Here is a 139,537-nt window from a genome sequence, read left to right as displayed (position 1 = left end):
GTGGGCTACGGTTTCTCCCCAAGGTGGGCTGCCGTGCTCGCTGTCAACCCGTCATTGTCTGCCCCGCCTGTTCCCACGGTGCGGGCCTCGTTACCATGCTGCCGCTGTTGCCGGCTGGCTGTCTGTAATCCAAGATATTGTGTCATTGGGCCATGCCATTAACCCTTCTCCTACGCACCAGGACATTCAATTAAGCCCGGCAGGAGAAGCAGATTGAGAGGGAGGGCCGTCTGCTGGGGAGGGACGGCCACGGCGAGGAAGCCAGAAATTTACCGGGACAATGCGGGCGACCGGCAGCAGCAGCTCGCTAGCCCCGGCTTTCCGAGAGGCGGGGTGGCCTTGGACAGGGCGGTGTCCCCCCTCACGTGTTTTTCACGCAAAACACAATCAAAGGGTTTTCCTCCGGGTCCTCGGTGCGGCCGTTGAGCCCTGTAGGAGAACGTGTGCGTGAGAGCCGCTGCTCCTGTGTCTGACCTGCAAGCACCACGCTTGCTGCTCAGAGCGCCCCAAGCTGTCATCTCCCGTGTCCTTCTGTCACACGCCGCGCACACAGCTTCGCCTGGGGACTGTGGGAGACGACGCAGGGAAACGTCCTTCCTCCCGGGAGCTGTTTCCGACTTCAGTGCTAGGTCCCAGGGGAGCAGGCATGGGGGGGGGGGGAAGGAAAGCGTGTGTGTACCCGCCGAGCAGCGTGCCTTCCCGGAGTCGGGAGGCCTCGGGAATCCGGCCTCGAGGAGCAGCCCGTGGGCCGGGCTCACAGCTGTGCCGCCCCCCACCTCCCCACCCGTGCCCAGGGACGGGTGCGCGCAGCTCCGTGCCCCAAACCCCCTGCAGGGCACAGGCGACAGAAAGAAGCTCTGGTTCCCGCCATCGTGCAGGTTCTGTTTTAGACCTGGGACCCCAGGCCACGTTCTCACTTTGCCCACGAGCCCAGAGCGCAGTCACATTGGAGAAAGGAGGTACATAGCAGGAGACTTTCTGAAACGAACGCCTTCTTAACATTCCTGAGTGTTCTGTACTGAAAGGCCTCGGTAACAAGGCCATTCCAAATTTGTCAAAAACCGGCGATTTGTAAAAAGAGCGGGACATTTATCGGACGCCTACTGTGTACTGACAGTACATGAACAACGTTCGAGCCAAATCCAGAGATGACACGGTCGGCCCACTTTACAGGTGACGGGTGCCTCTGGAGGACCTTCCAGCCAGCCCGGCGTGGGCTCCCGGGACTGATGGGAGGGGTCCCAGTCGCATCTGGCCTGGCTCCTTCCCCAAAGCCCTTGATATCACGAAACATAAATGCACAAAATACAGGGGACCCACAGCTAGGTCAACGGCAGGCAGAGCCTAAAAATCTGACTGTTCCTGGACAAAGTGACCGGGTGTTTTCATGGTCTCGGGGAAGCCTCCGCAGGCCAGAAGCGCAGTCTGAGGGCAGGAGGCCCGCCCCTGGGGCCCGCCCCACAGCGCGATTGGCAGGAGTGGTTTCTCCCAGGGTCCTGGCCGGTGGGAGCCGAGCGCAGGTGAGAGGAGCCGTCCGGGGGTGGCTGTGTCTGTGCCCTCCTTGGCGGGAGCGTGGGAAACCACGGTTTTACAAGTCTGGTTGTTTGCCTCCCTTCCCACCTAGGACTTCCTGGCCACACAATACCCAGGATCAATGCCCAGGCTCTCAGACAATGATGCTACTGCCCGCCCAGAAGGTCCCGGTCCCTGGGAAGGAGGATCCCCAGCTGCCGGCCATCTCCGTCCTTTCTTAGACAAAGCCATGTGTCTCATGGACAGAAAAGAACCCAAAAGGAATGGTTTTCGGAGCAGGAAAGACCCTGTTGCAGGTGGCGGCCTCTCTCTGGCTGGTGGGGCACGTGCATGAGGCGTCCCCACTCGGACACTCAGGGGCCCGGACCTCAGGGGAGCAGAGAGAGCGGTGGCATCTCGCGCTGCCTCCGAGTCCCCGTCCCGTGAGCTGGCTGCCTACTTGTGACTCCTGGGGACCCGTGTCACGACCCTGTCAGGGGCTCACCTCACGCCACATCAGGCAGCCTCTGGTCAGCTGCCACCTTCGTCAGCCACGGAAGAGGGAGGGTCTAAGGACAAGGACGTCGCCACCCTCCCCGCCGTCCCACTGGAACTGTGCCACCCGTGGGTCTGGGAGACACCTTGCAGGTGCTCCCCCGCGGTCAGTAACACATCGTGTCCCCAAGCAGCGGGGCGGTGACCAAAGACTGTCCCTGGGCCCCTCTCTCCATCCAAAGGGGGTACCCTATCTGCTCTGCTCAGCTCTCGGGGCGGCCGGACAGTCCTTCATGAACTGGCCAAGGACGACAATCCCAGAGCTGCAGGTCCGTCCTGGGTCCCTGCCGTGGGGCCCGCTGCTGATGGCTTCACCCAGGTTTGCGAGAGGAGGGCGGGCGGGAGGCCAGGGAACGTAGCCCACACCCGCCTTCCAGAAAGAGCACGACAATGACGCGAAGGGAAGGGGCTGACCCCACAGGCCAAGCACCCGCCCGTGTCCGCGGGCTCCAGCCTCCCAGGGCTGCCCACGGGCTCACCGCGGAGCCGCTGCCCTCTGGCCCTGCTGGAGGCAGCTTGGGAGTTTTAAAACACACACTAATGAGGGCAAGCGCTTGGCTCCCACAGAGAGGAGCGGCTCCCTGGCAGCCGGCAGCAGTCCCCATCGACGCCCTCGATGCCCTCGGAGGGGCCGCACACAGCTGCCCAACACCGTCCCCCCCCGCCCCCGAAGCAACAGGCCGTCTGCCGTGAGCTGTCACCCATCCCCACCGTGGGCGGGACACCCCCAGGCAGAAACTATGGCCCTCCAAATCGGGCCTGCCAGCCGCGGAGAGAGGAACTCCTGAGACCCACCTCCTGGGCCCCACAGAGCACCAGGCAGCACAGGGCAGTGTGCGGAGGGGGAAAGGGCAGGGCAGCGGGGAGGGGGGCAGCGGGCCTGGATCTAGATCCACAGGAACACGCGGAGCAGAAGCCCGTGTCTTGTGGATCTGTGTTCGGTCCACCTTGGGGACACGGGGCCCGCTGGAGTGGTTCCTGCTCGGACCGCACACCGGGCTCGGCGGGAACAGACCTCCGGAGAGACGGGGAAGATGCAGAGGCACAGCCGGTCCTACAGGGGAAGCGCAGCGGCTGGTCCCTTGGTGCTCACGGGAGGTTGTCGCGGACGGGAGGGCGGCCGAATCTCTGGAACACGCGGGCGCACGGCGGCCCCGGGGGAGAGGAGCAGGTACCACCCCTGGTCGAGCGGAGGTGGGGGGACGGCCAGTAGGGCCACCAGACGCGTGAAGAGGGCGGCAGTCTCCCCTGGGGCTGGGGAGGGAAAGCTTCGGCCCCTCTGGGGGCTCCCATCCCCCGGCAGCTCCCTGAGCACCCACAGACCCACACACACTCACGCTCTCCCCTCACGTCGAGGTAGATGCTCGGGTCACCTCCTCCTCAACCCGGCCCCGGGCCCTCCCCTTGCCGCCCTCCCCTTGCCCCCCGCCCCTGCCTTCTCCCCTCCCCCCTCGTCCCTGCTTCTCTGTAGTCGCGTCAATGTGCTTTTCCCTTCTCCAGGCCCCCCAGCGCGGAAGGAGCGAGGTGAGGGCAGGGACCGGGTCAGAAGGGTGGGCAGGGCAGGTCTGTAACGTGCTGCTGGCCCTGAGCCCACCACCCTCCCGACTCGGGCCCCCAGTCGTCCTCACAGTCTCGCGGGCACAGACGACCATGGTGGGGAGAGAGGGTCACCGCCCAGCCGCTCAGACACTGCTGCTCCCCTGGCCAGCCGTCCTTGCGAGACAGGCGTCTGGCTGGGGCCAGAGACCTATAAGGATGGCTGAGGAGATGCCCAGAGCAGACAGGAGAGACTTAAAATGCCCCTTTACCACCCTTAGCGCAGCCACTCCTTGTCCTGCTAACAGACCGGAGTGAGCCCACGCCACAGCCCAGGCCTGGGGACACGGTCCCTCTCCTCCTTCTGCTTCCCGCCAGGTGCCAAACACAGGCAGTGGGACCCGGGATGGGAAGTCCACCCCACCCAACACCCCTTTCATGCTAGGGCTGAGGAAAATGCAGACCAAACCCCAAAACCCACAATAAAACCAGCGCCTCTGACTTGCGGTCCGCTTCTAACCTGAAAGACAGCATCTTGCGTTAAAACTGAGAGTGACGTAATCCTGGGTGTCATCAGGAGGCTCTGGAAGAGGCAACTCGTGGGGAAACTGAGGCAGGGCCCGATGTTGACAGCCTCCCCGGGGAGCACCCCACACGTGAACCCGGACACGGCTCGTGAGTATGGGCGCAGGTCCCTTCCAAGGTGCCGGTTCCCGGGCAGAAGGCGCTGTCGGCCTCCATCCCCCGCGCTGGGACTGGTCTTCCCCTTCGCTTTCTGCCCTACTCCTTGCGGGTGTCGGCTGGCAGGGGTTTTTAAAGGAAGGATCTGTTCATCTTTGTTTCTCCGAGGCCCTCTCCCTGATGGAGCGGCTTCTGCCCACGAGGGCTGCACACTGGAGCTGTGCAGGCAGGGGCCGCCCCACCGCACAGGCACCCGCGGCCAGCGAGGGCCAGGACCCGACCTGAAAAACCAGTCACTCCACCATCCGGCCTGTGGCACCTGGAAGTGGTTTTTATAATTTATCTAAAGAAAACGTCATTTTATTTACTTAACTTTTTGGACACACTTGACACACTTTGAAAACCGAAGTCGGAGGAGTCGTCATTCCAAAGGCTCGGAGCCGGGCGGCCAGGACGCCAGCGCCCATGCAGGGGTGGCGGTGTGGGCACCTCCGTGGCCCGACCGCGGCCGTCCTGGCTCTGCTTGTGGGGACAGCCTCACCCGTCCTCAGCGCAGGCCATGGGCTGTGACAGGACATCGTGTTGTCAAACAAAAGTCAAAATGGAGAAACTGAGGCACGGAGCTTGACTTTCTGGAGACCATGTGGAAATCACTTCACTGTCTGGAAGAAAGCCCTGGGCTCCCATGAGACCCCAGCAGTTTTGTGTCTGTGTACGACTTTTTTTAATTAAGAAAACCTCCTGGTTCCCCATGACAACGAGGCCTGTGCTCTGACACCCACAAGACGAGAATGTGCTTCCCAGCAAAGAACTGTCCAGGCCGTCCATGGACGATTCGAGAAGACCCTGGGGGCTTGGTCTCGTGGTCCAGAGCTTCCGGGGCAGGCCCTGTTGTCAGCAGGACAGCCGGGGCTGCGAAGAGTCGGGTGTTTGTCCGGCTGTCGTCGAGGATGCTCTCGGGTTTCCAACACGACAAGAGCCCCAGCACCTCGTGCACCACAAGCCCCAGTCGTGGCGGAGCTGGCTCGTGCCTCCAGGGCAGCCGGGGGCCTCGGGGACAGACCCTGGACGGGTCCCTCTGTCGTGCGGGGCGGGGGCGGCCACGTGGTGGAAGGGAGGATGGGAGGAAGCGAGCACAGCCTCGGACCTGCGGTGCCTTCGGGGCGAGAACCAGCGGCCCCGGGGGCAGCCCCGCGTCGGGCTCTGCATTCGGGGGAAGCGCGCGAGAGTGCGTGCGGGTCCCGCCGCGTGTGAACCGTCAGGCCCGAAGCCCCAGCCCATGTGCACCGTCCAAGCCCCCGGGGGCTGGTGTGTCCATGGCCTCCCTGTGGAGCGACGACCCCCGAATCGTCCTCTGGGAGGCATCTCCTCAGGGCGGGTCCCGCCGCACAACCCCGGGGCTTCCAGAGCCCACCTCGAGGCCCGAGGGAAGCGCAAGTCAGCGCCCGCGGCCCAATCCCACCGACGTGGCGGACGCCGTGGGAAAGCCAGGAGGCCTCTCCTGCAGCCCCTTTGTCTGCTTTGTCCGCGCGGCCTCTCCGGCAGGGTCGTCAGCGCCGAGCCACACTGGAATCCGCGGGGGCAGAGCTCCCTCCCCACCCTGCCCTCCGGGGACGAGAGCAGTTTGACAAACACACACAGTTTGAAGGTGGCTTTTCTGCCGCCTCCGTCCACCACCGCGAAGTCGCCGTCCTAATCATTCATCAGCCGCATCGATCGGCTTTGGCCTGTGCGTCAGGATTTACACAGTTTGCCCCGACCCTCAGCTGACGCGCTGCAGCCCGACTCTGCTGACCCAGGGGCACGGCTGTGGCAAGTGCGAGCTGCCACAAAAGACATTTTGGATAAACAGAAAGAAGGAGGATTGTCGGTTTTCCAGACGTTAGTCAGGGAAACAACCAGCCGGGAAGCCCAGAGCTGTCCCTTTGCAGACTGTTTTCCAAGACTTCTCCTGGACTAAAACACGAGTCTGCAAAGTCAGACGAGCCGGGGGTTAACAGGGACGGCCAAGGCCTCCCTCGTCCTGTTCACCTGTGATGCTGCAGTTACTAGGCCTAGTCAAGGGGTACCCAGATCTTGTGGGTGTGAAGACGAGGGCAACGCTAAAACCCTATTCCAAGCTAGAGGAAGGGGGCACTGTGGTGACCCAGCACAGCCTCCGTGCTCCGGAGCGAGAGGAGCGGCACTCGGCCGTGGTCCCATCCAGGGGTGGTGGACGCCCAGCTGGATCTCCGCACACGGTGAGCCAGGGGGCCGTGAACCGTGTGCCTCTGCGCGGAGCCTACCGGCCGGCCCCCCAAACACCAGGTCCATAGCGACCAGCCCGCCTGGGGAATGCGGCCGAAGCCAGAAGCTGGTTTGCAAGAGGCCCAGAACCGTGACACCAAGACAGAGAAAATCTGTCAAGAAGTAATGATTTTCTTCGAGTGGAGAAAGCACGTCACAAAGACCTTCTCACTGAAGGGTGTGGAGACCCCAGGGCAGTGTCAGGACGTGTGAGCGTCCCCTGCGTGGTGGCCTCGTGAGCACAGTCAGGAACCAGGGCCTCGGTTCTCTGTGACCCTAAGAAATGTCCCTGCCCTCTGAAACCTCGGCCCAGAGACAGGACTTAAATTCTTCTTGGTTGAAATTTCCAAGAGAAAGCAGAATCTTTCCTGCTTGCGGCGCCTGAATTCTTAGGGCAGGAAACCGCCGTGACGCTGTTGGCTGTGGACCTGGGTCTCCGGCTGTGAGAGCGCGTGCAGGGGACAAACTGGCGGCCTGTGAGAGCGCGTGCAGGGGACAAGCTGGCCGCCTGTGATTATCCTGGAGAAGCCGCGAGAAGCCGCCCGTCGTTGGGAATGAGGACAGGTTCCGCTGTGAGCCAGCTGGAGCCCACGTGCGGCCAGGAGCCAGGATGGTGCTTCTTGGGAAAGAAGCGTGGGTGTGACGTGGCTTGCAGGCACCTGCCCTCGTAGGCAGGGCGTTGGGGGATGGGGCACGTCTGCAGACACACTCGCTGTTTTGTCCAACATGACCGCAGTCGTGGATTTTGGAAATCTGGCGCAGGGTAAATGGGACACAAATACTAATTCAGCACTTTTCGGCTTTTTTCATCTTCTGGCTCTATTAATGTGTAGACCGTAAGCACCCAGCATGTCCCAGGAACTGAGCTAGAGCCGAGGAGAGACGAAAAGCCATGTCAGCCCTGGGGGCGCTCACGGGCTTGGGACTCTGACACATGAACATGTCAACGGCCGCCCCAGAGGAGGACCGCCTCAGAGAGCCAGGTGGGCAGGGACGGCTCCCTGAGCAGGAGCTGTGGGCTGGGGCTTGAAGGAGGGGCGTTCTCTGTGAGAAGCGCGGGAGCCTCAGCACCGAGGAGGACACAGTCTGCAAACACAGCTGGAGGAGGGGACCCCGGCCAGCCTGAAGGAGTGGGTCCTCGAAGCCCAGACCCCATGTATGTGCTCTACCTTGTGCCCACAGGCCTGGAGCAGAAGACAGCCTCCCAGCCTGAGTCCTACTTGCACCTTCCCGGGAAAGCAGGGTTCGGGGAGTGGTGCCAGGACAGCCCGGACTGCGTGTGCCAAGCCCTCCACAGGCACACGGGACACACGGAAACCCTTCCAAGGGAGCGCCTGTGCTGTTTAAAGCCCACACTCCCTAAACCACATTGACTTCCCTACAGCTTTCTCCAGCTTGGTTCTTCTATACTGAAATAGCAAAATGCATTTCTCTGAAAATATTTTGTGTCAAGCTTTTTAGCTTTTTAGTAATTTGCCACAGCCTTCCCCCAACCAAATTCCAGAAATACTAAGGTTTAGCTTACACTTGTCCTTTGAGAGACACCATTCCTGTGCATGAGAAGGAGACAGAACGGGTAGGTGCCCCCACTCTGCACCCCAGCCCCGGAGAAGCCAGCAGCCCACCGGGCAGTGCTGGAAACCCCTCGCCCCCTCCAGGTCCCTCTCCCCTTGCCAGGTGCCTGGACCGAGTGCCTCTCTTTGGTCTGAAGACCAGCCTTCCCAGACCACTGACAGTCAGGAGGGAGCTCTGTGGAGACTGCCTCCCTATCCCCCAGGACCGCATGGACCAGGGAAGGCATGGGGCTTCTGGTGGTTTGGAAACCAGGGCTCCTGGAGCTAAGTGCTTCTGATGCTTCTCAGTGTTTCCCCACAGACCACCCACCTGGAACCCCCTTGGGGACATGTTGTAAGGAGAAGGCACAGGGAAGGAGGCCAGCCTTCCAGCCTGTGGCCCCCAAGAAGTGTTTGGGGTGCAGAGCCATGAGCTCCAAGAGTGAGAGCAACTGGGAGGGTCTCCCTGAGACCAGAAGTGAGGGGAGCCCTTCCCAGAAGGAATGGCCAGAGGCAGGCACCACCAGCCCTCCCGGAAGCCCTGCACCTGCTCAGAATGCTGTCTGAAAGCCAGGTTCCTGCCACCAAAGGCTGGGGCTGAGCGTCTGGGGCCACTCTGACCCCACAGCTCCAGGTTCCCACCAGGAGCAGAAGACCATGCTCGTCTGTATTTCAGGAGCTCTGGGCCCCGCATGGCCACTCATCTTTGGGTCCCTCTCTGCCTCTGTCTCTCTCTGTGCATCTCCCCGTCTCTGTCTCTGTCCTTGTCTCTCTGTCCTCACATCCCACAGCAGGAAAGACTTCACCAGACCCTGGACTGCTGTCACCACTGATCTTCCATGTGTCTTGAGGTCGTTTCTTATCCTCTATTCCCAGTTTTATCCGTAAATTCCTACCTACCTTCCTTGTAAGTCTGCTGTGAGGACTGAGTCACTCGCATATTCAGAGAGTGTCATTCAGTCAACGTGGCATTCGTGTTGATAGCTACCGCCTGGCGCGTCTCCTGCCCGGAGTGCGGTTGCCACCGAAGCTTCCCAGGGCGGGGGTGGTGCTCTCGGCGTCCTGCTGCTGGGACACAGGCGGGTCGGCCCCGCGGATCCCCCGGGATGCTGACCTGAACCAGGAGGTTGACCAGGTCGTCCCCACACAGCTGACCCCGCTGCTCCTGAGCCTTCAGCTTCTGCCGGAAGTGAGTCCTGCCTTCGGCTTACACGGAGTCTGCAGGATGTCCCCTAAAGGTAAGACGAGACTCATGGTACGGAAATCGGCTGCTTCAGGGAGACGCTGCTGACGCTCAGGTTGATCCTGGTCAGTGGCAGGCGCTGAGAAGTCCCCTCCGTGCTGCTGTGCGTCGGGTGCTCTCCGCGTGCCCTGACGCCGCCCCTCACGCGTCACCCACTCCCGCCCTGACCCTCCCCCGGGGAAGGGGGCCGGGCCCGGGTCCTGCGTCCAGGGTTGCCTCATGGCCGTCTGCAGCTCTGCAGAAGGCCCTCAGAAATGCGGCCAGAGTTGGGGGAAAAAATGCAGGACGTCCGATGCAATTTGGATTTAAGATAAACAATGAAATGTTTCAGCATGAGTTTGTCCCAAGAAGTATTTGGGACATACTTAGAGCACAAAATTACTTGTGATTTATCTGAACTAAAGTTTAGCTCTGAGATCCTGTTTTTTCTGGCAACCGTGTCCTAGAGGCCTTTATAAATCGATTCTCATCAGTGGGGGGTTCCTCCCGGAGGTAGGGCGGGAGCAATGATCTCACGGCCCTCGGGTCCCGGGATACTGTAATTCGTTTACCTTTAGCGGCAGGAACACTGCGCAGTTTGTAGAGAAAGGCAAAGCTCATGCCGAAAGTGGTCATTGTCTGAGTAGAATGACACGGACTGAAGCAAGAATCCGGGACGTGGACGGTGCTGGGGACTGGATGAAACACAGCTGAACAGGCCCCATTCCAGGGACCGTCAGGGCCAGCCTGCTGTGGCGACATTAACTGTCCAGAAGCCGCACCTGGTACTTTCCGAATAAGAGACGAGGCCACCTCAAGGAGTGGACAGGCCAGCGCCTCCTGAGCCTGCAGGGCACACAGGGCCCTGTCCCCCCAACCCCGCCAACGCTGTCCGAGCCCCCAGGCCAGCGAGCAGGAATCTCTCCGCCCCCCACGGGGACGGGCCGCGAGCAGGAGGAGGCCGTGTGCCCCACGTGGCCCGTCCGTCCGACCTCCCGCACCAGTACCCGTGGTGTCGGGTGAGAGCACCTGGGCACTCTGCCCCGGAGAGAGGACGCTGGGGTCTCTGACGTGCCCATCCAAGGAGCAGGGAAGACCTTCTTCCTACACGGGATCGCCCGTGACAAGAGGGTGTTTCTGTGCGTGACGTTCCCTCAGCGGAACCAGGAGGACAGGCTCCCTTCGTGGTCGGTGCCTCCGGCGCTCCCGAGCCCCGCACACACGCTGTCTCACTGGCGTGCGTAAGGCCACAGAGCCCTGTGAGCTTGGGGACTTCTGAAAGAGACGATGAGCCAACCGTGGACTCTGCCTTCATCACCAATATCGATGGGGAATTGTTTGTTAGGAATGATAATATCAGGAAGCTGCCTGGGTTCCTGTCCACGCCTGCCCCCGCTCCTAGGGTGCGTCCTCTGGGGTAATGAGAGGAAAAGGACAACTGAAGCAGAGAGGTCATCGTTTCCTGAACGACGTCGCTCAGCTGAGGAGCTGCCCATCGCTGGCTTCCACACAGATGCCCCTGACTTTGCCGGCTGGCGCTCCTTCCCTCTCGGGCCTGCGTGGCTTCCTCCCGTGGCTTCTGTTGCCCTGAGCGTGTGCGCGGTGCCTGCGGGTATCTGTCTCGGGTCCGAGGCGCTCACGGAGGGGCCTGTCTCACCCGGGGTGCAGGCATGTCGGGAGGGCAGGGCTCAAGGCCGCGGCCCCACAGCACGCGGACTTCTCGCCAGCCAAGCCCCTCGGAGAAGACAAGTAAGATCCTCTGTGCGGAGCCGAGAGGAAAGCACCAGAAGTCAGTGGCCTGACGCGTCACTCCCAGGCCTCCTGAGAGAGGAGAGGCCGAGGCACAGCTGGTTGGGGCAGGCCCAACAGCCGGGACCCCTGGCACCCAGCCGGGCTATCCCCTGACGCAGCCTCAGACTCAGCTCCCGGGAGACGCACCCCTGCTCCCTGGCAGGGAAACGAGAGAAACGCCACCTCTTACCAAACGTCACGAGCCTGTGGTGAAGATGACGTGAATCGCACTCTGTGCGCCTGGAGCTCGGAAGAAGACAGACACAGGAGAAGCGCGGTCATGACACCCTGTTCTGGAACCGCAGTCCATTCACCAGGTCTCGCCGCCGCCTTCAGAGAAAAGAACGATCAGAAGCCGGAGCGACCCTCCTGTCTCCGCTCGTGCGCGCGCCCCTGCCCACGCCCCTCCCTCCTCCCTCCTCTCCCTTTCCCCTTTCTTCTCGTTCGTTCGTTTCTCTTCATGTAGCAATGTGTGTGACATGTCACCGCAGCACGCACCCAGGTCCCCCGCCGGCGTCTGAGTCTCTCTTTCCACGTCACATCAGCCACCAGCCACTGCCAGCGAGTTTGCGTTCGTGGTGCCTTCGGCCCCTGGAAACAGAAGCCCGGGCTCTGCGCAGTCAGCTGCTCCCGTCTGTCCACACGTCCGGGGCACAGCTGGACTTCAGGGGCCCCAGTGAGCACAAACCGGTAGGTCTGGTTTACCACAATGCGGCAAAAATAAACCCTCACGCCAATAAGGGACCGAATCAAAATAGCTTTTCTTTTTTTGGTTCATTGCTGCCGCACGAAGCCCTTCTTCAGACTCGGCTGCGACACGTGCTTGAAGAACTCCCGATGCCGCCCCCACCCGGCTCCCAAGGAGCTACGGGGAGAGGCCGCGGCCGGGCACAGGCCAGCCTGCCCCCCAAAGGCACCTGCTTTGAAAATACTGCATTGTCCCCATGGACTCCCATGGGTGAGCCACGCACGGGTGTCCACGTGGGGACTGGCGCCTGTGCCGAGTGCCCCAGAATTCTCCAGGACGGAGCCGCGGACGCCAGACTGTGCAGCAGGCACGGGAACCCCAGGAGCCTCCCGATCCAGTGTAGACGGCTTCTGCCCGAGAGGCCAGGAAGCTTTCCTGGAAGCTTGCTTACGGCTTGAGCCTTGGAACAGATACAATCTGACTCCGTGGAAAGCTCCTCTCGGGAGATGAAGTCCAGGTAGTCGCACAGAACGACGCGGACCAGCTTCTACGCCGCGCCGTCACGTACCTGTACCTGCATCTCACGGAGCCTTCACAGCGGCGCGAGGAAGAACTATTATCCCCTTCTCCAGACGCGGAAACTAAGGCTCGGAGAATGTAGATAAGCTAATCCAGGTGACCCAGCCAATGAGGTCTGCCTGGTTCCCAAGGCTCCCTGTCCCCTGGCCGCTCACCTGGCTGGCCTTGCATGGCTGCCGTCCTTAAAGTCTGGGGGTCTGTGGGCCCAAGGTCAAGATTCAGGGGAACAGACACTTCAACTGCTGAGAGCCAGGCCCTGTGTGAACATCACAAAACCAAAGAGGTTTCACGCTCCCCGGGTGCCAGACCCTGTGTGGAAGACGGGCTGCCACCAAGGGAAATGCCCGGTCACTCCACACCCTCTCACCGTTAGTGGCTGGCTGCTCGGTTAGCCACTTGCAACAGTCAGGAAAATCTTAGTGGGGACAAAACCCATTTCTTCTGCTCTAAGCCCTACACTGATCACTGCCTTTAAAAGCTAATTACCTGCTTCGTGTTTATTTACTTGTTTTCTAGTACTCAGTTATTGTTGAAAATCTTTTAATTACACAGTACGAAATACGAAATTAAATCCCTAGGCAATTTTTCTGAACCATGCAAAAATCCATGCTTGGCCAAGAGCATTGGACCAGTCATCACATCTGAAGTTTCAGGAAAAAGAGAATGAAATCCCAGAGAGGTGTGTGGTGAAGTCCCCATCCTCCAAGGACAAACTGATAGCTCTGAGAATAGTGTCAAGTACAAACCAGCCGCGTCACTTTGGAAAAGACGCTTCCCCTCAAGGAGCCTCTGGTTCCTCGAGCCCGGAACAACAACGCCCGTGTCAGAGCGCGGGGGGCACAGAGCCGGAGACAGCGAGGGCCAGACACACGGCCGGTTCTCCCAGACGGCGGTGCATTTCATCAGTCCAGCTTGGCCCATGTTGTGGGGCAGGAAGACTATTTGGGGAATTTCCACAGTTTCCCAAAGCTCTGAGTCCTCAGGTGACACTGAGTGAGATCCAGGCACCTGAGGCTCGTCTTCCTCACCTTTCTGGGCCCTGGGGAGTGGGACGGAAGAAAGGACCGAGGTCTCCTCCTCCTTGCCTCCGCCACCCAGGACCCCGACACATGCCTGCGCTTTCTAAGCGCTCCACGTGCTCCAGGAAGAGAGTGGCACAGGATTTGGGATGCCGGTTGCTCATCTTGAAAGTAGGGGGTTGTCATGGGGACCTCCAAGGTCTCACCCGGCCTAACAGATCAGCTGAAACAAGGGGGTCCTTGCTTTGGGCCGGATCACATCAAATCAGCTGGTCGTCCAACTGCCAACAGCCACTCTCTTTGGCACTTAAATATGCCTCTGGTCAAAAAACAGGAGAACCTGGGAAAGTAAGAGTGAACACGGGCTCTGTGGGGGAAAAGAAGGGGCCTTTGGTGATGAGAAGACGGAGTGCCGCTGCTCTGGGGGCTCCTGAGAGCCCTAGAGAGGCCAAGGACCCACAGCTACACTGAAAGTGGTTGCTTCTTATGTAACAAGATCAAACACTTGCTAGGAAAACAACGAATGTTCTACTACATAGAGTTGAGAGAAAAGTCCTAACCCTAATGAGAAAGCAACCAAATTTGCTCACAGTCCAATAGCATAATTAGATTAATTGCTTACCTATTATGTCCTAGAACATCAGTCATTTGTTCTAAAGCAGACATTCTCGTCTATCAGAGGGACTGAAATCAGTGCGGGTTTAGATGGAAGAGACGTGGCATTTGCCAATGTGTGTCAAGGAAAAAGTCGTGCTCACGCTCTCGGACTCGGTAAGCAGCGCGGGTGGGAAGGCGAGGGTTTTGGCCACAATGTCATCGTAGTAGAGAGGTGTTCCCAGATAAATGAAACGCTTCATGGGGTATTAAGCAGTTATGGTTTTGAAGACGATGGAGCGACACAGAAATTGCTAATTAATTTAATGTGGGTAGTAACAACGGATGTAGACTTGTTTTGATAGGCTGTGACTATAACCTACAGAAAGCACACAGAGGGAACAGACGCCAAATGCCGCGAGCCCTCGGACTAGGAAGCTTTGTTTTTCCAAACTTTCTGTAACATGGTTTACTTCAGAATTAAAAACTGAGACTGCTTTTTACAACAGAGAAGAGTTTGGGCTTTTTCCCTCTTGGTAGTGTTGAGAGGTGGCCCCACTTGGTGGCCCAGTTACTTAACCTCTCCGGGCCTCTGTTCTTCACATCTGGAGAGTTCCTTCCTGCTCTGGCACTCCCTTTTCTATTCTACTCTCTACACTTAGATGATGCGGAAGATGGGAATTTGCTCAGTCATCTGAACCAAATCATGCACTGCACGTCCTCTCACACATCCGTGGAACAACCTTTACTCCTTGGAACTTAACCGGGACCTTTTCAGGCGACCTGCACACAGCCGAAGGAGAAAACAGAGCACTCACGCCCGCAGTCGGGGAGGGACTGGTTCATTGGGGCGTCCCGAGCCGTCGGCTCCTCCAACCTTGGAAAAGAGGCGTGCATGGAGCCGGCCCGCGCCAACCCCCACAGCCAGGGCGACACGGCTCCTCTCGCTTTCTGAGCAATGCCCAGGCTACAGAGGTCCAAAGTGTGGGGTCGGTGTTGGACGTTTTCCTCCCTGGAAACTAGGACTTTGAAACCTGGTTCGTGCAGAGTTCGTTTCTCTGAGCTCCGTCTATGGAAGTGATTGCCCACCTTTTCCTATCCTGTGCTGACCCCAGGAAAGAGCTTTCTCCACACATTTCCATTCTGCGGCTTGTGTCATCTGCCCCTCGGCCGCATGTGCGTCTGTGGCGGGACCTCCACGGACAGCGGGCGGAGAGGGGCCACTGCAGCGGTGGACAGAGCCCCCCACCCCGCGCGGCCCCGAGAGGAAGCAGATCGGGGGCACCAGGGGCGCAGGGCCCAGAAGCAGGAGGCCTGGTGCCGTGGACAGAGCCGGCAGGAAGCCCGCAGACAGCAGGACGGGGCATCAGCTGCCCCCGGCGGTGGATGGGAGGCTCCGCCCTGGGGCCTCATCGCGGGTGCTCGGGGCGCGCTGTTCTCCGAAGGGCGACAGGCAAGACCACCCCTGCACAGGTGTCTGAAGCCAGTGCCCTGTGACCGTGGGGCCCGGAGGCCTGCAGGGACATTGGGGCGGCCAGGCCCTCGCAGGAGGGATCTCATGGCCTGGAAACAAAGCACGCTCCGAGACCTCCCTTCTGAGACCAGCCCGTTCATTAGCATCCTTGGGAAGATCGGGCCAAGACTTGACAATTTCAGAAAACAAATTCACAATGCTAATTAGTGCTTTTACTTGACGTTATTTACTTCTTAGAAAATTAAAGCCCAAATCCCCAGAATACAGGTGGTCAGGAGGGAAGCGGAGGAGGAAGGAGGGGCGGACGGGCATCGGGAGTGGAGGAGATGCCTGCGGCCCCGGGCGCGGGGACAACGTTGGGTGGGGAGGTCCCAGGGCAACAGCCCCTCCGGCGGCCTTCGGATGCAGCCACCCGCCAGGCCGCGCCTGGTCCTGCCGGGAAGTTTGGGTTACGGCTGTCAATGCGATCACTTCCTTTTTGTTTTCCAAGGAGGTCAAAGGTTGGGGGCTGGGGGCTGAAGGTGCGGACGAGGGCAGAGATAGGGCTCTGAGATGTGGTTTCTTGGAAAACACCCCCAAGGGAAAAATACTTCTGTCGCAAAACGTCAATGCCGACCAGATGTCACTGGCTTTTTTTTCCTTTTTTCGCATGTGTCTCTTAGCAGCTGGCAAGAATATCAGCTCAAATTATTGACCACAAACACACACTTTCTGTTTGTCTCTAGATAAAGGGATTTCAAATCCTATTTGTCGGTAAGGGATGGTGAAACTGTGGGATGGACTTTTCTAGACCAAAGAAAAGTACCTTTCTTTCCTCCCTGGTCCTGAGGGAAGGGCTCCAGGCTCCCACGGGGTGATGGAGATGGGACCCTGCTGGTGGACAGGCCCTTCAGCAGAGACCACCTGGGAAATGGGTACCAGCGTGGCTCTCCGTTCAGCCGTTTTTAACTGATATAATCCGAATTCCCTCGTGATTTAGAAGCTTCCCCTAACTCCTACAGAGTCCGCCAGCATGTGGCGTCCAGTCTAGAACATTCTGCCACCCGTCCACCCACACGGACAGTCCTGGAGTGTTTGCCGGGTTCCACACGCAGCTCCCACAGCTGGCCTGTACGGAAATGCCGTTTCTGCTTTACTTAGACTCCCTGAGCACTGAGAACAAACGGGTTCACTGAAGAAAAGCATAACAACAGATACACTTTTTTAAAAAGTCATCTGATTGGCAGTAATGAAAGCGTGTCTGGTAGGCCTTATTTGGAAATAGGATCTTTGCAGATTACTAAGGGTGGAGATGTGCTCATTTGGAGTAGGGTGTACCCTAAACCCAATGACTGTTGTCCTTGTAAGCAGAGCGACCCCATCAGAAGAGGAGGCAGACATGGGGTGGGGCCACCAGCCCAGGGACACCAGGACGGCCTCCACCATGGGGAGCTGGGACAGAGGCCAAAAGGGCAGAGCCCTTGGAGCCCTCAGGAGGACCCTACCCAGCCCACAGCCTTGGTCTTGGACTTCTGGCCTCCAGAGCTGTGAGAACACACACTTCTGTTGTTCAAACCCACCCAGTCGGAGAGCATTTGTTTTGGCAGCTCTAGGAAACTTGGGCATAGAAACTTCCAGTCAGTTCTCAGGGAAGGGACCACACCCGAGATAAGAGCCTGCGAAACCACTCACCTTCTGCCGTCTCATCCTGGACATCCTCCGGACGCCCCCCACGTGGTGACCCGAGGCCTGTTCTGAGCTCCGAGGACGCGCTCGCCACCTGCCTGAGCAGAAGAGCAGGGCAATCAGAGGCCGCGGCCCCACTCCAGAAGGGCCTGCCCTGGGGAGATGCCCTGTGGGGTGGACGTGGGTACTGGACAGGCTCACGGAGCGAGAGGCCACGTGACCGCCCAGTGCCCTGAAGGAACGTGTCCCCAGTAGCCACTTAGGAGCTTGTGGCTGGAATTGATGAGAGGACTTCCCGTTTCACTTTCACTTTGAGCTGATAAACAGCAGAAAAAGGCAAAAGACCAGTCACTCATTCTTCCGCACCAGGAAGCCTCGAGACTTTGTCCAAAGTGGAAGATCTGGCTGGTAGTTACTGTCTACGCATCATGGAGACCAACTCGTGCTCCAGCTGGTGGAAAGGCACGCGCCCGGGAAAGGGCTGCCAAAACCCCACAGGCTATGACGAGTGTGTCCGGGGGTGGGGGCCGGTGCTTGAAGGACGGACACTTGACTCTTAGCCTTCAACACGTCTGTGGCCACCAGTGAGCCTCATGCCACAAGACAGGTTTTCTTTAACCAGGTCCTGCTCCTGGAGCCAGCGCTCGGGGGCATGGGGCACAGAGGAAGGGGGAGAGCCTCGGTCGCCAAACTGAAGGAACATCTCCGGTGATTTAAGTCGCACTTCTCCTGAGGGGCAATGGATGGAAATCAAGTGCCCATGTCTGGCATTGAGGCAACTCCAAGTCTGAGAGTCTGACCCTCAGCGTCCTCTGGGAACAAGGACCCCAGCTGGGTAAACACTGGACCCTTGTTTGATCTCCCGTCCAGGGAACACGGGACATCTCGCGTCTGCCCTGGGGCCGTAAACGGGCACCCCGGGCCCCGGCGTCACGTTTGCTCTTCTCACCCGGCACGAAGCAGCCCCGCAGTGTGTGCAGGAGAGCCGCAGCCCGTCCTGGGGACAGATGCCCGCCGGTCGCGCTGGGCATGGCCGGACCCGTCAGGGACACCCCAGACGTGCCTCCGGGGATCCCCTGTCCAGCCGCGTCATCTCTGGCTGCCTAACCTGGGTTTGTAGGAGAGTTCGTGGAGAACCAGATGCTCCTTCAGAGTGACGGGGGGGGTCGGAGACTTAGATGTTTTTCCCTTTATACCTTCCCACACTAGCTGCAGGCCTCGTGATTCAGCTTCAAAATACGAAAATCGTTGCTGCAATAAGAAAAGGAAGAAACATTCCTTGAATATTTCAGAGCAAAGGCTCCCGAAAGCCCCTGGTTCCCCACAGAAAACACTGAAAAGAAGAAGATTCATGAATCAGGAGCAGCTGCTCTCGGCACCTGTCCCTTATTCCCACGCGGCGTTCTCGTGGCGTTTTGGAAAGAACCGAGCATTTTTCCTGGAGAAATCCTCTGGGTTCTGGAGCACAGTTGACTGCACCCAACTGTTGCTGCAGACAAAGGGCCCATGAAGCTGCGCAGAGCCGCTCCCAGACCGCTGGAGACAGGCCACCTCGGGCCAGGCCGCCCCGGACCACCGTGTCACTCTTAAATCATCTCCTTGGCCAGAGCGGTTTCTGTCACCCATGCCAACGGCGCTCTTCACCGCCCATTAACTTGGATGGTCGGTCCTCAGAGGACTCTGTGATATGGCAAGAGCAACCATTTCTCTGCTAACAGCTTGCTCGGCGAGTACTGAGAAGCATCCACCACAAGAAGACCCTGGGCTCAGAGGACTGGGACACAAAGAGGCCGCACACCGGCCACCCAGTCGCGGGCCAGGGAAGGACGCGGCCCGGAGCAGCCATCAGAAGGAGGGTTCCTGCCATACACAGACTCGAAGAACAGAGCTTTCCCTTGGCCCTTTCCTTGGTCCAGAAGCCGACGGGGAGGACGAGAGGCTTCCGCCAGTCCTGCTTCCTGCAGGGGGGCCGCTGTGTGGGAAAACGCACGCACAAATCATGTTGCTCTGAGGGGTCTCAGACCAATTTGGATTCACCTCCACAGTCAACCAAACTGAGAAAGCAAAGGTGTGGGAGAGTCGGTGGACCCTGGGGGCAAGAGCTTGTCAGTGCAGCTGAGAGGAGAGGGCTCCAAGCCTCACCGGCGGCAGGTCCTGGAGTCACATACCTGAGCATCCGTGCGGCTCCAGCAGTTCTGAGTTGGGCCTGGACCACCTGCGTCTCCCAGCTGCCTCACCCCTTATGAGCTCCAAGCGCTTGACCTTTCCATCCATCAAGTTCTTTACCCTCTTTGGCCTTGTTAGTGAGCGCTGGGGAAGGACTGTCAGCATCATAGGTAAAGTCTGCGTCATTTCTAGGAGACCCAACCCCAGGACCAGAGGTGCTCTGATGCTGGAAGGAAGACCTGAAAATGTTTGGAACCCATGGCACCGAGCTGGCCAGCCGCACAGGGTGGGCAGAGGGCCAGCAGCGGCCCCTCCCTTCTGGTAATGCGGCGGAAAAGCTCAGCATCACAATAAGAGAAAGTTCTCAGCACCAAGAAATTCCCTCCTGACCCCGTATGTTTGGCCTTATTTTCCACGCTGCTCCATCCCTTCTCCCACAGAACCTACCAGGTGCCAGACTTCAAGCTTCACCACAGAGATGTCAGCACGAAGACAGCATGGTCCGGGCACAGAAGCAGACACACAGAGATCAATGGAACAGAAGAGAGAGCCCAGAAGTGGACCCTCAACTCTGGGGTCAACTAATCTTTGACAAAGCAGGAAAGACTGTCCAATGGAAAGAAGACAGTCTCTTCCACAAATGGGACAGTCACAGGCAGAAGACTGAAACTGGACCATTCTCTCACACCTCACCCCAAGATAAACTCAAAATGATGAAGGACCTCAATGTGAGACAGGAACCCACGAAAATCCTAGAGAACACAGGCAGCAACCTCTTCGACCTCAGCCGCAGCAACTTCTTCCTAGAAACATCACCAAAGACAAGGGAAGCAAGGGCAGAAATGAACTTTTGGGACTTCATCAAGATCAAAAGCTTCTGCACAGCAAAGGAAACAGTCAACAAAACTAAAACGCAACCTATGGAATGGGAAAAGATATCTGCAGATGTCTTATCAGGTAAAGGGCTAATATCCAAAATCTATAAAGAACTTATCAAACTCAACACCCAAAAAACCAAATAATCTGGTCAAGAAATGGGCAAAAGACATGAACAGACATTTCTGCAAAGAAGACATCCAGATGGCCCACAGACACATGAAAAAGTGCTCCACGTCACTCGGCATCAGGGAAATACAAATCAAAACCACAATGAGATATCACCTCACACCAGTCAGAATGGCTAAAATGAACAAGTCAGGAAACGACAGATGCCGGCGAGGATGCGGAGAAAGGGGAACCCTCCTCCACTGTTGGTGGGAATGCAAGCTGGTGCAACCACTCTGGAAACCAGCATGGAGGTTCCTCAAAAAGTTGAAAATAGAACTACCCTATGACCCAGCAATCGCACTACTGGGTATTTATCTCAAAGGTTAAATGTAGTGAAAAGAAGGTACACGTGCACCCCAGTGTTCACAGCAGCAAGGTCCACAGCAGCCAAACTGTGGAAGGAGTCGAGACGTCCTCCGGCACACGAGCGGTAAAGAAGACGTGGTCCGTGTGCACAAGGGAGGATGACCCGACCATGGGAAGGGATGAGAACCCACCGTGAGCGTCGTGCGGAGGGAGCTGCAGGAGACGGTGCTGAGTGAAGTCAGTCAGTCAGAGAAGGACAACTGTCACAGGGTCTCACGCGTATGTGGAATGTAAGGCACAGGGCAGAGGAGCACAGGGGAAGGGAAGGAAAGCTGAAGGGGAGAAACCAGAGAGGGAGACAAACCATATGAGGCTCTTGGCTCTGGGAGACACACTGAGGGTTGCTGGAGGGGCAGGGGTGGGGGTCGGGGTGACGGGGTGACGGGCTGATGGGCGTAAGGGAGGGCCCGGGATGTGACGGTCACTGGGTGTTCTGTGCGACCGACGAGTCGCTGAACGTTCCATCAGAAACCCATGATTCGTTAGCTACATGTTGGCTCATGAATTTAAAAGTAGCAAAAAAGAAGCCACCAGATGACATAGAAAGCTCGTCTGCAGAGAGCTCACGGCCTGGGGGAGCACCTGCTCTGTGGCACCGTGAGGGACGTGGCCCGAAGCCTCCTCAGGTCCAGGTCCTGCCACCCGTCGCCCTGAGCTGTCAGGGCAGACTCCCAGGAGGGGTGAGTAAGCCGAAGAGGGCTCCTCCGGGATGGCAGAGGGAGAGTTGCCATGGACGGGACACTGGGCCCGCACCTGTGACAGGCACACAGACGTGCTACGGGTCCCAGCCTCAGTTTCCCTGTTGACAGAGTGGAAATCGCGTGTCCTACTTAGAATCTAGACTCATGCAGTCCAGAGGCCCTGTGCAGTGCCCCGTCGGTGACACGTTAGAAATGTCTTGGAAAGATGTTTGCACAGGACCCTGGCCGCCAGGAAGCCACGCGGTGTGGGGGCGGTCGGAAATGTGCACTGGAACTGTGGGAGACGCGTCTCATCGGAGGGCAGGGCAGAGCCCCCAGAACTCCTGGGAGCCCGCTGGTGGGGGCCGCGTGACGCTCTGCAGAAGACGGGCAGGCTGGGCCTCGGGGCCTCGGGGCCAGCTCCGCGCAGAGTCTGCCCTGAGGAGGCCGCCCTGACAGGAGGCGCCGCCACCCAGCCATGCCCGGATGGAGGGGTCTGCAGAGCCGCCGCTGGCCGGGGACGCCTGTCCGCTTGCGGCTAGAGCGCTGCTCCTGCGGCTTCTCTGTCTGGCATAATTAGGCTTTTACTTACCGGGAATGTCCGCAGCACATCGAAAGGCTGTTTGTAGTAATAGGCTACCTGAATCCGTGGAATCCGGTCCTTTGAACCGTAAGGTTGAGTTTAGGCCCTAATTTAATTTTTATTTGTTTGTTTGTTTAATAGTACGAGAGAGAGAGAGAGAGAGAGTCAGCACCAGGGCAGTGGGGTGGAGAGCAGGGGAAGGGAAGAGGGACAGCAGGCTCCCCGCCGAGCAGGGAGCCAGATGCAGGACTCGATCCCAGGACCCCGGGATCATGACCTGAGCTGGAGTCCGTCGCTCGATCGACTGAGACACACAGGCACCCCAGGTCCTGATTTAATTTTTAAATTTATTTATTTGAGTGGGTGAGGGGTAGAGGAAGAGACTCTTCAAGCATGGAGTGGGGAGCAGGGCTCGACCCCGAGACCGCAACCTGAGCTGAAACTCAAAATCGGCTGATCAAGCAGCTGCGTCACCGGCTGCCCCAGGCTCTGACTGAGTTTAAAGCTTTTCGAATTGGTTGGATAATCATCCAGACTTCACCTCTTCGGTGTCAGGTGGGAAGCTTGAGGGCAGGAGTTTAGACTGGGGTGAAGGGCTTTGAACGTGGGCTGTGACGCCATCCGCCACCCGGATTCCAGCCGGCCTCCCGCGGGCCTTCAGACGCCCGTGTCACTACACTCTGGTCTCCAGTACCGGCCAGCTTGCCCTGGTCCTGCAGGTCCCTCTGGGTATGGCCAGCACCAGGGTCCACCTCGCTGTACCCCCCTGGCCCTGCATGACCAGCTCACGTCTCCCTGCAGGAGGACGTGGACAATGGACAGACCTTATCCCAACTTCGTCTGTGTGGTAACAGGTGCCAGGGCTGTGTCCAACGAGACAATCAGCGTCCCCTGCTGCTGCAACTTCAGGAGGACGGCACTGGGAAATCGCAGGTGTTTCTTTCTGCACTTGTCACTGAGCCCTGCCCCTGCCCCTCGACAGGCCCCGCGCCCCTGCCGGTGGAAGACCTTGCTATCTTGTGGGTGGGGTGCCACAGGCTCGTGTCACTGAGACCAGCTGCCCCTGGGGCTTTCTGCAGCGTCTACAGACCCAGAGCGGCACCTTGAAAAGACCAGGGGTGACCTCCCGGCACGCTGGCCCAGAACATGAGTAACCCCAGGACTTGGGTGTGACCGGCCACACCGCCATGCACTCCGAGGCCAGGTGTCCAGAAGTTGCGCGGCTGCCGCAGGCCGTCCCCACGGAGTACCCATGAGCACACGCGCTCAGACACAAATTGAGTTACAGTGAACGTGGGTCAGGGAAGAAGCCCTTTCTCTGTGCCAGATGTTCTCTCTAAGCAGGTATGTCCACACCTCAAACACGGGGGTCACGGAGAGCACGGACGGGGCTGGGCGGGGCCAGGCAGCATCATGAGGAGAGAAATAATAGGACAGTTGCCCGGAAGTGCTGCCGGTTTGTGCAGAAGCAAACAACTTCGTGTTTGTGCTCCAAACCCATTTTTCTCTGCCAACAACCAGGAGGCGGTGGGCTGGGAACCGGTAAGGACGAAGGCCGTCTTTTGTGACCCTACGGTGGACAGTCGCGAAGTGTTCCTTGTTCCACCCACACAAGCCGCCGGGCCTCCCCAGCCTCTGCCCACCCCAAACTGGTCCCAGCCAGTCCCCCTCCAAGACCCTGTTCCAGGCGTGACTTCCCCAGACACGAGGGGGACCGGGGTGTCCCAGCCTCTTCCTGGGTCTCTCTGCAGAGCGGCTGGCAGAGGCCAGCTCCTCACTGCTCTCACCTGCGCTCCCTACTGCGCCAGCCCCCTGGGGTCAGCCCCCCGGAGAGGAAGCCGGTGACGGACTCTCTGAGCCAAGATTGGCAAAGCCTGAGACTCCACAGTAGACCAGGGCAGAGACCAGTGTCCACAGGGACCGGGTCCATGGGGACAGGGTCTGCAGGGACAGGGTCTGCGGGAGGCCCCATCCCACCCCACACGGTTCCAAGCAGAGCAAGAGAGAAGCAACGGTCCATGCGAGGGCAGAGGTGAAGCCCAGAGCACGGTGGGAAGAGACTCCCTTGAGCTTCTGGAACCTGTCCCTCCAGAGGTCAGCTAACGGGGATGGCAGGGGACTTTCCCTGAGAAGGCACTTCTGGGGGTGACGGGGACTGCTCTGTCTTCACCATGGGGTGCGTCTCACGAGCGCACACACTTCACAACACTCGTCCAGATGTAAGCGTCACGTGCCCTCATCTCACCGTGTTTAAGTTATACCTCGAGGTTGTTTTAAAAAACAAAGATGGGGCGCCTGGGGGGCTCTGTGGGTTAAGCCTCTGCCTTCGACTCAGGTCATGATCTCAGGGTCCTGGGATTGAGGCCCACATCGGGCTCTCTGCTCAGCAGGGAGCCTGCTTCCTCCTCTCTCTCTGCCTGCCTCTCTGACTACTTGTGATCTCTGTCTGTCAAATAAATAAATAAAATCTTTTAAAAAAATAAAAATAAACCAAAGATGATTCAATTAAAGACATAACAACAAAGGCGCGAGACACCCGATATCGGGAAGCGTTGGCTACAAGTACACTCAAGCGGTCTGTGGAAGGAAGTCCGGAAGGAAGGGCCATGGGGCCTCCGTGACGCCAGTGGCCTGTCTACGCCCCCACGACAGGAACTGGTCATACTCACTCAGGCGCGTCATGAGCTCTAAAATAACGTCGTTTAAAATACCGGACACACAGTTGGTCCTCGCTACCGGGCAAGGGGTAGCTGGTGTGATGGAAGGAATGCGCACCGACCGACAGGCAGACAGGGCTTCGGCCACTATGTAAACTCAAATGGACGTGACCAGGATGCACTGCTCGTCAAATTGGCCAGTAAATTTTAAAGCCCTAATGCATATTGAGAGCGAAGAACCGCTGGTAGGGATATAAATTCTTCTAGTAGGAATTTACACACAGATAAGTGTCTTTATAATGTTTACTCCCTTTGACAATATAATTATGCTTCTAGAAACTTGTCATAAAGAAAAAACAAAACAATCAGTGATTTAGGTGATGACGTTCAATAGTCTATTACTTAGACAATCCAAATGTCTCCGAACAGGGGAAAGATCGACTTTATTGGGGTAGAGTGGGGGACAGGATCGGGGTCCTTCTCCAACGGAGACTCCGCGAGCTGCATCTGGGCATCGGTCGGTTGGTTTGAATGACGCACATGTAAAGGGAAGTTCCTTGGGCAAGTCTCCGCTCTGTCCCGTGGACCGAAGACACCGGGGGCTCGGGTGTCAAGAAAGAAGATGTGGGAGAGCCTCACCCCAGCACGTGACCCTTCCGCCCAAGGGACCTGACTCCCGCTCACACCTGTGGGCCACAGCTAGCCACCGGGCGCTCTCCCCAAGCTTGGGGAAGCAGGACCCTGTGTGTGATCGGACGAGGGGAAGAGAATATGGGAAGGTGCTCGCCATGTCCACCGTCTTCCCCGGTGAGCTCCTGGGAGCGGCCTGGCACCTTACTCAGCGTTCACCCCATTATCAGAACGGAGCACCGCCCGGGGCAGGTGGCTGGGCATCCAGGCCACGGGAACCAGTGAAAGGCGGACAAGTTTTCCAGGTAAAGACAGAAGGAGCGAAGGAAGCAGCCAGACATTTGACAAGCATGTTTCACTTTATCTTAGGATTTCAAGGTCCAATTACCCCAGTAATCAGGAAGCATTTTGTTAACCAGACTCATACCTCTCAAGAAGGAAAAGGAAAGAAATTTGTGAAAAAATAGTCCAAGAACATACCCGTGACCCCATGTGCTCGCCAGGTGCATAACACACGCACACACCCCCCCCCCAGAGGTCTTAAGGTGCTTACCAATCTGCTTGGACCCTCACCGAGGGAGCGGACGTGTGTCAGCCCAAAGGCCGCCTTCGGCAAACTCGCCCAGGCCAAGGCCCGGCTCCCTGGGTCTGCGGCTTCCAGGTCCGGGACCCCACAGCTCCTGCTCCGCCACGTCCCCACCCGCAGGAGGAGTGGCCGGCTGCAGGGAGCGGGGGTCATAGGCCAGGAAAGGAGGCTCTGGCCACTCCCACAGTCCGCTCCCCACCTCAGCCCGGAGCAGCCTGCACCCAGGAAGGAAGGGGCCACAAACCCAGCACGGCCCGGGCTGCCTGCTTCGTGCTGGAGGGTTCCCACCTGCGGGAGCCTTGCTCTGGGCTGCTGGGAAGGTCACCCGAAGTCGCTGTGATGAAGAGAGACCCTTGGCTCCTGCAACGAACCCTGTGGCAGGAACGAGGGTGGCGACCATTCACGTTCCGCGGGCAGTTTGCTAAAATCAGCTTCTTGTCCCTGGGGCCGCACCCGTGCAGACATCCAGGGAACCTCGAGCTACCATGACTAACTCACGAGACAGTCCCGCCTTGCCGCGAGTGGGCACCAGAGTGCGTCCTGCTTTGCGCAGGACCCTGCAGCGCTCGAAGCAGGAGGCACGTTCCTGCCCTTGGAACTGGGTCTGAGTCAGAAGAGAGGCCTGAGAATCTCAGCCCGAGACAGGGGCTCCTCCGGGAAGACAGAGTTGCTGACACGGGGACCCCTCCTGCACTGAGGGCCTCGGACAGCCTCCACTTTCCATTCCGTGTTGCTGATTGAACCTGCTGGAAACATTTTATTTCTCTCCATTCCTCACCATTCTGCCCCTACCCAGCACCCTGCCGACCTGCCAGGTCAGGACGGTCTAAACCGGGCCCTCTCCCTCGGCTGGCATGTGCAACAGCCAGACTCCCAGCCTCCCTGTCCTCCCGACCCGGAGGGACACAGAGCCGGCGGATACTGGCGTCTTCTGGGAGGAGAGGAAGGCGCACACGTTAACCACGCCCACGCTCACGTGCACGAGTGAGGGGACCCACGGAACAGCACATGTGAAGCCTCGGGACACCCCCACTGGGACTTCCGGAGCCGACCCCGCCTACCCTGACCCCTCGGGCCCGGGGCTGCTATTTTGGAAGAACACCTGACAGGCAAGGGTTCCAGCGGACGGATTTCTCCGTGGAAGGAAGCCAGTGGTGTGGCCAGAGCGTGAGCAGGACAGAGTCAGGCCTCTGACCCTCTCCCCACCCTCGGCCCCTCCCCACGCCCAACCAGCAACCGCACGGGGCTAGCGGCCTAGTCTGGAATCACGGAGGGACCCCCCAACGTTGCTCTCGGGAGTCAGGATCTGAGCAGGAGCAGGGAGACCTTGTGCCGGGGGACACCTGCCGGCCTGGAGTCGTGCGTTGTACCCCCCCTTCCACTCTCAGAAGTGGCCTGGCCCCACCTGGCTCTGTCAAGTTACCCCGAAAACAGGGTGACAGGTAGAGGCACCCCAGTCTGGAGTGTCCAGAGGGCTCTCTGGAGACTGACGTGTGGAGGAAGTGTTGGCTAGACGGTGGGGTGTCCAGTCGATGGGAAATCACGTCCAGGGTCTCAGCCTCAGGGAGGGTGGGGAGCTGGGGAGCAGTGGCCAGTGTGCCCGGAGCGGAAGCGATAGACGGAAGAGAGATAGTCAGGGTCTAGGTCTATGCAAAGGCCTGACGAACCAAGTGAAGAATTTTGAACTTGATGCTGGAAGCGGTCGGATGCTTTGCCAGGTTTGACCAGGGTCGACACGCTTGATTTTTGCTTTGGAAAGCCCCTGACGGCCTATGGACACGGAGATGCGTGTGGCGCTGTTCCTTGGAGACCCTCAGTGTCTACCTCTCCCAGGCTTGGGGAGCCCCGGGCCGACAGGCAGAGCCTGAGCACGGACCTGGGACTCGGGCACCAAGCCCCTGAGCAAACCAACTTGCTGGGTTTCGTCGGGCCGTGCAGACGTGCACACCACCCAGAAACCCCCTGCACCGTGGACACGCTGTCTTGGAGACCCAGCCCGGCAGTGGCATCTACACATCTTACCACGAGGGTGCGTGTGTCTGTTCACTGGACCACACATCTCAGCGCGTGTGCTCACGCCTCGAACGTACGGAGGAGGAGGGTTGGCCTGACGGACCACACTGTGCGCCTGGCATCCAGCTGCGACCGCCGCCCTTCCTGTTCCGCGCATGCCACCAGGGCCGCCTGCAGGCCACACTCCGTCTCGGCTCTTTCTTTCTTTTTTTAAAAGATTTTATTTATTTATCTGACAGGCGCAGATCACACGTAGGCAGAGAGGCAGGCAGAGAGAGAGGAGGCATCTCATCGTGTCCCGATGAGACGTGACGCGACGTGACATGGGGCTCCGTGGAGCTCGACCCCAGGACCCTGGGATCATGACCTGAGCCGCAGGCAGAGGCTCAACCCACTCAGCCACTCAGGCCCCCACTTTTCGACTCTTTCTGAGGCAAATTCCAAGTTCCAGAGGTAACAGTGTCTCCTCTGTAAATATTTCAGGATTTGTCTCTGAAAGTTAAGGGCTCTTCTTCGTTTCTGTCAACAGCAATAACCTCTCGCATCTAAAAAAACTCAACGAGTTGACTTAAATATCACTAAGATGCCGGGTCGGAGCGTGCGTTCCTCCAGCTGCCTCGTGAAGGTCTGTGACCGTGTCTGAGTCTCCTCCAACTTTCAGGTCTCCCCCCCTTTCCATCCCCTTCTGCTTTCTCCCCGTGCCCAGTGGAGCCCTCGCCATGCCCTTCTACCCTGCTCTTCCTGTGAGCTGGGAACCAGATCAAAGGGTCTGGTCAGATTTGTGTTCGACTTTCTTTGCACAAATGCTCATCGGCGGCAGTGCTGACCTGCCTGCCCGACGGGCCGAGTCAGCAGTGCGGAGCAGCCCTGGGCTTTGGAGCGGAGGCCTACCCAGCCTCCGACCGGCTTTCGCATAGGCGACCCCGTCTACGCCTGGGCAACCACGCCTTGCTTTGAGGCTCACGACGCACACACTGGAAATGCAGCCGCTGCTGTTCCGCACCGAAGGGAACCGGGGCTCCCCGGAAAGAGGGGAAGCTGGCACGGAGAGGGGCCGCGTCTGGGGGCCTGGGGACTCTGCCTAAACCTGCGACAGTGAGCGTCAAGGCAACAACAGGAACAGGCGGCAGCCCCCGAAGTGCGGGACGTTCAGGCGTCCACCCCGTGTGAGCACAAAGCGGCAAGGGAGGCAGAGACACCCCTGCCGCCACGGAACTCTTCCTGCTGTTCTCACAACGCTTCGGGAGTCTGAAACGGTGTCCCGGTGGAAAGTCAGAGGGAGCAAGTCTCCGGAAGAGCACATACGCCTCACTTCAGTGTTGGTCTCACTGAAGCCCCAGGGAGGCTGGAGGGCTGGTGAGGCGATCCCGGCCTGGGGTCGTGCGGGTCTTTGTTCTTGGGCTGTTTCTTCCAGGACCGGGAAGCTGCTCTCATGGTTGCTCCTTCCTGGTTCCCGGCAGGTACTTGCAGACACGGCCGGAAGCCATAGTGCCCGGCCTGAGGGTGGGTCACCGCGGGCCCATCAATGTCCATGAGTTTGTACGGCCATGACCCATGCCCCTGACCTCCGCTGCAGGGGACATAAAGCCTGCAGGCTGAGAAGCCATCTGTAAATGTCGAATTACAGTGTCTGTTCACTATTTTATTCATCTGCTGGTGAGACAGAGAGAGCAAGCCTGAGCAGGGCGAGCAGCAGAGGGAGAGGGAGAAGCCGACGCGGGGCTCCATCCCAGGACTCTGGGACCATGACCTGAGGCAAAGGCAGATGCTTCACCGACCCACCCAGGCACCCGGTAAATGTCAAATCAAAACATCAGTCTCAGAATGGACTCGGGGAGCCTCATCAAGCGGAGCCCCGGGAGCACCAAAGCTCCTAGTTTTAAGGTCTTTCACAGAATGGGTTTTGCAAGTATCCCAACATATTCCATATTCGTGAAAGTAGATGAGCTCATCGATGTTTTGTCCGCACCAGGCCACTTCTGAGAGTGGAAGGGGGGGTACAACGCACGACTCCAGGCCGGCAGGTGTCCCCCGGCACAAGGTCTCCCTGCTCCTGCTCAGATCCTGACTCCCGAGAGCAACGTTGGGGGGTCCCTCCGTGATTCCAGACTAGGCCGCTAGCCCCGTGCGGTTGCTGGTTGGGCGTGGGGAGGGGCCGAGGGTGGGGAGAGGGTCAGAGGCCTGACTCTGTCCTGCTCACGCTCTGGCCACACCACTGGCTTCCTTCCACGGAGAAATCCGTCCGCTGGAACCCTTGCCTGTCAGGTGTTCTTCCAAAATAGCAGCCCCGGGCCCGAGGGGTCAGGGTAGGCGGGGTCGGCTCCGGAAGTCCCAGTGGGGGTGTCCCGAGGCTTCACATGTGCTGTTCCGTGGGTCCCCTCACTCGTGCACGTGAGCGTGGGCGTGGTTAACGTGTGCGCCTTCCTCTCCTCCCAGAAGACGCCAAGTTCCAACTGTCCCATAAGCTCCGGGGGTGGGAGGCTTATCCCCGTCACTGGACAGAGCCAACAGTAGGCTACCACGTTCTCCCTTTCCTTAGGCCAGGAAGTTCTGTTCCTCTGCTTGCTCCCCTGACCCCAGAAATAAGCCACCTGTCCCAACATGGACTTGTCGTCTTAGGGAGCTGAGAGCGGGCCCTGACCCTTTGGAACCACCAAACCACACCAGTGAGGGGTTCGTTGAGTCTCAGAGACCCACTCACCACGAGAAGCTGAGTTTGTGACCACGAATATGAGTGAATGAACTGGGGTCTGGAGCCAGACTTCCCAGTGACAAACACGGACCCTGCCCCGCACAGACCTGAGCAGGGCCCGCACGTCCACAGCCCTCAGGAACACCACCAGTTCCAGTGACAGCCCCGGGAGGAGGGATCACCCTGGGGCGGGCCATCGGCACTCGGTATCTTCCTGCTAGCTGTCCCCCCACAACTGCTGAGTTAGAAGGCAACTAACTCTTTTGAATTGACTGGCAGTAACCCATAAACTAATGGACGAATAAGTATTATTCTAAGACAAAGAGCCTTTTCCATGGCAATACACAAGAGTCTCATGGGTATTTGATCCCAAATGAGGCTTCGTTCCAGTCCTGTAAAGACAGAAGGTTCTGAAAGAAGGTGACCAGCTCTGAGGGTTCTTGGCACCCATCAAATGCGTGTGCCCGTGACACTCCCAGGGAGTTCAGGGGCCACACCGGGCCTCTCTTGGGGCTGCCCTGATGGTGACCGTGGGTGGTTCTGAGAGCTGGGCAGAGCTGGGCAGAGGAGTGAGCAAAGCTGCTCTCCATCAGCCCAGGGCAGCCCAGCAGAGATGTTCCAAAGAGACAGTCGGAAGCCATTTCTGGCGTCCGGGAGTGAGCCTGGGCGGGCTCCAGGAGCGCTGAGGAACCATACCTCTCGACATCATTCATAATATTTATTTTGGAAAAATATCTTAAAAAGGATTTTCTTCATTAACAAAACAGTAAAAACCTCCAATAGCATCTGCACAATATCCCATAAATACATTTATATACAAAAAATATATAGAACCGAAGTGCCTTTGTACATATTTACCAAAAATTTAAATTATAAAAAATGAACATCACAAAATACTCAAGCTTTACAGATATCATGAAAAATATTTTTACAAGTCCAAAAAATAACACACATTTTTTCCACCTAGAAAAAACACCTTTTAGTATCAAAAAGGACGATGAAGGCAGTGTTCGCGATTCTAACTCAAGAACAGACCGGCTCGTGAGTATCCGAGACACACACCTCAGGCAGCGCACGCTTCCCACGCAGCGAGTCAGTCGTTCACTTAAATATATATCTTTTAAAAGCAACCGTCCATAGTGCAATGGAAACACCCGAAAAGGCAGTGCAACGGGCCCCTCGGACGCTGCAGAGTGGCAGCCCGGGTGGCGAGCCGGCCGACCTCCGGGAGAGAACCGGCTCCGTCCGGATCGGCTCCCAGCAGCGGTCCGTGGGTTTCCCTTTCCTCTTTCAAGCAGCATCCACTGGGGCATATATCCTTGGAATTTTATTTATTTTTAAGAGAAACGGGAATTTTGCCATATCACTTCCATTTTACACCTAGAGGGGCCCACAAGACAGAATGGGAGGTTAGTTCCAGAGAGAGGTCACTATCCTCTGACCTCTCCACCCGCTTCCATCCTGAGGCCAGCCCAGGGCGCCGCTGTCCTCGCACCGCACACTGACCTCAGTCGCTATGACACACTCATCTTTCTCCTCCGAGATGACGTACACCGACTGGTACTTTGTGTCTTTTGAAGTGGGATACACCGAGTCCGGCCTCTTCCTTTCAGACGCGTCTCCGCTGGAAGGGGAATGGAAGAGAATCGCAATAAGCAAGTGAAAATTGTTCCGAAAACGACCAGCGCCGGGCCCAGGGACGCCAGCCGGCCCCCCACCCGCCCACAGCGCCCGAGCGGGCTGGCCCTCCTGCGCGTCCCCTCCCGGCCCACCGCACGCACCCCCTGAGCGTTGGGGTGCTCTTCTCCTCCGCCGCAGGGCCCTGGGGCTGGCACTTGGTGTCCCGCGTGCTGTGAGGGTCCCTGGCAGCCGCGGCGTCCCCCTTGAGGTCCTGCACCAGGTTGTAGCCCACGGCAGGGTAGCGGGCCTTGAGACCGTTCTTCTCAGCCCCGTGGTCCCCGTGGAAGTCGACCTTCTTGTTGGTGTTCTTGATCTGCGTGGCCCCGATGACACGGACGGCAACGTCCTTCTCCCGCTGGCGGCTGGCCAGGTTGTTCATGGTCTCTGCCTCCGCGCGGCAGGGCTCCGCAGCGGGCCGGGCCTTGAGCAGCCGCAACCGCACGCAGACCACCACGGCGGCACAGCCCAGCAGCAGCACGAGCACCAGCACCACGCCGGCGCCCACGGCCACCCAGGGGAAGGGCCCGGCCTGGCCCTCCACATACTTCTCGGTGAGGTCCACCACCACCGGGCCGGGCGCAGGCTCCGGCAGCAGGAACTGGCAGTTGGGGCCCCCGTAGCCCCGGGCACACTCACACAGGTAGCGCCGGTCCCTCTCGTGGCAGGTGGCCCCGTTGTGGCAGGGCGCGTGCTCACACCTGCTGACCGGGACACTGCAGTTCCTGCCTGTGTAACCGGGGGGACAGGTGCACGAGTACTCATTCGGGCCGTCGTGGCAGCTGCCCCCGTTGGCACACGGGGAGGAGGCACAATCGTCCACGTTTTCTTCGCAGCGCCTCCCGGAGAAGCCAGGCAGGCAGCGGCACAGGTAGGCGTCGCCGAGGTCCACGCACTGCGCACCTGGAACACAGGACACATCGGTGTCTGCCCCGCGCTACACCCGGAGACGTGAGACAGGCCGGCCGGCCCGCAGCCCCAAGCAGGTGCCGGCTATGTGGGACACGAGCCGCGGGGCAGGGGTCGGGTCCAGCTCGGTGCCGGGCGTCGGGCAGCTCTGTGTCTGGGGCGGCCGTGTTTCGGCAGGCGCCGTGCACAACACACACTCACCTCCATAGCAGCCCACAAGGGGCCCAGGTGGCAGATGAGTAAATGGGGCCTGAGTGAGGCCACGTGCTTGCCTTTGGCTCCGCAGTTAGTGAGAAGAGCAGGGTTGGAAACAGAAAGAAGGAAGGAAGGAAGGAGGGGGAGAGACCTCTGTCCTTCCCCAGCCACAGCGCTAACCCTCCAGCTAGCCTGCCTCTCCCAGTGAAGCTCCAGTATTTCTGGTGGTTCCACGGGTGGAAACCGACAGGAGGCAAAGCTCGGCCCCACAGGACGGCCGCGGCGAAAGGCAAAGGAACCGCGGTTCTTCTCCGTCAACCATCGCGGCCTGTCTGGGGCCCAGCTCCCCTCCTCTACCCACTCACGCAGCAGCGGGGGGGCTGCCGGCAGACCACACTTCCGCACACACAGACACACCGGACGGCGACGTTTGGGTGACAGAGCCGAGCCGGGCCTCCCTCCAGAGACAGAGTGGCTGGGTGGCCATCGGGGCGTGATGCGCTGCGTCACAGCCCGGACTCGGGCGCCTGAGGTGCTGCGTGACCTGAGCAGCCATCTCACCTCTCGCCTCAGGCTCTCCCCGCAGAACGTGCGCGTCCACACTCCTGCCTGCCTTCCTCGCTCCCTGAGCACTTCCAGACTCACGGACACAATCTCTGTGAAGAGTTTCTGCCTGCTTAGTTGAAGGGCTCCATAAACTCGGGGTAGCAAAATGCCGTGCTTGGGTCGAAATGAAACGCGTGTGCTTTCTAACGCGTTCTTATCAGTGTTGAGCACTTGCCAAAGTCTCCGAGCGGACAGGGCTGCCCTCCTACCATTAGAGCAGGGTGAAGAGCTGCAGAAATCCACCTTCTTCTCACAGTTGAAGCCGGAGAAGCCCCCAGGGCAGCGACAGGTGTAGCCTCCCTCGGGGTTATCCGAGCACCGTCCCCCGTTGAAGCAGGGGCCGTCGGCACACGCCATAGCACTGAGCTCGCAGACCCGGCCGTAGAAGCCGGGCGGGCAGGTGCAAGTGTAGCTGTTCTCGAGATCCTGTGTCGTGGAGAAGAGACAGAGCTTCCACCTGGCTCCAAAAGACCCACGCCGTGCGGGGCTAACCCAGGCCCCATTCCGCAGGAGGGCCCGCCGCGGCCAGACTCACCGTGCAGCTGCCTCCGTTCCTGCAGGGGCTGGCGCTGCACTCGTCGATCTCCGCCTCGCAGTCGGCCCCCGAGTAGCCCGGCCGACAAGAGCAGGTGTAGCTCCCCTGGCCCGTGTTGGTGCACGTGGCCCCATTCCTGCAGGGCTTGTGGTGTGTGCAGTAGTTCAGGTCTGCGAGGGGGAAAGACGGGAGGCGGGGCAGGCGCGGCGTTACACCCCGAGTCCTCAGAGGGGCGGGGAGCCCGGGGCCGCCGCGGGGGGGGGACTCACCCTGGTTGCAGAAGAGGCCACCCCAGCCCTCCTGGCAGTTGCATTGCCACGGCTGCTGGCAGGTGCCGTGGAGACAGCCTGGGTACCGGATGCACTGGTCGCAGTACCGGCCCTGCCAGCCCACCCTGCACCTAGGACGAGAGCAGCGCAGTCAGGCGGGCACGGGCGTCCCTGAGCTCCCGGACACACACCTCCGGCTTGCGAGACACGGCCTTGCAGCAGCACCAACCCCGCGGGCTCGCAAACGAGGCAGAAAACTGGCGTCTCCCTGGGAGCTTTCCGACACACCAAAGCCTCAGAGGGTCTGACTTTGGGGCACGAAGGCCACTGGGACTGTGTTCTTACAGACTCCCCAGGTGGTCCTCACACGCCAAAATGTTTGAGATTCCCTGACGTAGACTCATTTCCTCTGTCAAGTCCTTGCCAAGGAATCTGTCAGTTCCCGTACCCACGGAGGCGCTTGCGGACTGACAACCATGACCCCACACGTTCTACACACTAAGGAGAAACACCAGAATAACAGCTGATCCTACCAGAGTTTTTCAAGTGAACACCCAGTGCTACTTTACAAATACACTAGGTGTAAAAGGGGAACCAGCAAAGGGAAAAAGCACTTTTGCAGACTTACTTGCATTCCCCTGGCTTGTCGCAAAACCCATGCTGTTCATCACATCCTGGCAAGCAAATCGCTACAAGCAAAGAGAACACACAGGGTCAAGCCCCACCCCAAGTGCCCCTCAGCATCACGGGGGCTGCCGCCCCACATGGGGGACACCACACTTGTCCGGCTCCCCGGGCGACCCCGGCTGAGCTCTTCCCATCTGTGGGGGACGGCAGGTCCTGCCCAGCAACCCGGTACTCGCCCAGCCCGGGGCCAGCGTTCTTCTTAACACCGTGGCTCCAGGACAAAAGGGCACGGAAGCCCCCACCCCCACCCCACCCCCTTTCTTCTGAGAGGGTCAGAAGTCCTTCCCCCTCCTCCTCCCCCACTTCCCAATTCTCTGCACAAAGCTCCACCTCGTAATACCCAGAAAGTGTGTGTGTCGATAAGGGTGGACAGCTGGTGTGCAGAGCACCAGGCAGGACAGCTGCTCCATTGTGTCTGCTCCCCAGCAGCTGCCCGCGCAACAATGCCGCCTCCCCGCCCCCGCCCCCACCCCCACCCCCGCGCGCGCACACACGCAAGTGCGGGTGCACACACACGAACGCGCGTGCCCGTGCACGCCCTTCCCACCAATGGGAGCCAGTGGGAGCTCGGCAGCCCATCCCCAGAGAGACCTAATGGACGGCACGCGCTCGCTGGGGGCGGGGAGGGACTCCAGTGTTTGGATAAGAGGAAAAAAGTTTAAGTTTTGGCTGCCCTGGAGCGAAGGGGTTGGGGGCAGGGATGCGACGCAGCAGGCAGGAGGTCCCCGCGGGGTGGGCGCTGGGGCTGAGCAGGCCGCCTTCACCGGCTCATGAAGTGCATCCACACCGACCCGCGAGCGTGGAAGACTCCCGCCCAGCCGAGCGCAAAAAAAGGCCTCGGAGACCGTGAAGACCTACACTCAGCCCCAGGCGGCGATCGAAACCGGGAACCGCACCTCCCAGGCAAGGAGTTCTGGGCCTACCAAGGAGGGCTGGAGGGTCACCTGCTACAGGAGGACAAGGAAGAGCCCCACGGCTTTCTGGGGAGCTCCAGAGCCCCCCGCACCCCTGACTGGAGGGGAGCCGGACACTGGGGTGTGGGATGCCTCCACAGGCTGGAGAGAGGCCTACAAGCTGCACCAGGCCTAGGACCCACGCGAGCCAACTGCCCTCCAAGGCCTGGCTTCCTGCCCCGGGGCAGCCCCTGACTGCCTGGAGAACGCCAGGCAGTGGGGCAGGCGCGGCCCACTCATGTCTGTGAAGGCATTTCTTTGCCAGGCAGGGGCTGTGCGAGCAGCACGCAAGCCGGCGGGCACAGGGCCCGGCACTGGCAGGTGGGCCCCTCCCCACCCAGCCCCCGCAGAGCCAGGCCTCAACACACATTCTCTCTTGTCCACAGACCCCACGAGTGAAAACGTCATGAAGGACGTGTGTGGGGTCACGCGGAACGTCTGCAAACGCTCACTCTGCGAAGAGGCCCTGCACACCGACTCTGGAGAGAGACAAGCACTGTTCCGCCCAGACGCTGTCACAGCAAGGAGAACCGGGGTGAAGCCCGCCTCCACACAAGCTCTCCTCTCTGGTCCTCCCTTCCTTCCTCCCCTCCCTCTCCCTCGGCGTACTTCCTGACCCCTGGCCCTGTCTCCAAAATCCTCCCTGATTAAGAAAGGCAGCTTCCCACAGCGGAAGTTGAAATGTCTGGGCTGACCCCAGCCCTGCCACTGGCTGGCTGTGAGGTCTTAGCAAGTTTCTCCAGCTCTCTGGCCTCGGTTTTCCCACCAGAGCTTTCCTCCAGTGCTGAAATCCCAGGACCCCCGGAGAGCTCAGCCTGATGAGGAGGATCGAGGGAGGGAAGCAGGAACTCACGTTCGGTGCAATACTGGCCTTTCCAGCCAGGGTTGCAGACTTTTTCCCCTCTCTCCCCGCAGGTGAAGTGGCCAAAAGCATCATCTCGGGGTCGACAGAAGACAGAGCAGCCCTCCCCGTAGTAATGTTCATCACACACGAAGCGGTAGGAGTACTTGAGGTCTGTGCGGCCGCTGCTGTGCAGGTCCTGAGACCACTCCTCGCCCACCGTCAGGTGCCTCTGTGTGGCCAGGCGGCTGATGAGTCTTTCTGGGTTTTCTGTAGGCAGAGGAGGCCGCCATTGGTTCCGACTGAGAGCCCAGGGGCTTGGGGCCCTGGGGGAGCTGGGGCTGTCATGAAGGGGAAGGGGCCCGAGACCCTCTGTCCGAACCGCAGGCAGGAACGTGTGGAGCGAGGGTCTACAGGAGCTTGTTTCTGGCGGAGACATGGAATCAAATACACACTAACTGGGGAAGCCGTTCACTCAGTTTTGGGGTCTGGGGTTTTGTTTTTACCTGTGGTGAGGTCATCAGGAGAATCTGTGTGGAGAGCTTCAATGATCAGGGAAAAGGTGCCCTGGAAGAAAGGGGGAGGAGACCTCAGCTAAAGCAGAAATGTTGGAAAACAAAGCCCAAACCCAGGCACTGGGGGCAGAAGGGTCTCCCTAGCAGATCCATGGGGGGGGGGGGGGGGTTACTGTGCAGTTCTTGCCTGTTTTCACTTTCCTTAAGGAAATGGGAGAACTTTTTAAAGAGTGGTTTCCTGACGTGTTTTTTCAGCCCGTTAGTACAGGATATCACGTTTAAAAAAAAAAAAAAAGAAAGAAAAGAAGAAAAGCGCCGCAGGAGCACAAGGCCGGAGGGGGTTGTCATCGGTCTGGGGGGCTGCAGAGAGACGGCCGGGGCTGTCAGGCTTCCAGGGTAGCTCGACACCCAGCCGGTCTAGGCTCAAGACACCGAGCACTCGCCCGCGGGAAGGCGCTCACGGACTTGGGGCTCGGGACCCAGGCCAGACCCCGGCACGTCCCCGGTCCCGCGCCCCGCCGCACCCCGGCTGTCACTCCTCGGCCGCCTGGGGGGCACCCCGGGCGCGCGGGCGAGAATCCGGGCCCGGCCCCCTCCGCCGCCCCCTGCGCCCCCTCTCGCCCCCGGCCCGGGCCGCGCGGGCGCCGCGCTCACCGGCCAGGTGAAGCCGAAGGGGAAGCGGATGGGGTTGCGGAAGGCGGGGTCGGCGCCGGCGCCGTCGGGCAGGCTGAAGGAGTCGACGCCCAGCACCGGCGTGACCGCGCTGCCGTAGGTGCAGGGCGGCTCGGGGGACACGCTGGCCTGGTAGTGCTTGAGGCACACGCGGAAGAAGGTCCTGCAGGCGCACGGCGGCGGCCCCGCGCCCCCGCGGCAGCAGTTGCGGTTGCCCAGGAGCCCCTTCTTGTTGACGAACTCCTGCAGCTTCAGCTCGAACACCCCGGAGCTGCAGACCTGCGGGCGGGACGCGGGCGTGAGGGCGCGCGGGCGGTGACCGCGGGCGGCGCCGGCCCTGCTCTCCGCCGCTCCGTCCGCGCGCGGCCTGCGCCCCGGGTCCCCGCCGGGGTCCCCCCGCGGACAACCCACCTGCGGCCGGGCCGCGCGGACCCCGAGCTCACGACTCACCTGGCACAGCAGGGCCGACAGCACGGCGAGGGCGAGGGCGCAGCGGCGGCCCATGGTGCGGCGCCGGACCCGCTCGGCCGGCCGCGCCCCCCCGTTCCCGTCCCGAAGCCGCAGGGAGTGCGCGGGGGTGGCGTGCCCCGAGCGGCGCGGGCAGGAAAGCGCCGCCGCTCGGCCCCAGGCTGGGGTGACCCGGGGCTCGGTCCCTTCCCAGGCCGCGGTTCTGCGGATCCGCCCTTCGGGGCGACGGCAGCTCGGGGCGCACGAGAAAGAGCCCGGAGAGGCGGCTCGTGCGGCCGCAACTTTCGGTTTTCCTCCTCCTCCTTCCGACCCGCGAGCGGGCGAGGGTCCTCGGCTTCCTGGTTTTGTCCCAAGCGTCTTTGAAGGAAGAAAAAAAGAGAGGGAGAGGGAGAGCGTCCAGATACTCGGCTTAATTCCCAAAGAGCCGCCGAGGCTTCCTCCGAGTCCGATTAGAAAGCCGCGGGCTGGAAATCCCACGCGCGAGGCGATAATCCCGGGCCCAGCGGAGCGCGCGCAGGGACGCCCGGCGGCGGCGGCGGGGGTGCGCGGCGCGCCCCGCGGCTCGGGCCCGTGTCACTCGGCGGCGGCGGTCGTTCCCGGAGCGCCCTGAACTCGTGTCCCCCGCGCCCCCGCGGAGACACGCGTCTTCCCGAAGAACCCAGCCGGTGCCATCCACGTCAACAGCGCGGGGTCCGAGCGCAGGGCGGCGGTGGCGGGCGGAGGCGCTGCGCCACGGCGACGCGTCCTCTGCGCGCCCGGGCCGGCCGCTCTCCGCGGGTGCGCGCCGAGGTCTGCGCTCGCCGGCGCCGGCCGCGCTTATATCCCGCCGGCCGCCCGCATGGCTAATGAGATGCAAATAAGCAGCCCCCCAATCTGGCGAGAGCTGTCACAAAGGAGCCACTTTTCCAAACCCTCCTCTCAATGGATCGCCAAATGGTCAGTGAGCTGTAAAATGTGCAACCTCCTCCCCGCCCCCACACCTCCCCGCCCCCGGCCCTCCCCTGCCCCCGCCCCCAGCCCCCCGCCTTCCTGCGCACCACACAAAACGCGCTCATTTACATTCCTGCGAAATGTTCGCCGCGAGAGTCCGCTCCGCTCCCGAGGCGGGGGCCGCGGCTCCGGCCCCTTGGCTCTCCCGCCGGCCACAGGCCCGCGGAGGCCCGCGGGGACACGCGGGGACGCGCGGGCACGCGCGGGGGCGGCGCGGCGCCTCCAGCCCCGCCGAGGGCAGCCGGCCTGGAGCGGCCGGACGCGGCCTGGGAAACTCGGGGCTGCCGCGGCGTCCGCCCGCCGTGTCCCCGCGCGGGCCGTGTCCCGGGGTCTGGGGCCCCGGGGCCGCTCCTTCTCCAGGGCAGCCTCTTGCTCCGGAGGAGCCTGGCGGCGGAGGCGGGGCGGCGGGGGCCGGGGGCTCGGTAGGAAGGGGGCGGGCGCGAGGAGAAAAGGGCCGAGGGCGGCGAGCGCCGCGGCAGTTTGGGGAAGTTTGGGAAGGTCCGACACCGACCAGCCACCGGCCGAGGACGGCGGCTCTGCGTGCGGGAGCGCAAAGCCCGCGTGCAGGGCAGGGCTGGGGGCGAGCGCGGCGCCCCCGGGGGCCCCGGAGTCCGCGCGCCCACGGTGTCCCTGCACCAGTCCCAGGCCGCTGGTGGGGGCGGGGTCTGGGGGACGATTCCTCCCCACCCCCGGCCGCCAGGGAGATCCCAGCGAGTCCCCCCACCCCAACCCGCGTACACACACGCGCGCGCGCGGGCGCGGGCGCGCGCGCACACACACATGTCCTTCCCGGAGCGATTGTCGGCCGCCACCACCTTTCCTGGGTGTCCAGCCGCTCTCTCCTGGGTATTCCCCCCTCGGCCTCCCTCCGCTTGGTAAAAAGTGAGTTTGGTGTGTGTCGTTCGCGTGGCTGTCATTAAGGCACTCCGTTATTGTGCAAGGCTGAATCAGTGGTTCTTTGTGCGCTCAGCTGTATGGTAATGCAGACCGCACCTGCTCCCCGCACAATGCCGAGAGAAAGAGCTCCCCTCCGCGCGCGCCGCGGCCTCTGCAACACTGTCCCGCACATGTTCTAAAGACCCTCCAGCCCAGCCCCCCCGACCCGAAATCTTTACACAGCCATCACCTTATTAGGTTTTTACACGTCCATCAGACACTAGAACTTTTGTTTTCATTTTTTTAAAGGGAAATGAGTTTATTGGGAGGGCCGAGAACACACGTATCACACAATGAATTACCTAAATTGTTCTCATGCTCTCGGGCTCAATGCAGAATAAGGTGAGGCATAGACTCCTAGCCCGGCATCCAGCTTTATGCTGGGCACACTTGGAGGTCCCTTTCCCAACCCTGTCTGCTCCTCCTCAGCCTCCCCCAGCACCACCTAGGGCAGCTTCTTCGGATGGAAGGTGTGACTGTTGGAGTAAATGTCACTCCGCTGGTGGCACAGCCCCAGGGTGCCTGGGCACAATGGCCTCATCCCTGGTGTGCTATAGGCCCCTTATGAGTGGGACCTGGCACTGTCCCAGCAAAATGGGATTTTCATTGCAGCAGGTGTGGAGATCACACGCATCATGCCCTGCACAGGGAGAGGGGACACACCGAGTAAAAGCCTTGTGAACAGCAATCTCAGAATCGCTTGGTGAAGTCACCTGTGACCATCCCTCTGGCTGTTAGGCAACAAGACCCTTGATTCCTTGGCTCAGAAACACCTGTAAAGTTTCTGGATTGACAGGTCTGTATGCTTCAGGTTTTCCACCGCTACGTCGTCATAAAGAAGCAAAGAATTAGTCGGAAGTCGTGTGCAGGGTGAGGTGAGAAAGGCAGGCTTGGACTCCAGCAGAACCCCTACTGTTTCGTTCAGAACAAATGGGGACTTCAAAGGTACTGCCCCCCCCCCCAGGATGGTAGCAATCCCAGTTTGGTCACCCTTTGCGGACTTTGTACGGATGTGCTAACTCCCCACTGAGCTGGGTCAGCATGAATCCTAATTTAGTCTTGCCACCTAGTGTCAGCGTCCTTTTCCACCACATCCATGTTTCCTCTGAAAGCCAGTTTCTGAGAACTTTGCTCTCCACAGCACAGAAGCTGGTGTGTGTGTGTGTGTGTGTGTGTGTGAGAGAGAGAGAGAGAGAGAGAGAGAGAGAGATGGGGGGAGAGAGAAGGGGGGAGGTAAGAGGGTTCCAGGAGCCGGGGAGCCACAAAAGAAGAAAGGAATGTGAGCTGTAAATCCTCTGTGCCTCTGAGACCAAGAGTAGATTTCAGTAAGAAATGAAATTTCAGGAAACTTTTAATTAGAAAATGGAAGTGGGAACAGTCTCATGTGAATGCCTGTTTAGAAAACTGGAAATAAAAAGTTCCACGCGCGAGGGCTTAAACCTTGGGGGAAAAGACTTGCCCCAAATCTTTAACAAACCCCCCTCAGTATCAAGTATTTGTTAAACTGACGTGGCACAGATTTCTCGATTACAGCGGCAAAGCGGAACTGAAAGGCATCGTAAAATCCATCAGAATCCTTCCCAAAGCGTTCATTCTTTTCCAACTTAATTTATGCCACGCGATTCTGTATTGGGGAAATCAAGCAGAAAGCCCTTTTCTTCTCCTTCCTCCTCCTCCTGTTCTTTCCTCTTCTTTCCTCCTCCTCCCCATCATCCTTCTCCTTCTCCTCTCCTCCTCCTTCTCTCTCTCCCTCTCTCCCTCTTCCCCCACCTCATGCTGGTCCCTCTCCCCCTCTCCCTTTCAAAGCTGAGCTAACGGGAGACTGTTTAACTTCTGTGTTTCTGTAGGGGCCTGTTGTAGTTTAACTCCTGCACACCAGTAGCTGAGATGAACAAAGGAGAGACTCGAGGTCCAACTATTCATCCTTTCTTTGCACTTTAATTTTCATTGATTGGGAAGACAAGGGGAGCCCTTAGGGATTCAGGCTGAAGGGGGATGACACGCCTTTAGACGCCATCAGCCCCCTAGCCAGCCATCTGCTCCGAACCAAATGGCGTTTTTTCACTCCCTAACTGCATGTCTCTATACTCCTGCAAAGAAGCACTCTGAACCCCTAAATACAGGAGGCGCTCAAGCTGGGGTGTGGTAAAAGGCTGGCCTCCACATGGGCCCTGGCAGCCAGAGTCCCCCTCCCTGCACACCATAAATCCTACTTTGCTCATTAGGAAAAAGCAGGAAACTTTCTTTTAAATACTTTTTGATTTCTGAGCAAATTTACTGTACAAAGTGAGGCTCATTAGGCCATAGAAGGCACCCAATCCATCAGACGCAGGAGAGGACAGAGAGATTTGCCGCCTGGTGGTGGTGGTTTATTTTTGCCAGGCACCGGTAGCCCAGAGCCTTCATAACCCCAGGCGCTAGGTACGCTCAGGTTGTATGATCATCAGAACAGTACCTACGACAACTGCTGCTGAGCTCTGTTTACCGGAGGCCCTGATTATTTTCCCCACCACTTTATTAGGCCACTTGGGAATAAAAGCTCACAGCCATCATTTTATAAAATTAAATACGCCCATCTTCAGTCGTGGTGTGTGTGACCAAGTGCTGTGGTCACTCAAACCCGATTCAATCCCCTTTGCCCAAAGCAAGGTTCTATTCTGAAGGTATGTGTGGTGGGGGTCGTGTGGGTAGAGGGAGGAGGGTCAGGGCACATTGCAAAAAACAATGCCCAGAATAGGCTGCCCACAGGCTGCCGTAGGTTCAGTTTTCTGTGTAAACAAGTCTGGAGATGAGAGTGGTGGTTGTGTTTTCTCAGACCAACTGAATGCGGCATACCCAACGGAGAGCGTCTCTTATGCCTAAGAAGAATTAAGGTCCTTCTTCTGAACAACAAAATAAAAAACTTCCAAGCAGCAAATCTGGTGTTGATCAAACAGCCAGGTTACCTGAAGAAGTGGGGGTGAAACACGTTTATGAATCAGCACCGCACCCCACCAGTACAGCCCATCTCCGACCCCTTCTCCGTCAGTCCAGTTTGGGAAGCTTTTTCTTTTTTTTAACCATGCAATGCTACTACAGCGCCATGACTGTATCCCCTGTGCTGTACCTGTCCGCCCCCTGCCTTGCTCCACAACCTCCCACAGCAGTCTGGGAATCCCAGAGCTGGTAAAATCCCCGGGGAACTGAGCGCGGTCCGGTCACTACGGGGAGCTCTCCGCGTGCCTACAGCCGCCCTCTGCACGGTGCAGCTACTCTGGATATTTACTTCTCCTTTCTTAAGCGGTCAGGGACTGCAACCCAGAGATCCCGGCACATTCACGAGGCGCACACCGGCCCGAGTGTCTACAGATTTGTTTAGACGTGAGGGAGCCAGGTGTGGATCTCCCTGGTTGAGGATACACTCGGACCTAAGCCGCCATCCACACCTGCGGGGGCTGGGGTGCAGCGCCGGCTTCCGTTTAGCCCCTGGAGGCTTCCCTGTTGCTGGGGACCGAGCACACCTCAAGCCCCGGGAGGCCGCATCCGGTAGCCTCTTCTGACCTCCGTGGCCGCAGCCCCCCCAAAGCAGAGCTGGCCCCGCAGCCAGCCAGCACAGCAACTACGGGCCCCAGGTTCCCGTGGGGCGGGGTGGAGGAGGGCGGCAGGAGGACAGAGCCCAGCGGGGGAAGCAATGGCCCTGACAGTGTCCCCGAAAGCTTTCCTTTCTGCGCAGGCTGGAGCCCCCGGGACCGGGACGGTGGCCCAGCCTCCCTGCGGCGCAGGGTCACGGCGGGTCGTATAACCTTTCCCCCGAGTGCGGCCGGCCGCCGTGGCGCGGAGAGGAGGGACTGCCCCAAGCCCACGTGGTTGGCGGGTCTCGTTTGGCTGTCGGGGTGCGGCACGGGGCACCCCAGCTCGGCGGGCGCGGGGCGGCGGGTGGAGGCCGCAGGTCCGCCGCGAGTTGCAAAGGCATGTGCTGATTTGCATGAGAAAGGGCGAGTCGCGTGCTCAGCTGGCGGCCCGGGCGCAGATGACGGTCCCCACCCCCCGCGCCGCGCCCCTCCCCCGCCCCGGGCCGCGGCCGCAGCTCCCCGCGCCCGCGGATCATCTGCTCCGGCCGTCCCGCGCTCATCTCCATGACAAAGCGCGTGTTTACCTGGCGCGGCACCGGCGGGCGCGCCTTTGTCCCGGGTCGGGCGACCGCGCAGCTGCTCCCGCCGCCGCGCGCCCGCCCCGAGCGGCCCCTCGGAGCTCTGCGGCGACTGAGCGCGCGGGGCCGGGAGGGGGGCGCGGGGCCCGGGAGCGGCGGTAGCGGACGCTGGCGCAGTGCCGGAGGGCTTCCCAGAGGTGGTGGCGGCGCCGGGCCGGGCGCTTGTGCCAAGCAGTGTCGTGTGGGGTCAAAAGGGCCAGAGGCGGGCATGGACGCCCCCCACCCCGCCCCCGAGCCACCGGCAGGTGCGGCGCGAGGAGGCGCAGGGCCACCCCGCGGACCCAGGTCGACTTGGGGATGGTTCCACGCCAGCCGCGTCCACGCAGCCGGGGAGGGGCCCTTGCGGCGACCCCGCGGGTTGGCGGGGACCACGGGGTCCCCAGCGGGGCCTCGGCGCGCCCTTTGTGCCCTCCCGGATGGGTGCGGCCGCTGGGATCCCAGACGCCCACGCCGGGCAGCGCGGCCGGGCCGCTCCCTGTCACCTGCGCGAAGGCTCGGTCCGGGCGCGGGCGTCGCACCTGGGAGCTGCGGCCCCGCACTCGGCGGACAATGAGCAGGGAGCAAAGGCGTCGAGGGGCGCCTTTCGGCCGGGCCTTTCCCCAGGCCTTACTCTCCCTGGACGCGCCCCGCCCGGAGAGGTCTCGGGCACCTGTCGCCGGGTCCCTGGGGCGGCCCGTCAATCACGGGGCCCGCGGGGGCGGGGGTGAGCGGGGGCTTCGGCCGCGCGCCCCAAGGCTCTAAAACGGAGTCGCCCGGAATCGCGGCGCAGTCCTGGCCCTCCCCACGGAGGGTCCCCGCCGGACCCGCGCAGCCCCGGGCCGCGGCCCAGGAGCCCTGGGCGAGGCGAAGCGTTGAGCACGCTGTCCTTCCCTGGCCTCCCCACCTCCCCTTTTCTGCGAGCATCTGCCCGGGGAGAACAGATGTGGGCACCTGCGGTGACAGGCCGCATATGTTCATCCTATTCACAGGCGTTCAGACGTGGCCACAATGAGCAGCCTTTGTGCGCGCAGTCACTAAATATATTAATCTGCACTCCCCAGAGCACCGGGCTGTTTAATTTTTCACTAGCAATAACATCTGATCTAATCCTTAAATCGGCTCCCAAAAGCCTGCCCTCCCGCCCTCCTTTTTTCCCCCCTCTTTTTCCCCACCCCCTCTCCCGAAAAACGTGTGAAGCTATTCAACCTTCCACCTGTTGCTGAACTGGGCGTGGGTTCTCGCAACATCTGAGGTCGGTCGGGGCAGGGGTGGGGGTGGCTGGGAGCGGCTGTGTGGGGGCCCTGTTGGGCCACATGGGCACAGCTCCGGCGTGTTTAGCAGAAGGAACATAAGCACAAAGTGCGGAGTGTGGCTCCCCAAATGTTGTGCAAACAAAGAATGATAATTATTAAACAGCTTCCAACCCAACCCAGCATGCCCACCCTTTCAGTGGAAGCGCCCTTAAAAATGTACATGAAGTCCCCAATTATCTTTTTGTTTATTAAACTCCAGCAGTTGTTACAAACACTGGCCGACAGGCCACACAGCCAAGAGGTGACATAAATCTCAGATGTAAGACTTGGGTTTTTAAGCAGTTTTGTGGCACAAAATTTATCTTTTATCTTAGCGCCCTTATTCTGTTGTGATTTGTTTTCAGCCACAATGAGTCCTTCGTGCTATTGTGGGTGTTACAATGCAGACGGACATCAGGCTGTGAATGAAGACAGAGGCAGTTTAAACAGACCAGGCTCTTTCTTTCCTTCCAGTCCATTGTAATACGAATGGGCCTTCTGCACTCGGCTGCTAGGAGACCGGCTTTGCAAAGCCCTACTCCCGCGAATGGGCTGGAGAGAAAGGGACCCCAATAAACAGCCTAAGTATCGGAGGAAAAAAAAGAAAAAACAGGGGACAAGTTTAGGCAAATGTCTTTTCACCTCAAATCAGTACATTTCTTAGTCTCAAAATGTTATCTCATGCCTTCTTGAGCTGCCTTCCTTGCTTTTCAAAGTCTCCTCCCTTCGCACCATCAGATTTTTAGTCCCTCCCCTGTCTCCCCTGTGCCACCTTCCAGGAAACAGAACGGGGACAGCACAGGCACTCCGTCAAGGTCTGCTTTCAAAATACTATTTTCTTTCAGGAAACGAGGAACAGGGTGGTGGCTGTTCATCGGTCATTATCACTAATAACTAACGATTGCAAAGTGCTTCAGACCTAGGCTGCTCGTTGCTGGTAGGTATGGAGAGGCAAGACTGCTAAGTCTGGATTTTTTTAGGAATAGTAAGAAACTTTTGCTTTCTTTTAATAGTAGTTGGAACTGTTCTTATTTACATTAATTAATTGAGGTGAGAAATTTTAGCTGTTTTCAGGTTAAGGGTCCAGTGTGAGTGTGTTCCGAATGACCCACCACCACCGTCATTTCTCAGTGGCTAGAACAGTCACAGGCCACAACAGAACCAACCGCAGTGAAGGCAAATGGAAAAACCGAGACTGGCTTATGGAAATAACTGTTCAAAGCTGGGGCCATGGTCAGACCCACTTGCCCAGAGCACATGGCATTTACTCATTTACTCATTCTTGAACTCACCTGTCTTAGGGGCCAGAAGTCCAAAGTCAAGTTCGACCTGCTTTCCGCCACTTAGGCGCATTACACAACGAACAGAGAAGCCTTTTATTTTCAGAAAGAGTTTCTGTAGGGTTAATATGTTTTCCCTAAATGTTTGATATAATTCACCAGTGAGGCTACACGGGGCTGGAGTTTTTTCTTTTTTTTTTTTAAGATTTTATTTATTTATTTGACAGACAGAGATCACAAGTAGGCAGAGAGACAGGCGGTGGGGCGGTGGGGGGGGGGGTGGAGAGCAGGCAGGGGTTTGATCCCAGGACCCTGAGATCATGACCTGAGCTAAAGGCTGAGGCCTTAACCCACTGAGCCACCCAGACGCCCCTGGAGTTTTCTTTGTTGGAAGGTTTTTACCTGGAAATCAGTTTAACAAATAAATATATGGCTTAATAAATATAGGGTTACTGAGAATTTTTTTTAAAGAAGATCTTATTTATTTGACAGAGAGAGAAAGAGCAGGAGAGGGAGAAACAGGCTCCCCACTGAGTGGGGCTCCATCCTAAGACCCGGGGATCATGATCTGCGCCAAAGGCAGACACTCAACCGACTGTGCCATCTGGGCGCCCCTCAGATTTTCTATTCTTCCCTGGTCAGCCTCAGTAATTTCTTTGGTCAACGAATCTGTCCACCTCATCTAAAGTTGCTCAAGTCGTCTGCTTTTAACCATTCAGTGCAAATAAAATCTGCGGTCCCGTCTTCCATCGTGAGTGTGAGTGATCTCTGTCTTCTCGTTGTGGTCACTGTGGCTGATGGTTCATCAGTTTCTTTGATACCAAAGAACCAGGCTTTTGTCTTGCTGATGGTCTTTGCTGACTTAGGCAGAAAATCATAGCCGTCACCAGGCTTGTTTTCCTTCCTTCAGGAATCTCCATACTCTACTTCCTGTTTCTACTGGCTGAAAATAGTAATTTCATATATTTTGTCTAGGTTTCTAGTTGTTTAAAGTGGAAGGACAAGTTCTGTAGGAATCACCCTTTCGTGGGCAGAAGCCGAAACAGGGTGCCCAGCAGCAAGTAACAGGAAACCCTAACTCAGCCCTCACAGCCCGAAGGAAGGGTGAACGAAGAGGCAGAGTAGTGTCGGTGTTAGTTAATGTTTGGCTCACCCACATTGTCCAGGCACAAGATGCCCCCATTTTTCGGCTCCACTGTTCCCAGATTGTTGGCGGAAGTGTCTGGTTGGCTCCCTTCCATGGCTGCGTGAAAGCTGCTGGGACCCAGAAGTCACAAGTAAACATGACGACGACCAGGAGAGGAAGACGCACATTGTCTTTCTGTATGCCATTTTCACCAGCAATAAAACACTTTGGTAATATTTAGAAGTCAGTATATTGTTATGGTGGGGCTTTTTTCTTTTCCAGTTTTTGGATGGTGAATTACCATTCGAATAAAACACATCAACCAGGGGGGGCACCTAGGTGACTCAGTCAGTTGGACGTCTGCCTTCAGCTTGGGTCATGACCCTGGGGCCCTGGGATCTAGCCCCATGTCAGGCTTCCTGCTGGGGGGAGCTTGCTTCTCCCTCTCCCTCTGACCCCCACTGTGCTTGCTCTCTCTCTAGTGCTCTCTCTCTTGCTCTCTCAAAGAAATAAAAATTTTTTAAAAACACATCAACCCATATGGTTGCTGCATTCAAAGAAATTCAGTTCAGCATTTAAATAAAATTAAAACTGACTCTGGGGGCGCCTGGGTGGCTCAGTGGGTTAAAGCCTCTGCCTTCAGCTCAGGTCATGATCTCAGGGTCCTGGGATCGAGCCCCACATCGGGCTCTCTGCCTGGCGGGGAGCCTGCTTCCTCCTCTCTCTCTGCCTGCCTCTCTGCCTACTTGTGATCTCTCTCTGTCAAATGAATAAATAAAATCTTTAAAAAAAAAACTGACTCTGAATACATTTTGAAGGCTACTTGTTACCAAGAGAAACCTGCCCTAATCCCGTCCTTCCCAAAGTCATTTCATGTTCCACCTTTCCTCTCTTGCAGTTGATGTGAGGTCTTTCTCTTCGACATTTTACTCTCCCTAATTCCCTTCTCCCTACTTTCAACTGACAGTTGTTTTCTTCTTCCCTTTCCTATTTTTTTTAAAAGATTTTATTTATTTGACAGACAGAGATCACAACTAGGCAGAGAAGCAGGCAGAGAGAGAGGAGGAAGCAGGCTCCCCACTGAGCAGAGAGCCTGATGTGGGGCTCGATCTCAGGACCCTGAGATCATGACCTGAGCCGAAGGCAGAGGCTTTAACCCATTGAGCCATCAAGGCGCCCGTCCTATTTTTCTTTTACATAAAACCCACATCCCATTTTTAGATTCTCCCCGAAACTGATGTCTCCTTGGTTTCTTTTCTTTCTTTTCTTTTCTCTCCCTCCCCACTCCACTCTCCTCACCCTCCCTCCCCTTCCTCTTTCAGACAGGGGCAGGAGGGGCAGAGGGAGAGAGAGAATCCCAGGACGCCAGGATCAGGACCTGAGCTGAAGGTGCTCTTGCTCTTACATTTCCTAAAAGAGTCTCTTAACGCTGCATCTGCCGTTCTCACTTGCGTATTGCCCACGGACTTCCCAGCTCTCGCAGGTGAAGGTTAGCTCCTCCTCCAGATTCCCAACACACAAACTTTTATGAACACATCGAAGTCCACCTCCCATTTCTTCAAAAAGTGATTATAGCATCTATTTATATTAAAATGACCATTTCGTATTTACCTTATTAAAACTATGTAATTATAGCTGAGGCATATGCTGTGATTACATTTTCTTTTTTGTACAGATTTTTCTGTTTACTGGATTCAACAACTGCCTAATTCATCTGCCTGTTGACTTTTCCGTGTACCTATTGCTTGCCATCACCAACTCCGAAAGATCCTTTAAAACAGTCAGACACACCTGGGGTTCCTTGGGGCTCACCCTCCTGGAACAGTGTCCCTGTGAGGCTTCCTGCTCCCGTTCAACTGGTCTCTTGCTAGGACCCCCCCTTCTCTCTCCACTTGGATTCCCTCTACCCAAGTCCTAAATATTCCTCTTTCTTGACTGATTTTGGAGAGTATCCTTCAGCAGGTTTCTGAATAAAGTATTTGGTAGATAATATTTTTGAGCTGCATACCTCAGTATTTCTTTATTCTCTCACACTTCACTAATATTTTGATTGAGAGTAGAATTCCATGTTAGAATTATTTTCTTCAGAATTTTAAAGTTAAATCTCCATTGAATTTCAGCTTCCTGGGATTCTATTGAGAATTCCACGCTCTTCTGATTGCCAAAACTTCAAATATGACTTTTTATTTTTCCCGTGGAAATGTTTAAAGATCTTTTCTTTATCCCTGGTGTCTTGAAATTTTGTGATGTGCCTTAGTGTGGATCATTTCAGATTCGTTGTGCTGGGCACTTGGCAGCTTTCTTTTTTAGTTTTTAATTTTTAAAATTTTTAAATTTAAGTTTTAACTTTTAATTAAAATTTTTAATTTTAATAATTAATTATTATGTTCAATTAGCCAACATATAGTACATCCTTAGTTTTTGGTTAGTGCTCAGTGATTCATCAGTTGGGTATAACACCCAGTGCTCACCACCATGCCCTCCTAATGCCCATCCCCCGGTTACCCTATCCTCCAACCCCTTCCTTCTGTAACTCTAAGTTGGGTTCCTTTCAATCTGAGAACATGTCTCTTAAGTCTGGGAAGTTTTCTTGAATTACTTCTTGAGTAATTTCCTCTTCGTTTCCTCTGTTCTCGTTCTTGTAATTCCTATTTTTCACATGTCAAACTTTAATCTTCCAATTTTCTAATGCTTTATCTTTCTCCATCTCTTACTCTTTTTGTTCTAATATCTAAGAGGCATCATCAGGTTTATATTTTAAATGTAAACACTCCTTAGACTTATCATTTCTTGTATAATTTTCAAGACGGCCCCTTGTACCACCGCAAGTCCGGCTCCGTTTGTTTCCTAGGTTCTCCTGCGTGCAAGACCTTCCTCTTCGACTTTGAGATCCCACTTCCTTCCAAGACTCAGTTCACACGTTAGCTCCTTGCTCCCTTCATACAGCGTTACAGATTTTACACGGTTTCACTTGTTTTATGTCAGTCTTTCTTCCCTGCCTCAGTGTGTGCTCCTTAAGATCAGAGACCATTTCACATCCTTCTTGGTGTGGTACCCAGTCAGTCGTAGGTGCTGAGCACCGGTGACTTTACCCCCCCCCCCCCCCAAAGTCAACTGGAAAGAAGAGCCCGGAGGCTGAGTGGAGAGATTCCTTCCCAAAACTTTAACACGTATGTGGGGCCACTTCAGCTTGGCGGTGTTGATGAGTGCCTGGTCTGTCCAGTGCTCTGCAAGAGACATTGAGAACAGTATTTGGTCATTTTCCTTCCACTGAAGGCTGTTGCTCCCTGGGGCTTACGGAGTCTACTGAGGTATGCTGTGTGTACAGATTCTGAGATGCAGCTTAAATAGATTGGTGTTAACAATCTTGTCAGCAATTTACCTAAAAATAAATCAGATTGGTTTAAAGGCTATTCTTTTGCCATCACACTTGGCTACCAGATTCAAAAGAGAGGAGTGAAGTCCCTCCCTTCCCTGAGCCCCACCAGCCCAGGCTCTCAGGCCCGGAAACAACCCCCTTGTAAACCCTCCCAGGACTATTCTGCCCATTGTCTGTAGATATAAATTTTGTAACTGAGTCTGTCCACCAACCCACTGGAGCCTGTGGCTCTCAGGAAAGGAGTACTGGACACTAGTCTCCACGGGTCCTGGATCAGCCTGGCTCCCAGTGCAGCTCTTTCTTACGGTGACCAACTGTCCCAGTTTCCCGGGGACGGATGCGGCCTCGGGATGTGGGATTTCAGTTTCACAAAACTGAAACAGGAGCGCCTGGGTGGCTCAGTGGGTTGAGCCTCTGCCTCCAGCTCAGGTCATGATCTCAGGGTCCTGGGATTAACCCTTGCATCGGGCTCCCTGCTCAGCCAGGAGTCTGCTTCTCCCTCTTACTCATTTTAGCTGGAGGAACGGGCAGTGGTTGTAATCTGGACTGCCGGGCATCTGAGCCTGAGATGCCAGGTGCAGGCCACGCACCAAGGGTGGGTGTCCTGAACGTGAACTTCGCGGATCTTGAAGCCGTTTCAGAAGGAAAGTCCACACACGGTGGCTTAGGAGCAGAGCCCGAGCTCCGTGACGCGCGGTGGAGGCACGGCCTGACCCGGTGGTGGGTTCACCGCGCAGCTTCCCGGCCACCACTCCGGCAGGGCGGCAGCGGTCCCGACATTTCTGCAGGGCCACGCGCTGTCCTTGCTCCTCCCCACAACTCTCGCGCGCTCCAGACTGGAAAACCCGCCCCGCGGAGACAGGGGGACTCGGGGCCACGACCGTCCCCGCACCGCCCCGGCGCCGGTGCCCAGCGCCCCCCGGCCTCCCGCGGGGACGCGCGTTCGGAGCGGGGGACGCTCGCTGCCCGCCCGCGCTTGAAGCCCAGGAGTCCGGAGCCTGCACGCGGCGGGTCCTCGCTGCGCACCGGCCGGACTCCGGGAAGGCTCCGCAGGACGCCCCCCGCCCCCAGCCGCTCCGGGACGGCCGAGCCCCCCCCCCCCCGAGCCGGCCGCGGCGCTCCCCACGCGTCCGCCGGCGAACGGGCCCGGGCAAGCCGGCGCGGCACCGCCCCGCGGGGGCGGAAAGAGGCTGCGCCCCGCCGACGCCCACGCAGGGCCGGGGGACCGCGCGGCCGGAGCTCGGAAGTACCGCGCGGTTTCCGAGGCAACGGGCTTGGCGCCTGCGCAGCTCACTCCCGCGGCGCCCCGGGGCCGGACCTCGCAGGCCCCGCCCCCTGCAGGCCCCGCCCCCCCGCGCGGGCAGTCTCGCGAGCGGAAGCGCTCGGGGCGGAAGCGGAAGTGCACGGCAGGCTGCGGCTGGGCCGAGGGCGGTGCGGGCGCGTCCCCGGCTGTGCTGGCGCATCTCTAGGTAGGGCCGGGCCTGCGGGGCCAGCGCCGTCCGGGCCGCTCTCGGTCCGCTGCGCTCGCGGTTCTGCGGTTCCGCCGTCGCGGGGCCCGGGGCCGAGCCCTCAGCGGCCCTGCCCGCCCGCAGCCCCGCCGCCCCGCTCCGGGCATCGCGGCACCCGCCGCCCGCCGCTTCCCCCGGCCCTCTCCGTCCTGGCCGCCCGGCCCTGCGGCTCTGCCCCTCGCTTTCTCCCCTTCGGCGCCCTCCCGACCCTCCTCTCCCCGCCTCTCTCCAGTCCCCGGAGGCGGCGTCCGGCCCGCGCGCTCGCGGCGCAGAGCTGCGCTGCGCTTCCCGCGGCCGGCGGGCCCTTGCCGGGGGAGGCGGGGCGGGCGGAGGCCGGGACTGCGCGCCCGAGGGCGTCGGGCAGAGTTTTCGGGGAGGAGGAGGTGGGCGGTGGAGCCGGGCGAGGGGCCGCTATCCCCGCGGAGGAGACCGGGTGCGCGAGCGCCCGAGGAGGCGGGGGGAGGACGCGCGGGCGCGAGGGGCGGTGGCAGGAGGCTCGGGGGACTCGGGGCGAGGGGTGACGTGCTGGCTTGACCGCGCAGGGTCTGCCCGGCGGGGGCGGGTGTCCTCCGGCCGCGGTGCGGGGGCCGCGTCCCAGAACCGGAGCCGAGTGCGGCCGCGGAGCGGGGAAGCCGAGCTCGTGGTCCCGGGAACGACGTCCGCAGGCTCGGCCGCCGCGTCTGAGATGGGGCCGAGAGTGCGCGGGGCTGGGGGGCGGCGACGTCGGGTCCTGCCCGGGCCCCGGTGCCGTGCGGTCCGCGGCGGCATCCGCGGCTCCTGCCTGTCGTCGTCCTGTTTCTCGCGGCGCGACCGCTGCCTGCGCCCGGCGGCCTGCCCCGGCGGCGACCGCCTGCACCGGCTCAGCCTCGCCGCCTGTGTGTCTCGCTTCCTCACACCCCGGAGCTCCGCCGTCGTGGCTCCCCGACCGTGGCCCCTGCTGTCGCAGATCGCCGCTCCGCGCCGGACAGCTGTTCGTGGAGCCGACGAGGCCTCGGCTGTGCCCCGCCCGCCCTGCCCACCTTCCCGATCGCCTTCCCGGCGTCGTTCCCGGCCACCCGGTCTTCCAGCCCTGCGGAGGCCGCGGTTTCTCCGGGGTTAGACGGACGCGACGGCCGGCCGTGGCATCTGAGGGCACCTGTGGCTTTTCGTATTCCGAGGGTCTGCGCGGTCCCTGAACCTGGCTCGGGGTGTCCTTTACGAGGTCGACCTCCTGTAAAGCTGGTGACGGTCAGGCGTCAGGCGCCTCCCTCTCATGAGCCCCGTCCGGGGCACTGGGAAAGACCTCAGGGGTCTTGTGTTTTTGGCTGAGTCTTTTTTAACAAGCAGGATCCCGTTGGGGCAGATTCCAGGCCCTGCACTTGAGTCCTCGTGAAACGAGCCGTTCACCTCCCGCCGCCTTGGGATTGCGCTCCGGCCCTTCAGACCTTCCCCTCCCTGGGTGTGCTCCTGGTCGAGGTTTGGGCCGAGAGGAGGAGCGGGTGGAGAGGACCAGACTCCCGCTGTGGCCTGGCTTTAGTTGGCTCTCGGGCAGGGGGATGCTGGAGACCCATCTCGGCGCGTCCGGCAGCCCCGCGGTGGGACTGACTCACTGCCGAGTTCCCACCTCTTTCAAGAAAAGGTTAAGGGTAAAAGGAGGACGTCCAGCTAATTGAGGTCTTACAGCAGCTCTTAACCGTTATAGAAGCCAGAGCTATTGGCAGATCAGGAATTCATTGCACGCTTTCTGTTGTTAGTTTGAAAATGAGGCAGTCCTGGTGCTATCAGTTATTTTTATAAAGCTTTATAACAAGTATAAATAACTATTTTAATTGGCTTTTAGAGGTCTGTCTTCGTAAGGTGTTCTGTTGGAAAAAATTTCAGAGACTAAAAACGTTATTTAAGGTTTAAGTTATTTATATAAAATATGATATTCTTAAAGGATTTTGTGGTAGTAGTTCAAAATCTACCAAACTGAGAGGTAAATCATTATTTAAGTTTTACCAAAAAGGGAATCAGTGGTCTACAAAGAGATTAAGTGATTTGTCTTCAGTCACACTGCAAATCAGAGCCATTGCCAACCAAAACCAACCAGCTCCTGAGCACCCTTTTCCTTATGAACAAATATTACTCAAAAAGTGGGAATCCGTTGCTTTTATTATAGAACGTTTGCTGTAGCGTGGACTCCTTACGGTTCCCGTCAGCATGCCTGTCCAGCTGCGGACGCCCACGTGTGCGCGCAGAGTGCCCTGAGAGCGTGCGGCCGTGTGCTGTGCTGTTCGTGCGGCAGCCCCGAGGGTGGTGAGTTACTGTGAAGTCCTTGTAGTAAAACTGCTACCGGCCAGGGAAAGAGAGAAGTAAGCCGCTTTGAAACGGCGGAGTCTTCTGCATAGCTTTGGGGCTTTGCCCATTAAGCACCAAAATCTCCCGTCTAGGATGGCGGTCTTTCTAAAACATGTTATTTCCCTGCTTAATAGAATGTGCAGGATGTAGTATAAACTCTCTTTCACGACTCATGTAAACATTTAAACAGAAGTTGTTACGATGCAAATACTGTAGGACTTGTTGAGGCAGGGACAGCTGTTGCTAACCCTGTTACTTGTTTGGAGTTTTTGTGTCTTTCAGGTTTTCGTAGTTTTCCTGTTATGTCAGCTCTCAACAGTTCCTGCTGCTGTTCGTATCCCCGTGCATCCGTCAGATGCCCTTTCCATAGTTTTCTCTACTGTGGACGTAGGACTCACTGTCAGAACCGAATAGACAAGCATCCATACGTGATAAATAAGAGCCTGGAGAGGTGTCATACGAGTAAATTGTTTTAGCTTCGACTCATGAATTTAAATTGGATTCTTATCCTGAATTGTGGATAAAAGCATAAATGTTTACAGGCGTGCAGGCATCTATATTTATGTTCGGTGAGTGCCACTGGTTTTCACATTATGTGTCATTGTCCTTTAAGGGGTTCTGCAGAGCTTCAGAGGGTTAGGGAAGAGCCCAGTGTCCTCGGTTGTCCCCGCAATCCTGATGATTCTGCGAGTGCCCTTGTGACTGGGAGAACCTTCAGGAAGGGGAGCTCTCTGGACTGAGGACAGTTCTGCAGGGAGTGGTCGTTCCAGCACTGTAGCCAGCGACCAGGTCACTCAGAGGGGGCCGTTCAGTGGGGGTGTGGCCTAGTGAAAGACGCGCAAGCTTTGGAAGCAGGTGGGTTCAAACGTGGGCTTTACTGTTAGTGTCTGTAACCGCAGGCAGGTGCCCTGACACAGCACACACTGCTGGCTGCTGCCCAGCACCGGCTCTGCGGTCTTTGCTTGTGCCGTGCGGCACGCCTTCCATGAGTCCGAAAACTGATCATGGCCCAGTGGGACGAGAGATGGCTGGTGTGGGGCTCGTAGCGTAAGCGTACAGTGTGGTGCGTTTTGACACGTGTACACACTGCCGGACTTTCTTTTCTCCTGGACCCTGTGCCTTTCACTCCCACTCTCAGGGCTCATCTCTTAGTCAGGGGCTTTGTCTGGTTCAGCGCTGTGTCCATAGCTGCTGGCACAGGGCTGGAGCGATTTTCTGAGCAAATACAGGAATTTAGAACTATTGTCTTTGGTAAGGGTGTGAGGGCCAGAAGAGGGTCTCTGCCTCCTTTTTCTTTGCAAAAAGAATTAGGACTGCATCCCTTAGAGTTCTTCCAAAACAGCTGTTTGGATATTGGGCAGCCAGAACACGTGGAGTCGACCAGAGCCCCTCATTTATCTTCAGTCTTGCCTCTCTCCATCTTTGCTCCAAGGAGTCTGGGCAGTGTTTCTAAGTAGGATTTGCTTTATGGCCTTGACCAGCATCTGATTCCCCCCCGGGGTCAAGTACAGATACAGGTGTGTGGCCCTGTCTGGCCCTGTTTGCAGCCTCATCTCCTCAGTCTTCTTCCCGTACATCAGAGTTCCAGCCATACCGAGAGCTGGTGTGTGTGGTTTTTTTCCCCTCTTCTTGTCCTCAAGCATTTATAATAAAATATACATTTATAACATAAGTAAAGTTCCAGGTTAAACTGCTTAGTGGGACAGGTATTTTAAGCACCTTAGAAACCTCCATTTACTGATAGAAAAAGGTATCACAAAATCTACAAAAAGATACGTTAAACAAATCCTCGTTCCTTATGACTCCTGGCCTCCCATCTTCTGCCGACTCCTCATCTGGCTCTGGCCGCACCTGTCCTTCCTGCCTCTTGTCAGGCTCACCAGTGCCCTTGCCCAGGAGAGCCATTGTGGATCCTGGATCTGGGTTGGGTCTCCCTGCTGAGCGTTCCCCGCCCTCGAGCTGCAGCTCTGCCTGAGTGAGTGTTGTGGGTTGCATGTTTTCCTGTTGGAGTGTGCGTTGCTGGAGGGCAGGGCCCGCCTGTCTTGCTCATAGCTAGTGTCTGCTTTGGTAAGTGACTAAAGGTACTTGCTAAAGGTGTAAACCAGATTCACGTTCACACAAGAGCATCTGGTGGGTGTGGAGGAGAGCGGAGTATTAATAAGCGGCAGCTACAGGTGATACCCCGTGGAAGAAAAAGGACCGCCATGTGTGCTCCTCCTTTGACTCAGCAATTTCATATCTAAGATTTGTCCCAAGGAGATGCTCAGGATGTACTCAAAGATTCATAGACAGAGATGGGATACACACTTATGGCGCTGGGCATCCATTAAAAATAACACTAGAGGAGAACGTTAACACGGTGATTTGGGAATAAATTCGTGGTAAATTAAGATAAATTATGGAAGGACAAGAGTATCCCAATTTTTAAAAAAATAATAAAGATTAGAAATACGTGCTCTAAAATTGCTGTAGTCGTTTATCTTTGGAAGATGAGATTACAGGCAGGTTTTTTTTTTTCCCCTTTGTGCTGTCTCTGAATTTTCTGCAGAGCTAGCTACTTTTAAAATTAGAAACAAATTTTTATAAATAAATACATTCGTGATACTAAAGTAAACTAGCTTGAAAAATTATAAATACAGTAAAACCTCACTAAAACTTGCGTGGCTTTGTTTTAAATTTTGACTGGTGCTGGGCTGATTTTACTAAGCTTTAGGCAACTGATGGTATGTTTTATGAATAAATTTGTAATATAAATGAAATTGCATCCGAGTTTATGAAGTAGCTTTTATAACCGTCCTTACAGATACGAAGAATGAAGCTTATAGAATAAAGTAACGTGCTCGGAGTTTTCCTGCTATTTAGTGGACGTTAGAATTTGAACTTCTGAGCCTTTCCTTTTATCAGCTGTACGGTACCGCCTAGTCGCTGTCACTTCTCCCTAAGACGCAGCTAAGAGGGGTCATTCTACCAAGTTCTGAGTGTCTACATCAGCCTTGCCCCTGTTTTCTGAGTCTTGGCACGTGGCCATGGCCTGACTGTGCTGGAGGGTCCTCCAGGACACCCGGCGTCTGGACGCCTGTACCTAGACACACAGTGTCTGTCATAATAACTATGGGCCTTCCGTTTCTCATTTGACTAACTTCTTAGAGATGCAGTATTGAAGAAGAAATACTCTGACATTTGCCGAAACAGTAAGGAGGACTTTATTTAAGACTGTTGCGCGTAGGGGCGCCTGGGTGGCTCAGTGGGTTAAGCCTCTGCCTTCGGCTCAGGTCATGATCCCAGCATCATGGGATCGAGCCCCATATCAGGCTCCCTGCGTGGTGGAAGCCTGCTTCTCCCTCTCCCACTCCCCCTGCTTGTATTCCCTCTCTCGCTGTGTTTCTCTCTGTCAAATAAATAAATAAAATCTTTAAAAAAAAAAAAAAAAGACTGTTGCGCTAGGGGAGAGAGAACTAGGACTCAGCTTGGAAGACAGCAAACACCCGGGGATGTGTGTCCTGCCGGCAGAGGGGAGGGGTCCGAGAGAACTGGGGAACGAAGCCTTTGATCCGATCCCCAGGGTGACCATCTATCAAGGGCAGGGTTTTTCTTCAGACAGACTCAGCAGTCCTCTTGCTGAAACTGGATTCAGCCAGGATGTAACTGGGAGCCCAAAGTTGAGACCTCGTTGAGAGGAGGGCCCCGAGGAGCTGATTGAAATCTGGTCCCAGAGAGCCTCTGGTCAGTAGTTTAATGAGCCCTGGGTGGTGGTCCTCTGAAGCATGGAGACCAGCGCAGCTGGCAGCCCCTCTTGGCGTACTCATTTACCTGGTTTGTGCACTCGTTAATACTCAGTAAGCACGGAGCTCATGTGGTCCCTTATGCTGGTACGGGGTAAGCATTCATTTTTTTGGGAGTTTTTAGTCCCTGGTCTTGCCTTGCTGTGTTGAAGGGGTCCCATACATTTCTGCTTCTGGGCAGGTTAGAGGGGAGACGGGAAGAAGGGCAGACCTCAGGTGCTCCACATCAAGCCTACGTGTGGCCCTCCCTGAGTGCCTAGGCCCAGCCAGCAGGATTAACCCTAACCCGTGGAAGAAACATCTAAGACTTGGAAATGAAGCCAGGGAAAAGGACGGCATGTTTTCTGTGTTGTCACCAGCACATGGGTCATTGTTCAGCATAGTCACCCGTGTTGCTCAGTCTTCTGACCAAAGGTAGCTCCCCGACTTGGCTGGTTACTCTTGACTGGAGCTCAGCCACTGACGTTACGTGCTGGTTTGTAGATCTTTGTCTTGTAGAGATACAAATTGTTTCTCTCTGATAAACCCAAAGGTTTTGATTTTATTGCTCTGTAGGACTTGAACCTGATTTGTCTCCAAATGAAGATAGTGCATTTCCATCAGCTCCAGCTCTTCAGTGACCTCTGAACTAGCGTCCCAACTGGGGGGCTCGCTCATTGATGTACATGTGCTTGGGTTATCTTCTAGCCTTGGAGAATCGCGTCTGAACGCTGCTGGCTGCTGGATGTGCTGTAAGGTGGGCACTGCTTTGCTTCTGTCGTCCTGCAGACCTGCTCTATGCGCGGGCGGTGTGTCTCATCCATCGGTCCGTCTGTGGGCTGTCCCTGAGTCCGTTTGTCCCTGTGTCACCTTCCATCGGTGGCGGGCAGGTTGGTATGTCTCAGTGGACAGACTGTGAACAAGGGAGCTTCCGGCCTCCTCTTTTCCTCATTTACCTCATTTTCTGGTAACCTGGGATGTTGGGCTTGGTCCCCCTGTGTGGAGGGAAGCTGTTCCGAGCGGTGAGGCCCCTTGCACTGGGCCTCGCTCCCCTGTGCTGCTGCGTGCTGCCGCCTCCGTTGTGCGCGTCCCTGTGCCGTCCCAAACCAGTCTGTCAGCTCCTCGAGGCCAGCGACTCTGCTTCCTGCTCTTCCCGGGCCGCAGTCGGGGTCTGTGACCTGCGGGTCCTTGTTTCTCTTGTGCACCTGCCCTTCGATGCCTCCGTGTACTCGTTCACTCACAAGCAGTGACTGGGCCCCTGCCTGCTGGACGCCGTGCTGGCTGCTGGGGACATGCAGAGTGATGTCATTTGCCTCGAGGAGGCCACGTTCATGGAGGTGATTCCCAGTTTGCATTTTGGGCTGTCAGACTCCTCCCGAGTGAGCCATCTGTCTTCTTTCTAAACAACAATTATTTAAATAATGAAGACATACGTGTCTGCAGTGATCTTTAAAACTGCCTTTAAGGAATGACAAACCTCAGTGGGGCCGACTCTTTAGCAGAAGTTAGGGGCGTTGACCCTTTCACACAGCCGAGAACCCACGAATAACGTCTGACCCTGCAGAACTTCACTGATGGCCGACCGTGGGGCAGAAGCCTTGTGGATAACGGGCGGCGAACACAGTGTGTGTGTGACGTGCATTACGTGCCGTGTTCTTACAGTAAAGTCGGGAGGAGGAGAGAAAACAGTATTAAAGTCATAAGGAAGAGGTAATACATTTACAGGACTGGACTGTTTCATTGAAAAAAATCCAGGTATAAGTGGACCCCTCAGTTCAAACCCATGTTGTTCAAAGGTTAACTCCGTATGCTCTGAGCAATATTAAAAAAATCTTAAAATTGTGCAGGAAAGGTAATATCCACAGAACTTATTTTTGGGGGCATTTCATGTCCCACTACACTAAGCGCATTGAGGGGCGCGGAGCTCTGAGAGCCGCGCCACCGGAAGGCAGCACCCAGTGTCCCACGTTCCCAGGTCTTTGCTTACCCCGATTTTTTTTTTTTTTTTTGTAAGTGCCATAGAGGAGCACATTGTAACGTAACATTCCTGAGAAACTGGCAGCGTGGAAGAGGAAAACCCAGTACATGTTTCGTTACAATGGTGAGCTTTTCACTGCTGGGTGGGAAAGGAGGAAAACATTTGAATAAAATCAAAGCAGAGGCTGAGCCTGACTTCTCCCAAAATAAAGAGGAGAGTGTTTTGAGCAACTCAGTGTTGTCACTTGCAGTTTTAGGAGAAAAATGCTTGAAACACAAATCCCTTTTCATTGGCGAGGGAAGGCAGCCAACCCAAATGCAGCAGAGCTGCCGTGTGAACGGGAGCCCCGTCCTGGGGGCAGGGACTGAAGGCAGGTTCTGTTTCGCTTCAGCCTGAGCTTCACGTGTGTCTTGAGCTGCCAGTGACTAATGAGGAGGCGGCCCTGGCCACCGGCGGGCTCGGCGGGCAGGTCTCCCCAGGCGCTGCGCTCTGGGGGGACATGGAGTGGCCACTCTGGTTCCGCAAGAGGGGCAGAGACCCTTCTGGCCACAGAGAGGGTGACCGAGTCCGTGCCACGTGCCACCTGGCTGATCATCGTGGGCCAAGCCTACTGTTCAGCAGCTGGCCATGGAGTAACGGCCGAGGGCCTGTGCACCCTAAGCATGGTTTTTAATTCGCTCTGGCGCCCTTCTCTGTGCTCTTCATTCTCTTTCCAAACCTGCGCCGGAGTCCTGCGTTGGAATCTCCGGAGAACGACCAGCCTGGCTTCAGAAACACAGTGTAAGCGTGGTGAGCAGGGTCCGTACCCAGAGGCCCAGACGGTAGCACTGCCTCAGCGTCGAAGTGATCGTGGTAGGAAGTCCGGTTTCTGCTTCAGAAACTCACACCTGGGGAATGTTCCCAGGGTAGAAACTTGGCTGGTGAGAGCTCTCCGGTGGTTTGGGGTCTGTGGACTCGTGTGTTCCGCTGCATTTCATAACTTAACAAGCGAGATTTCGCTGAAGGTCAGCACACACGTGTGAAATTTATGTCCACTCCGTGCTTATATATTTTCAGTATTAATGGCAATTAAACAGATAACTTTTCAAATATTTTTAGGGGCCAGTGTCTGTGAACAAGCAGTAAGTTCTTAAAGAGAGAGTCCCGTGTGAGGGTACCTTTTCTCAACGTTGTAGATGACTTGCAGTTTCTTCGTTTGTGAGCTGGAGCTGATCGTCTTTGCCTGTCAGTTGTTTCAAAGCCTGGAGATGCTGTGTCTTGAGTGCGCAGTGTGTGCGGCGGGAAGCGTGCGCACGGTGAGGCCAGAGTCGCCACTCGCGGGTGTGTGTCGGCAGCTGAGGGCTGTGGCTCTCAGCCCCAAGCCTGGAGAGGCGTCCTTTGTGCTCCTGGAGCTGTCTGTGCAATAAGGACTTTTTGTTTGTTTCGTCAGTGGACGCGAGGCCCTGATGAGTCTTAAAACCAAAGTGAAAATCACAGGCCGTTGAGATCAAAGAAGTTGTCATGGAATTTGCTCTGACCAGTGACATTAAGATACTCTGCTTTGGTTTTCTCTAGAGTTTGAGCGCCAACTCTGAACCGCCGTGTCTCTGCGCTGCAGAGTGAGTTTTCCGTTCAAAGTCCGTCACCAACTCAGATGTACAGAGGTTTGGCATTGTGAATTTTTCTCTTTTTCTTTCTGATAGCTTCATTCAGGTATACCTGATAGTCAGTGAACTGTACTTTTTTACAGTGTTCAGTTTGACAAGGTTTGGCGTGTGTTCACCTCTCGGACCATTAGCACAGTTGAGGTAGGGAACGCATCCATCACCCGGCAGTTTCCATCGTGGGAATCCCTCCCTCCTGCTGCCCCGTGCCGGGCCACCACCGCCTGCTGTCCGGTGCTGCCAGCCAGCCCCGCTCTCAGTGAACCGGAATTTCATGCGGCGGGGCCTCTGCTATGTACACCCGTTTGGTCTAGCTTTCCTCACTCGGCCAAATTATTCTGAGAAACGTGGATATTGTGTGTGTCTGTGTATGTTTTAGGTTTTCAGAATTAACTCCGGTCTTGAGTTCCTAGATGGGAAACACTACTTCTTTGAAAACTGTTGCCCTGTTTTTCGTTTGGTTGAGCGACCCCTTGAGTGAGAGCCTTCATGCAGATCTTGGCACGTTGCTGAACTGTGCGGCCCTGGTGACGGCAGGCCCCGCCGACTCCTGCTTGGGTCAAGAGCCTCTTCCTCTCGGTGAAAGCGCCTCAGGCTCCTGGCAGGTGTGTCACGGTCCGTCTTGTCGGCGCCGGAGTCCTTCGCAGCTAGAGAGTGGATTTTAGATGCTGCCTTGTGTCTGCAAGAGCTCATGTGTCCAGTGGTAATGCCGTAACTACTCATTTATTTTCCTTTCCAGGTCCTTTCCGGGAGCTTTCCGGGAGCTCAGTTATGGGCGTGAGAGGTTTGCAGGGGTTTGTGGGCAGTACCTGCCCACACATACGCACGGTGGTGGATTTCAGAGAGCTGGCAGAACGCCACCGAAACCAGCACCCTGGCAGCACCCCTACCGTCGTGGTCGACGCCATGTGTTGTCTCCGATACTGGTATACTCCCGAGTCCTGGGTCTGCGGTGGCCAGTGGCGGGAATACTTTTCTGCTCTGCGGGATTTTGTGAAGACTTTTACAAATGTTGGCATCAAGTTGGTTTTCTTCTTTGATGGCACGGTGGAGCAGGAGAAGAGAGAGGAGTGGGTGAAACGGAGGCTCAAGAACAATAGGGAGATCTCCAGGATTTTCCACTATATCAAGTCACACAGGGAGCAGCCAGGCAGAAATATGTTCTTCATCCCATCGGGGCTGGCCATCTTTACACGATTTGCTTTGAAGACCCTGGGCCAGGAAACCCTGTGTTCCTTACAGGAGGCTGATTATGAGGTAGCCTCTTACGGCCTCCAGAATAACTGTCTTGGGATTCTTGGAGAAGACACTGACTACTTAGTTTATGATACTTGTCCCTACTTTTCAATTGGTGACCTCTGCCTGGAGAGTCTGAGTACCATCATGCTCTGTAGAGAGAAGCTCTGTGAGAGTCTGGCTCTCAGCCTGGCGGACCTTCCTCTTCTGGCTTGCCTGCTTGGCAATGACATAATCCCGGAGGGCATGTTTGAGAGCTTTCGGTACAAATGCTTGTCTTCATACACCTCTCTCAAGGAGAACTTTGACAAAAAGGGTAACATTATTTTAGCTGTCGCATACCATATTTCTAAAGTTCTTCACTTGCATCAGGGTGAGAAAAAGCTGGAAGAGATGTTACCTTTGGGACCAAACAAAGCTCTTTTTTATAAGGGTGTGGCATCCTATCTTTTGCCAGGACAGAAATCTCCATGGTTTTTCCAAAAACCCAAGGGTTTAATAACTTTACACAAGCAGGTGGTATCCATGAGTTCAGACCCTGAACCCAAGCAAGGAATTCCCATGTGTGTGGACCCCGAACCCAAGGACGGAGTTCCCATGTGTGTGGACCCCGAACCCAAGGACAGAGTTCCCATGTGTGCGGACCCTGAACCCAAACAAGGAGTTCCCATGTGTGCGGACCCTGAACCCAAGCAAGGAGGTCCCATGGGTGCGGACCCTGATCCCAAGCAAGGAGTTCCCATGTGTGTGGACCCTGAACCCAAGGACGGAGTTCCCATGTGTGCGGACCCTGAACCCAAGCAAGGAGTTCCCATGTGTGTGGACCCTGACCCCAAGCAAGGAGTTCCCATGTGTGCGGACCCTGAACCCAAGCAAGGAGTTCCCATGTGTGCGGACCCTGAACCCAAGCAAGGAGTTCCCATGTGTGCGGACCCTGAACCCAAGCAAGGAGTTCCCATGTGTGCGGACCCTGAACCCAAGCAAGGAGTTCCCATGTGTGCGGACCCTGAACCCAAGCAAGGAGTTCCCATGTGTGCGGACCCTGAACCCAAGCAGGGAGTTCCCATTTGTATAGATCCTGAATCTAGGCAAGGATTTCCCATATATGCACACAGTGCAATCAAGCAAAAGTTACCTCTAGGGGCAGATCCTGAATTTAAACTGGAAGCACCCATGTGTACAGACCCTGCAATTAAACAAGACCGCGTGCATATGGAGCCTGAAGTCAAACAAGTAACCATGGTTTCAGACCCTGAAATCTTAAAGGTACGTAGACATGCCTCTCTGAATCTGGGATGTCATGATTGAAAATACTCCCGTGGACGGGTTGATAGATTTGCCAGTGAATATTGACTTCTTGCGTAGTTAAGGCACTGTGGGGGACACAGGGCAGGACCTAGGAGTGTGGTTAGTAGGCATGACACATTGGCAGCTCACGTTTTAAAGTATACTTCATATTGGTGTCTGCCTGTCCTAGAAGAGAGCTCCGGGAGCTGGAAGGAGAGTGATCACTGGGCTAAACACAGAGGGATGTTCCTGAAGAGGTAGGAGTGAACCAGACCTTTGGGGGAGCTGGACTAGGTAACAAATAGGCAAATATGTGTTGCCTTGGGGCACGAGGTAGACCAGTAGGCTGGAGTATGGGAGTATGGAGTATGGGAGAGAGGTTGGAAAACGTGGAGTGTAGCCAGATTGTGAAGACTGTTACATGCCCCACTAGGAGTTGGGACTTCATTCTCAAAGCGACGTAGAGCCCTGGAGGTTTTTATGGAGGGTTACGAGTTACTAACCACATGTGTGAGCTTCTGTGCTAGGTGGGTTATACATATTATCTCTTTTATTGGTTGTGGTTGGTTGTTTTTGTTTTGTTTTGTTTTTAAGATTTTTTTACTTATTTGACAGAGAGAGACCACAGGTAGGCAGAGAGGCAGGCAGAGAGAGAGGAGGAAGCAGGCTCCCTGCAGAGCAGAGATCCTGACACAGGGCTCAATCCCGGGACCCTGAGATCATGACCTGAGCCGAAGGCAGAGGCTTTACCCACTGAGCCACCCAGGCGTCTCTACACATGTTATCTCGTACCCACAAGCCTTCTATTGTTCCCGATAGTCCCCATCTTCCGTCCACTTACACAAGTTGCAAACCTGGGAATTCTCTCTCCTGTTTTTTTATACCTTGTCTCTCCCTGTGACTGTTCAGTTAGTCTCACCACCTAGCGTAGGCTGCTGCTTTCCTGGATTACTCAGGAATCTCTCACAACTCTTCTGTGTAGACTTTGGCCCTTTCTGATCCACTTCTGTGGTGCATGCTGAAATAAAGCCCTTTATTTGGGTTCCATAACTCTTTGAAGAGCAGAAACAGGAGCCTTAAGCAGGCTGCGGCCTGCCATGACCTCACCACGGCGGCTTCTCCAGCTGGTCTGTCGTGGCCGTGCAGGTGCTCTTCCGCCTCGCCCCGTGCTAGGTGATGCCGACTCGTCTTCTCTGTCATGGCTGGGGGTCACCCACTCAGAGGTGGCCCCTGCTGTGACATACACCTCACTGGGATTCCACGCTTGCGGCAGTGCTGTGGGGGGTCTTGTTTGTTTCTCTTCACCGTGGAGCCCTTTCACCTGTCACACTGTGTCTTGCAGCAGCTTCTCAGGAAGCCTTGAAGGCTGTGTCCCTGTCTCTTGTGTCTGCCTCTCCTTTAGGGACGCTCTCCCTCCTTCCCGTACAAGTACGTGGGTCCTTCTGTCTTGAAAAGCCTCACCTCTTTCTCTGTTACGTGCATCGTGGCAGAGAAGCCAACTTGCTAACATGAAACATCAGAGTGAAAAGTAGGATGTGATGTGTGTGTGAAGAGAGTTACAGGTGAAAAAGTATTCAGGGGTTGAAATTCTTCTACCTGGAAGCATCCCTAAGTGCTTCATCGAAGTAAAAGAATGTGGGTTAGAAATTGGAGGGAGGGCAGACCTAGAACTCCAGGCAGGAGTGTAGTCAGGCAGTAGGAAGAAGGACGGGGCCGGCGGGGAGGGGGTGTGGGGAGGCCAGATCCCAGCAGAGAACCGGAAGTCATGAGAACAGACACGTTCCTCAAAGTCAGGAAAATGAACCGAGAAGGGCTAAATCTAACTTTGCTTCAATTCATTTGGTTTTACTGTAAGGTTGGCTGTAGGAATGCTGGTTTAATATCGGCCATGCAGAGCGGATTCTCCACTAGTGACCAGAGGGCACTCTCCACATTGTTTCCCTTAATTGTCCCACGGCTCGGATGCTAGACGCACTTGCCTCCATCACCACGTGAGGACACGGGTGTGAAAAGGCTCAACGACATCATCCGCAGTCGCACAGCCGGTACTTGGCGGAGCCCAGGTTTGAACCCAGTCCTCTGACTGCCAGTGCGGCCTTTACGAGATGCCGTCTGTGTTCCCTGGTGACACGTGGAGGGGTGAGACCGTCACGGTCAGTAGTGCAGAGGCAGGAGCGTGGAGGAATTTGTTAGGAAGCCACCCTGCTTCTGGACTTAGGCCTGCTTCAGAGGTGGCACAGGGTGTAGGCCTTGGAGCCCTGTAACGGTTTGCCTGGAGGACAGGATGGGGAAAGGCACTCAGGTAGAGGAACAGCAGAGCCAAAGTAGAGTATGCAGGCTGCCTCCCCGTCTGGAAGAGGGCCAGTCTGCTGCTTGGCTGGCCCAGAGCTCCTATGGAGCACAACCTGGCCCCTGCTGGTTCCCAGCTCACACCCATTTCCCATTTGTGTATGGCGTGCACCTGTCCTCTCTGGGCTTGAGCTCTTCATGGACCCTGACTCTCATTCACCATACCAGCAGGACCCATCCTTGGCCTTTGCTCTTTTACTGGACACTCTGGTCATCTCACCCAATTTCCAGCAAAGAGAGTTCTGACAGATTGGGTGAGACCACAAAGGGCAGCATGTGTATCATGAGAGAATTTAGGACTTGGTTTTTATACATGTTGAGGAGGTATTGGATATCTTTAAACAGGAGTGTGATGTGATCGGGTATATGTTTTCTGAAACATTGGTTATACTGCAGAGAATGCAGTAGTGTGGCTGTTGCAGAAACCAAGGTGGAACACAAAAGAGCTAGAATTAGGACAATGGCAAAGGGAAGGAAGAAACATTCAAAGTAAGTCTTGCTATGGAGGTAAGGGTCCTCCTGTGTTCTGAGATGGGAGTCGCCATGACTTAAGGATGGGGAGGAAAAAGTTTGACACAGAGGGTAGCTAGGAAAGACCATCCAATGCTTAGAAAATAGGCCTCAAGTCCCATTACTGGATAGGAGACAGCCATCTGGAAGTCATCTGACTGTACGTGGTCATGGAAACCCTCCAAGGAGAGGATTGGGTAGGACGGAGCCTTCTGAAAACATCCACTGAGAGAGAGGTGGTCAGACTGGGAGGGGAATGAGGAATGGTGACCCCAGCGGAAACCCAAGGAGGCAGGTTTCAAGAATGAGAGGAGAGAGAAAAAAAAAAAAGAAGGAGAGGAGAAATGGCCAGGACTGCCAAGTGCTGCAGAGTGACGTGGAAACGGGGCGAGGTGGCTGCTGGGGTTGGCAGTTAGGGGTCAAGGCCCGAGAGAGCCGCTGTCACGCTGGGGCCTGGTGGAGGTCGGATGGCCAGGGTTTGAAGAGTACCTTGGAGGCCAAAAGCCAGAGCTGGGGGGTGCTTGCTCCTTCAAGATGTTTGGCGGTGGACGAGCCTTGGATGGGGAGGAGGGGAGGAGAGTGGTGGGAAGCCTGCCTGCCGGGGAAGTCGGGCCATTGTGAAGGGACAGACCACATGTTGGCCGCGCAACAACTCCCCCACTGATTGCGGACTTCATGATATCTTTGAAAATAATTGTGTGAAGTTTCTTCCGTTCTGCTTACAAAATTTGTTCACAGTGGAGTCCTCTAGCCCTATCAGATAGGTAACCCCAATTCCAACACGTAAGTATTTCAACCCCCCACAGTCTCCTGGAAACCCTTCCCTAGAAGGCCGTAGCGCATGGCTGTTACCCTAGGCACGCACCACGCGCAGAGAGCCATGTGGTTTCCATGATGTTGGATACACTGAATTGCTACGTTAGAAGTTTTAGATTAGGTGAATATGTTAAGGTTTTTCCATGTGTGGAGTGCTGTACAGATCTATAGTTAAAGGCAGAGGTAAAAGGTACTTATTAGATGTTTCTGATCTAATTAGTGAATTAAAGTTCTAATTATAGAGAACTTACCTGAAAAACCCTGTATTCCCTCAGATTCTATACACTTGGCAGAATTGAAGATTTCTTGGTAGGGTGGATATGGTTTGTTACAACTTTCTAGATAGATTTGTTAAAATACATCTCTCCTGAAAATGAAAAAGACTCAGAAATGGAAGAGGGACTAGGAAAATAAGTCAGAAGCTATTTTGCCTCAAAAGGATGTTTAAAAACATAACTATAATGTTGGTAGGTTCGGTATCAAAAGGAGCACATAGAGAAAAAGTTCACTTCCATTGATCTTCCCTTAGAGAATCAAATAAGAATCCTTTAAAAAATACTTTTTAACATTACTTACCTTAAAGTTGCAAGTTTTCTGCTATCCTGATTTCAAGATATTTCAGCAGGGAGATGGACGTGGATAACGTGTGGCCTCGTGACCGCAGTGACACTGGGCACCACGCGCTGTGGCCAGGCCTTGCCACTCTCGTTAACCGTCTGCGCTGACGCGCTTTACCCTCAGGACAGCCCTGTCAGGTTGGCACTTTTATTAACCTGCGTTATATCTGAAGAACGGGAGGACTAGAGTAAGACTCAGCTCTACAGAAACGAATCAAAGTGACTAGAACTGCTTAAAAGTATGTATAACAAGAATACTGATTCACAGAGTTTTCGCACCACATTTCACACCACATTTTAAATGCCTTCTGTGGCAGACTGTTTGGATTTGAATTTTGAGTAGTAATCTGGATAAATCACTCCTATACTAGTAAGAATGTTCTTCACAGGGGCGCCTGGGTGGCTCAGTGGGTTAAGCATCAGACTCTCTGCTCAGGTCATGATCTCAGGGTCCTGGGATCGAGCCCCGCAGCAGGCTCTCTGCTCAGCGGGAAGCCTGCTTCCTCCTCTCTCTCTGCCTGCCTCTCTGCCTACCTGTGATCTCTGTCTCTGTCAAATAAGTTAATAAAATCTAAAAAAAATAAGTTCACAGAAAAAATAAAAGCTGTATGTAGATTACTGTAGGCCTCTGATCTCAGCTCCTTTTTTTTTTTTTTTTTTTTTTAAGTATTTTATTTCTTTATATGCGAGAGAGTGAGCACAAGCAGGGGGAGAGGGGAAGAGAGAAGCAGGCTCCCTACCGAGCCGGAAGCCAGACGCAGGGCTCTATCCCAGGACCCTGGGATCATGATCTGAGCCTAAGGCAGAGGCTTAATTGACTCAGCCCCCCAGGCGCCCCTTAGCTCCTTTTTTTAAGGAGAAAGTGGAGTGCAGCCCTGTGTCTCACCACCTACCTTGTGCCCACATTGCTGGTTGCAAGGCAGAAACGGGGTGTGTAGTACATGTGTTTTGCTCAGTGAGGAATTACTGAACAGGTGAATGACTGTGGTACAGTTTCTGACCCCAGCGAAGTTCAGTTTACGAGGGGAGATCAGACAAGATAACTACTGTAAGATCAGTGAGGGATGAGCCCTGTTAGGCAAGGGGAGGGGAGTTCTGGTTGGGAGCAGAAGGTGAACCCTAATGAGAGAGGGGCTTACGAAGTGGGAGGGCAGGAGGGCCCTGAGAGGGTGCATTTCCTGGAGCCCAAGGGAGGATGAAGAAGGTTCGAGCATTCCTGAGGAGCAGAGAAGGTGTTCCCTTGGGACTGGTTTCTGCGAGGTGGATAGGTGTCATGGGAAGAGGACGCCGGGGCCTTGAATGTTAGGGTGAAGATGCTTGAGGAGGGCGTGACTGGACCTGTGTCTAAGAAGACAGGATGTTGGGCTGCAGAGCAGGGAGCGGGCCTGGTCCGGCTGGAGTCTTGCGCAGTGATGCCTCCCGGCAGGCGGACAGAAGGCGGGTGCTGCAGCCGTCAGTGCGGTGAGCCCGGTGGGCGGTTCAGGTGGAGGAGGGGTAGTGGACGGCTCGGAGCCTCCAAGGGCCAAGGAAACGAAACAGTGACGGCTCTGTGCCATGCGTCTGAGGGACATGACTCCACTTCCGAGTGCCTTAAAACTCCGGTGTTGACTTTTTCTTCTGAAGGTTGCTGTTTGTTTCCAAGGAGAAAGCAGTCGTGTTTGGATTTTGTGCAGGTTGCTAGAGCGCATCACGTCCAGGCGGAGAGCTACCTGGTGTACAACATCATGAGCAGCGGCGAGATCGAGTGCAGCAACACGCTGGAGGACGCCCTGGACCAGGCCCTGCCCAGCCAGGCCTTCGTCTACCGCCCCGTGCGGCAGCGCGTGTACGCCCTCCTGCTGGGCGACGGCAGAGGTGAGCCGCCCCGCCTCTCTCCGCGGGGCCAGACACAGACCAGATCAAGTGGAACGTGTTCTTTCCGAACACAGAGATAATTAAGAGGGTTTTTGTTTCTCTGCAAAATCTGTAATTGAGAAGAGCACTCACATCTGTACGACATCAAGGGCAGTCGCCGTGGGACAGCTCTGTCTAACTGGCGGGCCGTTGAGCGGTGTTCATTAAAAGAGGAGCGCATTGTTTTTATAGAATGTTATTCCTTAGAAGGATTTGTGTATTCTGCAAAAACACCCTGGACTCCCGCAGCGGGGTAGGGTGTGTTTATTATTAGAAGACAGTGTCTACTTATTTTTCTTCCGAATGTGGTTTCCATAAAATAACTCCATAAATCTAGTCCAGTAGAAGCTGAGTTTTCCTGCAGAGGGTTCGCGTCTGTTTCTCTCTTCTGCGTTTTCCTTGTGCGGCATCAGCAGCAGGAGTGTAGGGAGAGGACTGGCAGCGGCCAGAGCAGGAAAGCTGGGGCCTTCATCACCATTTGGAAAATCCTCTTTTTGGAAGACTTGGGGCACAGGGGTAGAGAAAGGCTCTTCATTGTAGAGACGAGTGATGCTTCACACACGTAATCACCTTGGAGGTGAGGTCCTGTTCCCTGCGACCGGCGTCCAGGGACACTGGTCTCACTTGGCAGCGCTTAGATGAGAAACGGGGCTGTGCACACCGTGACTGGGACCGGAGACAGACGCAGTAAGATCCCACTGAAACCGTGTCTGTGGTCCTTTTGCCTAAACTCCATTATTTCCAGACATACCAGTATTAGTATTAACGTCACGCTGTCATTCCAGGAAGGAAGCGTTTACGTGGCCGCGGGTCATGACAGTCTGACGGCAGTGCTGGCCTTGCTCTTGGCTCTGTTGCTGTGGCGCCGCGGGTTCTCTGGACCAGCTTTCATCAGCTGCTGCCTTTCTTAGCACCTGCTGCCTTGTGCTGCGCGTGCTCTCCCAGTCCAGAGGCTTACGCGCCCTGAGGAGGCCTGAGAAAGACGCTCACACTAACCGAACAACAGAAACCAAAGAACCTACGGAATAAACTTTGGGACCAGATAATATTTAAATAATTTTTTTCTATTTCTTTTTCTTACATGGCTCTTTCTCCATATTCTTTCTTAACACAATTGATTTCGCATTGATTGTCGTGATTAAAAAAGTTAATCATGAAAAAATTTTACATTATAGAGTATTTGCCTGGGATTTTTATTTTTTATTTTTTATTTTTTTTTTAAAAGGTCTTATTTATTTATTTGCGAGAAAGAGAGTGAGAGAGAGCATGAGTGGGGCAGGGGAGAGGGAGAGACAGGTTCTCCACTGAGCAGGGAGCCTGATGCGGGTCTGGGTCCCGGGACCCCGGGATCATGACCTGAGCCACAGGCAAACGCTTCCCTGACTGAGCCCCCAGGACCTGTCATTAGTGCAGTTTTATTAACTATACTACAGACCTTAGTCAGTTTCGTCACTTTTTACATTCACTGATTTATGTGTGTGTGTGTGTGTAGTTTTATGGATTCTGTTCGATGTCAGGATACAGAATCGGTCCGTCCCGTGAAGGAACTCTCTCATGCTGCGTCTTTGTGTCCTGCCCTCTGGCTCTGTCCCTTGTTCACCACTGGTTTGTCCTCCATCTCTGCGTCTTGGTTTCTGCAAGAATGTGCATAAATGTTTGGTCATGTCAAGAATGTCACGTACATGTCGTCTGTTGAGATTACGCATATGTTTTAAATCTCGTAAATTTGGGGCGCCTGGGTGGCTCAGTCATTAAGCTGCCTTTGGCTCAGGTCATGGTCCCAGGGTCCTGGGGTCGAGCCCCACATCGGGCTCCCTGCTCAGCGGGAAGCCTGCTTTTCCCTCTCCCACTGCCCCTGCTTGTGTTCCCTCTCTCGCTGTGTCTCTCTGTCAAATAAATAAAATCTTTAAAAAAAATAAATAAATCCTTAAATTTATGCAGTACCTGTTTTCAAGACCTTGTCCACTAGCTCCACCAGCTCCCTCACTTCTGAGCCTGAGCCTGTTAATTGACTTTTTATGCTCATAAGGGGGCATGTGTTTCTGCTTATTCTCACACCCACTGTGTTTTGGTCTCAGCCTGGAAGATTCTGGATCTGTGAAGGGTACTGACTTGTGTTCTGTCAGGCAGTTAAATTTGCCTGATCCTTTCAGGGATTGCCTTAAGCTTTATTAGGCTGGGTGTGTGGGGACTCTCACTCTGGAGCTGGAATGGCTCTGCTCCTGGGGCTTGGCCGTCCTGGGCTGTCTGTCAGCTGAGTGCTCGGTGTCTAATGAGGGTCTCTGCACGGTGGCTGGTAGGACTCTGATGTTGTGGAGCTCCGTAGGGTCCACTGGTTACTCGGTGGGGCCGATCTGTCGTCGTCTCGTCCAGCCTCCCTGCGTTTTGCTCTGGACATGTTAGAGCTCAATTCTCAACGAGGTCCTCAGGGTCACCTCTCTAGATTTCAGAAGCTCCTTTCTGCATGGTGCCCACTCTGGTGTTCTGTGCTATAGTCCCTTGACTGTCATCACAGTCCTGAGCTGCAGACTCTGTCTGCTTGTCTCAGAGACTTTCTTGTTCTGGCCGGACGCGCTCTCCCTAGGATGCAGTCTGCGCGGTGCCTCTGTCCAGCTCAGGAATGCGGTGGCTGCAGAAATGTGTCCAGAAATGGAGGTGCTGGTGAGAAGACTGGTCAGGGGGCGCCTGGGTGGCTCAGTGGGTTAAAGCCGCTGCCTTCGGCTCAGGTCATGATCTCAGGGTCCTGGGATCGAGCCCCACATCGGGCTCTCTGCTCCGTGGGGAGCCTGCTTCCTCCTCTCTCTCTGCCTGCCTCTCTGCCTAGTTGTGATCTCTGTCTGTCAAATAAATAAATAAAATCTTAAAAAAGAAGAAGACTGGTCAGGCAGGTCTGCCCCCATCTCCACCGTCTCCCACCCTCCTCCGCCCCTGCTCTCTGCCACCCCCACCTTGCGGAAGGCCCTTATACTACGTTTAGCCTTTTCACACCCAAATGGCCCCATTCACTTGCTCTGGAAACTCTATCCATGTTGACGGATAACAGCTTTTGTTTTTCTGGCTCAGGCCAGTCTTCTGATTAATTCTGTCTGTCCTTTCTGAACGTAAAAACTAACCTCCCCCACCCCAGGCCAACCTCATCAGAAGTCAGTTCTCTCAAAGAAGCGTGTGCTTTCCGTTCTAAGCTCCTCACGGTGTATGTGCTTGTCTGTCTGATGTCCCCTGTCCCCACTGGCTGTCAGCTGAACTAGCCGAAACGGTGCAGGTGGCATCAGCAGATTCCTGGTGTAAATGAGGTGACTGACACATGTTTTTGAGCTCATGTTTAGAATATTAGCCTTCCAGGAGTGGGTCGGTTCAGCACAGCTCTCCTCGGGAAAGGGTAACGATAGTGGTTGAATGGCAGACGGCCGGAGCGCGAGCTGAGCGGCTTTCTCTGAGCCTGAGCCCAGCCCGATGGACAAGTGGGAACCACTTGTTCAAAGTGAGGTTTTTTTTGAGCCAAAGGCATCTTTAACCCCGCGGGTGTAGACCCTGAGCCCTAGACCCAGCCTCTTACACGCACAGCTGTAGACACGAGGTCTGAGCCAGAGGCGGCGGCGGACAGATGGCTCATCGTGGCTCATTATGGGGCGCTGGAGAGCTCGTCCCACGCTGTGGGAGTGGCTAGCTGGCCTCACTCCGACAGGGGTTTCCTCCGGGGAATGCGTGCTGTTCCCCTGGCCGCGTCGTGTCCTGGCCCCAGGAGGGGAGCATCCCGTAGTCCTCACCGCGACTTTACAACAGTTCTTACCTCAGGTCCCAGCTCCGGCTCCTCCCGAACGTCTTCACTGACTGCGTCACCGTGAAGCCTTGTATATTTTAGGAAACAGAAAAACTGGAAAGATGCCGCAGGCAGGGCCTGTCCCCTCCCCTCCTTCATGTCTTGTGGTCAGCAGAGCTGGGGAAGAGCCGCCTGCTCGCTCCGTGGCGCTCTGGGAGGCCCACCCGGCTGGCGGGGCCGGCGGCCTCGGGCGGTCCAGCTGTGCCGCGCCTGCGCCGAGTGCCACAGGCCGGCCGCTCGTTGGCACCCGAGGTCGGTCTGTACAAAACGTACGTGTGGGGATCTTTGATTTTTTTCAGGACTCAGGCCATATATAAATACAGATTAAACCAGCCTTATATTACAGAACCACAGGACGAATATTTTTCTTTAAAAGCCCGAGGGATGGTTTATTAAACTTAAAAATCCCAGCAGTTGAATGATTGTAATCAGCGACTTCTCCTCACTCTCCCCTTGTCTGCTGTTGCCCCCAACGCCTGCCCACAGGCCCTCCCTGCCCCTGCAGGCCAAGTGAGAGTGGTCAGCGGAAGCTAGGTGGAGCTTTCGTGGGGGACGGGCTGCGAGAGTGGACCATTGCACAGCTTTGCTCCAGGGAAAGTGTCTTCGTTACATACAGAAGATCGTCCGGTGTGGATCGATGTGTCTGTTGTTTGGGAACAGCAGAAGACCAAGTTTGATCATGTCATTTTCCCATTTTCCATATAAAATATTACAGCTTGGGGCACCTGGGGGGCTCAGTGAGTTAAGCCGCTGCCTTCGGCTCAGGTCTGGTCTCAGGGTCCTGGGATCGAGCCCCGCATCGGGCTCTCTGCTCAGCGGGGAGCCTGCTTCCCTCTCACTCTCTCCGCCTGCCTCTCTGCCTACTTGTGATCTCTCTGTCAAATAAATAAAATCTTAAAAAAATATGTATTACAGCTTGAAGGGAGTTAAACTAGCAAGGACTTCTCTCAACTTCTTTTCCCTTTGAACACAGGCCGAGCAAATTGAAATTTGAGTGAGAAAATTGACATTTTTTTTTTTTTTGGAGTTGCCAAACTCAAGTTTCCTCTTCTCTTTCTTGATTTTTAGGCATTTAAGATTATTTCATTCTAATTCAGATTAACCAAATAGTTGTACACGTTTCTGCTTAGTTTCAAAGTGCACACCAGGCTAAAACCTCTGAAATTTTGTTTTTCCTATTTAGGCAGTTTTATTAATTTATTTTTAAATTTTTAATTGAGGTATAGTTGATATAAAGTACTGTATTCGTTTCAGGTGGACATCGTGACGACCCGACGTTTGTATAAATTACGAGGCGCTCAGCACATTGAGTCTGGTCACTGTCGGTCACTGTGTACACTTCTCCAGGGTTGTTGACGCGTTCCCTACACTGTGATTTCATCTCCATACCTTGGTTGGTTTCTGACTGGAAGTCCGGGCCTCTTAATCTCCTTCCCCTGTTTTCATCCATCGCCTCACCCGCCTTGTCTCCGGCAGCCACCACGTTCTCTGTATTTAGGAGTGTGTTTCTGTTTGTTCGTTTGTTTTGTGGATTCCACATGTAAGTGAAATGATTTGGTATTTGTCTTTGTCTGGCTTATTTCGCTTAGCATGAGACCTTCTGGACCCATCCATGCTGTCCAAAATTTCACCGTTTTCAGGCCTGACTGTGCCCTTCTGTGTGTTGCATGCGCCAGTTCTTTGTCTGTCCTCAGTCAGTGGACACTTGGGCTCTTGCTGTATCTTGATGCTGCAGTGAACATAGGGCTGCGTGTATCTTTTCAAATTTGTGTTTTCATTTTCTTTGGGTAAGTGCCCAGAAATGAAATTACTGTATCACGTGGTAGTTCTGCTTGTAATTTTGTGAGGACCCTCCGTGCCGTTCTCCAGAGTGGCCGCACCAGCTTGCGTTCCCACCAGCAGTGCACAAGGGCTCCCCTTTCTCCAAGTCCTCACAAACACCTGTCGTTTCCTGCGTTGTTAATTTTAGCTGCTCTGACAGTGCGAGGGGAGCTCTCACTGTGGTTTTGATTTCATTTCTCTGATGATGAGTGGTGTTGAACATCTTTCCATGTGTCTGTTGGCCATCTGGGTGTCTTCTCTGGAGAAATGTCTCTTCAGGTCCTCTGCCCATTTTTTAATCAGATTGTTTGGTTTTTTTGATGTTGAGTTTGAAATAGAAGTTCTTTATATACTTTGGGTACTAACCCTTATTGGATATGTCATTTGCAAATTTCTTCCATTCACTAGGTTACCTTTTGGTTATAGTGATGATTTCCTTTGCTGGGCAGAAGCTTTTTATTTATTTATTTAAAGATTTATTCATTTATTTATTTGAGAGAGAGAGTATAAGTGGTGAGGGAGGGGCAGAGGGAGAAGCAGGCTTCCCGCTGAGCAGGGAGCCCAATGCAGGGCTTGATCCTGGGACCCTGGGATCATGACCTGAGCTGAAGGCAGACGTTTTAATCAACTGAACCACCCGGGTGCCCTAGGGCAGAAGCTTTTTAGTTTGTTGAAGTCCCAGTAGTTTATTTTTGCTTTTTTGCCTTTGCTTTTGTTGCCTCAGGAGATGAATCCAAAAACAATATTGCTCAGACCAGTATCCAAGAGTTTATTGCCTCTTGTTTTCTTTGAGGAGTTTTATAGAAAAACCTTTGAAATTATGTGGTACCCCAGAGAATAGGCTAACCTCTAGGATTTTTCAACAATATCTGTTTATTTTAAGAGGATCACGGGGGACACTTTGCACCTGGCTCTGGGTTTTGAAGGACTGGGAAGTTTGTGTCTGTAGGAGGGATAATTTGGATTAAAAGTGAAAATGCTGCCGTCTGAATATTTAGGTTTGGAAAACTCATCATATAAAGCTTCTTCTTTGTAAATGCTGACACATTTTCTAGCCACTGTGCGCTGCCCTCTTACCCTCCTGTGGGAGAGGAAGGAGGGGAGGGCACAGTGAGGGAGCTCCTGCTGCCCGGCAGCTCACTAGGGGGACGGCAGGGCACGGGAGACCCCGCAGACGCTGCATAGTGACCTCTCACCTCTACCTGCCCTGCCCCTCCTGAGAAAACACTCGTTTGTATCGCTGTCATTTCCTGCATCCTTGCCCATAGTTTCAGCTAAAATTTCATTCAAGGAGTAAAAGTTCCGATCCGCAGGTCTGTTTTACCTTTCATCCTCTGACTGGTTGATTTCTAATGTGGTGAGGGTTACGGGTTTTCCTGTTCACGCCTCTGTCTGTCAGTCGCTGTCAGGTACTGCCTTTCAAGCAGCCGGCGCACTCTCGGTCTGTGACTGCGTGGCGTGGTCACTGAGACTCACTGGAATTAAGTCAGTCACCTGAAAAGCAAAAGCTTCTGTTCTTTTGTTAATTAGGAGAAACTGTAGTTAATATGGACTTAACCCTCACTGGTGTAAATTATGAAGAAAAGAATCTGCTGTCTGTGGTGATGAGAATTTGGAGAAGTAGGAAGCTGGTCCATGCTGCCCTTCGGCCTGCTTTGTGCCTTGTGCAGATCTGGGGTGTATGGAGCCTGGTGAGCGGGTTTTCGAGGGCAGCTCTTTCTTCCTGGGTTGTGAGTGCCTGACTGACTGGTGTGTGGCTTTCCCCTGGGAACGTTTGTCCAAAACTGACTTCTCCAGGTAGATCCCCTCGTAAGTGTTGTCCTGCGCTCTTCAACATTAAAGCTCTGAGAGGGCAACCCCAAGCCCCGGGGTTTGGAGGATTAGAACAGTTTCAGTTGAAAGATGGTATAAAATGTGGTTTTGATAATTTTTCAAAAAGACAGCCGCAGGCTGGTGGAGAGCTCTTGTCCATGAGGTACTGGGCCTGGTGCGGTGCGTCCGTGGGCGTGAGAGAGCGCTCTCCCTTCAGAAACAGCGACACTCAGTTGACTGCTTTTTATGTAGTATGCATCACATAATACAGCAGGCCAAGAGGGTTACATAGAGGGTTGGGGGGGGTTGTTTCTAACAACTACAAGAACACTTCTCAGAGTTTTCTTTCTTCTTTTTGTGTTTGTGAAATTTAAGTTGAATGTGCTCGTTAAACTTTGCGTTAACAGGCATCTGCCCTGGGCGTCATGCTGGGGACTAAGGACTGTGACGAGGTCTCGAGAGCTCAGTTGGGTGGCAGGGAGGGGAGTGAGGAGGCGTGGGCAGTGTTGGCCAGAGTGCTGTGGCAGACGGCACAGAAGTCTGGGCGAGGAGAGAAGCAGGCCTCTGGCGTGGGGGCGTGGCGGGCCCGGGCCGAGGCGGTGAGAAGAGGCGCGGCGAGTTCGAGGGTGCGAGGTGCTCCAGCTGGGGAGCAGGGTGGGAGCCAGAACCGGCTTCCCTGGGGACCAGCCCGACAGCAGACATCCTTGGGGGGCGATGGGCCAGAGACTCGGGGACCCTGCGGGTCAGCATGTGCAGGTGCCGCTGGGTGCTGGGGCCGGCAGCTTGCAGTTGGGGGGTGGGGGAGCTGGAGGCCCTGCGTGCTCCCAGGTCTGCACCCTCGGCTGGCACAGGGGCTGCCGTTGTGGGAGCTTCAACTAGGACCAGTGTCCTGGTCCCGTTGTCGTTGTAAAAAAGCAGAAACCGAAAAGCTCGCACTTCATGGAGAATGCCTGGACGCGGCGAGTCTGGAGGTGCTCTGGGCAGGGCTGGGCCCGCGTGGGGTAAGAAGCCAGGTCCCGGAGGCCCAGCGGGCGGGCTTGAGTGCCCTGGGGGAGGGAAGCGTGGGGTTTGAGTGCCGGAAAGACAGCAGCCTGGTGAGCCCAAGGGAGGTGAGCATGTCGAGTAGGAAAGCAACCTTCTGGCTTTGCTCACTGAGTAAGCTAGAACGGAGGACAGACTGAATTTTTAATAGCAGTCAACACTCCGACATAGAGAAGTGCCTTTGTTCTAGATTATTCCTAGTAGCTTTTCAAATTGTCTCGTGTAAAAATAGACTTGATGGTTGCACAAAACAGAGAATTAAAGACTAGAAAGAGCTACTCCCAGTTCTCCCTAAGTGTTGTGTGGAGCAGTGTGAGGGCCCAGGAGGAAGCACGCTGCAGGGACCATCTAGGTGTGCTAATCTCTGTCCCCCACTATCGTTTACCGACCAGGTGATCCTGCCATCTCCCCCACCCCAGATCTTAATGCTCTTGTTGAAGTGAGATCGGGGGCAGGGGACCAACTGTTGGATGCCTGAGCTCTGTCTTAGTGACCTTGGATGTGAGAACTCACTGTATTCACCAACTTGAAATTGGTCCCCAGTGGAGCTGGGTCTGCTAGCGTGTTGGCCTGGTGACCCGTGTTGATACTCATGCACTTCTCCTGACCCTACTGTCTTCTCTCAGATGGCGCCGGCCCCTGTCCCACCGTCAAGGAGTGGTTCGTGTACTCTGGGAACCCGCTGAGGCACCCGGACCTCGTCAGGCCTCTGCAGATGAACATTCCAGGTACAGACGGTTTGGGTTAAGGACATCACTCATTTGTTCACCAGATGATACAGTCCAGTAATGGATCCACTGTAGAAACAGATTTTTCCAGAACTGCATGACATGATTTGCATGTCAATCCTGGTCCCGCGAGGAGTGTGTTTGTCTAATAACGTTCTAAAACAGGAGTGGGCCTTCGTCCCCCAGATGGACCCCGGGCCGGTCTGCTGTCTGCTCGGCCTCTGTCTGCCCTGACTCTTGTGCAAGGCCAACATCAGCGGACAGCAGGACACACCGGGGGGGCACGGCTGTGGGCCCAGGCCCATTGCTGCCTGATCCCCAGCCTGGTAGCCGGGCGTCGCTCCGTAAACATGTGCTCGCTAGCAGCGGTTCTGATGTCCTGCTCGAACCAGCTCTCCTTCCTCCTGTCGCAAGTTTGCTGGTGAACTGGAAAGGGAAGACAAAGGAAAGTCATTTTAGCTGGAAAAGTAAGTTTTCTCTTCATGAATGTTACCTTAAAACCTAAATGGGAGGGGATGAAAAGCAAAGTTCACCTAAAAATTAGCTGAAGGCCTTTCTTCCTGCAAGTTCTGAGTGCCTGAAAAGTCATGAATTTGAGTGGGGGTTAGAGTTGTACATGAAGGCGGGTTAAAGAAGAGGGGGGTGGTGAGGGGTTATTTTTAGTGTTCGTGCCATTGTTTCAGAGGACAAATATTTTTCTAAAACTTCGATACTCCATTTTTGTATGCGTTAAATTCTCTCAGGCCTCTGTTGTTCCCAGCACGCAGGTCTACAGTTTACCAAATAAGGGTGTGAGCACTGCAAAATAATTTTCTTAAAAATGGAATTGTATTGGGAAGGAAGGTGAGGAAAGTTGCTATAGGGAATATTTCCTTATTCTCTCAGCTGGTGATATACTCAAACCAAAAAAGGTATTTATCAAAAAAACAAATGGAGATGAATTAACATCTGCTAATACAGCAAGAGAGATTTTTTAAGGCTAGCCAAAATAATTTATCAATGTTTTATTATATATGTGATTTCTATCTTACTGTATCTTTCCCAAAATAAAGTGGAGGGATCCTTAGTTTTCGTCATGGTTTGAATTAAAGAGCGTATTTGGCTCTTCTTTATTCTATTATGAGTTACTTTGAAAGGCCACTCCCCAAAACGTTTCCATAAACTCTAGAAGCCATATCGTGATCACAGAGACGACTTTCTGGGGCTTTAGCAAGCGTCGCCCTTGGCCCTGCTGGAGCTGTGAGGGTTCTGTGTGGGGCCCCATGGGCTGCCTGGCAGGGCTTGGCCCCGGAGGAGCTTGCCGGCCAGGTGGGGCTGCCTTCTGCTGCTGGGGACCTGGAGTGTGATCCCGAGCTTTCCGTGCAGGTCGTTGACACGGAGGAGTGTTTGTGCTCATGTTCATAAGGGTACGAAAATGACAGGATTTTAATACTTAAGTACTTTTCTGTATCCATGAGGGAAGAATGCCAAATGGTTTTTTTTGAAAGATTTTATTTATTTATTTGACAGACAGAGATCACAAGTAGGCAGAGAGACAGGCAGAGAGAGGGGGAAGCAGGCTCCCCGCTGAGCAGAGAGCCTGATGTGGGGCTCGATCCCAGGACCTTGAGATCGTGATCTGAGCCAAAGGTAGAGGCTTAATCCACTGAGCCACCCAGGCGCCCCGCCAAATGGTTTTAAACTAAAATGACAGGCCGTCCCCATCTGTGTCAGGGCATCTCCCGTTGCTCAGGCAGCACGTGCTTAAGAGATTGTGGCACCCTCGACTGGTGCTGTCCCTACACCTGTCTCCGGAGATCTGACGTGGGCAGGTGCCTCTGACCCGGGTGCGACATTCCCTTGTGTGACGGGAACCATCGTTTCCCAGTGAGGCCAGTGGTCTTGTCGAGGGAGGGGCGTCACCTCAGGACACAAGTCTGGTTTTCCTTGTTCTCCCAAGAGAGTTCGAAGCGGGCGGAGTTCGTAAATGCTGTTACCAGTGAGTCTCCTGATGGCATGATGGCACGGCCGCAGTGTTCTTTTAAAGACACTCTTGCTTCTAACGCACATTTGATTTCGGTTTCTTAAACAGTAGAATTGCAGAAACAGAAATCACATATATTTTCCACGAAATGGAAAGGAAACACGGGGAGCAGAGAGAGTCCAGAGAATACCTAACGAACTGAGTGGGCGCGGAGCAGAGGTGGGTCTCCTTGGTGGCCTATTTTGTTCCGGAGCGAACCTGCCTCTCCGCGGCTGCTCCCGCCCATGCGCGGGAGCATCTGTGGGTGTGTCGTCCGCGCGGGCTGCGGGTCGTGGTCGTGGGTCTCACCTGTTCCGTGGGTACCACCGTGTCTCTCCCACTGCTGCACGCACACGCCGAGACGCGGGCGTTCCCACGGCGCAGACCTGGGCTCCCTTCCCGCCGACGCAGCTCTCGGGGGCCCTGGAGGCGCACGCGGCCGCCGCTTCCTCCCCGCTCGCTTCCTGGTGCCCCGCATGTGGTGGCCTGAGCCTCGGACCGGACCCCAGGCAGGCGTTGGGAACAGCGGTTTCTTCCCCAGAATCGGGCTGCTCGTCCAGACGGAGCCGAGGCGCGTCCTCCCGCCGCAGCCTCGGCTGGTCGCGCCCAGCACCGCGCTGCGCCTTGGCACACCTGCACGCGTCTCCGCGGCCGTCCGGGTGTCTGGAAATGTCGCGTGTCCTGGCTGCGGAGGGTCTTGTTCGACTCTCGCAAACCTCGCGGGTTGTCTGCGGGGACGCCCCCCGGCCTGAAGCGACCCGGCCCACGGGCTTCCCGGAAAGGGTGCACCTGTCCGACCCCGGCCGCTGGCTGGGCGCTCCTGTGCGCTCAAGACCCGACCAGACCAGACCTTCTGCGCCCGAGCATGCACGTGCGGATCCAGAAGGTCTTGTCGAGTCCTCGCAGTTTCGGGGGCGCATTGACCGCCCCGACGGCTGTGCAGATGTGCAACCGCTCCCCGGTGACGAGATGGTGATGGGACTTGGCGGGCTTGACCCGCCTCCCCGGTGTCGTGGGTCAGGAGAAGCGGCGTCAGAACCTCAGTACTGGTTTTCTTTCCATTTGTAAAATAATTTGGAGATTTTTCTTTCTTTTTTTTTTTTTTTTAAGATTATATTTTGGTCAGAGAGAGGCAGAGAGAGAGAAAGCGCAGAAGCAGCAGGGCCCCGCTGAGCAGGGAGCCCGATGCGGGACTCAGCCCAGGACCCTGGGATCATGACCCGAGCCGAAGGCAGACGCTTCACTGATGGAGCCCCCCAGGCGCCCCTAAAGATTTTCCAGTTAACTGTGTTACACATACACATTTGAGTCACAAGCCAACAGTTGAATTAGAGCCACATTTACAGTATTTTGAATGCAGTAGTAGGTGGTAAAATAGTGTCTTCGCATGAAATGAGACATTTCATCCGTGTACACTTAGAGCTTAATATATTGAGATGTTAGTATACCAGTGCTCTGCTCTGCTCATATCTGAATGAGTTCTTTTTATCTTGCTTATTATCAGGAAATTTTTAAAAAATTTTTTAAAGATTTTATTTATTTGACAGAGATCACAAGGAGGCAGACAGAGAAAGGAGGGAGCAAGCTCCCCGCTGAGCAGAGAGCCCAATATGGGGCTCGATCCCAGGACCCTGATCATGACCTGGGCCGAAGGCAGAGGCTTTAACCCACTGAGCCACCCAGGCGCCCCCCCCCCCCTTTTTTTTTTAATAAATAGGCTCTTGAAGTTCACCCAGCCAGTTTGCAAGTGGGGGTTGTCAGGATTTTTAATTTTGTTTTCCTTTGGTCAGGAATGCTCTACTAAACAGGGAATGCTAAGTATATTCATTTAAACCACACTTACCGACTTTATAAAGCCTTCACAGGTAAACTTGAGACGTAAGCTACGTGCACCTTAATTTCGAGACTCTGACGGTGGACTCCAGCCAGACAGGCGTATGGTTTTTCTCCGCAGCAGTGTGCCAGGGAAATAATCGTCAGATGACTCTGATGAGATGTGTATTTCCGTATAAAAAGCGTGCAGAGTTGCCACGGCCGTAGGAGTCTCCTCACTCACTCGCTTCTGTTGCCGCAACAGCACCAACAGACGTGACACGACTGCCTTGTTACGCGTGGGGTGCAGGCAGCAGCCCTCTGCCAGGCAGACCCTCCAGGTGGCTCTGGAGAAGGTCTTCAAAGTTGGCGTTCACAGAAGTGACTTCCTTCCCTGCCCCTCTGCTCCTTCCTCTGTGGGCTCAGGTCCCTCGGAAAGATCCTAGGCTCTCCTGTCCATCTGTTCACACAGAATCTTTTACCAAGTTACGTAATTTGGTTTTTGAAGCTGATGTGTTCTAGATGTGATGCTGGTTGGTGGCCCAGAGATGAGATCGATTGTTTAGGTCTATGGCTCTTTGAAATATCTCAGCTGCCCCTGGAGCTCTGGGGGAGGTGGAGGAGCCATCCTTGCTGGCCCAGTCTTATTTATCCCCAGGAGCAGGTGTGTGTGTGTGTGGGGGTGTGTGTGGGTGTGTGGTGGGGAGGAGCTCTGGGCTGATCTGCCTTCCAGTCCTGATCAAAGTAGGTTTCTTTTATTTAGTTTTAATTTTTTTAAAGATTTTATTCATTTATTTGACAGATCACAAACGGGAGCAGCAGAGGGAGAGGGAAAAGCAGACTCCCCGCTGAGCAGGGAGCCCAGTGCCCCGGATCATGATCTGAGCCAAAGGCAGACACTTAACCAAATGAGCCACACAGGCATCCCAAAATAGGTTTCTTTAAACTGAAATTACGAGTGGTGTCTTTTGTGTTAGGTAGGTTCAGCCCTCTTGGGTTATCACGTGTTTAAACCACTACATCTGGAGTGAGTTTCCCCGTGGAGGAGAACCAATCTAAATGATCCTTCAAAGAAATTCACATCTTCTGGCTTAAGATGACGAAATCTGTCAACCAAGAAGTGAATCTCTTGGACCCTACTTGGGAAGAGAACCAGCCCTATAATTAGGCCATTACGCAGGCTCATCAGGGTCCCCGTGCAGCCTTACAGGTACTGCACGTGACATCAAAGGACCACAGCCCTGGGATACGTTGTCTTGTATTGGAGACAAAGATCCTTGGTTTCCGGAGAAGACTTCGGAGGTGTCTTGTCTTCCTATACTGATATGCAAACAGGTGTTCAGTACCTGGTTTTTGACTAAATAAATTATTAATTGAATTTAGGATTAATGTTCTCTGAATTAGAGATTTTTGAGGAATGGTTTTTCAAACTGGTGGTTTTCTGTGATCTGTTTTATCATTACACCTCAAAAACCAATTTCTTTATCATTGCGAGTTTTTCTTTTCTTTTCTGTGTAAATGATTTCTTGGCTGTTTTGTGGAAGATTATAGGATGGTATTTAAACTCTGCCGGTGTCCGAACCACCTGGAGAGCACGTTCCGGCAAATGCTGCTCCCTGACCCCTGGAGTTAGATTAGTAGGCCCGGGTGCGGCCCGAGAATTTGCAATTCTTTTTCCTTTTTTTTAGGATTTAGCGTGTGCGCGCAGGCATGCACGCGTGCACACACACGAATGAGAACAAAAGTGGGGGCAGAGGGAGAGAATATTCAAGCAGACTCCCCGCTGAGCATGGAGCCCAGTGCAGGGCTCACTTCCACACCCCATGAGATCACGATGAGCTGAAACGAAGAGTCGGACGTCCCACCGACTGAGCCACCCAGGTGCTCCACAAATTTGCAATTATAGCAGATTCCCAGATGACATCACGGCCAGTGACGGCCACCGGCATGGCACTGTTTGTTGAGGACATCTCGTGTGTGTTGCTGCCACAAATACTTGACTCTCCGTATGTCCCGTGAATCTCATTTTTTCTGTTTTAAACTCTTACATGTGAGCAAATGAAATGCAAGGTCCAGTGTTTCCACTGATGGTCCCCACACACTCTGCTGGGGCCTTGGCCGCTCAGCTGTGTGCATAAATGTTCTGTATGCATCGAGAAAAGGACTAGAAGCTGTATTTTCAAACAGCTCTACGTGAGTGACGGGATTGTAAATGTTACTATTTTCTTACACCTTTTTTTCCTTAGTTTTTTACAACGCATGACTTTTAGAGTTAGAAAAAATGTTTTCAGCTACTTGAGTGCATTTGAAATAGCTGTGATAATGGGACATTCCTCACTTATCTTCCATCAGGGCTTGGCAGACGTCTGTATTGTAGGTTTTGGGGGCATCATGGTCTCTGCTGCCGTGGCCCGGCTCTGCACTTGGACCGTGCGGGACCACAGGCCGCACCCAGGGGGGGACGCGTGGTGCGGATGTGGCGACACTTTACTCGGGACGTTGAAATCGCGTTTCCTGTGATTTTCTTGCATTGTGAAATACTGTTTTTCTTTTGATTTTTTTAAATCATTTAAACATGTGAAAACTATTCTGAGTTTATGGTCCTACAAAACCAGGCGGTGAGCTGGATTTGGCCCATGGGCTGCAGTTTGCTGACCCTACGAGATGATTTTCTGAAAAGTATGTTTCTAAAGTCATGGCTGACCCTCGATAATCTTGGAATGATACCTTTGTCTTGTTAACTGGAGCCATACGTTGTTTTTTGCCAATTGTCTTCACTATTTTCTTTCTTTAAAGAGAAAAATGATTTTTTTTTCCTCCAAAATAAATAATGACAAAGTTTTTTGAGGTAGCACTTTGGCCGTTTCAGGAATGCAGGTGACTTTGCTGGGTTGTTCCACTTCTGCTGGTGGGAGATAACGGCCAAGAGTAGTAAATGATACTGTGAGAAATGAAAGAAAGAGGAGAGCTTCTTCATTGAGTCCTTTATTCTGGACCATTTGGGTCCTGGGCTTTGTTTCTGTAGTGGACGTGGGACATTTGGACCTCAGCCGCCCTGGCTCTTGGGGCATGGTGTTGTAGCTTCATGACCCGACAGAAGTCACAGCTGTTGCCCGTAGCGGGGCCTGGCTCGGCCTGGGACCTGCGTGTGTTTGCAGATGCCGGCAGGACCCCCGCTCTTCCTCCAGACTCCTGGGGCCATTTGTTGTGATTTAAGGAAATGAGTAAGGGTTGTTTTTTTAGACTTAAATACTTTAAATGCATATATAGAGCAGAAATGAAATACTAGAAATTACATTTTAGGAATTTCTTTTGTTTGATAGTTTTAGGGCCATGCTTTCTGAGGCATGGGGCCCACGGATGCCCTGCACCCAAGCCTCCAGGTTGCTCAGTGCAGACTCCTGGCATCATACCTGGTAAAGCAGGCTTTCTGCACACAGAACCCAGGAAAATGGTGTTTTTTACAGTCTCTGCAGTGGATTCTTTTTACCCTGCAGTTTGAAAACTGCTGGTGTGGAGGAATCAGAGCAAGCTAACAGGTTACGTTCTTCCCACTCGGAGACAGGACCTTCTAAACATACTCCGGAAAGCATTCTTAATAATGCAGGCCACAGGGGCGCCTGGGGGGCTCAGTGGGTTAAAGCCTCTGCCTTCAGCTCAGGTCATGATCTCAGGGTCCTGGGATTGAGTCCCGCATCGGGCTCTCTGCTCAGCGGGGAGTCTGCTTCCTCGCTTCTCTCTCTGCCTGCCTCTGCCTACTTGTGATCTGTCTGTCAAATAAATAAAATCTTTAAAAAAAAAAATAATGTAGGCCACAGCACCGTAGGAAAGAAGCCCTAGTTTCCCCCAAAACGTAGTCCTAGAACAGGAGTGTTCTCCATGAAGTGCAGTCCTGCTGGCCTTGAGCCTTTGCTTCTTCCCGCCGGGTCGTTTGTTCCTGCTCACTCTCGCCCCTTATGCCTCAAAGCCCAAGGATGTCAGAAAGGGAAGAGGTTAGGTTCTTTTATTCTTTTTTTTTTTTAAAGATTTTTCTAAATTTATTTATTTGACAGACAGAGATCACAAGTAGGCAGAGAGGCAGGCAGAGAGAGAAGGAAGCAGGCTCCCTGCTGAGCAGAGAGCCCGATGCGGGGCTCGATCCCAGGACCCTAGGATCATGACCTGAGCCGAAGGCAGAAGCTTTAACCCACTGAGCCACCCAGGCGCCCCGGGTCTTTTATTCTTTTACTGGAGTTCTGTAAGAAGCATGTGTATTACTTGCTGGTGCAAAGAATAACGATAAATGGGCTTTTTTTTTTTTTTTTAAACTAGGAGGCACACCTAATTTGAAATCACTGTGGCTGAACCAGGAGCCAGGAGTACAGGGCCGGCGCTTGGACGCCCTCCTCGGCTGTTTCGACCTGTCCTCCTCCCGAGAAGAGCTGCAGGCGGTGGAGAACCCCTTCCAGGCCCTGTGCTGCCTCTTGATCCACCTCTTCGTGCAGGTACCCGCGGCCCCGTCCAGGTGCTGCCCCGGTGCCTCACGCCTGCCTCACCTTGTGTGCAGCGTGGCGTGGCGCTCTGGGGCCTGGCCGTGGGCCCATCCCCGTGCCCTCCTGCCCAGGACCTGCCCCCGCAGCTGTCGAACAGGGACGGGCTCCCTGTGTACACTCGCCGGACGCCTGTCTGTGTCGGAAGTGGAGGCTCGGGACGCACGTCCGTGTGGCGGAGGCGTGGGCACCGTGCGCAGAAGCGTGCTCCGAGCCGTGCGCTGCCTGCCCTGCTGCCGCCGGCGTCCGGGGCTGCTCCTGCCGGGGCTCCGGTGTTGCGGTGAGGAGGCCGGTGCCTTCCGTGCTCACTGCTCTTCCCGCCTTTGCTGAGCATTTCCCTTCCCTCCCCAGTCTAGGGCAAGGCAGTGGGTGCCTCCTGAGGTTCCTGGGGCATCGCGCTGTGGGAGGCGTGAGGCGTGTTTTGCAGACTTGCCCGGTCCGCGGGGGCCGTCATTGTCACGGTCTGTGTCTTCCTTGCCTGGCTAACCCGGGGTTTGTAGGCCTCACGTGACAAATGCCGTGCGAGGCCCTAATTGCTGTCACTCGACAAGTAGGCAGTTTCGGTTTCACTCGTTTTACACGTAGGTTACATGTGAAAATGACAAAGGCCCATGAAAGTATTTGTCGTAGTTGTTGGTGCGCAGGGCACTGTTGGACGCCTCCTTTCCTTGGCGCTGCTGTTTTTTAAATGATTTCGTCTCACATTTGTCACAACCACAAAAAAAAGTCCTTTGCTTCACGTCTCTCTCTTCGGCCCGTCTAGACGTCCTGTCCTCTCGGTGCTTTGGAACTGTCTTGCCTTCTCCTCTCCTCTCTGTGTGGTGGATCTTGGCGCTCCTTTGGCATAAACATCGAATTTTCATTTGCCTGGAATAGAGACACACGTGACTGTTCTTCAGACCTGCATTCACTTTGTGAAGTGTTGATTGTCTGTAAGAAACTCACTCTTATCGGGGAATTACATTTCAGGGAGCTTTGTACTGACTGTTCTTTTCCATTTCTAAATTGTTCTTTTCTTTCGGCTCTGCCCGTCTGTAGCGAGTTCTGCATTTTGCATTTTGTAAAACTGTGGTAAACTCCAGCTTAGGCTTCACTGTTGTGAGGAGAACATTTCGTTCCTGGTACCAGACTTAGCACCGTAATTGAAGAGAGGGTGGATTTTTAAGTGTAAAACTGCCTTTCTTTTGATATCATTCGCTAAATACTCAAGCACGTATCGGTCAGTGTTTTCTGTCCATTGTGGCTGAGAGAGGCCGTCATGGGGGTTGGGAATGGTGGAACCCGGAGCTGAGGTTTCTCCTCCAGAAAATCACGTGTGTTTTCTTCTCCATGTCGTCTGTGTGCGTACGAACAGCCGTTCCTTGAACACACATTTGACTTAGTCTTTCAGTCAGAGAGTTGTACCTGCTGACAGTCATTCCTCACAGCTCTGTGGACAGGTGACTGTCCAGACCTCAGAACAGCAGCTTCCCGCAGGCGTCAGTAATGATGAGCTTCACTAAAAATCTCTCTGTGAGTCAGCATGGGGCAGACTTTTTAAAGAGCATATTTAAATTGGAGCTTTTTGAAACGGAAAAACAGTGAATGGGCACACAGTGACCTCTCTGAGATGAGAAAGGCACGTAATATTACTCACAGGGCGACTTACTCTCTTAGGGTTTCATAGGACTAAAAAGGTAAATTTATAAAAGTATCCTTTCCTGTGATTACGGTTAAGTTAGACGTTCCGTTGTGCGATGTGGGGAACAGAACCTGTGGAGAGAGGACGTGCTCTCCTAGGCTCCAGGTCAACAATAACCGTTTTTGTTGAGGGCTTATCTGAGAACTTTCTCAGGAAGGGTGAGCTTACATCAGAGCGAGTGTACGAAGTTTTTATAATCTCTAGTTGAGCAGGTGCTTTAAAGAGTAATGTCCGTTCTGTGAAATGCTCAATGAGCCCGTGTCCCTCACCTCTGTGGTTTCGATCTGTCACCGCGTAGGTGGGTCCCATGTGAGAGCGACGGTCCGTGGGACGCTTCTCTCTTCTCCTGAGTTGGTGCTTTAAAATCACCCTTCTTCACAAGTCACTAACGGCAAGAAGTAGACTTAGATTCCCACAAAACCAGTCTACACAGAGAGCCATGGGGCTTTAATGGGATTAAAAAATGTGTTCTCTGCTTGGTCTGGCTTCTGTAGACTGGGGTCTTTTTTTCTTGGCCATGAGTACTACATGTCTGTGGACTTGTTTGTTACTGCCTGAAATAGTTCCAGCTGACTTTTGTACAAAGGCAATAAGTACGTCAGAATGGAACAGGGCAGGGTGGTGATGGGGTTGCTGCCTTGCGCCAGGCGGAGGTGACCAACGCCAGAAATAATTTGCTTTTCCCAGAGAGGGCAGCGGGTCCTGGCCGGGGAGAGCAGGAGTCCCTAGAAAACTGTCTTTGTGGATTATGGTGGGGTCATTTTTTTTTTTTAAGATTTTATTTATTTATCTGACAGACAGAGATCACAAGCAGGCAGAGAGGCAGGCAGAGAGAGGGGGAAGCAGACTCTCCGCTGAGCAGAGAGCCCGATGCGGGGCTTGATCCCAGGACCCTGAGATCATGACCTGCGCCGAAGGCAGAGGCTCTAACCCACTGAGCCACCCAAGCGCCCCATGGTGGGGTCATTTTTATCAGGAGTAAACATGAGCCACTTCTATCACTGAGGAAGAATCAGAATTCTTACCCATGGGGTTGTGGTTGTCATCCTGATTTTTTTTCCCTTCAAGCCTTTACTTGCCACAGCACGTGTTCCTCTGTAGAAAGAGGTTCTCGTAGTCTTACGATGGCAGTGGAAATGCTGAGCAAGGGGACTGCACTGCTTTTCTCTGTGGGCAGCCTTTGGTGGCTGAGCCGGAAAAGTCACCACCCGGTAACCTGGGAGGAGGTGGCCCCTGGCGCAGCCGCTGTCCATGGTACTCCCAGGCCCTGTCCTCATTCCCATCGTTTTCTCGAGACCCAGAGTTTCCCCATCTGTCTCTCCACATCCCTGCCCTCCTTGTTCTTGCTCACATTTTGGTTGGACCCCTAGATTCCACAGAAGAGCAGAGGGTCTCACATGTCGGGGTCCTGGGATCTGAGGCTGCAGGTTTCACGAGGGCTGGCGGAGGTGGAAGTTTATCCCAGCTTTGATCATCCCAGCTCACCCTGCAAACCCCTGAGTTGCCAGCCCTGGGATCTGGTGCCCAGAGCAGTCACTTGTGTTGCTGTAAGACTTGGGCTTGGTTGTGACTCATGGCCCCTCCCAGGAATTCTAGAGCTTCCCCCCTTGCTGTGGAGTGACCAGGGCCCTGTCCAGCTTGGCCCTGGCCATTATGGGCTGTGGGCTCTGGACAGAGAGGCCCACTGACCTCCGCCTCTGCCTCGTCCCCTGCCCCCTGTGTGTGCCTGTGTTCAGTCGTTGGATCTGTGTGCAGAGTGTCGCATTTTCCCCCAAAGTTCATGCTGCTTCTCTTTCTTCTCCCTTTCAGGTGGACACTCTTTGCTTGGAGGATCTGCATGCTTTTATTGCTCAGGCCTTGTGCCTCCAAGGAAAGTCAACGGTGCAGCTTGTCGACCTACAGGTACTGGCCTGACACACTGTCTCAGCTCTGGCAACCCCCTGCCTGACCAGAGGGTCGGGGCTCTTGCCAGCCTTTTCTTCTGTTGTGTTTTTTTAGTTTTGTTTGGTGTTCCACAGAGAAGATAAGAAAGCACGTGTAATCAGGCCATTCTTAGGGTGCTGTGGTTGGATTCACCTGTCATGCCGCAGAGCCCAGGTCTTGCCAGGTTACTGAAGCTCATGCAGAGCCGTGTACGGATGGCGCCCTGCGTTTCTGGGAAGTGGCCCTCTAGACCTCGGTCTCTGCTGAGTCACGTGCTCCCAGCGCTGAGGGATGTGCCGCTCTTAACCCTGCCTCAGTCTTGTAGTGACGTGGCAGGACAGTCGGCGTGATCCCTGTAAGCCTTGCTGACTTTAGGGTTTTAACCCTTTTTCTGATGTTCGTGATTTTGGCCCATACACATCCTGTCCTGCCTGTTTTGTCTGTGGGCCTCATCTCCCAGACGTTGGTGACCGCTCTTTGGGTCTGGGCCACGTCCCACCCGCTGTGTGTCCTCTCCCAGTGGCCTGTGGAATGTTCAGTGATGCGCCTGTGTTGCTTTTATTCAGATGTTGCCACTCATGGGTGTTTATGCCTTGAATTTCATGAACGAGCCATTGGCAGCTGAGCTCCTCTGCTCTGTGGCCGCACTGTGTTTCCTAGAGGAAAACCCGAGGTCAGGTCCGTTGTTTGTGGAGACTGAAGACTTTGCTTTATAAATGCCATTGGATAATGGTAATGAGTTTTACCCACAGATTCTAGTTAATTGAGCTAGAATCTAGCCTTTCTAGTGAAAACACACAAATTTCGTTTATAAGCAGCTTCTGATGTGATGTCAGAACTTCCGCGCCGCTCCTGCTCCATGAACTGACTCTTGTAGCTGTTCAGTGCGGGCAGGAGGTGCGTGCGTGAGAGGCGTCATTACGCCACCGTCAAGAAAGTTAGTTTTAGAAGTGGGTTTTTTCCCTCCTTTTGGCAAGGCATAATTTTAAAAAGTGAATTTGGGGTTATTGCTAGGCTAATGCTAATTCTTTTTTAACTGAGGTATAATCGGCACACGTTCCGTAAGTCTGAGGTGCTCCGCATCGTGATTCGGTGTCTGTATGTATTGTGACCTGAGCCTCTGGCACCCGGCGCTGGTTGTTGGGGAGCGCGGCCCAAGGCAGGCTGTCATGTGGGGACCGTGGTGGGTCTTCATGATCTTCTTCCTCTGCTGGAGGACGGCCTGCCTGCAGGGAGAGAGGAGCTTTTCCCCATGTGCTTTCTGCGCCCGTCCCTCTGCCGACATGACTAGAGCCTGCTCGATGGAGCAGAGTGGTTGTGTAGGTGCGGCCCTTGTGGGGAAACCCCTTGCAGAGCCCCTGCCACATCTCCCTGGGGCTCCCAGCAGAGCCGGAGAGGCAGCTGAGGCATGTGGTCTGCCCTGGGCCATCCTGGGTAGCTGGTGACTTGTAACTTAACCGCTGTGGCTCGTAGTCTCTGATGGGCAAGCCAGCGTCATGGAAGCCACAGCTCCCGTACACCCGTGGGTGTGGGTGACCGTGGAATGGTCTGGGATTCTTGTGATTAGCTCCTGGCCTGAAAAGCAAAGCTAGGACCCTTCAACTCACAGCATCAAAGCAAAGAGCAGAGGGTAGAGCAGAGGTGGCAGAGAAGGAGGGCATGGAAGAGAGGGCTCTGTGCCCGTCCCGTTTGTGCCTCATCCGCTGGGAAGGCAAACACCACACCGTTTCCTGTCTCCCTCGGCTCCTGCCTGGGGTTCATGTGGAGTTGAATGCGTGTATTTGTTTTTGTGAAGTTCTTAAGTGTGTCTCAGATTTTCTGAGACTGAAATGTGATAAGCCAAAGCTCATGGGAGACTTCCATCTCGATGTTACATCTAAATGTGGAGACGGGTTCGCGTTGAGCGTAGGACTCACCAAGGGTGGCAGGCCAAAGAAATGTCCTTCTAGAACTGGCCTTCTAGACTGTTCTTGCTGGAGGAGGTCTTCGTCACTCAGACTTGGCTCGTTGTGTGGGAGAGATGGGTTTCTCTGCCCGGACTGTAGGCTCCGGAAGGCTGGGAAGTGTCCCTGTTTGTAACCCTCAGCAGTGCCCGGCAAACGCTTGGGAAGTGCTTCGTGGTGGCGACTAGGGTTTTGTGGAGCACGTCTATGACATGTGATTTTATCTCTCTGTTTCCTGTGTTTTAATCTGAGGCCATGTCGTCTTGCTGGAGCACTGATATTTAACCAGTAGGATATGAGTAAAGAAATAACAGTATTTTAGCATTTCTGCAGGAGGTTTTCTGATTCTGAGTTCAATCTTTGACTTTATCCTTTGATTTTGTGCCTAGTTCTCAAATAACGTTCTTCTGAGAAAAGTTTGCAAGTCGCATTTTAAATGATAGCAGGTGCCAGACCACAAGCCCACAGAAGAGAGAATCCCCAAAGAAGAGGACCTTGATGTGTCTGTTCATGAAATGCAAGCCCCCTCGGAGGGAGCCTGGGGCAGGAAGCCGCTGGTGGACCTGGGAGGGAGAGCACGGTGGGCCAGGACTGTGGGGAAACACACACACTGACCCCATCGGAACCACCATGCCCTCACTGGGTAACTCCTGAACGCAGGCTTCTGTGATCACCGTTTACTGGAGGGACTTGGGACAGACGCGGCGTGCTGCCCAGAAGTACAGAGCTGACTGAGGGATCCAAGGACCTGTTTCCCGCCAAGGAGCGGGAAATTCCCTGCTTTGGTTGTGGCGCTGGTCCATCTCTGGGAAGAATGTAGCCTAAGTCACTTAAGGGAAAATAAATTGGAGGGTCAGGGAAGTCCCATTTGGTGACATGTTAAGAGCCCAGATTATTAGGGTCAAATAAAGCTTCTCCATGACTGTCGGGGGTGGCATTCAATTACTTTTTTGGGGGAAGAGGTCCTTAACCTGCGGAAGGTAAGGTGTACTCCCAGGGTGAGACCTGCGGTCTGATGGGCACATTGTGGGTGACAGGAGCTGGCCACACTGTCAGATGACAGGGCTGACGAACTCCACTCACCAGGCTTCTTACCAGAGTCAGCACCTGCCTCAGAACAGAGGGTTTTGTGGACTTGGAAAGGGGAGGTTAGGAGTGGCATCCACCTGGCCACGATCTGTGCTCTGTGTGACGGGCAGTTCCGGGCAGGGCGTTGGGGACAGAGGGGCACACAGCTGCCTGCATGTGCCCTTGGCCGCCAGCACCCATCGGGAAGCCCACTCACCGTTCCCCAGAGAGGAGTGGAGGTGCCTGATGGGGCTTCAAGAGTCGGGCTTGTGGCTTCCACACGGAGCGTGGGGAGCATGAGCTTGCTGGAAAGTTAGCCACCAGGATGGGGAGTAGCCTGGAACTGCAGGCTTTTGGGAGGACGTTTTACACACCCAGGGTAACTCCTGATCCTGAGTCCACAGAACGAACGGTGCTGCGGGCCTCTTGTCTGGGGGCGTGGTTGCCGTGGACGTGCGTCCAAGCACAGAGCTCACACGGCGGGTTCGCTCCCCTGGCCCTGGGTGAGCGCGTGCATGGCTCCGATGTCCCCCTCACTGACAGCAGAAGAGTTGCCGGAAGCTGGAGCTGTAAAGCTCAGCAGTAGAAATTCAAAATCAGTCTGTGCCATCGATTTTCCAGATCACGTCTTTATCTTGCCAGCTTGAAATGCGCTCTCATTCTGCCCACGGCTCGCGCCCAGCCTTAGCCAGCTGCAGCCCTTAGGCCAGAGCTGGCCTGTCAGCTATCTTTGAATGGCCTGTAAGCTCGGGACGAGGGTTACAGTTTTAAGTGGCGAGGAGAAAAATCCGAGAAGAGTCTTTTTTCAGGACACGTGGACATGCTGTCGAGTCCATAAAGTTCACGCTGCGACAGCAGAGTGGAGAGCTCTCACTCTGAGACACGGAGTGACAGACACCGTAACGCCCCCAAACCAGAAGTAAGTCCCTGTGGCCCTTTGCAGAAACGCCTGCTGCCCCCGGCTTACACGAGCAGGCAAGTGTGTGGGCTTTTCTGTGAGCCGGAAAGTCCCTGGATAGTGCATGTCCTAAGCACAGAGACCATCCCGCTGGCCTTCGTGCTGGGCCTAGAGCTCACTGAGGAGTGAGAACGGCAAAAATACCTTCCAGAAATAGGGTGCTTTTGTTTGGGTTTTTTTTTTTTTTTTTTAAGAGAAATTAGGAGGGCTCATAAAAGAGTGAATTTTTATGTCATTCCTTTGAGGGAAACACAAGTTCTGTCTTGTTATGTCGTTAGGGAAATGACAAAGATTGGTGTCTTGGCCGAGACCCCTTGGAAGGGCTGGTGAGGGTCACTGAGCTCTGGAGTCGGGCCAGAGGAAGTCTGGATTGGGGTCTGGGAGCGGGTGTCGGTGATGGTTACTTGCTCCTTGCTGGGTCCTCTGTCGCCTGCTGGTGCCGCATGAATGTCAGATGCTCGGTAAGCCCTGAAGACAGTGTTGTCTGCGGAGCCGGAGCACATGGGACCTTGGAGGTGGTGCGGGCAGGCTCCGGCGACAGGCTCCTGTCCAGGGTGGTCTGCCCGAGGTCGAGGCTCCTGCCGCGGTCGGGTGATGTCAGGCTTTGTCTCCTCTCCCCAGACAGCCTCCCTCCCGGAGGAGCCGAGGCCGCGTGTGTCGAAGCAAATGTAGAAAATCTCCGTTAAAGGGTCTTTAGTCGGTGCCACCCTGTTGGTGAACCGTCACTTTCCAGAGCAGACACTTTAGATTCCGGTGATGAAATTGCTTCCAGGACGTCCTGAGATCACGTTTGCTCCAGCACATCAGAGTAAAGCCCACGGAAGGAGGTTTTCCTGCCGAAACCACTGACGCAGCCGGAGAAATTCAGCACCGCGGAAAGGTGTTAGGAGAGTCATCTAGAAAAAATGCGTTTGCCGTCAGATGCTCAGAAAGTTGACGAATGAATGGATAGTGGAAGTAGAATCTGTTGAAACTTTTGGTAGACTTTTGAAGTTGATCTGTGAGCACAGAAGACGAAGACGCCGCGGATGGATTGAGTGAGACAAACGTGTCAAGGGAGACAGGCGGCAGGCCTGCTCTGACCCTCCCGCTCGTCGCGCACACACAGGTCTTGGCAGTGCTCTTCCCCCCGGAGGCGGGCGGGAGGTCACTGAGTGCCTTGGGGAAGAGAGGATGCTCGCGAGGGCCGAGCCGCCCCTCCCCAGTCTGGAGGCTGATACCACTGTCACTTCCTGTGCCTGTGGCCCTGTGCTCACGGTGATACGCGTCATACCGTGTGTCCCTGCCGCGGTTCGGAGGATATGAGCTCCAGGGAGCAGGCACGTTTGTGGAGGAAGAGGAGATGCCTGTCGTGACGCAGCCGCCGTCCTGGTGCCCTTCCTGCACTTCTGTCCCTCGCCCTTCGATGAGCCCCGCAGCCACCCTCCAAGTTGCTCTGGGAACAACGAGCAGCGAGGACATGTTGGTCTGGCTCAGGACAGCAGATGGGACGCCTCGTGGGAGTTCTCGGGGAGATCTCCGACTCCAGCACGATCCAGGTGCCTGGCCGGTTGCCCCCAGCTGACTTGCCGTCGAGGAAAGCTGCAGGAGTCACCGGGCAGAGTCGAGGCACAGAGCACAGCCGGCCAGACCTGGGCCGCTGCCCCCTTTGTCAGGGATGCTGCTCGGTGCGTAGGCTTGCCCGTCTGTCAGCGCCGGCAGGCCGCAGCGGCTACACCACCGAGCAGCCTCCGTGTGGAGCCCGGGAGGGGCCGTGGGTCTGCACTGACGCCCAGGCCAGCGGCACCCAGAGGAGCCTCCTGTGTGTATCCTGGTGCCGTTCACAGTTGTGAGACTTCAGAATGGAAAGGCTTTGTGCGGAGTTGGGCCTCCATCTCCTCTTTGTCTTCTGCTGTCCCCACTCTGTCCTGACCACCCTGTCGCTGCACTTCTCCCTGCGGACCCCTCCCTGGGACTTTGAAACTGGCCTCTGGCAGGTCGCTCGCTCCCAGGGCACAGGCGAAGGGCTGATGCTCAGAGTTTTCACACTGGGCCGTGGCCTCGCCGTCTTCTCCATATGCCTTCTGCGGAGGGACTCCCTTCCCTTCTGGAAGGACCTGCACGTGTTCCTGCATACCCACATGGGCAGTTGCCCGCGTGCCGAGGGACGCCTCACCGGTGTCACCAGACCTGCTTCAGTGCCCGTCCCCTTCCTGAGTCTGTGAGCATCCCTTGTCTTCTGCTGGAGGACTCCCGGCCCCTCTCCCGGGGCTCGTGCTCTTCCAGACCAGACACGGGGCTTCACGTACCCTCGTGTCTTCTCCAGTACCCGCCCTTTCTGGGACAGCCCCTCAGCTGGGTTGTTTGCGTGGAGTGAGGCATGTCCTCAGCTCCGGGGGTGGAAGCGGAGACTCCTAACGTGGCATCTCGTATGTTGTCGGTGCTCGGGTGCTGACGGCTTGATGCACTCGCCAGCCACCGCGCGTGTTCAGGCTAGAATGCTGACGGGGGTATTTCGTCTTCATGAGTAAGAATCTTCCAATAAAAATTGGTTTTTCTATAGCAGAACCAAATCTCCGGACGTGATTTGCATCTTACCTCGCTTTCTCAGACTCCGTTTCGCAGGTGGGCAGAGGCATACCCAGGGATGAGGGGGCTGGGTGTCCCGAGCCTTCCCAGTCCCGCATTGTGCCCCCGCTCCTGCCCCATACTACCCACCCACGGGACGTGGTGCCAGCTAGAGCTCGTGCAGTGCTGGGAGTGTGGGGCCCTCCGTGCCCCTCGTTGCCCTGCCCGAGGGGCCCTGTCGCCTCGATCTTGCTCCGAAACTTCATGCCTGTGGCGGCTCTGAGCCTCTGACGTTCTCCCGGGGGCCAGACTTTGAAACTCAGAAGCCGGAACTTGGTGATTTTACTCTGTTGCTCATGTGTGTTAACTGTGGAGTGTCCTAGGTGACCAGAGGGCCAGGCAGGAGAACGGTGGAATTATGGCTGATCGTTCAAATATTCTCCTCCTGTCTTTCTTGCAAAGATTGGTATTTCATCATTTTTTCAACCTGTTTTTTTCTGACATTTTACACTTGGGAGTAGAATCGCATAATCTCCTGGTGGGTGTGGGTCTGACCCGGTGGCCGCAGAGGGGGCCGTGCTGCTTTGATGTGCGATGATGGAGGAGGGGAGACGGGTGGGGGGTCGATGGAGCTCATCTCCGGAGCTGTAGAGTGGTGTGGGATGCCCCGTGGGCTCCGTGGCTCGGTCTGGAGGGGGGCCAGGCTAAGGAGAGTGGTCAGCAGTGTGCTTGCCCTTGGCAGCAGGAGGCCGCATGCCCCGGGATGCTCCCATGCCGTGCGGTTCCCATGGTGGCGGCACGGCTTTACACCTGGCTGGGTTTTGTCTGCTTTGCTCTGCTCTCGGGTGCGTTCCGTAAGCCGTCAGAAAACAGGTGGTTGTTCTTGTTGGCCGCGTGTGATGGTTCGTTCTGAACTTCGGGTGTGTGTTGGGAGGGTAGCATGTGAGAATGGTCGGCATTGTGCCATTTGGAGCTCCGAGCCCCCAGACCCACTGGCACCGCACCCTGGGATTGCAGCACGGCAGCTCAGCCGGCTGGGGAGCACGTCTTTCTGCGGGTTGCGTGCCAGACCCTGTACCCGAGAGCCCTGGGGCCCTGAGCACCAGCGTCCTGCTTCTCTGTGCAGGCGTCTGTCCATGTCCGAAGGGCACCTTCCTCACAGTGATGGGTGTGAATGTACTTGGCCCCTCAAGACAGGCGCCGTGGAAGGGTCCACCCTGCTCTTGTCACCGGCACAGTGTTGGCTCTTCCTGGCCTGCCCCTGTGCGTGGGGAGAAATCCAGTCTTGACACTTGGTCGTTTGTTCACATGTAAACTCAACAGCTTTTGTGGTTTCATTGAACTGTGACTGCGGTTCGAGTGTGTAGAGGACAGCTGTTTCAGAGTCACCGCCGTGTGCGCAGTGAGGGGCCCTGGTGGCAGGTGTCATACACACAGCCTGACACGTCGAACCTCCACTGGGTTTTCAGAGGCTCCTGCGTGGGTCGGGCGGACCTGGCTGTGTTGTTCCTCCACTCCTCAGGGCGCACCAAGTGTCCTGACTCTGGAGGGCTGAGGACAGCCGGGCGTGAGTGGGTCCCACACCTGCCCATCCAGGCTCACGCGGGTCCCTTGAGGGTTCCTTTGTTTGACTGTGCCTCGCTGCGACCAGGGGACCTGCCAGTGTGTGCAGACCTGTGAAGCCTGACCTCTGAGTCTGTTCCTGCTCTCTTCGCCCTGTGTGGGGTTCCGCGTGCCCGTGGGGCAGTCGCCCTAGCGAGGCCCTGGCCGAAGCGGAGTTGAGGCTGGCTCGGGCTGCAGCTTGCAACAGCGGCCATTTGTTTGTTTCAGTGCCACTTCGTGTAACTGCCAGTAAGCCCCAGTCAGTGCCTGCCTTGGCACGGGAGGGACACCCGTCCGTGGAACTGCTTACTGTTCCGTGCTTCCCCGGGCGGCTTTGGGACAGTGGAACTGGTCTTTCCGGTTTCTGGGTCCCCATCAGATGCTACCTCGCCCGGGTGGCATCTGGCAGGGCCCCGCTCTTCCTCGTTGTGACGCCAGAGCCCCTAACTGCTCCCAGAACGGTCTCTATTCATTTAAGGCCACACCTGTTAGGCACACGGAACCAGTCTGTGCTCGCTGGCGACTCGGAGCCTGGAGCAGGCCCAGCCTTCCACCGTGACGACTGGGGCTCTCCAGGTGTCCCCTCGGTGTCACTTCTCTGGGAAAGGACAGCTGATATGGGGTTTCTTGGCTGGAAGATGCCCTCGGAGCGTCGGGTCAGCCCTACAGCCTGCGAACGTGCCCTGCTGCCCGCTCACCCCTGTTCGCGCAGAGCTGGGGTTTTCTCTGTTCCTGGAGTGACGGGGAATTGATCTCGGTCATTAAGCCCCCACGAGCCGGTCTCTCCAGCCAGCCCGCTACAACCCTCTTCTGTAGCTCGTTGAGGAGAGGTGTGGTCTCTTCTTGAAACCTTTGCATTGTAATTCGGAATGTAAAATCACCCGGGCAACCGTGGCTGACAAGTACTGTCTCCCGTCTCCCAGACATGGGGAAGCACCGGGGAGCACCACGGACCTGCCGGTTGCCCCTGACATGAGTTCCTCACTGGGACCGCATGTGGCCGTTGCTGAATCCGAGTGACCCAGCCGAGACTCGGGCCACACCAGCCCCGCCTGTGCCTCTGCGTGCCCGTGTCCCTGCGTCTCCCAGGCAGGGAGGGTGGGGGGCGCCTGGGGGGCTCCGTCAGGTGGTGTCTGACTCTTGATTTTGGCTCAGGTGCTGGTCTCGGGTCGTGAGCTCCAGCCCTGTGTTGGGCTGCCTGCTGGGTGTGGAGTCTGCTTGGGTGCTTGGGTTCTCCATCTCCCTCTGCCCCTCTCTCCTTCCAAAAAAAAAAAAAAAAAGAGGGAGTGTGGGAGTTGGGGCGGGGAGAAAGTCTGTTTAGGAAACTGGATTCACCGCCGTACAGTTTCTCGAACTAAAAGTTCCTGAAACACTGGTGATGTTACCCCCTCCCGTGACCCCAGGGCAGCGCAACTGGGCTTGAGACCAGAGTCTCCCGTTGGTTGTTTCGCCTGCTCTGACGAGTTACGTGTTCGCCCCTCGAGGCGGGGCCCGAGAAGGCCTCAGTTACTCGTGGGATGAGGCACAGCGTGATCCGTGCAGCTCACCCGAGCCGGAAGGAGGCAGGCAGTGTGTTGGGGAAGTCAGGGGAACCAGTGGGGCCTGCAGGGGCCCCCTGGCAGCCACTCACTGAGCCCGAGCTGGACGGATTTCCTCGCTGGGACCATGGGACTCGACAGGGCCCCTGGGGATGGTGTTCTCAGCCGAGGCAGCACCTTCTCAGGTCTTCTAGGGTTGTTATTTTCCAAGAGCAGACGTCCTCATTCCTGTCGGTCGGTGCACAATGGCGTGCGTCGCTGCCCGAGCTGTCCCCGAGTAGCAGGTAGCAGAGCTTGACCTTCCCTCTGCTCTGTCCTCGCAGCATGCGTGACTTCGTAGTTCAGGCAGTTAGAGAGCTTTGCTTTTGGAGGACATGAGTAGGCCATGTTCCAGAGGAAAGTCCGTCTTTATTCCTCTGTCCTTCAGTTCCCATGGGCAGGACCCACACGGTTGCAGCCGCCTGGGCAGCTCGTTAGTACCCGCTGGGACGGCTGAGCCCCGAGAAGGTACACAGTGGCTCACGGTCCCTTGGCAGGGACGGGGGGCCTCCCAGCTTCGGAGCCTGTCCACTGCGTGGCCATTGCTGTGGCAGCTTCCCGCCAAACGAGCGCTCACTGTGAGCGCGCCCCACCTGCGCACGTAATGGACAGCAGGGTCTCCTTCTAGAATGGAAGCTGGCACAGCACAGCTCTCAGGAGTGTGCCCTGTTCTCACCAGCACATGCCTCGGCCTGGGCGCACTGTGGCCTCCGGCGTGTGTGGACTCGGCTTGCCCTGTGTCGCACAGCACGTGCACCGTGATTGTGTCCTTGTACGTGAGCATCATGCTGGGAGGTGGAGTCACCCAGCCCCTGGAAAGACCCTCAGCCCATCTGTCTGTAGGGCAGCGGCAGCCGACACACGGGGACATACACCAGATAGCAGGTTCTGGTATTCCAGCAGCGCACTCTCTCACTGAGCAGAGATCGGAACTCTGAGGCTGTCAGGCTTTCGTCCCAGGAGGGTGGGTTCAGCAGGAGCGTGACTGGTGAGCAGCGGCCTCCTGGGGTGGGAGGGCTTTCCTGTCCCCTCTTCCTCCCCCTCCAGGCATTTGCCCCTGGCCTGGACTATAATGGGTCTGAGCCAATATGAGGGTAAGGACGGGAGCTCAGAAGGGAGCAAAGAGATTGGCTGGGCTCGTCGTGCAGCTTAGAGACTGGAGAGGTGACTCTGGTCACAGCTGGGACTCCCCCGCGTGTGTGGGGGAGGGCTTTGGCAGCAAAGTGACAGACACCGCTCCGGGGGCCACATATGCCAGCCCAAGTAGGTCACGGGTGGGGACAGAGTGAGTCTGGCAAGGGGCCCAGCACAAGGGTGTGGGGGCCGCTGCTGGTGGGACAGAAGGTGAGGTGTGTCCAGGGAATGCCTCCAGGCCGAGGCGGACGACCCAGGTGTGGGGATCCCGTTCTCCTGGTTTGGGTGTCAGAGGCGAGATGTAAAGAGCTCAGTTTGGGGAGGGTCCCATGTGCGATGTGTGGTCACACAGTGGGACCTCCAAGTCTGGAGCTTGGGGAGAGTTAGCGTTGGAGGTGACTTTGGGAAACGTGAGCCCGTTGGGGTCTGTCAACACAGGGAAGAAAGAGGGGAGGCAGAAGGATGTCAGCGAGGGGTCCTGAAAACACCCTCCTGAAGGACGGGTGAGAGCTTGGAGAGAAGATGGGTGTGCGGGGGTGGGCAGGGAGCCCAGGCACGGGGGGCCGTCTGGAGAAGGGTTGAGGTCGTGTGCTGGACTTGGCCCTGGAACGGCTTCGGAAGATGGTGGCGGGATGGGGGGAGGTGCGGGGGCTGGAGAGAGTGAGATGCCCTTAGGAAGTGTGGGGAAGGAGAGGGCCTGGGCTGTTCACGGGGTGACAGTGTGGGGGGGGCACCCGAGGGAGGAGAAGGAAGTACCACCTGCCGTGTGCGCCATCTTGGCATTTCCTGAGCCCTCACGGGAGTTTTCTAGGCAGCAGAGAAGCCCCGAGGATAGAAGGGTTAACCTCGAAAGTTGGGATCCAAAGGGAAGTGATTATGTTTCAAAAATGAAATTATCAACACATCTAGCCCTTTAAGACTCTGACTTTATTTCTGGTTTAATGTGTTTTTCTTGATTTAAAGTTTATTTTTAGCCCCTGATAATTAAAACTGTACTAGAGGTTCCCAAAATGCCATGTCTGTTGGTGGAATTATCCTCAATGAACACACTTTGCAAACCCTCCAGCAGAGACTCCGTGAGTATGAGGAAGGCAAGTGCTGGTCTCAGGGCTGTGGCTATTTAAAGTGCTCACCTGCCAGCGCCCGTGATTATTTTTGTCATGCCCAGAACTGCTGGTGTACGTGGGATGTAATTTTAAGGGTTCTGAAATGAGAGTGTATGAACTGGAACAGGAAAAAAATTATGTCTTTACTTTTACCACCTTCTAACTGAAATCCACCCTTTTATTTACAACGGAGCCCACAGATCCTATGTGGGTGCGTCCCAGTGAGGGTCACCGAGGGGCCGAGGGCACCTTACAGTTGGAGGAATCCGTGCGTGTCCTTGCCTGTGGCCCTTGTCTCCGGATGAGTCACTACACTCACTGCTCGTGTGATCGTTTACACAAAGAAGTGGGTAAATTCCTAGATGATAAATTCAGGTTATTATTTAAAGCTAATTAATTAAGTTTTAAGATTTTATTTATTTAATTGACAGAGATGCAGTGAGAGAGGGAACATAAGCCATAGCAGGTGGAGTGGGAGAGGGGGAAGCAGGCCCCCCATGGAGCAGGGAGCCCGATGCGGGGCTCGATCCCAGGACCCCGGGATCATGACCTGAGCCTAAGGCAGAGGCTTAACAACTGAGCCCCCCAGGCGCCTCAGATTTAGGTTATTTTTAAAACGACTTCATTATAACTAATTCTTCAAACTTCTAAGTTATTCTGAGAAGGAATCCGTACGTTTCACCAGACCGCCAGAAATATTTATGATACGAAAATGTTGAGACCCTGGCTGAAGAGACAAAGGGTGCTGGGACTGCCCTCAGGGGTGGGAGACCAAGGTCGTCTGGATGGATTTTCCTATTGGAGACTAATTAAAAAAACCCAAAAAAGTATTAAAAAAAAATAGATCTGAAAGGATCGGATGGCTAGAAGGGTCATGAGGAATTACCGAGTCAAGACTGTAGAAAACAGAAGTCCGGGAAGGGCAGCCAAGCATTGGGCACCACTTTTGCTCCAGCGTATATACCTGGAAAGAAAGGAGGAAACAGAATTGGCCACGGTCAGGAGAGGACGAGGTGTCCCACAGACCCCGCCAAGAGCACAGGGGTCACGTGCTCCAGGCAGCTTCATACACAGACAAGTTCAGCAGCGTAGACGGAGGGGACTAGAGCTCCCCAAGCGACTGCAATCCGTGCATTATCTGACAGGTCTTAGACAGCCCCTACCCGTGAAGAAGATTTCATTCGTAGTTTTTAAAACTCGGCAAAATACACCCGTGACCCAGTTGTTTTCACTGGGCATTTATCAGCATTCAAAGAATTAATGCCAGTTCTCCTCATTATCTTCCAGAAAATATCAGAAGATGGAATACTTCCCAATGAGACCAGATTTATCCTGATGCCAAAACCAGCAAATGAATCACAAAAAAAAGAACACATCAGGCCAGTGTCCCACACGAACACAGACACAGACATCTTAACCAAGTGTAGCAGACCAAACCAAGCAGTGCGTAAAAAGAAGTGTTTTACCGTGGCCAAGTGGGGTTGTTTACTGCCGAGTTGCATGGCTGATTCAGAATTCAAAAACCTGTCTGTGTAATTCCCTCCCAGGCTCGTGAGGAAGAATCACATGGCCCTGTCAAGTGTTCAGAAAAATCACTTCATAAAATTCAGTACCTCTTTGTGATAAAACGTCAAAGAACAGGAACAGAGGGGGCCTTCTTCAGCCCGATAAGGCCTATCTGCACAGTGCCCTGCAGTTGACACCATGTGAACCAGTGACGGGCCACAGGCCTCGCTTGAGGCGGTGATGATGACTGGGACCTGGACATCTGCCCGCACCATCCTACTCGAGATCCCGGAGGCGGCCGGTGTGGCCTGTGCAGTGAGGCAGGGAAAGGAAGTAACAGGCATTTGGATCACTGAGGGACAGAAAGAGGGTCCCAGTTTGCAGATGACATGATTCTATACACAGAGAATCCCAAGGACTCCATCAAAAAACTCCTAGAGCTAGTGGGAGTTCAGGTTCAGCAAGATCTCAGGCTAAAGACCAACATAAAACAAACAAAAAATTGCATCTCTGTATACTAAAATTTAAAAGATAACACCACTTAAATTGTTCCATAAAAATGAGTTACCGGAGTGCCTGGGTGGCTCAGTGGGTTAAGCCTCTGCCTTCGGCTCAGGTCATGATCTCAGGGTCCTGGGATCAAGCCCCGCATCGGGCTCTCTGCTCAGCAGGGAGCCTACTTCCCCCCCTCTCTCTGCCTGCCTCTCTGCCTACTTGTGATCTCTCGCTGTCAAATAAATAAAATCTTTAAAAAAAATGAGTGACCAAGGTATAACCCTAACAGACTCTTAGTATCTGTGATCTGTGTGCCGAGAATACAAAATGCTGGTGGAAGATGTCCGAGGCAGCTTGAGTCTCTGGAGAGGCAGATACACCACGCTCGTGGACTACAAGTGTTTGCACAGTGGAGAGGTCCATTCTCCCCAACAGATTCCTAGCAGAATCCCAGCAAGGTTTCTTGTTGTTATTGACACGACAAGCTTATTCTAGAATTTATGTGGGAGAGAACAGAACAGCCACAGCAGTCCTGACAAGGAAGAACAGTGTGGGAGGAACATAGCTTGTTACGTGGCTGCCGGTGTGGCTTGTCGTGTAGCTGCCCCTGTCGGGACTGTGGATCGGCCGAGGGTCAGACGCTCGGGTCAGGGAACCGAGCAGCAGGACCACACGGGGACCGCTGCCCGCTTCCGGCGAAGCTGAGTTCTCGGCAACCACGGACAAAAAACAGGAGTCGTGACCTTCACCTCACTGTTCCTGCGGGAGATCAACTCACGTAGGACGCCGAGCTGGATGCGACGTGTGCGCGCAGAACTTCTGGGTGAAAAAAGAAAACTGTGGAATCTAGGGCTGGGTAGAGAGTTCTAAGGTTTCACATCAAAAGTGTGGTCCTTAAGAGAAAAAAAGCAGTAAGCTGGGCTTCCTCCGAATTAAAAACATCTGGTCTGTAGAACATGAGGAAATGACAGGCTGCCGAATGGGAGAGAATGTGTGCCGGCGCAAGTCGGACGAAGGTCCTGTAAGCAGAAAACATACGGAGTCTCCAAACGCGGGAGTAAAAACCAGTCCACTTAGAAAATGGGCAAAGACATAGGTAGACGTTTCACCGGGAAAGATGTTTGCCTTGTCGCGTGCCCACTACAGCGGCAGCGAGGGGCCGCAGAGCGAGTCGCCGGGTAGCCGGAGCGGCCCGCAGGTGGCGGCGAGCCCCGTGAGGAGGATGGGGTACTCGCGTGCCGGGGGGGGCCTGGGGAGGGTGCATGAGCCCCTGAGCACGCGCGTACCGCATGCCTCAGCAGCTCCCCCCGCAGTGCTCATCCCACAGACGGGGGGCTCTGCCCACACCAGACCTGCCGTGAGCATTCCCCACAGCGGGACGTGTGGCGGCAGGAGCCGAGAACAAGAACGATGTCTTTAACAAGGCAAACACTCAAAGGCCAGTGGGGCCGGCCGTGAGAGGCAGAGCCCAACACACTCGCTGCATGAGTGGATCTCGGGGGACCGTGCAGAGTGACGGAGCCAGTCCCCACACGGCCGCGCTCTGAGCGGTGGGTGGGGCAGGCTGGGCTACCCCCAGGCTCCGCACGACGGAGGCGCTGTGTGTGACGGTGGTGGTGGTGGTCATGCAGATGACTCCTGTGACATCACACACGTGTCCACGCCTGCGGGCAGGCCCATCTCCTGGTCTGGACGCCGCACCGGCATGGAGGGTCGAGCACTGTGGGTGATGAGGGGCGCCCGTGGGACCTGCGGTACAGCCTCTGCAGCCCTGCGAATCGGTCGTCATTGCAAAATAAAAATCCCAGACCTGCCACCCACTGCCTCCCAGACACACTCCCAAGACGGAGGGACACCAAGACTCTGGGAGATGAGGATAGAGGTGAACCGGGCACTCACCCTGAGAAACTGGTGAGACGGGATGAGAAAAAGTAGACTTGGAGTGGGGGTGCTTCCTAGAGAGATGGCGGTGGTCAGCACCGGGAGCGTGTCAGGACTCTAACTGGGCCAGTCCACGCGGGCTGCGTCAGAAATACGTGAAATGGAGACTTACAGCAGAGAGAAACGCTCCAGGGGCAGACCTGAGAACCAGGCTCGGCACACCGTGGCCTGTGGGCCAGACCCAGCCCGCAGCTTGTGCTCATACCACCTGCGAGCTGAGAGTGGTTTCTGCGTTCTTGAAGAACATTCAGTAGAGACCGCACAAGGCCAACAAAGCCTGGCGTATTAACGGTCTTGGCCCTTTACAGAAAAAGTTTATTGCGTCCTGCTTTAACCTGTTCCTCCGCAGAGCATGGAGCAAGCAGAGGGAAAATCACTAAGGGTCAGAGGCTGAGAACACAGTGAACACACGCCCCACTGGCCCCCAGAGTCGCAGGACACTACGCTCAGAGGTGACCGACATGGACCGTGCAACCGTTCTAGAGCCCCAGCTGGTTTCAGACCACTGAGGCCATCCTTCTGCTTTCTGACCACAGTAGGAATGATCTGAAAATCAACAATAACACAAAAATTAAAACTCCCAGTCACTTGAATATTAAATAGTATATTTCTAACTCATGTACAAATAGAAATCACAATAGAGACTATGAAATAATTTGAATGACAGTGGAAATAGTCATACTGAAATTAGCAGATGAAGCCAAAAGCTGTTCTTAGAAGGAAACTTACAGCATTAAAATGAGTATGTTTGGAAAGGAAGGCCCAGAGCCTGTGGTGTGAGTAGATGTCTCTGCAGTTAGAAATGAGCAGGTCAGACCTAAAGAGGAGGTAGGAAGGAGACCGTGAACGAGCAAGACTCAGTGACACGTGGCCCATGTGAGGAGGAGAAGGGGGCATCCCGGTCGCACCCGTGGCGCTGACGGTCGCCAGAGCGGGCGCCTGCGTGGCTGAGTCCGTTAAGCGTCCACTTCTTGGTTTTGGCTCAGTTCAGGATGAGTGGGGTCAGCGTGCAGTCAGCTGAGGTTCTCGCTCTCCCTCTGCCCTTCTCCCCGCTTGCTCTCTAAGATAAAAATATTTTTTTAAAAAGATAATCAGAGGATATTGAGAACAACACTATACCAGTAAATTTGGGAAGTTGGTAAAATGAACATACTTCTTGAAAAACCCACTGTAGGGACGCCTGGGTGGCTCAGTTGGTTAAGCCTCTGCCTTCAACTCAGGTCATGATCTCAGGGTCCTGGGATCGAGCCCCGCATCGGGCTCTCTGCTCAGCGGGGAGCCTGCTTCCTCCTCTCTCTCTGCCTCCCATTCTGCCTACTTGTGCTTTCTCTCTCTCTCTCTCTCTGACAAATACAAAAATATTTAAAAAAAAAAAAAAAACCACTGTAGTAAGACTGGAGTGCGATGATAGAGAGTCCAGATGGTTCTGAATCTCCTGAGGACATGGACTGTGAAGGAAACCGCAGATCCCACCGGCTCCTGGCCAGCATCCCCGAACCTCAGGAGGAAGCCCCACGAGGGTTGTTAGTCTGCCTTGTCCTAACAGGCCCAGCAAAACCGGGGGACCAAAGACATGAGAACACCAGAAAATTAGAGGCCATTCTGTTTCATGAAGATAAATTCAAAGCTTCCAGACAAAAATTAGCAATCTGGCTATACATAAACTTGATACAAAGTTAACATTGGAAAACCGGTGTGATTCACTGTAACGCAATAAATAAGAAAAAGTGTATGTGATAACTTTTTTATAAAATGATGATCAGTTTTATTTTAATAAGCAAAGTGAATCCTTACCTATAAAGGGGGTGAAACGTCTGTGACTTCTCTCACAGTTTATTTTGGTTTTGTAAACTATATCGGACACGCGGTGACCTTTGAAGTAGCCACTGTGTGTTTGAGCAGCATCGGTCAAGCAGACACCGGGGGACTCGGTGGACACGAGCTGGGTTACCCGTTCACGGGGGTGCGCTCAGCATGGGCCCCGCATCCCAGAAGCGGATGTGGCTCCATCCATGCACCAAGAGAACGTGTGACGTCACAAGAAGAAGGAATACTTTATATTCGTATGACTTAATTTGTAGAAAGTTATCCGGTCACCAGCCCTGTGAGGTAATTAACACTTTTATCAGGACAGCTGCGTGCTGCTTAAGAATATGATGGCCTTGCCGGCATCTCAGACTGTCCTCTCGGCCGCCTGCCTTGGCTGTGTGCCCGCAGCAGCTGACCTTGCGGTGTTTCCTGGTGGACCTGGCTCTGACCTGTGGAGGGGCAGTTCCGAGTTGCCACACAGGCCCAGGCCAGCATCTGGGGTGTGTGTGCAAGCGTGCACACTCGTGCTGCGGCTCCCCTCCCGCGGCCGCAGGGCTCCCGAGGGCCTGGGGGCACACCACACGTGGCTGCCGTGCCGCTCCGAGGGACGGGGTGTCTCCTTCCCCACGCGCGTGACTCCTCCTCTCCACTCTCCGTTTGCACCCACAGCTTGACTACGTCGACCCCCGCGCCGTGCAGCTTGGCTCCCTCCTGGTCCGCGGCCTCACCACTCTGGTCTTGGTCAACAGCGCGTGCGGCTTCCCCTGGAGGACGAGCGACTTCATGCCCTGGAACGTGTTTGACGGGAAGCTGTTCCATCAGAAGTACCTGCAGGCGGAGAAGGGGCACAGCGTGGAGGCCCTCGTGGAGCAGAATGTGAGTCCACGGTTCCTTCGCGCTCAGAGACTGTGGGTTTGAGGTCAGGCGCTCAGAGGAGCCCTGGAGCTCCGAGTCCTGGGCCAGACGTGGGTTCGGCACGTCCCAGTGGCCGCTCTCCTGGGACCAGCAGACGTCCTTCCCAGAGACCCTCACTGGAGGAGGCTTGTTCCCAGGCTTGGAAATTCTGCCGTTTGCACCGACTGCGGGTTACGTGGTTGCAGTTACCGTGCTTTATAGAGGCTTATTCCAGAAAGGCAGGAACACGGCTGGAGAAGCCTCAGGCTTCAGCGTCAGCAGATCTCGTAGCTTCCCCCAAAATACTGCCAGAGGGCTTGAGTCAAACTCCCAGTAAGGGAAGGCAGGGACTGCCCCACCCAGTCCAACCCAGCCCCCTCTTCACGGCCTTTCTCTCCCTGGCCTTCTCGAATCAAGGACTGTTTCCCCGGAGGTGCCTTGGCGGACCTCAGACTAACTCAGTAGGAATAATTGTCTTCAGTTGAAAACACCCCCCGGGAGCTGCTGGTTCATCTGGGGATGTGGGCTCTGTGATGGCCCGCCCTGTACGTGCGAGTGCTCCGTGATTCCTGGGAGGTCTTGAGGAGGCCCCGCCAGGCTCCCAGGAAGTATGTTACAGTGGCCGCAGGCAGGTGTGGGACCCTGCGGCCCGCCGGCGGTCACCGTCCCCATGAGGTCAGCATGTGCTGCGCTTCACGTTGGATAGAAGGCATCTGGGGAGATGCTGCCGTCCCTGTGCCTCCCAGACTAACAACCAGGGTGTCCTTTGGGGTTTGGAAGCCACGAGTATTGTGCACAGGCACCTGCGGGGTCGTGAGGGAGGGTGCGCTCAGACTGGGCTCGTCGCCGTGTGCGGAAGTGGGGAAGAGTCGGAGCAGACAGCAGCCCCAGCTGTGGTCCCGTGTCTGATGTGCGGGCCACACACAGGGTGACCACAGGTTCGGGCAGGTGGGGCCCCGTGTCAGCAGTGAATGAGGCGGCGGATTACCTCCCTGGGGACTCGGGAGAGTGTCTGTTTGCTGAGAACCTCTTGTCAAGTCTCAGTGTTGAAGGAAATGCTCCCCAGTGGCCACTGTCGCGTCTCCTGAGCATGTGCATAGGCCTGACCCGGCTCACGCCGTCTGCTCTGTTCGCAGAGGTCCCGGCTGACCAAGTTCCACGCTCTGAAGTCGGTGGTGTGCAAGGCGTGCGTGAAGGAGAACAGACGCATCGTCAGCAGGCAGCACGGCCGCTCCCAGCAGCCAGGTGGGCGTTGCGGGCCTCAGCCCTGCCGGGGTGGGCCGTACGGTGCGGGGTGCGGCAGCCGGCCTGTGAGACCAAGAAACATGCACTCCCTGCGCTGGGCGCTCCCCAGCGGCTTCCTTTCCGGTCCCTTCAGGAAAGGGGCCTCCCAGAGGACGGCCCTGCTCTCCCCATGACTCGCAGCTCCCCTGTGGCCTGCCCCGCCCCCAGAGCTGCTGGTGCGGTGCTGGTTTGTGTGAGCAGAGTTCTCGTTCTTCGCGGAGTAAACCTTGGCGTGCAAAGAAAGCAAGCAGAACGGAACAGAAACAACCTCGATTCTGTCAGGAGAACGAACGTCGACCGATGATGCGTTTCTGCAGTCGTTTCTATGCTCGTTGCGGTGACCTGCACAGTTGTGTGTCCTGCCTATCCAGACCCCCCAGTTTGAAAGTGGCCTCCAGTTTCTCCCGTTTCCCATGCGCTGGTTCCTAAAATGGAGCACCGCGGTCTGTGGATTAGAAGTCACCGTGTAGTCAGAGTTAGATAAATGTTGCCAACTTATTTCCTACAAACCCTCCTCTGCGGCTTCACTGGTGACGAGGAGCTTCTGTTTCCCTTGCCCCGTTTTCCAGTGTGTGGTTTTAGTCGTGTGATACGCGAACAGTGTGTCTCATTGACCGGATGAGGCTTCATTAGTGAAGGTGAATGTCGTGGGGTCCGCTTGTTGATGAGTCTGATTATTGCACGTCCTCCTTCGGTCAGGGTCCGGGCCCGTCAGGCCAGCAGCTCCGTCTCTCTGCTTGCTGGAGCTCGAGAACTCCGCCCGAGTCCTGCCCCGCAGACTGTCTTCTGGGACTCTGCTGGGCATTGGCTGGGCAGGTCTCGTTCTGAGGGACTTTACGTCTGGTGCCGTGTGCGGGGCCTGCCTGAAGGAAGAAGAGGGGCTTCCCCCCGTTTCCCAGGAGCCACAGACTCCCGGCTTGTCTTACCCTTTCGTGCACCCTTTAGCTTTCTCCTGCCAGCTGAGGAGAGGCCAGATTTGAGCCCCACCCCAAGTAAGAGCTTATTCCTTCCAAAACAGATGCGCAGCATTCTGCCTTCATTGCCTGTCTCCGAGCCGGCCGGCGGCCCGTCCTGCGTGCTCAGTGTCTTGGGTTTCCGGGCGGAAGCCACGGGTAGCACTATGCCAGCGGCTGTCAGCTGGCAGGAGACACGTAGACTCTCTCATGGTACATTCTAGTCGAGGCAAGTGGTAGGGGGTGTCAGAGCTTAGAGTTTCGAAGCGGGAACTTGAGGGTGGTTAAGTGTGTAGAGAATCAGGGGGAGGGCACGCCTCGGTCCAGCTCTCGCGGTCCCGGGAGCCCTGCTCGCCCAGAGCCCGAGCACTGGTGGCCTGTAGCCTCGGGCCCGTGCCCCCCGGAGGCAGGGTCATCGGCTCCGACTACCTGAGGACCTGCTTTGCCCAGTGTCTGTCTCCCGGGCTGCTCGCCTCACCTGCACGGTCTCTTGGGGAACGTGTTCATATGCCGACACCCACCACCCTCCGCCCCCAGCCCCAGCTGTGGCCCCTCAGCCTGCGGTTTCACGGGCTTTCCCAGTGGCTTCAGGAAACCGGAAGTTTGGGAAGTGTGGACCTGGGGCCACCTTGCTTCCTTCTTAGACGTGATGTGTCAGTGGGGTGAGGTGTCTGGTGGCCTCCTAACGTGCTGATCTCGTGTCCCCACAGGCAGGTGGGGGAGGCCGGGATCCGGCTCCCACAGGACGAGCTCCGGGTACAGCCGGGCGGGCCACGGACAGCACTGGAGGGACCAGGGAGCAGGTAAGAGGCCGGCGGCCGCTCACGATGGCGTCGCACCTGGGCTGGGGGCCCGACGGCGGATAAGCGCCGCACGTTCTGATCGCCGAGTGAGGTGCAGGCTCCGGGCTCCAGGCTGCTCTGTCCCTGCTCCTTGCCACTTGGTTTCTGTCAACTCATTCTTCCGTTCAGGACCCTGTTCTTGACAGTCTACTCAGAGAGAGGCTCTCGTGAAGCTGTCACGCACACGCGTCCCTCTAACGAAGAAAGAGCACGTGAGATGCTCTGTGGCTTGGCTTGCGTACGTGGGACCCTTTAGGGGATCCAGGAAATAGAATGAATCCTTCATCTCTTGGGTGTGTGGTACGGACGTCTGTAAAAGCTGAATTCAGTTCGTAATGATTCACGTCTTACATACAGAGAAAACCTCATGAGCATTTAAATGCACAGTTCCTTACGGTTTTCACAGCCCGACTGCGGAGAGCTCTGTGTCGCGTCAGGTGTGTGGTGTTGTCCTTACAAAGGCAGACGGACCTTTCATCTGATTCGTCTCCGGCAGCTTCTGAAACACGTAAAGATCACAGATCAGCCACGTTGTTACCTAAAGCTCACGAGCCTCTGTCACGAACCAGAGTCGTGTGTCTGGGTCGGCCCCTGTTGGTGCTCACTGCACCTGGCCACCTGGGGTGTTGCTGAGGGGAATCCAGGCCTCTCCCGGTCGGTTGCCTCTTGTCCTGGCTGAAATCTGGGGGTCGGCTCTCTAGCTCAGTGCCGACTGACTGCCCGTCCCTGGGGGACAGAGAAAAGCTCTATAAGGTTGACCGTTGCTGTAGGTGTCGCTTTCACGTGATGTCCTCTGCCGGGTCGCCCTAGCCAGTCCTGCCACCCACTGCCACCTGAAGCTACTAGGTGGCCGACCCGGTGGGCATGGCGGTGTCTCCCCTGCCACCTCCAGGCCCGGGGCAGGCCCACGGTGACTCTCGGAGTGTTGCTGCTGACACGGCGTGTGTGGGACGAGGGCACGTCCCCTCTCCCTGACCTCCAGCATTCTTGAGACTGCTTCTAACGTTGAAGCAACTGCTGATTATTGAGCAAAACTGAAACCAGGGCACCCAGGGGACACAGAGGGTCTATCAGCCGCCCTGGGGTCAGACCGCACCAGCCACCACCGTGGGCTCACATCCACGCAGCAAGCAGGTGTCTGCGAGGGCGGCGCTCAGGTGCCTTCACGTTGCATCTGCTTGGCGGGCTGCCGACCACGCTTAGAGCTGAGCCGCCCGAGGACCCAGGGGCCCATGTGGGAAGGGCTCCCCTCCCTGGGCTCCTGGAGGCCCCTGGCAAGTGTGCCTGTGTGGCTCCGTGGCGCCGGCTCTCCGCCTCTACCAGGGGCTGGTGGGCAGAGTGCAGAATGCCAGCTCCTAACCCTTACGATGCCAGGCCTTCCTCCAGCGACCGGGAGGGCCCGCACACGCGTGCATGCAGTGAACGTCCCCCCGCGGCCTTCGTGGAGGGTCCGATGAGCCCCTCCTGAGCGTGGTACGTCCACAGAGGCCTGGTGAGAGGGAGCAGGCGCCTGGGGGGGTGGGGTGCGCGGAAGGCAGGGCCCCAGGGAGCCGCGCGGGGCTGGAAGGGCAGCAGGAGGGAGGCTGACGGGCAGCGAGGTTGGGCGGACAGCAGAGGAGTGGCGCTTCCGGGGCCTCACCGCCGTGGTCAGAGCCCAGAGGCCGCTCCAGATGGGTGCTGCATGTGTCCGTTCTGGGTGCGTTTCCTGTGGCCGCCGGCCTGCCCCGCGGAGCAGCTCGGAGCCTGCACGCCTTCGCTGCAAAGCTCCTGTTCGCTGATGCTCACAGGGTCGGAATTAGGCACCAGCACCATTTGAAGTCCAGGCGTGCGCTGGGCCGGGAACAGAGCAGCCCTATGTGGCCGGATACCCCGCGCGTAAGTAGCAGGAGCCTGGGTCCCTGTCACCCTTGCGTGGTGTCGGACTCCTGTGACCCTGGCCCTCCAGTGAGGGGTAGAGCACACCTGCCCGGCTCGGGTCAGCAGGGTGAGGGCAGGCCCGCCGGACATGTGTCAGGCAGCTTGGCATGACAGGGTGTGCACAGTCCTCCCTGCGTTCCCTCTGAGCAGATGACACCTCTCCGTGCTGTCACTGGTGTGGTGGGAAATGGCGACGTTCCTCTTAATCCCCTTTGGCCTGGGCCTGTCTCCTTTCCTTCCTGCTGGGTCTCCAGAAAGTTGAGACCCTACAAAGTCGTGGTGAGAAGGGCTGCCGGTGAAGCCTGGACACAAGTGGGAGAGACCGTGAGTCTCCGGGCAGATGAGCACATCAGCTGTGGCCCGTGGCCCTGCACGCGCGCGCCTGCCCTGAGACGCTCCCTGGGCTGTGCTCCCTGCCGTGTCATCAGCAGGCAGCCTGGGCAGGCTCTGGTGTCCTGGAGGCTAGTCCCGGGGTTCCAGGCAAGCCGTGTGCAGTCGCACTACTGAGTCCTTGGATTTGAGTCTCTCCGAGCTGCTGGAGGGTGTCTTCCTGTCTCTCCTCGTCCCCAGAGGAAGCCTGCTGCCGTGGGTGCTCACAGGCAGTGACCTGACCTGAGCGCATGTCCGAGCCTGCAGCCGTTCCCCCACGCACATGAGTGACCACCCGGATTTCAGGGAGCGTCGGCAACGCTCAAGGATGTTTGTCAGATGGGGTCCGAGTCCCGGAGAAGCCCGTCTTCCCTCTTCTCTTGTGGTGACATAGAAGCAAGGAGATTGTGACAGACGCAGCAGCGAGAGGCTGAAGCTGCCCCAGGTGCCCTGGTTTGCAGGAGTCTCCTCCTCAGGGCCAGGACCGCAGCGGCCACACGGAAGACCGGGGATGCTGGTGCAGGAGGGCTCGGGCTGAGACACGTGCCCCGTGAGACCACAGGTCACAGGCAGAATCTCACGGGGCGGGTGCTGAGCTCAGATCAGATTGCAGAATTTGGGGATGGAGTGCTGGCTTCGGGAGCACGGTCCCTGGTGTCATCAGGGCGCGTGTGGTGACGGGTGGTGGTGGGCACAGCAGAGCACACAGACGCGCCGAAGCCTGTGCCGACCACCCGAGCTGATGCAACGTGGTGTCACCCGCCCCGAGAGCTGAGCGTGGGGGTGTCTCCCAAGCCTCCCTCAGGCGGTGGTTCAGCAAAGACAGTGTCTCACGTGGAGGAGCGCTCACAGAAATGCTCTCGGGGTGCGGCGTGTCGTCCGACTGCAGACGCTTCTGTGGGAGATGCGAGTCACACACACGTACGCGGTCTTTTATCAGAGCTGGAACGTTCTTGACGGTCAGGGAATCCACTGTTCCAGTTGTATCACTGTGAAAGAAACGTCACTTTGCCGGGCCCACACACTGTTTGCTGACTTAGGCCTACCTTTGAACTCCGGTTTTCGTACTTTTTGGAGATATTTGAGTAGTCCGAGTAGAAAGTCGTCAGCACTTCCTGGACAGAGTTAGCAGACAGAATTCTTTCTGTAAAATCAGAAATGCCTCCGAGTGAGTGTGCTGAGTTTCCAGGAGACAATCCAGGAGGGGGAGGGGCAGCAGCAGCCTCTGTGAGCCCACTCGGGCCAGGCAGGGAAGCTGGGGGCCTTCTGGGCAGGGGCACCAGCCTCCCTGCGAAACGTTTGCTTCCTGGCCTGGGAGCTGGGGAGGGCTCACGGGACCGGCGGCGGTGAGACCCTCCCTGTGGTGGGGAACTTCAAAGCAGCAACAGTGAGAACTCGTAACTTCTTCCTTGCTGCTGGTGAGAAATGGTGTGTCAAATTCCACAGTCAATAGCAAACCACATTTGCCTGTGATTCCTTCAGATTTTCAGTTGTCGGTGGTAATTCTGGAGGAGTGCTGGGCTGTCGTAAAACCATCTCTGATCATCTGTGAGAACGAGGAGGGGCCTGGAAGCCTCCTTCTGGCCTCACTGTGACCGCTCCCACCTCCCAGCCCTTGACCAGAGCCCCTGCCAGGCGCTCATTTGTGGGAGCGGCTGAGCCACAACGGCTGCCCTCCGCGGGAGAGGCGTGGAAGGAAAATGTCATTTTCTGAGTGTGCGAACGACCTCCGTTTTTCCCGGCAGGCGGCTCTCCTCGGGTCCCCCCGACACTCCCTGTGTCGTGGAAGGCTACACGGGCGGGGGGGGGCTCTGCACTCTGCTGGGGAAAGAGCTGCACGTTGCTTGCTCCGTCCTTGGCCAAGTGTCCTCCGTGGGCCATTTGCAGGTGCAGCCCCTTCCCAGTGTCACTGGCCGCGGAGGCTGTCTGGCTGCCGTGCTGGTGGTTGGAACGGGCATTCGGAGGGGCATTGGGGACATGCTTCCTCCTGCCAGCACAGCCGTCTCTTAATTAATTGCTTCCTGCTCTAATGGAATAATTGTGCAACAAACTTTAATGATAGTGGCTGCAACAGAAAAGAGAATAAAAATGCTGTTCTCCAAATACAGCTCAGCATGTTGTTTTGATACCTACTTGGAAATGTGCTGTTTTTTTCTGTTTGAACGTTAGAGAAAGGTAATTAACTTAGTTTTGGTTTCCGTATCTGTCTGGTACAGGAAATAGACAATATGAACCTGACCATTGGAGGAGATACTCATCTTCTTCTGGGTAAGTACACCACTTACATCCCCAGAATAAATCCGTTTTACCAAGGATGAAAGGAAAGCATCTGTCTTTGGAACATGTATCTTTCATATCAGCTGCTAACTTAAAAAAAATGCAGATGCTGAATCCTGACATGGGGCTACGTTAACTTGGTTTGCAAATAAGTTTACTTCCTCTTGAAAAAGCGTGGAGAGAAGGGGATGGGAAGTCCAGCCTTAAAGCCCTGGGATGCCCTTCCTGCGAGCAAAGCTTTTCAGTGACTTCTCTCGTAGCATGGGAAGAAGAGCTCTGTTGGCTTATTTTCAGAGGTTGGGCCTGATTCTGTGGCTCCAGGCCGCTGTTGACATCTTCACTCTCCTTTCTTTATCTGTGTCTCTAAGGTGTGGTTGATTTTTTTTTTTTTAAATGAGTTGGAATCTTACTATGTCCTGCTTTTTTAAAGTTAATGCTAGATTGTAAAGACTGTAAGGATTGGGAACATGCACTGTGGCTGTATAATATTCCGAGTGTGGTTTCTAGCCATAAATACAGAGAAAGAGGTAACAGCCTGGTGGGCCTGGCCCTGCCTGGGAATCATAATGGTGTGTGGCCCACAGGTCTGTTCCTGCCAAATCCTTTCCCTTTTACTCTGGCCAGGCTCCAGCTCAGAGTTCCTGACAACAGTGCATGAGAGGCAGGCCTGGGTCCCAGCCGGCAGACACCTGGCATTAGACAGGAGGCCTGTAGGGGTGCGTGGGGAGGAGGCACTCATTCATGGTCAGGAAGCTTAATTTATGATGCTCTAGTGAGAGGTTCATTTCTTGCCCTATCTAAGCATTGAACAGCTCTTGGTTTTAAAAAATGTTCTAGATATTCCAAGTTTCATGGAAGAATTCTCAAATAACTTAAGAATTGTAATTTCAAGGCCAGAGTTTTACTGAGCTCAGCCTCTGGGATATTGATAATGGAAGGAAATCTGGATTTAGGGGATGGAAGACCTGTGTCAGTGGCCTGTCCGGCCCCACACGCTGTGGCTCTGGAGGTTTCCAGCACTCGGAGATAATGCTCACACGTGTTCCCCAGAAGACTTAGAGTTGTCACTGTCCGTAGAAACAGTAACCCCTAAGCACACTCACAGCCCAGTTCACATGTTGTACTTGATGCATTACCCCAGCAGTTCAAAGCAGAGCTCCTGGCTTTGTCTGGCCTTAGAATCCCATCTAGTGTTTACCAGAATGGGGTACAGTCTCCAGGTGTTTTAATACATGTAGGTTTTGTTTTTTTTTTTTTAAAGATTTCAATACATGTAGGTTTTATGTTTGAAACACCCTCACTGCTTCCTGCAAGGCCTTCCAAAATGCACTGTGTAGCTGTTTACTTTCTATGCGAGTCTTTTAAGACCTACAACCTGATGGCCCAGCTTTACTCATTTATTTTTTTTAAGATTGTGTTTATTTATTTAACAGAGACAGGGAGAGAGGGAACACAAGCAGGGGGAGTGGGAGAGGGAAAAGCAGGCTTCCCGCTGGGCAGGGAGCCCGATGTGGGGCTGATCCCAGGACCCGGGATCATGACCTGAGCCGAAGGCAGACACCCAATGACTGAGCCACCCAGGTGCCCTGATTCCCCAGCTTTAGAAATAGATTTGTTTCATTCCACCTACAGTGTTCCCTGTCTCTTAACATTCTGTTCCTTTCATTTGTGCTCGTTTGAGACCACTGTTGCTTCTGGAAGTTTCATTTCTTTGCTGCTTATTTTTATAACTTTGAAATAAATTTCTCATCCCTTAGATGAAAAGAGTAGACCGCCGTGAAAATTGTTCTCCCCCTTTATAATATCTGCACTGCAGCTTGTCAGTAAAATGTTTGTTGTCATTAGCAAGCTTAATTCAGTCTCTTCTGTTTGAGGAGCCAGTGCTTACGGTAAGTTTCCGTGACCTCGTTGTGTAAGTTAGTCACCTCTGCAGCCTCGTCTGGCTAGGATGAAATGTTCACGTATCAATTTGAAAATGAAAATAAAACAGTGTATCACTCATAATTCAATATTTCACATTTCTTTGATTATCTGGAAGACACTTCGTGATCTAATATATTAGGATCTTTGGGAAGAAGGAGGATGTTGAATTTTGTCAAATGCTGTTTCTGCATTGACTGAGATGGTCGTAGGATTTTTTTATCCTTCGTTCTGTTAATTTGCTGTGTCATGTTGATTGATCTGCATGTGTTGAACCATCCTTGCTTCCAAGGGATAAATACCACTGATCATGGTGTATGACGTGTTAACGTTCTGTTGAATTTGGTTTGCTAGTATTTTATCAAGGATTTTTGCATCATTGTTCATCAGGGCTGCTGGCCTGTGGTTTTCATATAGTGTCTTTGTCTGGTTTTGATATCAGGGATTGCTGGCCTCATAAAATGAGTTTGGAAGTGATCCTTCAGTTTTTTTGGAAGAGTTGGGAAGGATTGGCATAATTCTTTAAATGGTTGGTAGGATTCACCAGCGACGCCATCTGGTCCTGGACTTTTCATTTGTTGGGAACTTTTTAATTACTGATTCACTCTCCTTTCTCATTTATTGGTCTGTTCAGATGATCTGCCTCATCATGATTCAGTCTTGGTAGGTTGTATGTCTCTCGGAATTTATCCATCTCTTCTATGTCATCCAGTTTTGGGTGTGTAAGTGTCTGTAGTATCAGTTTTAATTTATTTTCTTTGTTTGTAATTTGATTTGAGCCATCTATCTTTTTCTGTTGGTCTGTCTAGCTCAAGGTTTGTCAATTTTGTATATCTTTTCAAAAAACCAATTTAATTTCATTTATTTTTGTAATCTCTTGTCTCATTATTTTTTAAATCTTTCTTATTTCCTTCCTTCTACTATCTTTGGGCTTTGTATGTTCTTTTTCTAGTTCCTTGACCTATAAAGTAAGGTTGTTTATTTGAGATGTCTCTTTCTTCTGACGTAGGCATTTATTGCTATAAATATCCCTCTTAGAACTGCTTTGGTTGCATCCTGTTATTTTTGCATCCCATTAGTTTTTGTGTGTTGTATTCTATTTGTGTTTGTATCAAGATACCTTTTGATTTCTTCCTTGACCTATTGGTTGTTCACAAATGTGTTTTTCAATTTCTACAGATTTATGAATTTTCCACTTTTTTTCTTACAGATTTCGAGTTTCATACCATTGGGATCAGAAATTATACTTGATATAATTTCAATCTTGTAAAGTTAGGAGGGTGAAGGACAGAGGGAGGGGGGAAAGAATCTCAAGCAGGCTCCACACCAAGCATGAAGCCCAGTGAGGGGGCTCTATCTCACAACCCTGAGATCATGACCTGAGCTGAAATCAAGAGGCGGACACTTAACCAACTGAGCTACCCAGGTGCCCGTCAGTCTTGTTAAATTTTTAAGACTTGTTTTATAGCCCAACATATGATCTGCCCCGAGGAACATTCCTGAATGCTTGAAAAGAGTGTGTATTCATCTGTTACAGATGTCTGTCCAGTCCGTCTGGCTTAAAGTGTGTCCTTATTGCTTTCTATGTGGGTGATGCACCCATTGTTGAAAGTGGGGTATTGACCTCGCCTGCCATTATTATATTGCTGTCTACTTCTCCTTTTAGTTGTGTTAATATTTTCTTTATATGTTTACAGACTTTATCATCCTTTCATGGTTAAAGCTCTCAACAAGTAAACATAAAAAGAGTGTGCCTCAACTTAACAAAGGCCACATATGACCAACCCATAGCTGGTATCATATACGATGAAGAAATGTTGAAAGCTCTTTCTCTAAGATCAGGAACAAAAGCAGGATGCCCACTCTCACTACTTCTGTGCGGCATAGTACTGGAAATTCCAGCCGGAGCAATTAGGCAAGAAAAAGAAATAAAAGGCATCCAAATTGAAAAGGAGGAGGAAAATTGTTAAAAAAAAAAAAAAAAAGTGGGGGGTGGGGGCCTGGGTGGCTCAGTGAGTTAAGCCTCTGCCTTCGGCTCAGGTCATGATCTCAGGGTCCTGGGATCGAGCCCCACATCGGGATCTCTGCTCAGCGGGGAGCCTGCTTCCCCCTCTCTCTCTCTGCCTGCCTCTCTGCCTGCTTGTGATCTCTGTCTGGCAAATAAATAAATAAAAATCTTTAAAAAGAAAAAAAAAAAGGAGGAGGTAAGATTCGTTTGATGTTATGATCTCATATATAGAAAATCTAAAGATTCTGTCAGAAAACTTTTAGGACTGGGGCGCCTGGGTGGCTCAGTGGGTTGGGCTGCTGCCTTCGGCTCAGGTCATGATCTCAGGGTCCTGGGATCGAGTCCCGCATCGGGCTCTCTGCTCAGCAGCGAGCCTGCTTCCCTCTCTCTCTCTCTGCCTGCCTCTCTGTCTGCTTGTGATCTCTCTCTGTCAAGTAAATAAATAAAATCTTTTAAAAAAAAAAAAAAAAGAAAAAGAAAACTTTTAGGACTATTAAGTGAATTCAGTAAAGTTGCAGGATACAGGTTCAATATAAAAAAAACCAATTGCATTTCTATACACTATCCAAAGCAGACTATCCAAAAAAGTAATTAGGAAAAGAATTCTAATTATAGTAGCATTAAAAAGAATGAAATATTTAGGAATAAATTTTACCAAGGAGGTAAAAGATCTGTGTAATGAAAACCATGAAACACTGATGGAAGAAATTAGAGGCACAAGTAAGTGGAAAGATATTTTGTGTTCATGGATTGGAAGAGTATTGTTAAAATATCCATACTACCGAAAGTAATCCACATGCTCAGTGCAATCCCTATGAAAATTTTAATAGCATTTTTCACAGAAATGGGATTAACAACCCTAAAATTTGTATAGAACCACAAAATACCCCCAAAACCCAAAGCAATCTTGAGAAAGAACAGCGAAGATAAAGGTGTCACATTTCTTGATTTCAAACTGTTACATAGCTAAAGTAATCAAAATAATTTGGCTCTTGCACAAAAATAGACTCATAGATCGATGGAACAGAATAGAGAGCCCAGAAATAAAACCTCAAATGTATGGCCAACCAGTCTTCAACAGGGGCTCCAAGAACACAATGGAGAAAGGGACATTCTCTTCAATAAAATAATGTTGGGAAAACTGCATATCCACATGCATAATAACAAAATTGGACCCTTTATTTACACAAAAGTGCATTAAAGACTTGAACATAAGACCTAAAACTGTAAAACTCCCAGAAGAAAATACAGGGAATAACCTCCTTGACATCGGTCTTGGAAATGATTTTTTGGATATGACACCAAAAGCATAGGCAAGAACAGCAAAAATATACAAGTGGGACTACATCAAACCAAAAAGCTTCTGCATGGCAAAGGAAACGGTGAACAAAATGGAAAGACCATCTATGGAATGGGAGAAAATATTTTCAAACCACATATCTGGTAAGAGGTTAATACCTAAAATACAAAAGGAACTCTTACAACTCAATAAAAAAAAAAATCCTAAATAACCCAATTGAAAAAGGAGCAAAGGAACTTGAACAGACATTTCTCCGCAGAAGGCTCCCAGATGGCCAACAGGTACACGGAAAGGGGCTCAGTATCACTACTCATCATCGAAATACAAATCAGAACCACAGTGAGACACCACCTCACACCTGTCAGAATGACTGTCCTCAGAAAGACAAGAGATAAGGAGCATTGATGAGGATGTGGAGAAAAAGGAACTCTTGTGCACCATTGATGGAATGTAAATGGATAAAGCCACTGTGGAAAACAGTATGGCAGTTCCTCTAAAAATGGAACTACCTTGTGGTCCAGCAGTCCTCCTCTGGATGTATATACCTGGAGGAAAGGAAATCAGTGTCTCGAAGAAATATCCACCCCACAGTGTTCATTGCGGTATTATTCACAGTAGCCAACGTGGAAATAACCTAAGTTATCAGCAGATGAACAGAACAAGAAATTGTGGTACAGGGGGACGCCTGGGTGGCTCAGTTGGTTAAGCGGCTGCCTTCAGCTCAGGTCATGATCCCAGCGTCCTGGGATCGAGTCCCACATCGGGCTCTGTGCTCAGCGGGGAGCCTGCTTCTCTCTCTGTCTCTGCCTGCCACTCTGTCTGCCTGTGCTCACTCTCACTCTAAAAAAAAAAAAAAAAAAAAAAAAAAACTCTTAAAAAAAATCATTGGTACGGGGGCGCCTGGGTGGCTCAGTGGTTTAAGCCGCTGCCTTCAGCTCAGGTCATGATCTCAGGGTCCTGGGATCGAGTCCCACGTCGGGCTCTCTGCACTGAAGGGAGCCTGCTTCCCTCTCACTCTCTCTGCCTGCCTCTCTGCCTACTTGTGATCTCTCTCTGTCAAAATTAATAAATAAAATCTTTAAAAAAAAAAAAAAAGAAATTGTGGTACATATACACAAATAATATCCAGCCATAAAAAGAAAAGAAAGAATAATATCCAGCCATAAAAAAGCCATTTTTGACAGTGGGGGTGATCTCAGATGACGCTATGCCAAGTGAAATAAGCCAGACATAGAAAGACAGATATTTAATGGCATCACTTATATGTGGAGTCTGAGAAAGTCGAACTTAGAGAAACCGTAGAATGGTAGCTGCCAGGGACTTCAGGATTAAGGAAATGGGGAGATGTTGGTCAAAGCGTACAAATACTCAGTTATAAGGTGAATAAATTCAAGACATCTAATGTACAGCACAATAAGGACACTAAAAATGATGTGTACTTGGAATTTGGTGAGGGAGTAGAATGGGTCTTGAGTGTTCTCACTACACACACAAGTATTACTACTTGTAATACTACTTGATATGAAGGGGAAGGAGTAGGTTGATCGCGGTAATTCTTATGCAAGGATTAGCTACATTAAAACACCACGCTGTACGCCTTAAATATATACAGGTTTTTATTTGTCAATCATACCTCAGTAAAGCTGGAAAAAACAAAAATAAAAAAGAAGGTGCCTGGGTGGCTCATTCGGTCAAGCATCTGCCTTTAGCTCCTGGGATTGAGCCCCACATTGGGGCTCCACGCTCAGGGAGGGATCTGCTTCTCTCTCCGTGTGCCCCTCCCCCTTCAGGGTGCTTCTCCTCTCTCTCCTCTCTCACTCTCTGAAAACAAAATCTTTAATAAAAAAGGAAAAAGAGAGGAGCCTAGAACTGAGATGTGAATTAAACAGATGGGTAAGCATCAGACTAACAGTGGTTGTGTTCAAGGTGGGGATGAAGCTACAAGAGACTGGGCGTTTCCTGCATTTTGGTCTTGTTAAGAAAGACAGTTACTTGAATTGGAAAAAAGTTATTTGAGAGGGACCCAAAGAGACAAAGTTTTTCTTGACTCAGCATTCTCATGGCCAGAAATCCTGATCGACTCCGTGTACGGTGTGTAGGGTTGGAACTGCCTGCTTGTGCTGACTGAGAGCTGTGAGGTTGCTGGGTGTTGTCATGTTGCCTTCTGACATGAGGTCACCATCTCCCCTGCCCCTCTTCCTGGTCTGTTCCCACTGCACACAAGAGTCTCGACCACTCCACTTTCCACTGTATGCAGATTTTTGGCCCTTTTAATCTTTACCGTCTGTGGTCAAGAAAGAACAACACTTTAGTTTGCATTTCTCTGAGTACTAGTGAAGCTTATCTTTTTCATACACTTATTTGCCATTTGTATTTCTCTTTGTGAACTACTCATTCATATCCTTGGCTGAATTTTTCTTGGGTGATTTTTTATATTGATTTGGCCTTTTTTATATTATGGGTATTAAGTCTTTGATGTTCCCATATATGGCACTTCCTTCTTCCTACCTTCCTCATTTTGGAAATCATTATTCACATAGAAACCCAGGCATCGTCCTTGATGTCTCCACGTCCCCAAGCCCTGAGAAACAGTCTGTTGGGAACAACGATGTGTGGAACCACAAAAGACCAAGTCGTATCTGGAATTTGCACTCTTCTAATGTGGCCACCACTGCCACCATATTCCGTGCCTCCATCGTGCCCTCACTGGGACTTCTGAAGCCCATGTCTGTAGACAGTGAAGTCCCCTGGCCCCTGTCATGGCCTCCACTCTGGCTGTCCCGTTACCTTGCTCTGGCAAACGTGGCAGTCCCTTCATGTAGCTGTTGCTCCTGTACCTTCGTGATTCTCATTCCTGCATCCAGACTGTTCTAGCAATAGGGAGAACTACCTAATGAGCTATCCCAGGCCTTAGTGGTGTAAAACATACAGCTAGTGTGCTCACAGGCCTGGCCTGGCTTGTCTCTGCTCCGTTGTGGCTGGGTCCCAGCTGGGAGACATGATGTCATACGAAGTCCCTAGTCATTCACATTCTAGCTTACGCTGCCTCTTGGCCAAGGGTGTCAGTTTCTCTCCACAGGAGCCTCTCCGCTAGTCCCTGGGGACAGTTTGGGCTGCTTCCCAGCATGGTAGCTGGATACCCGAGAGCTAAAGACCCAGGCAGAGGCCATGTCACCTTTTGTAAACTAGCCTCACAGGCCATTCATCAGCTCTGCTACCCAGTTCTGCTCATCGAGGCAGCTAAAAAGGCCTGTCCAGATGAAGGTGACATGAAGAGTACTTTCCTCTTGACAGGGGAAGGGGAAGCTCCACAAGAGCGTAGGGGACTAGATGTATTTCTGTGGCCATTTTGACAAAATACTCAAGCTTTAAATCTCCTGTCGTCCAACCCACTACCCACCCTGCCGTTGTCCTCCAGATTCTTCAAGAGTTTGGCTCCTGGCTCCCTGGCACTCTTCCCACCATGAGTCTTGTAGTAACTTCTGGCGATTTCGGTGGCCCGTAGACCATCTTCCCTGAGAACAAGGCCTTGACCTGCCATCCCAGCAGTGAGGCCTTCCACCTTGGCCACCATTCCCAGTAGCTCAGCCACTTGGTGACTTCAGTTTCAGACACACTCCAGCCACCCAGATCACTGTGTCCAGAGCCACGTGTTCCTTTGGTCAGATCAGAACCCCCCAGTCCATTGGTCCAACTGCCCTTCACTGGGCCTCACACCCCTTCTTGTCCTCACTTAACTTTCTCTTCTATGGTCAGCGATCAAAGCGACTTTCTTGTATATACTCTCGACTGCTTTACCTTTCTCATTTTACTGTGTTTATTGGATTAAATCCAATCCTCTGCATTTGGGATGTGGCTAGAGAAAGACCCACAGTCATGCTTACAAGTCCTACCTTAAATTTATGCTCCTTGACCTCAGTGAACTCTTAGTCCTGTCCAGAGGTCATTGTCTATTCTTTGCTGCTTTTCAGGTCCTGCACTCCCCCTCTATCCCTAGCCGTCCAGAACTTCCTCTTTATCCAGTCACAGCTGACAGCTTTGCTTTCTGTCCGTTCCTTTAGCCACATTTGTTCTCCCCCAAGCATCTGTGCACCATCTAGATTCATAACCAGATACCATGAGAAGTGGACAAATCCTTAATAACAGAGGTAATATCTGTCTTTTCACCTACTCGTGGACAAAGTGACCGTGCTCGTAGCCTGGGCCAGGTGCTCCTGTCCTCAGCTGCTGCTCATCGCTCGGTGTCACTGCTGTGAAACGCCGCCCCTCGCTGGTGAGCGTCATCAGTTCCCCCACCTCACAGAACCTTCTCCAGGAATCAGGTCACTGCCTGCTTTGCTTTCTAGAAAAATGATTTTGAGTCCAGAAACCTATAGTCAGCCAAGTTAAAATTCTACCATAAGAGGAAAAATGAACACATTTTCAGGAATCAGAAAATGTTGACTTCCAGATCTTTACAACAGAAAATGGGTATGCTGTAGCAAAATGAGCACGTCACCTAAAACAACTACATGGGCTATGAGAAACAGTGTTGAACTAAGAAATTAGTAAAATGCCTTTATTGCTAAACAGTTATTAACTGTAAGAAAAACAAATATGCGAAAGCAATTGACTGAAATCCCAGATCAGCAAGGAGAACGTGATGAGTGTTTCTGGGGAATAAGACAAAAAGAAAAGTAACGACAAACTAAATTTCTTATCTTGCTTTAGAGAGCGGATAGAATTGTAACAAATCTTGATGTTTTCAGAAAAATAGAAGTTCACGTGTGTGTAAAATGTAGGGATATGTGCTGGAAGAAGGTGCTGGATGGATGAATGGATGATAGATACATGAGCGTCCGTCAGACCCATTATGTACCTGGTGTCGTGAATCAGAATGATAAGGAAAATGCAAGGAAAAATAGTCCCGATGACAGGGAGTATTAATTAACATGTAGCTGCCAGAAATGAACAGATCATATAGACCAGCAATAGTGACATGCCTTTGAACAACGCTTTAACAAGCTTATTCTGATGGAAATATACAGAGCAGCGTATGCCCTTTTGCTTATGTTATTTTCCACAAATGGACAGTTCAGAGATCTAACCATGTGTTAGACTCCAAAGTAAATCTCAGGCAGTTTAGTGAAAAGTAGAAACCACACATGCTATATTTTCTGTATACAAAAAAATAACTAGAAATCAACAACAGAAAAATAAAAAGCAAAGATCTTTCCACTTGGACATGAATCTACTATTCTAAATATTTATCGAGGAAGTCAGAATCACTTTCAGAAAGCATAGTAACAGCACTGCATTAAAACATTAGTGGGAGGACTGTCATGTCGGGGAAGAGAGGGCATAGGAATCACCAGGAATCTGTCTCTCCACCTAGACAACAATTGTATTGCCAGAAACTGCTTGAAGGAGCTGTTTTGGAACAGTGTGGAGACTGAAGACTTGGAGCTTCCAGTGGATAGCTTGGCTGGCAAGTTGTGCTTAATTCCCATCATTTCTGGCTGCCCATTCTCCAGCCCCATGGCAGACATTCCTGGGGCACCTTGCCGGAGCCAGAGTAAACAATGAGGACCTTGTCCAAGCATCAGTCTCTTGTGTAATGGCTGCTGTTTTTGGTTGCTGAGATGCAGGCATAGAGGCTGGCCACCGTCGTTTCAGACTTCACTGGCTGAAGTGGCTTTCATAGCATTGAATGGGGCAATGCATGTTAGTGGGCACCCCCCCCCCAACTTCTTGCTCGAGTGGGAGCCATATACTTAAGAATCAGCATATTCAAAAACAGCTGCCCATGCAGGGATATTTCAAAAGCCACCATGTGCAACAAGGAAAAAGTGGAGGTCAGAGACGATGTGAGAGGACCTTAGGCTTTCCTCTCAGGCTGGTCTCCAGCAGACACAAAACAACAAACAGCAAGCACGAGGCGATGGGAGGAGTGTGATTTCCAGAGGTAGAACAGAATGATTCAATTTTTATGACGTCCAGTTTGCAACAACAACAGAATCACAAGGCATACAAAGAAGTATGTAAGCATGGCCCGCTCCAAGGGACAAAATAAATGGACAGAAACTGTCCCTGAAGAAGCCCAGATGTCATATTTAATAGATAAGACTTAAAGATTTCCAAAGAACTATAAGAAGACATGGACAAAGGAAAACAAAGAACAAACTGAAAACACAAAAAGATATAAAGAAATAAAGATTACAGGAAGAACCAAGAAGGTATCTGGAGCTGGGCAGTGTAGTGACTGAAACGAAATATTCTCTAGAAGGGTTCAGAAGCACATTTGAGCAGCAGAGAAAGAATCTGTGAACTTGAAGATGGGGCAATTGAAATTTTTAAACCCGAGAAACAAAAAATGGTGAATGAAGAAAGGTGAACAGAGGTTGAGGGGACTCGTATGGTACCAGCAAGCAATTGTATGATATGCATTGTGGGAGTCAGAATGAGAAGAGGTTAAAAAGAATATTCGAAGGAATAATGGTTGAAAACTTGCCAAATTTGATGAAAGACATGAACCTACAAATCCAGGAAGCTCAACAAACTAATTAGAATTAATCCTCGCCAAAGTGCATCATAATCAAACTGTTAAGGGCCAGAGACAAAGAGAAAATCTTGAAAGCAGCAAGAGAAGTGACTCATTAGATACACGAGATTGTCAATAATCTTATCACCAGTTTCTCATCCAAAACCTCAGAGGCCAGAAGGCAGTGGGTTGATATACTCAAGGTGCAGAAAGAAAAAAACTGCACCAGAAATACAGTACCTGGCCAAACCGCCCTTCAGACATGAGGGAGACGGTTTGCAGATCACTTAGAGTCAGTGCTGCAGGCCTGTACCTTGCTCCCGTGACTTCGCTGCTGTCTGCCCAGCTTGGCCCCACAATGCTGGTGGACCTCAACAAGTGGTCCAGGTCTTTGAGCCTGCAGGAAATGGGCCAGCGGCCACAGCATCTGCAGGATACACTGGGGTGGGGATCAGCGAGCTGGGCAGAGTGCTGATGGCCAGGCCACCCAGGTTACGAACTGGCCCACCCCTGTTGCATGGGATGGCCTTGATCCAGGTAAACACTACACCTTGGTCATGACAGATCCAGATGCTCCCTGCAGGAAGGACCCCAAATACAGGGAATGGCACCATTTCCTGGTGGTCAGCATGAAGGGCGGTGCCATCAGCAGTGATGGTTCTCTCCAATTCCATTGGCTCTGAGCCCTGCAAGGGCACAGGCCTTCACCACTCCGTCTGGTTGGTTTACGAGCAGGATGGGCCACTGATGTTTGACAAGTCCATTCTCAGCAACTGATCGGAGACCGCCATGGCAAATTCAAAGTGGGGTCTTTCACAAAAAGTTCCAACTCTGGTCCCCGGTGGCTGACATGTGTTATGAGGCTGAGTGGGGTGACTGTGAGCAGCTCTATGAGCAGCTGTCTGGGAAGGAGGGGAGTGTTAGGGAAGAGTCCCAGAGGTCTCAAGCAGCGCTCTCAAGTTCACTAATACATGTAGTCACAGGGGAGGCCTGAGCACTGAGATTAGGGTGATTCTTCCTTATGCCTGTCTTTTATAACCCTGGATGGTCACACCCCAATTTATGTTTTGATCTAATTTGAACTCCATTTGGGGGGATATTCTGATATTAGGATGTGGTCATCCAATCGTTAACAGAGAAATAGCAACCCAGAATTTAAAGAAGAAAAATTTCAGGTAAAAAGACCTGGTCTACCGTAATAGAGCAGAGCACCAAAGAGTCTTTAAGAATGGTCATAAATAAATAAATCAATAGGATTCATTGCCTCTGCCTTTGTGAACCTGAGTCCTGAACTGTGGATAATGGCACTTCCGCACCATGTGTTCACGGATGTGTCTCTCACCGTCGAGACTGGCAAGTCCACCACCCCACAGTGTGATACTTCTCAGACTGGGTACTGGTGGGGCTCCTCTAAAGAGCAGGACTGCAAGAAGCAGGAGGTTAAGGCCAGGCCATCTAGATGAGCTGAGGGGCTGGGTGAGAGGTTGTCAGAAATCCTGAAGTCTGTGCCTCGCTACACTGGTCCCTCTTCATCTGGTAAGAAAAGCCAGTCTGGAGGAGTTGTGGAATGTTGTGTGAATTTTGCTGTTTGCTTATAGTTGAATAAAAATAAAAGCATGTGGATGAAAAAAAATAAGAGGGAAATAAGGACATTCCCTGATGAGTGTAAGCTGAGATGAAGGAGGTCATTAGCACAAGACTTGCCGTGCAAGGAGCGCTGAAGGGAGACGTTTAGGATGGAATGAAGGGACCCTGGGCCAAACTCCAAAGCCTCGTGAAGACAAAACAAGGTAAACGCATGGGCAGTTACACAGCCAGTATTGCAGTTCTGGTTTACTATGACACCTTTTATTTCCTACGTGATTTGAAAGACAAACACATAAAAATTCAATTAACAATATATGTTACTGGGCATACAGTGTATAGAAATGTGGATTGTGACTTAAGTCACACGGTAGTGTGGAGCTGTATCAGAGCAGAGTTTTGTTTTTTTTAATTTTTTTAAAATTCAATTTAATTAACATGTGCTGTGTTTTTAGCTTCAGGGGTAGAGTTCGGTGATTCATTAGTTGCAGACAACGCCCAGTGCCTTCCTCCCGCCCCCGGCATCACCCAGTCACCCCTCCCCCACCCACCTCCGCTCCAGCAACCCTCAGTTTGTTTCCTAGAGTTAAGAGTCTCTTATGGTTTGCCTCCTTTGTTTTACTTTTTCCTCCCTTCCCCTGTGTTCATCTGCTTTGTGTCTTAAATTCCACATAAAAGTGAAATCATATGGTATTTGTCTTTCTCTGATTGACTTATTTCCCTCAGGATAATACCCTCTAGTTCCATCCATATCCTTGCAAATGGCAAGAGTTCATTCTTGTTGGTGGCTGAGTAATATTCCATTATACACATTACAAGTGCTTTCTTCATCCATGTATGTCGATGGACATCTTGGCTCTATATTTGGGCTGTTGTGGACATTTCTGCTACAAACACTGGGGGGCATGTGCCCCTTCAGATCACTGTGCTTGTGTCCTTTGGATAAATACCCAGTAGTGCAGTTACTGGGTCATAGGGCAGCTCTGTTTTTACCCTTGGGAGGAACCTCCGAGCAGAGTGTATGCTTTTGAAGTTACTGGTTAAATTCAACTTAGACTGTTACAACTTTAAGGTGTTAGATGTAATCCCCACAGTAAACACAAAGATAATAGCTGTAGAATATATACACAGACAAGGAAAAGAGAAGAGAATTAAAATGTGTCTGTAAAAAACAAACAGAATCCACCAAAAAATAGTTAAAACACTGAAGAAGGCAGTAATGGAGGACATGAAAGACCAAAAGCTCCAGAGCACATAGAAAACATGCAAAGTAGCAGAAGTCCCTACTTACCAGTAATTACTTTAAATTTAAACTTATTAAAGTCTCCAGCCAAAAGGGATTGACAGAACAGATTTTTTTAAAAATCTGACATGTGCTCTGTGTGACAGATTCATTTATACCCACAGACACATGTAGGTTGAACATGAAGGGTGAGCAGTGTGTCTGATGGACTGCTGAGAGTCATGGTCTTGAAGATGCTCACTGGACTGCAGAGAAGAGCGGACGAACTCAGAACCTCAACAAACAGGAAATATGGAAATCAGAGTTGAAGAATACTATAACTGAAATGAAAACCTACTAGAGGAACCAGCTGTAGGTCGGAAGATGCAGGAGAACAAATCAGCAATCTGGAAGACAAGGTGATAGAAAGCACCTAAGCTGAACAGGAAGAAAAAGGAGTTTGTTAAAACAGGGTTTTAGGGGGAAGGGGGTGGGGGATGGGGGATGGGTGAACCTGGTGGTGGGTACGAAGGAGGGCACGGACTGCATGGGGCACTGGGTGTGGTGTGTACACAGTGAATCCTGGAACGTGGCGTCCGAAACAAATGCTGTGTTGTATGGTGACTCACAGAAAACAACACACACACAAATAAGGATGGGTCAAGGGATCTCTTAGACAACATCAAGCAAACAAACATTTACATTATAGGCGTCCCAGAAGGAAAGGAGAGTGGGAAAGGGGCAGAAAATTATGTGAAGGAATAACTGAAAACTTCCCTAGACGTTCTCCCGTCTGCACGGGAGAGTGCAGAGCAAGTAAAGTGTCAAAGTCAAAGATAAGATACAGAGTTTTAAAAGCAGCAAGAGAAGCACCTAGTTGCATACTAGGGAAACCCTGTACGACTGTCAGCTGATTTTTTAGCAGAAACTTTGCAGGCAGGACAGGAGTGGCAGGATCTGTTCAAGGTGCTGAAAGGAAAACTGCAGCCAGAAATGCCATGTCCAGCTGGCCGCCGCCCAGAGTTGAAGAAGAGTTTCCCAGATGGAGGTTTAAGGAGTCCGTCACACTAAACTGGCCTTTCAAGAAATACTGAAGGGACTTCTTTGGAAGAGAGACAGCCGTAATGAGACGTCAGAAGATGAGGAAAGGAAAGGGGACTCAGGAAGCGATGTGAAACTTGACAGCATGCACAGAAAGTGTGAAGGAGTTGAAAACGTTCTTTCAGAATGTGCTTGACTTCACGTCACTGCCAACGTGACGCAGATGACAGTGAACTGCGGATGCTGTGTGTGAGCTTGTGACACAAACCGAAAAGGTACAATAGGTACGCAAGAAATAAAGATAGAAAAAAGAGTAACGGTAAAGAAAGTCGTCAGTCACGAGGAAAGAGAGCAAGAGAAGGACCAGAGAGCACCTACAAAGACAACCTGAGAACATGTCCATGCACATAAATGTAAATGGTCTGAGTACTCCCATTAAAAGACACAAAATAATGGAATGAATAAAATGGATAAAATGAGACCCATCTGTATGCTGCCGACAGGAGGCTCCCTTCCGATCTAAAGACACTCGCAGACTGGAAGTGGAGAGACGGGTGAAGATTCCCATGAGAATGGAAGTTGGGGTAGCAATTCTTGGAAGAAATTGACTTTACAATAACAACCGTAACAAGAAACGAAGGAAGGACGTTACGTGATGATAAAGGGACCACCCAGCAGGAGGATACGATGAGTGCAGATGTGTGCAGCCAGCATTGGCACGTCCAGACACACAAAGCAAATACTAACTCATGAGGAGAGAAGCTGACAATAACGCAAGCATGTAGGGGTCTTAACACTCCGCTTACCTCATGGATAGATCGTCTAGGCCAAAAAACAGTAAGGAAACATTTCTTTGAATGATACATTAGACCAGATGGACTTAACAGATAAATACAGAACATTTCATCCCCAAACAGCAAAATACACATTCTTTTCAGTGCACATGGAACGTTCTCCAGGATAGATCACGTTACGCTATAAAACAAGTCTCAATAAATTTAAAAAGATAAAACTTTAATTTAATGTAAAAGCTTAAAAATCATGTCAAGCATCCTTTCTGCCCACAGCGGTATGAAAGTAGCTCTCACTCACAGGAAGAAAAACACAAATGCGTGGCGGTTAAACAACCAGTGGGTCAGAGTCCCCACCCAGCGGGCAGTGGGGAGCGCCCCCCAAGCCAGCCCCGCCCCCAGCAGCCTTCCCACCTGCACGGCACCTGGCCACCCAGCCGGCGCCGACACGAAGCTGGTTCCTATCTCTCAGATCTGGAACTTTCCTCCGGTGATTTCTCTCTGAGGTACTCCTCCCTTTCTCTCTGCTGTTCCTTGTCTCGGAGGTTGGGCACCGTATTCGAGGTCTGTCATTGCCTCTGTCTTCTCTCCTGGTATCTTTTTTTGGGAGATCCCAGCAACTTTGTCTCCCATCCTTTCTGGTCTTTAATTCTGCTGTTTCTAAATTCCGGAATTCTAATTCTTTTTTTTTGTTTGTTTGTTTGTTTAATGCCGACTCTTCATTTTGTAACTGCAGCATTTTTTTGCACCCAAGGACATTAATGGCGGCAGTCGTTCTATTTTGTTTTTCTTGTTCCTTCACAGACTCTTCTTCCGGGTTTCTCTGCGTTCGCTTTGGCCCTCGTTTTAGATCTTTTTCTCACGTTCTGGTAGTTCTTGAGGCACATTGTGTTGAAGAGTCGGGCATTGAAAAGGCCACTGGAAGCCTGTGCCCGGGTGGGACGTCCAGCCACGGACCCTTATCCTTGGGGATCGCTGCGCTTTGACTCCCGGTCTGAGGGCGACTCTGCCACTCTTCCTGGAGACACCAAGGCAATGACATGGTTAAGAAACTCCAGGGAACCCCTGAGCGGCCACTTGAAACTGGGGTGAGGGCAGCAGTGCGTAAGGGCCGTGGGATGACCCTCAGGGCTCTGACTTGCGTCAGGCTCGGATTTCAGCGCCATTAACTCGGGTAGGAAACGCGAGGGAGGAGAGCTTCCGGGTGCGCTGTGACAGCACCAGGGCTGGCTGTGGACTGGCTTCCGGCTCTGTGGCCCTCGGTGTGCGTGGCCTCGGACGGCACACCTGAGGGTGATGTCACCCCACTCCCACGTCAGTGAGAGGGTGCGTGTGCTCACGTGCGCCACCGTGCAGACCCGCAGTGACCACACGCTCCGTGGCTTCCGCGGCGCTGGGCACTTGTTGTCAGAGGAGTCGGGGCAGGAGCTGGCAGGGCTGGAGTCCGTCAGCACAGACCCCGGGCCCCAGCATCTTCCACCATCTATGCAGAGGCCGCTCGAGGGTCCAGAGCGGCTGGTGAGCTGGGGCCCTGCGTCCTGGGGAGGGGCCTTCAGAGGGAAGGCAGTGGCGACTTCCAGAGTCGCCACGGCGGGGATGATCCCAGAATATGGAGGAGGCCGGCCCTCGGGGCCACACGAGTCAGCACGTAGGAAGCACGCGGTGGTGCCAGGACACGCTGCCACCACGAGCTGGGAGGTCACAGTGGCCAGTGTTCCTCCTTCAGTGAGGGTGTGCCCTCGGCTCACTCTGGAGTCAGGCAGGCTGCACAGGCGTGGAACTTCGTCTCCTCTCCCAGACTCTCAATAAGGCCCGCACACGCCAGCCGCCCCGGCCAGGCCTGCCCTCAGCAGGATGCGGGACCCGGGCCCTCCTCCCCATGTGCCGGCTGCCAGCATGCGCTTGGCACAGAGGCTCACGCGGTCCCTTGTGTTGCAGGTGGCCCAACTGAGGCCCGCCCGCTGGAACAGGACAGACCCTCGCCGTCCAAGGAGTCGTTTCAGGGCGTGGACTTTGATCACAGGCCTTTCGTGTTGCGATGCTCCTCTGTGCCACAAGCTTGCTGCTAGAACAAGGAAAGAAGACCCGCTTCTTTGCTCCTGCGCCGCATTTGGGCCTGGCGTTGGAGTTCTACAGCTGGGAAAGCCTCAGGCAGCCGACCGCCTGCGGCCGGGTGTCCTGTGGGCTCCGCGCCAGCGTCTTCACGCCAGGGTTCTGCCGAGTTCAGCCGTTGCCCAGTGTAAGTCTGCATACACCCTTGAAAAAGACGTGGCCGCCCCTGTGCCGGTCTGCTGCTGTTGCTCCGAAGCCACGTACAGGCCGCACGTGTAGCATCCCCCTGCTCCGAGCACTCCTTAGTGCCGCTTTCCTTCCAAGATGTCTTGTCCATAAAGTGAGACGTGGTGATGAAACAAGTGGTGGTGTTCCCGCAGTCCCCAGCAGCTCCCGGGGGTGCTGGTCAGCCCGGTGCTCGGGAGGAGCAGGTCCATACGGGGCGGGCCGGTCGCAGTCCTCTTCCCGGGAGCTGCTCCGTCCACGGCCACAGGAGGGACAGATGCTGGGTGAAGGGTGGCGGGCAGAGGCCCTCCCCATCGCTGTCACCCTTGGTCCCCATGACTGGAGCCCTGAGCACGCACCCCTTCCTTGAGCTTGCAGGGCGTCTGCTGTGGCTGAGCCCCGGGTGGCGTCCGGTGTGCTCTCCCAACACGCCACGGGCCGACTGTCGGGCGTCTTCTAAGAGGGACTCGATTTCCACAGGAACACGGCGCTAGCCATGAATTTGTGTAGCCGGAATGACTGTATTACGTAGTTGAAAAGAGAAGAAAGCGTGGCGGCCAGTGGCCATGGTGAGAGCTCAGGTGTGTGGATTTAAGAAGTCCAGAGCTGGGGTGCCTGGGTGGCTCAGTGGGTTAAGCCGCTGCCTTCGGCTCAGGTCATGATCCCAGAGTCCTGGGATCGAGCCCCGCATCGGGCTCTCTGCTCAGCGGGCAGCCTGCTTCCTCCTCTCTCTCTGCCTGCCTCTCTGCCTGCTTGTGATCTCTGTCTGTCAAATAAATAAACAAAATATTAAAAAAAAAAAAAAAGTCCAGAGCTCGTGGGGTTTGCAACGCTCAACGCCCAAAGGGCTGGCCACGGTCACTTCCCCATCCTTTGTACTTTGTTTGGTCTCAAGCTCTTGGGGCACCTGCCACAACTTAGGAAGAAAAATAAGTCAGCAGCATCAGCATTTCCTGACTGTCACAAAACAAAACAGGGAGAAAACGCTTATGTTGTGTGTATGTGGTGAGCTCTGCGTGTGCGGTGTTGGAGCCCAGCTGTGGGCACACGCATGTTGTTCGTGTTCACTCGCGCACAGCCTCAGCAGGAGCTGGGCTTGCCGGCTGCTGGAGGAGAGGTCTCGCCGCCCACCCGCACCCCATCCTCGGGAAGCTGCAGCTCTGGTGGGGAGGGGGACCCCGGCCTGTTCCCCTCCGGGAAGCCAGGGGCCTTGGGACACCATCTGAGTCCACGCGTTGGCCTCCCTGCTCCATTGCGACTGGGACACGGGCCTTCTCCTTGTGGCGGCTGGAGAGCCTTCGGGAAGAGCTTTAGCATCTCGGCCTTGACCCTGAAATGTGGCTGAACCGTAATGAAACCAGCCGACAGCTTCAAACCTTGTAGTTCTCTTTTCCCTCGTTTTCCCGTAACGTGCCCCAGGGCGCAGCTCTGTGACTCGTCAGGCTCTGCCCGGCCCCTCCCCTGCCCCGTGTCTGTCACCCAGTTACCCCAGC

The 139,537-nt window shown here is 54.3% G+C and overlaps 2 protein-coding genes, 1 long non-coding RNA gene and 1 pseudogene across 12 annotated transcripts; 2 read left to right on the top strand and 2 right to left on the bottom strand.

Annotated features, from left to right (window-relative positions):
• Positions 1–31,285: 31,285 nt before the first annotated feature.
• On the bottom strand, positions 31,286–39,816 carry DLL1 (delta like canonical Notch ligand 1). Its single transcript, XM_046006724.1, has 11 exons — positions 38,885–39,816; positions 38,417–38,713; positions 37,754–37,814; positions 37,260–37,517; positions 35,395–35,455; positions 34,767–34,897; positions 34,498–34,667; positions 34,172–34,388; positions 32,357–33,155; positions 32,082–32,199; positions 31,286–31,955 (listed from the first exon to the last, which is right to left on the bottom strand). Exons 1-11 carry the CDS (start codon positions 38,936–38,938, stop codon positions 31,950–31,952), a joined length of 2,172 nt encoding a protein of 723 aa, XP_045862680.1. The 5' UTR covers positions 38,939–39,816; the 3' UTR covers positions 31,286–31,949.
• An 11,853-nt stretch (positions 39,817–51,669) lies between these two features.
• LOC123942035 lies at positions 51,670–53,155 on the bottom strand. The gene is made up of 2 exons (XR_006818383.1): positions 52,664–53,155; positions 51,670–51,921 (listed from the first exon to the last, which is right to left on the bottom strand). It is a non-coding gene; the product is annotated as an uncharacterized LOC123942035 (long non-coding RNA).
• A 308-nt stretch (positions 53,156–53,463) lies between these two features.
• Positions 53,464–138,788, top strand: FAM120B (family with sequence similarity 120B). 10 transcript variants are annotated; one of them, XR_006818339.1, is made up of 12 exons: positions 55,722–56,469; positions 64,022–65,784; positions 71,771–71,951; positions 81,111–81,212; positions 89,338–89,510; positions 93,046–93,138; positions 111,515–111,721; positions 112,876–112,984; positions 114,687–114,779; positions 119,321–119,372; positions 137,706–138,006; positions 138,525–138,788. XR_006818339.1 is itself a non-coding variant. In XM_046005261.1 (12 exons), the coding sequence occupies exons 2-12, from the start codon at positions 56,433–56,435 to the stop codon at positions 133,188–133,190; spliced, it is 2,832 nt and encodes a 943-aa protein (XP_045861217.1). In that variant the 5' UTR covers positions 55,722–55,858; positions 56,183–56,432; the 3' UTR covers positions 133,191–133,332. The 10 variants fall into 10 exon arrangements, 8 of the variants coding, with proteins under 8 accessions (XP_045861220.1, XP_045861217.1, XP_045861219.1 ...); XR_006818338.1 differs by having other exon boundaries at positions 138,423–138,788; XM_046005261.1 differs by lacking the exons at positions 137,706–138,006; positions 138,525–138,788 and adding an exon at positions 133,169–133,332 and having other exon boundaries at positions 55,722–55,858; positions 56,183–56,469.
• LOC123941730 lies at positions 126,380–133,155 on the top strand (annotated as a pseudogene).
• Positions 138,789–139,537: the final 749 nt, after the last annotated feature.

The sequence above is a fragment of the Meles meles genome, chromosome 5 (assembly GCF_922984935.1).
Source record: "Meles meles chromosome 5, mMelMel3.1 paternal haplotype, whole genome shotgun sequence".
NCBI lineage: Eukaryota > Metazoa > Chordata > Mammalia > Carnivora > Mustelidae > Meles > Meles meles.
This window is presented reverse-complemented; position numbering and strand designations above follow the sequence as displayed.

What these genes read in the sequence shown, in the direction of transcription:
- DLL1 (XM_046006724.1), bottom strand. Translation starts at nt 38,938, where the DNA reads ATGGGCCGCCGCTGCGCCCTCGCCCTCGCCGTGCTGTCGGCCCTGCTG. An exon ending in CCTTCGGCTTCACCTGGCCG is followed by an intron (nt 37,815 to 38,416) that starts GTGAGCGCGGCG and finishes CCTTTCTTCCAG; the next exon opens with GGCACCTTTTCCCTGATCAT. An exon ending in GGAACGGAGGCAGCTGCACG is followed by an intron (nt 34,389 to 34,497) that starts GTGAGTCTGGCC and finishes TCCACGACACAG; the next exon opens with GATCTCGAGAACAGCTACAC.
- FAM120B (XM_046005261.1), top strand. Translation starts at nt 56,433, where the DNA reads ATGTTTACAGGCGTGCAGGCATCTATATTTATGTTCG. An exon ending in CCTGCTGGGCGACGGCAGAG is followed by an intron (nt 71,952 to 81,110) that starts GTGAGCCGCCCC and finishes GTCTTCTCTCAG; the next exon opens with ATGGCGCCGGCCCCTGTCCC. An exon ending in CGGCCGCTCCCAGCAGCCAG is followed by an intron (nt 112,985 to 114,686) that starts GTGGGCGTTGCG and finishes GTGTCCCCACAG; the next exon opens with GCAGGTGGGGGAGGCCGGGA.